The 144179-nt window shown below is 39.8% G+C and overlaps 1 pseudogene; it reads right to left on the reverse strand.

Annotated features, from left to right (window-relative positions):
• Positions 1-72204: 72204 nt before the first annotated feature.
• Positions 72205-72724, reverse strand: LOC107399453 (large ribosomal subunit protein eL21 pseudogene; annotated as a pseudogene).
• Between the last annotated feature and the right edge of the window lie 71455 nt (positions 72725-144179).

Below are 144179 nucleotides of genomic sequence, written 5' to 3' on the forward strand. Positions count from 1 at the left end.
AGTCAGTTTTGGTTGTCAGGCCTCATGTACGCCACACCCGTTTGTCCTCACTCTTGTTGGTTCCTTTGCTTCCTCTGGGCTGCATGTCATATGCTCTTAGGTGGCATGTGTTCCGTCACCCTCTTCTCATGTCCTAAGACCTCTTCTTCCCTCTCACGATTCCCTTTCATAACAAACTTTTACAACTGCCTGTCATTCCAGATCCAGGGGATCCAACACTTTCTTCTGGCCTCTGTGGATGCGCACACACACACACACACACACACACACACACACACACACACACACCATGATTAAAATGTAAAAAAAAAAATTTTTTTAAATTACACTTTCTCTTTTGGTGGACTCTTGAAGGCCTGGGGCTTTTTCTCCCTTGATCCTATGTTGAAAACCTGCATGGCATTCTGGGAACAGAGTCGGGCTCTGCCTGTTTGCCTGCAGGGACAGTGAGAGGAAGACATCAAATCTGGATTGTCACAGGCATTTGGGGGTGTGTATGTGTTCACTGGTTTGTCTTCATCTATCCTGACCAAGATATAAGCCATCAAAATAAAGTCATTGAAATAACACTAACAGGGACATGGTAGAAAAATCAACAAAAATTACCTGAAAAAATAAATGATTTCTTAATGTTGCTTCTAGTGCCTTTTAAACTGTACACATTTATATATTCTTCCAAGGGAATAGAACAGAATGGAAACATTCCTTCTCCTCTCAAGGAAAGTTAGCCCAGATTACTGTGTTGGGTGTAGCACCTCCAAGGGAGATTTTATGTGTGGAAGAGCATATGACAATATTCTCTTTAGCTGTCTTCTGCACTTCTTGGAACTGAACAGGAATGCAGGAGCTGTTGGGAAGATCTGAAGGGGTTCGGTCGGCTTCCATGTTGCTCATGTGCTATGCACAAACTGATGTACTTAATCTGTTGTTTTATTTCTCCCTCTTTTCTTTCCTGTTGATTTTTCTCTACATTCTCCCCTTTCTATCTGCTTAGAGATAATGAAATGGGTGACAGAGACAGTATATGTCCTCCACAAAGGCAGCCATCAGATCCAGCTCCAGACTCGTACTTGATGCAACAGTATATTTTGCAAAGATAAAAGATGGAAGCAAAGATTTCAGCCCCCCCTTCTCTTGTACCAGACTAGACAGAAACTTGGTGACTCATGTTGATCTCTAGGGATTACTCTCTTGTCAGGCCCTGACTTCTCCACAAGGAGACAATCAACACCTCAGTATCTAGAGGAGAGTGTATTAGAAACTGTTCACAATCTCTTCACAGTTGGCAGGTCACACAGAAGAAGGCGAGCCCGTTTTCTTCTCTGTGAATATGAACACATGCCTGGTAGTTCATTTTCAGTCATTTATTCTACACTGGCTTCCAGTCTTGGAGAATTGGTTTCCCAAGTTAGTGTGCATAACATTGACCTAAACTGTTAATGAAGAGTGCTTAGCCCCTTGTGACACTCCACTTGAAGGTTCAAGTAGATCCTCATTACCCAAACACACCTTGGGATGGCGATGTGATTTGAAAATTTCCAGGCTTGAGTATTGTGTGTTTTAGTCTACATATAAATTACTTTCTTTGTGATTTATCATAGATCTTGACTTTCCCTCAAGGAAAAACACGGGCATGAAGTGAACACATATGTTACCAACTGCTTTAATTAAAAGACAGGCATGCATACCTCAGTGCTATTAACAAAAATAAAATCAATTGGCTTTTCTGGATAATTGAGTATATTAAGATCTCTGTGTTTTCCTTCAATGGCTTTACTCCAAAAATTCTACACTATTTTTTTTTTATTTTAAAGCTAGGTAGTAGAATATTTTGTGAATTCTCTTACAGCAAAAATGTCCTAATGCTTCTTATTGGGATTTTGTTGTGTTTTGTTTAATTCTAGTGCCAGGCACAAAATGACTATGAAATAAAAAAAGTGACACATTAAACCAAACTGACATCAATCTTTCTTATAAAGGAAAGTGATTTGTTTTATGGCAGGAGACAGTACAGTTTGACAGAAACTTCCCCAAGCATGCCATATTTCAAGGACTGAGCAACCTTCTTTCAAATAGACATATTCTTGAAGGATGCATGTGGAATATATGAATCACAAATCAAACACCAAAGGTAAGTCACTTCCTTGTTATGGTTACAGTAGCTTCTGCTCATGCTCCAAGGGTCTGACAAAGATGTATCTGTCTGGATATTGTGTCAAATGAGAACTTGATAATGGTCTCTGTCATCTCCACCTGCATTTCTTATAATTTGTTCATTTGTTCTCTCAGAAGGCAACACACACACCCACACAACCCATATATAGTTAGATAGATAGATAGATAGATAGATAGATAGATAGATAGATAGATAGAAAGACAGATAGATGATAGATAGATAGATAGATAGATAGATAGATAGATAGATAGATAGATAGAAAGACAGATAGATGATAGATATGCAGACAATAAAAAAGATGAAAAAGCAAACCCTAGAAGGAGGGTTTTTTCCCTAGGGTTGATTTGATATAAAACAATTCATAAGACAAAATACTAAGCATGGTGCTCTGCTTCCATGCTGACCCTCAGTAGTGACATTCTAGGTTTCATATTGTCTACAGTTCCCTCCTATGCTGAATTATGGACACACATGTTCCCAGTAAGATACCAAGGAGAATACTATGAGTGGTTTTTGAAGCATCGTCATAAAAGACACTGAAGATTCTTCTTTGCTTTTTTTTTCTTGAATCACCTGCTCTAGAAGGAGCCAGCTGTGTTTGTGAAGATATTCAAGGCACACATGAGAAACTGAGGCCTACTCTCAATAAAAAGCACCACTCTGCCAGCCACAGCAAGACAGCCATGTGTAGAAGCCAGCACTGTAGGTCACATCAACTGTGTTTCCTAACTGGAAGCTCATCAGCGGCACCAAGACAGAAAGGGCTATGTCATCTCTGAATTCCTGGCAGGTAATAAATGTTTGCACCATTTGAAGCCAGTAAATTTTAGAATAAAAGTTTGTGAAAAGTCAAACATGGAGACTCATGCCTGTAGTTGAGCACGTGGGAGGCTGAGGTAGGTGACTAGTCTCCAGTTCAAGGGTAGTCTGGACTTCAGATTGATATTTTGTCTTTAAATAAAAGTTAACACTAAAAACCTTTTGAAAGCTGGGCGTGGTGGCACATGCCTTTAATCCCAGCACTCGGGAGGCAGAGCCAGGCGGATCTCTGTGAGTTCGAGGCCAGCCTGGGCTACCAAGTGAGCTCCAGGAAAGGCACAAAGCTACATAGAGAAACCCTGTCTCGACAAACCAAAAAAAAAAAAAAAAAAAACCTTTTGAAAAAGCTGTGTATAAACCTGCTACTACAGATGCTTCTAAATTATGTACATATATAAAAGGAGTTCAAATGGAGTAACCATATAATAGGGTGTGCAATACCCCAACTAGACATATGCCACCAAATGAAACTCCCACTACCAGAAATTGGTTACATCTTTTTTGAATTGTTGGCCAGCAGAGTCCCAGTGGCCTCCCAAACATTATAGGCTATTTCTAATAATCTTAGTTATTCTCCATAGTTTAATTATAAGACCCTGTTGCTGAAGACACCACATATTTATGCCATAGAACATGGAGAAATCAAGCTGATGTTCAACTGGAAGCTCCATTCCTATTCACTACAATTTATAGTGATAAAATGTGCTATATATGGTAGGAGAAAAAGTAATTGCCAAGGTCACCCTGCTATGAGCCCTGTGAACTACAATAACCACCTGCCTGCAAGATATGGCTACTAGTGCAATAGTGTCTTAAATGTCATGGGAGTAACCAACCACTTAAAAGGAACTGGATTTAAGGCCCACTCCATGAGGTAGAACCTATATCTGATTGTCAATGAAACTAAAAACCTGGGGTAGATAGGTCATGAGCCCCAAAGAAAGTACTGCTGCTTTCTGCTAAATGAATATAACAGTAAAAGTACTTCTAATGACATATTGTTGTACTAGTCCATCAATGCATCTCTCAACCTTCAGTCACAGAAGCTTCTTGTTTCAGAAGATAGTAGTTGGCACAAAAAGCCCCAACAGGTTGATATGCAAAGAATAAAAGACTTCGCAATTCTCAGCTTTAAGTAGGATGTCTTTATTATTATACCTTTCCCCTCAAAGCTTGTGGATCTACATGGAACAGAGGGAGAAAAGACTGCAAGATCCAGAGGTGGCAGAGGTGGTGCATACCTTGAAGGAAGCAGTGTTTTCCAGATACAGCAGGGAATGTGAGAACTCACAGAGATCATAGCAGGGAGTACAGAACAAATGCAAGGCAAAATCCAAGCTCCGAGGAGAGAGAGGACGGAGTTACCCCCCCCTAGCCAAAAGACGATCATCAACTGATAGTCACCAGGAGAAGAAAAGTCAGTTTTCTGCAATGAAGTGACACTGGATATATTAACCACAGTCCATGGCAGGCCCCATGCCCAGGAGTGGTTTGCTGACACAAATTGAACTCTATTTTGTTTTAATAAAGAGAGAGAGAGCATTAAGTTGGGTAGGTAACAAGTTGGGAGACGATCTGAGAGGATTTTGAAGAGCGGGATGAATACGATAAAAAAAATATTGTCTTAAATTCTCAAGGAATTTATGAAAAATACTCTGGAGTGCATTGGCTAGGTCTTATGGTTAGCACATGATTAACTTGGTAAAATGATATCATATTTTCCTCCACTTTTTATTTTTAAAAATTACATTATTTTATTTGGTATGCCACAGTTCATATGACTTCTTTCCACAGAAAGGAAAATGTGGGCCCACTTTAAACTTGCCTCCAAATGGGTGCAGAGGGCTTATTCATAATAGCCCAAGGCTGGAAGTGACCCAGTAAATGTCTGAAACAAATAGTGTGGAATGCTACTTAGTGGTTCAAAGGAACAAATAATCTACATGTGCACAACATAGATTGACTTTATTAATTTATAAATTGCTTCTATAATAAAATATTCCAGTATCATGACTTAAAAACTATAAATTTGCTCTTACAGTTCTAGAGAATATAAGTATATGATCAAGATGTTAGTGAGGCCATCTTTCTTCTGAAGGCTTAGGGAAGAACTCATTCTCTTTCCTCTTTCTGATTCTAGAAACTACCTACATTCATTGACTAAAGACATCACTCCAAGCTCTTGCTTCCATGATCACATACCCTCCTTCTGTACGACCTTCTTATCTTCTTCTTATAAAACCCTTGTGATTATGCTGGTTGACCTGGATAGCCCAAAATAATCTTCTATCAGGAGACCCTTAACTTAATAACATCAGCAAATCCTCTCTTGCTGTATTTACCGTATTTATAGTTTAAGGGATCAAGATGCGGCTACTTCAGGGAGGGGGCATTATTCATATATGGTGTGTCACAGGAATTATGCTAAGTGAAAAAGAATACTCAAAGCTCATTGATGATTCAATCAAGGGAATAAGAAGTCCACAACCACATTCAATTGGGACTGCAGCGACTGTGCAAGGAAAAACTAAGGCCTGGGGGCAAGTCGCCAGATGAATAAAAGGAAAAGCCAGATCAGTGTCATCTAGCAAGGGTATGCTCAGTGACCACAGGGAAGGAAGCCTGCAATTGAGAAACGTTTTTCGCAGGAAAGAGTTATGGAATAACAGCAAAGTTTTTATTCAAGCAGCACCTGGCCCGGGGTAAATGTTCAATAAGACATGGAAACACATTAGTGTGTGAGGTGAAGGAGAGAGCGGCATTAAATGAGAATGAGAGTTAATGGCCTAAGGGATATTGAGGCATTAATTGAAGAAATTGGGAGGTGTTAGTGTGTGAGAGAATGGACCATAGCTTCTAGACAGTCTTTGCCAGTTTAAGTCCTCATCCACCCATGTAGGGAAATGAGGCATTTACTTAATTATTTTAAAGGCATCAGAACCTCCCTTCTCATACACCTGCTGTTTAAGACATTCAATAAGATTTCCTTTATTCCATTTGAAGAGGCCTAACTTAACATTAGTGCAGCCCTGACAGGTTGCAGATTAACATTACTAGGACTAGGCCACACCCATACAATAACGAGGAAAAATCACAGATTGTACTCTGTGGGGGATCAATCAGAATTGAGAAAAATAAGTACTAGATGTTCTTGAACATTAAGGTTAGTTTACATCACTCGTACATAGGTTGCCAATTTCCTTCCAGCAATGCCAGTACCAATCCCTGTTTGACAAGACTTCTATTGCCCTACTCCTGCCGAATCAAGAGTTCAAGCCCCATCTAAATCCAGAATTCCCATACGCCTCCCATCCTTTACTCCATAAAAATCCTACCTCAACTGAGCTCAGTGCTCTCCCTGATCCAACCACTGTGTTGGAACAGAGAGCCTAAGTCAAGCTTGCAATAAAGGCTCTTTGCTTTTGCATATGAACTCAGACTCCTGGTGGTCTCAGGATTATGATGCAGGCATAACAACTTCACACAAGCAGCTACTTTTCAGGGCTAGTTTTATTTTTATATATTATAATAACTTCTACTAGAATAATAAATACAATCTTTGTTTTCACTGTTGATGGCCTTTGGCTTTAGGGCTTTATATTCAATAATACTCTGTTCTCTTGGTATAAGAAAATAGATGGAACCCCAAAAGATAAGTAGAGAGGGGCATGAAGACATGCTGGCAGGAAAGAGAAGAACAAGCCAGAAACATTCCATGAGACACTGAGAGATAAACAGTTTGTTTCTCGTGTGACAATACTATTAAATATTCCTACCATATGCCTAACACCTAGTAGACACTTGGTGCTCAGTACAATGCCTGTTATATCTCACCTACTGTAATAAGAGACCAAATTACAACTAAAACAATGAAAAGTTGTCATGTTACTGTATTCCAGGGCTATGTGACACTCAAGGCAGGTGCTTTGGGGTAGACCTCCACAGGTAAGTAGGTGTGTAGTGATGAGGCTGATTTGTTGGGGACTTCACATTTAATTTTGTCACAGTTGCAAAGAAACTGGCTTTTTAATTGAATAGCTCTGTCTGGTAACCAAGAAGTCTAGGTGAAGATTCCTATCAGTTAACAAAGGGAAGCACTGTGGGAGACAGGCATGAGGCAAAGCAGAGCACTGTAGCCACTAAGGGAAAATGTGGGCATGGTAAAATTCCAGGTAATGGAAAAAACAAGGGACACTTTTGGAGAGCTGCAGTCTACTACTGAAGACTAAACCGTCACCAGTTCTGAAGTGCCACAAGTTTCTTTTGCTGCAGTCTGACAACATTGTTGACTTCAAAACCTTTAGGGAAAAACCTATTCACATGTAAGGCCTGAAGCAATTAGAATTTTCCTGGAAGTGTGAAGAGGCCTCGGTGGCTGACTCAAGCAGTATAAAGGGGTGCTGAGGAAGAATGCTGTGCTAATCTGAGAGTGAAGAGCAAGGGCCCCTTGGCAGTGCAGAGGCAGGTGGCTCCCCGGGCCGTTCAGTGACAGATACCGAAGAGGATCTCTTTTATTCAAAAATAAGACGGTGAAGCTTTGTCTAAGAATTTCAATTCCTGTAAAAGGATACCACAACCACAGCAACTTTTATAAAGGAAGACATTTCATTGGGGTGGCTTAGAGTTTCAGAGGTTTAGTCCATCATGGTGGGAAGTAAGGCAGTATGCAGGCAGACATGGTGCTGGAGAAGGAGCTGAGAGTTCTACATCTCAATCGACAGGAAACAGAAAGTGAACTGTGGCACTGGGCATAGCTTGAGTATCGGAGACCTCAAAGCCTACACCACAGGGACACACTTCTTCCAACAAGGCTACATTTGCTCCAACAAGGCCACACCTCCTGATAGGGCCACTTCCTTTTGGGGCCATTTTCTTTCAAACCACCACAAGCTTGAAGATGTAGTTCAATGGTAGAGCACTTGCACAGGAAGCATGAGGCCCTGGGATCTGTTCCCAATACAGGTCAAAATAAAATAAAAGAGATAGTTCAAGAGATGCTTTAATGAGTAAAGGGCTTCCTGAGCAAGTGGGAGTATCTGAGTTTGAATACCTAGAAATGACATAAAATCTGGCATAGCAGAACAGGTCTGAAATCCCAGAGTGCTTACTGTAAGGTTGGGGCTACGCTTTGAAAGTCCCTAGAATTTCCTGGGCCAGCTAGCCTGGCCTGCAGTGGCCAACCAAATTGAGACAAGGTAGAAAGTGAAAATATGCAGCCAAGATTTTCTTCTGACCTCCATAAGCCATTATAGCTTGCATGTGTCTACACTTACACAAGAACACATACATATAGCAACAAATACACACAGAGATTCAAAAAATAAAAATAATAGAATAAAATACAGAAGGTGGCTCCTTTCTCTAAGTAAAAGGGGTTACAACCTGTTAGTTCAGCTCTAAGACATCAACTCCCTCCTAGGAGGCAGGTGTGCAACATGCCATTGAGAGTAGGTATAGCATGCTTAGAAAATTAACATGTCCTGATCTTTGATGACCTGAAGGAATTAGGTGAAACATTTGTCAAGATGACCCCTTCTGGAATTGTGAACCCAATTACACATCATTGCTAAATGGTTCTTCCCCGTACAGCACACAATGGCGAGTTCTTCTCTCTTTTTCCCCTCATCCCAAGGGCAGCCAGTAAATAGAGGAGTCTATTGAGGCTTAGATGGACATGACTATGAATATCAATAAGACTCTTGCTCCTTCCCAGCACAGGAAAGTGTACTGGGCCATCTCACAGAGCTTTGAGAGACGAAGGGTGAGGATGTCTGTGAACTTTTTAACCTCCTGTCCCGTCAAGGCAGCAATCACACACACTGACATAATTCCATTAGTTAATGAATACTTTGAGGAATTTGTCCATTGTAAAAATACACTTAAAATCAATCAATTATCTCCTCTGTTAAGGCATCCTCTTGTTTTTTAAGCCTTTTCATTTAACAGAGGCTCACATATACAGGAAAGATAGGATTCATTTTTGTATTTAACATTCCATGCTGTCCTACAAATTGGTTGAGAAAGAGAAGAAAATGACTTACTGGTTTCAAGGTGCTCACTCTATTTTAAACTCTTAGACAGGGTGGTCTACTACAGACATCACAAATTTAAGGACAAGTCACCTACCACTCTTGTTGAAGGCAGACAGGGGACAGCTGCTCTTTTCCTTATTGATTCTAGACTTCTCTTTGGAGTATTCTTTGGTCCAGGATTGACAACTGACATTAGAGATCAAGCAGTTCCTGGTAGAGAAAGTAATTAGTCAACTCTACCCAATAGAAAGCAAACCGAACTTGAGATTGGCAGACCTGAGCTATGCATTTATTTCTTTCAGCCCCTTGCTGTGACTTTAAGCAAATTGCCCAGCCTCCGCTGGTCTATACTCACTCCCATTCTTGAAGGGAAAGACTTAACAGCATGATGTCATATCAGCTTTTGACCTGAGCAAATTTAACTACACATGTAATCAGGAGAAAAACAATAATGGCGATAATAAGTTCCCTAGCACAAGAATTCAAATGTAGGAAGCTACCCAATCAAAACTAATTAAGATAATTCAATCAGATGCCCCAAATCTAAAATGGGGTGGTCTCTTTTCAGCATGGTTATCTGGCAGATATGATTAACCTCACATAAAATACACATTTATGCTACATTTCATAAACCTTTAAAGAGGTGTGTGTGTGTGTGTGTGTGTGTGTGTGTGTGTGTTCAGGGAAGTGTGTATGTGTGCATGTGTATGTACATTCATGTGGAGGTCATCAGAAAGCCTCAGCTATTGCTTCTTAGGCCCCATCTACTTTGTTCACTGAGACAGGGTCTCTCATTGACCTGAATCTCAGCAAGTAGACTAGGCTGACTTCATAGGCTAGGATCTGCCCATCTTTGCTTCCCAGTGTTGGGATTACAAACACATACCTCCAGGTTTGGCTTTTTTTTTTTTTAATGTACACTGGAGATTGAATTCTAGTTCTCATAGTTGTAAGTATACACTTTACCAAATGACTTATCTTCCCAGCCTATAAAGATATCTTTGATGAATTTCTTTGACTTTACACAATTTTACCCTTGATATAAAGATACTAGATTGCATCCCATCTAAGGATTGATTGCACTCAAGTCAACACCAAACTTCACAAGCAGTGTGAGGTCAAATGAGCAAAGAAGATAAAGACTTCTTTGAAAGTATACAAGTACATCTTGACCACATGGTTAAAATATCATAGTAATAACTCTTGGACATCATAGACATCAATAATACAATAGAGTTTCCTAGCAAGAAATATTTTCCAACCTCATGACATCCATCTTTGAAAGCCATCCCATTGGGTTATCCTTTGGGTTAAGAAGAAGTAATTTCCTCATAAATGTCCATGACTCTCTAGATTGTTTATTATTATTATTATTATTATTATTATTATTATTATTATTATTGTATGTGTGTGTTAACATGATGCACATGGTCAGATCATAGAGAAGTAATTCAAACCAATATTGAGGCAGGATAGGAAGGGTTGGGGATGTTTGTGGAATTCCAAAGACTTTGCTATCCTGCAAAAGAGAATCTGAAGGTCCTGGAGTTACTGTGACAGGACTGAGGCATGCCCACCTTTAACCCAGTGGCAAGAAAAAAAAAAGAATGGCCAGCCAATTCAACCCAAGTCAAGAAGCTGGCAATGTGAGTGGGTTTCTGTAAGGATTAGCCGAGAAAGGTGCTAAGGAGAAATGGAGATCTTCATTTAAACATTGTGGAAGAACTGTCAAGCAGCTGATCAAATGTCCAAGGCAATAGGAAAGAGCATGGGATTTGTTGTCAATGAATGGTGGAATTTGGAAAATAAATCTATTGTAGAGCTAACGAAATGAGATCTTCAGGGTGCCAAACAGACACTGAGTGAAGACTGGGCAGCCCATTAGATAGATGAATAAACTCATCTTTGAACTTCAGAGGAGTTGTGAGAAAACCATGAAACACTTCTCTAGAGTCTTTTCCAAGTCAACATACAAAATAGACAGTAATCTAACATGAAACAGGTAAGATGTGGAAATCAGAAGAACGTTAGCACTAGCCATTGATTCTACTTTGCTGCAATGGAAAACGATGTTTCAATACCAGGTTGGTGGTCACATCCCATTGGACACATGATGAAAATCATAAATCTAAGCTGGGACCCAGGGAACAACTTCCCCACAAATAGGCAGTAGGCTGGATGGTAATGGTAAGAGACTCGGTGATTGAGATGAGCCCAAGTAATAACCAGGGATATCCATTAGCTTTCGAGACTCTCACTGAAAAAGCTGCTGATTGGCTGCACGCCAGTGTCTCTACGAACCAGACAGCCATATTAAGAAATACAGAAATATCAGGCAGAGGACCTTGATGTTTAGTCAGAAAGGAGTGACTTGAAGTTTACAGGAGAAAAATCTCGTTTCCTTGTGTTTGAAGCTATGCAGCCCCTAGTAGTGAACTATGTGGATGGGGTTGCTTTTGCTTTATCCCAATATGTTAGTTATCCATATCACTTAGTGGTGGGACTCTAAAATATTGACAAGCACATATTCATCTCATTTCCTAGGCAATCCGTCTTAGATTGAAGCCCATTTGTGGTATAGTTTTTCTTTATCATTGTAGAGAAATTCTTGTAGACTTAAGATGTCTACAGGAGGACTTAGAACATTTGACTCTTTTACACACACACACACACACACACACACACACACACACACACACACACACTACCTCTCTGGCTTTACAGCTTCCACTGTAAAGAAATTAAAGAGCACCAGCATTGGCAGACACCCAGCTATATCTAGGTAATGATCTATTCAATTTATGTCCAGATGACAATGTATAAAATCATACTTTAGAATTTTAAATTTTATTAGGTCATTTTAAAGATGTATACTTCTGCACCTCTCTAAACTCTAATATCTCATTGTCACGATTCTTCTGACACATTTGGAAATGTTGTCATTCAATGATTTCAAAACATGTGGTTTACAACTTATACAAATACAACTGTTGCAAAAAAAGACTAAGCCTGTAAGACACACATTGAAATTCTGCATGTTCCCTGCATTAGTTACTTTCCTGATGTTATGATAGAATACCATGATGAAAATCAATTTATGGAAGAAAGACTTTTTTTTTTCCATTTGGTTTATGGTTCCAGAGGGTTACAATTCCATCTTGATGGGGAGACAGGGCAGCAAGTTGAGAATCCCAGCTTCAGCTGAAAGTGAACTGGAAGTGGAATGAGGTTATGAACTCTCAAATCCTGCCCCCAGTGACATACTTCCTCCAGCAAGGCATACCATGTGGGGAACAAGTTGTCAGTTCCCTGAACATAAGGGGGATGTTTCTCATTCAAACCACTACACTACCTCCCTGCCTTTGAATAGTGGTTCTACCATTTAATATAGTAATTCATTCATATTTTTTTGCCAAGAAAGTCAGTGTTCTCTGTGTCTCCTGCTGCCTATCACCAGGGATCCCCATAATTGTACACACAATGCTTCTTTACTGTACTATGTAGGCTGAGTAAATAACTCATTTTAACTTGGTACAAGCAATGAACAATCAAACGCTGTGCCTTGTAAGTCACCTGACCCTGTCCTATCTTGCAGTTCATTACTTTCAACCACTAAGACTATGCTGACTCATTTATATAGCTTGGATGTTATTAAAAATGATAGCATTCACGAGTATGATAAAAGCCAAAAGTTCATAGCTATATTTTATAAATAGACACCAGTAAAAGAAATGTTTCTCCAAAATACTAAGAGGTCATTTATTTCTGCAACACCCATGGAATTGGAGTTTAAATATTATAAAGGGACATAAGCATTTGTATTCATGTCTATTGGGCTGAAGGATAATTTTGGGTGTCATCCTTAGAAATGCCATACACCTTTGGGATAGTGTCTTTCACTAGACTCTGAGCTTACCATATAGACTAAACTTGCTGTGAGTGAGGACATGAATCTTCATGTCTCCATCTTCCTAGTTCCGGGATTACAGGTTTATACACTACACACAGCAGGCCTTCTTGCTTGGATTGAGGGGATTGAACTCAAGTCATTGTGCTTGCATTCAAACACTTTACTGACCACATCATCTCCTAGACCTGTAAGAATACTTTCTACTTGATTTCAGCCAATAGGCTGTGGATGGGTCTATAAGGAGATGTTTGAAGTATGTACTATTGAAACAATAGTATGATTTAGTGAATCTCATGGCGATTTAGTAACCTGCATTTTTAGCAAGTGCCCTTGGTGCCTCTGATGCATTCCAACTTCAGCATCCCTTAATCACTTCTGTAATTCAGGATGAAAAGTTCTGTTAGCTTTCAGGGTTACTTTTCTACAATGTTCCTGCTTCCTAGATAATCACCCAGTGAAGATAGAACTCCATGGAAACTTAACCAAAAATAAACGGAAATGAAAGACAGAATTTTTTTTTATGAAGATTATGCCCAGTTTTCTTTTGGTCTGCCATCTGATAGTTTTTAGATCTTATTTTTTTTTGAGAACTCCAAATTAACATTTCTCAAATAAAATATTTCAAAGCATTTTGATTTAATAGAGTTCTCTAAGATAAAATAACTGAAAAATGTTCTCATTGTTTCTGTCAGAGAACCTGAAAATAACCTCGAGTCTACATAAATCTTTTAAATTCATTTCTATTTTCTGCATTTATTACCAAATGATCTCCATGCAAAGTTCTTTCAACAGGAAATATTTATGCTAATTTTATATACTCTCACTTTCAGGAAGTCTTCATGCTTATTTTCACTGTACTTCCAGTCAAATAAGTGAAAAACCAAGTTACATAAAGGGTAGGGTGGTGTTGGCAGCAATTAATACATTTGGAGAATGAAAATTCTCAGACTATAGTGTTAATCACTGCACATGTGCTATCTAAAGTGTTCATTGCGCCAAAGCATAAGGAAATGGTACCTTGAAGATGTTAAGAAGCATGACAACAATTATTAAGATCATAAATGACACAAGAATGCCAATTCCTTCAGTGTCTACACTTTAAACCATGCTTGCTGTCCATGGTGATGGGACATTTGATGATCCAGGTGAACTCTTCCCTGATGTGTCTGTGTAGACACTAAACTAAATGTTTTCAGCTGGTAAAATATGCCACTTCTACTCCGATCATACAAGCAGACTCTGTAGACACTGGTCTTTGTCATCCATAGGTGTGGTGATATATTGTTCACTCCAATAAAATTTATCTGGGGATCAGAGGACAGAGCCACCCACTAGATTAGACATAGCGTCCAGGCAGTGATGACACACACCCTTAATCCTATCACTCAGGAGACATAGATCCTTCTGGATCTCTGTGAGTTCAAGGACACACTGGGAACAGAGCCAGGCATGGTGGCACACACCTTTAATCCCAGCACTTGAGATCTCATGCCTTTGCTACCAAGTATTGGGGAAGCACACACACCTTTAATCCCAGCACTAGGAAGGAAGGAGGCAGGGCACAAAAAAGTATAAGGCATGAGTAAACAGGAAGTCTCGCTCTTGAGGCTGAGGATTTTGTAGAGGTAAGAACTTGGCTGGCTTGTTCTGTTTCTTTGATCTTTTAGGTTTCACCACAATATCTGGCTTCATTTTTTTAAATTAATAAGACCGTTTAAGATTCGTGTTACACATAGGAGATAAATCTCTAAAGTTTTGGAGCATTTTAATTAGTGGAGATTGGACAAATATCTTACCTTTTAGTTTTCTCATTCTTAAATTGGGTGCTTCCTCATCAATAGACTTGAGATAGACAATTTGACAAATAGGCAGTCACCAGGAAGGTCTGTCACTTCTACACCAAGTGACAAACCTCTTCCTCTTTCTCTATGACAACATAACAAAGGAAAACTATCTCATTTCATATGAAAGGCAAGCCTTGACATTCAAATACTATGGAATTTCAAAACACAAAATTAAGTAACTATCAAATGTTCTTTGGGATCAGGGTTCTTAGCGCACGAGAGAGAACACTTTGGAATGATCATAGAAACAAAATAGTCCCTATAGGTCCAATAGGAGACCTGTCACTTCTCAGCTAACCTTGTCCAGTTGACTTCAGAAAGATTGTCTCCACAAAGGTACTCATACTCTTCTGTCACGATAGACACATGTTTCTCTACAGCTTCAGATCTTTCATTTGAACTAAAGATGATTTTAATTACAATATGAGTATTGCTTGTGTTCCTTATTTTAAATGATGAGTATGAGTTTGTCTTTTACTCATGTTTTATCAAGTGACAACTGTAGAGCAATGGGGACACATCTTGTGTGCTCCAGTTGATGGATTACAAAAATATTCAAATGATTGGGCCTCATCCTCCTGCTATAAATTTCTTTCCCCTTCTAATAATTTCAGTAATTATTTTTAGTGTCTTATACTAATTATATTTTTCCTGACTCTTTCTGAAAAATCTGTGTTTGTATGTGTGCATATACATATATATGTAGACGTGCAATAAGGGTTACAGTAATGCAATTTGTACAATAGGGCAACCTGCAAATGAATAAACAAAACTCATAATAAAGGAAAAATACTCAGTAACATATACAAGCATTTGTCTGGAAGTTCGCTGGGAATTTTGTAGACTCCGTATGATGTAATGGGCAGGCAAATAGAAAGGTTGATATCAGGATAGAGACACTTCTTGGCTAATGGATTCCTTGCATGTCTCCCCACTGCAGCTACAAACATATGCTATTTGATGCAATGTAGAAGCTGTACGTGATTGCCAAGCAATTATTACTTCATATTTGTACATAAGGATGCAGAGTGGTGGAGATTCATTGAGCTCTTCTTTTTACTCCGTCCTTGGCGATCACTTTCTCCTCACTGGTTGTCACATGGATCATCAGAATTTGTGATAAGGGTAATTTTTCTTGATAGGTTGTAATTTTACCAGGGTGACAATAAAGACGAGGCTTTGCTCCATATGTCTGACGATTTCCTTCTTTGCTCTCTCATAGCTCATTTGTAACTTTCCTATTAAGCTGTGACATTTCATGCCTCAGAGAAGAATGAAAGTGCTGATATCTGGATGGCTTCATTTTCTATCATTTCATATAAATTGAACTCATTTTCACAATCTCTGAAGAATATCCTTTTAATATGTGTGCTATTCTTTTGCTTGTATCCTAGTTCAAGAGAGACAGATGCCATCGGACCTACAGAGGAAACTGCAATCAAAGCTTGTTGTTGTGCATGTGATCACTGTGTCTGCAAGCGGCAGTACAACTGCAAGGTTTACCCATCACTCAAATCAAACAAGGTTTGGTTTCCCAGAAGTGTGCACATGTAGTTCATACTGACATGAATCTTCATCTTGAAGACCTGGTTCTGCAGGCTCAGGACACCACAGCTCCTCACTGAGACCCATGTTAGGCTATGGCTAAATCCTAGCCAAGAAGAGAGTCCACCACAATCACACCCTTGCAAATCTGTATTTATCTCTCATCAGATGATGCAGGTAGGAGAATAGTGAGGAAAATGTCAGCAAATTCCTCCAGAGCTAGGCAATTTTCTCGAATTTTTATAAGAGAAAGCTTCTCTATACAGTTATTTGAAAACACAGGCCACAGTGTAGAAAAGAATGAATCGAAGATGTAGAATTAGAAGAGCTGGATTCAAATCCTATCTCTACAGCAATCTTGTTCTAGCAGCTGCCTGAATTTTCTTTTAAAGTCTTTTAAACTGTGTCAATCAAATCCTTGTTGAGGGACTCTAATACCAAAGGAGATGATATATCTGTAAACCCCTTAATCATTGTATTTTCATTGTTGATATACTCACTATTGTATTGTGCATATAATAAATAGGATTTTGATTCTCTGTATCTGATTCTAAAGACTTACAATGTTTTTTGAGATGATAAATAATTGTGCATTTAGGGATTTTGATGTTCAGATATAAAATTTGTCTTCCAATAAATTAGTTTTTACTTTAGGAAATAGTTCATCAACTACTTCATAAATAGAGGGAAGGATGAAACAGAGAGGAAGAGTTCACTGGCTACCTAAATTCCAGATGATGCAGAAATGTATTGCTCTCAATCTGACAGGTCACAGTTTGTACATTGTCTGTCAAAGAAACTAAGAAATTAAAATTTCTGAAGTTAATAAAAGTTATTTGCTCATATTGAAATGAAAATCAAGTCCCACCCAGCTCACCCCAGAATGTTCTATTTGTCTTTTAATATGCTTGAGGATATTAAACATTTAAAGGCATCATCAATGATGAATTCCCAGAAAGCTCTGGAAGCTCAGCTCACTTCCCCCACATCAAATAAATGTTGAGGGAAGGGTTCCATGTTATTTTCAGTTGTCTACAGGAGATGCTCTATGCATTGTGTTTAGCTGGTAACATACACAACTTCCCTCTCTGGGCTTTTCAACAGCTGTTCTCCTATTTTACCTTCCTCTCCTCTCCCCCATCTCTCAATGAGGAACCTATGTTTCTCATAGATGGCTTCACTGTCTCTCAATGAGGAACCTACATTTCTCATAGATGGCTTCACTGTCTCTCAGTGAGCTTCAGGTGACTGCAGGTGGTTACTGGGATATTGTTACCAGCCTCTAAAATCCTAATATGAACAGCTGCTTCATTTCAATAGCATTTATTTTTAGCACACTGTATTTCTATGAGCCTATGAAATGCAGGGGTCTACTAGGCAATTAAAGTTGACATATTTTATATACATTTTTTAGGCACAAGTATGCATGCATGCACGGACAATGAACTTCAGAAAATAAAGACACAGTGTCTTACTCTGTGTGCTAATGAGTAAGTCAGATGAGAAAAAAACCTTACGTGGTATGGGATGAAGTATGCTGTGATGGTCTGGGAATACTGATTGGAAATCGGTGTGTGTGTGTGTGTGTGTGTGTGTGTGTGTGTGTGTGTGTGTGTGTGTGTATCCCCAAGAGATGGTAAACACATGTGTGTTCTGTTTAGGGTAGATACTAAACTTAAATAAGCAAAGCAGAAACTTAAGCAACTGTCCCATCAGCAAACAGTGGAAGTAAATTGCATGGTGCTCTGCTGTATGAGAAATAGACTGAATCTGCACACCCACCCTTACACCTCCACTGGGGAACATTCCTAAATAAGACCTGCAGAATGAGTGGCACCTCACCACTTGACATGCCAACATGCTTGGGGGGCATTTAACAAGCTCCTACCCCTAGATGAAAAGCTACAGGCAATCTGTGGCTGTTGAGAGAGGAAGATCAGTTTTCCCAAGGACAAATACCCAGAGTCATCCAATCTCAAGTGTTCAGCCCTAAACCCACATTCAGAAGAGCAACAATAAAGGGACTCGATAATTTTTACACATAATTACACACACCCACACCAATAATAATTAAAGAAGAGGTTATGAATCTGGGGTGAAATAGAGGGACACAAGAGGAAATAGGGGACCAGGAGGGGTTGGAGTTGTGTAAATACAGCACTCATGAGTGAAATTCTAACAAAAATAAAATAATGTAAAATGAAGCCACAGGAAGCATTCCTTAGCGTTTGACAAGTGAGTGAGTCACATGGATAAAAATGTGTCCTATGCAGAGGACCTACCTACAGGATTAGTTTGAGGAGCTGAAATGATTTCTTCTCTCTTGCACTATTAGTGCAGCTAGAACTACAACATTAAATACAATAAATACCAACATTCAGAGATCTGCCAAGGCAGTAAAGGGGCAATAGAAATATATTGTGTGCTCAATGCAAGGCAGATGGGAAGCCATATGGGGCAAGGCAGAAAATGATAATGGCTCACAAAGAGTACGTCTGACCCATCCAAAGGTCCCGCCGTCCTAAAAGAGGAACTTGGGACCAGGCGTGCAGAACTATAGTGATGCAGCCCAGGGACAGTGGTTCTTCTTAGTAAGAAGCATACACAGTGTATTTTGTTTCTTCCAGCCTTGTGTGTCCTGGGAAGCAAATACATACATATTTAATTCGGTTAAAAAATGACTTCCAATCGGCAGATGTTAGAATATTAGCTTTAGAGCACAGAAGAATTAAAATATTCTCTAAATACATCAATATGCTGAACAGTCTGTGGGCTTTAAAACTGTATTGTGTACTCCATTATGGAAATGTGTACATGATATGTGAGGTAAGGAAAGTAAAAACCACAAAACCATATGCACACACTGTGTTTACAGCTACATTAAAAAGCACCGTTAGTAGATTTTACAGAGAGGAAGACCATATGATCATTGGTTGAGATGTAAATATTTGGCATCTCAGAGTTTACAGGATTATTTGCCCTATAAATTCCAGGCCGTAAATTTCATTATGGAAAAAAAGGAACTGTTCCATCTAGTCCCATGATGCATCAAATGACAGGGGATGTACTGTGTGCCACTCCCAAAAGAACGAAGCCTGTAATGATGGCTAGGTAGCCTATGGTAGATTTTGTGGGACTCCAGAGTTGACAATAAAATGATCTGCTAGCAGTTGTCCAGAGTAAAGAAAGCAGTGTTAATAAACTTTGGGATGGGTTCCCTGAGAAGAGCCCCATTGTCTTCCTGTTTAGATTATAATAAATCTGCTGTCCAGCAGACAGACACCGGAGTTTAGTTCCGTAATATGCTTAATTGGGTAGACAACCTCATAACGATATTTTCTTGCATTTCATTCAGAGTCCATTCACCTTTATCTTACTTATCATCTTCTTATGGAAGGAATGAGGAAAGCTTCTGAGCTTCCAGTGAAAGGGGAATGAGAAGGACAGAGTAGAAATACAAGTCGGTGGTACCTTACATGTCTCGCTACCTTCTATAAACAGGTATTTTGTTATCTGACCAAACTGCAACTACCTGAGTCAGTTGAGAAATATAATCACTCAAAAAGAAAAAAAAAACAAAAAACAAAAAATAAAATACAGCTATCATCAAAAAAAAAAAAAACCAAACAAAAAAACAAAAAACAAAACCTCTCCATAAGCCTTACATGCTGGCAAGTTTTATGTCAACTTGACACAAGCTAGTGCCATTCTGGAAGAGGGAACCTTCAACTGTGATGATGCCCCACCACCCACCAGATTGGTCTTTGGACAAGCCTGTGGTACATTTTCTTGATTGGTGATTGATGTGGGAGGGCCCAGCTCAGTGTGGGTAATATCACTCCCAGACTGGTAGTTCTGGGCACTATAAGAAAGCAGGCTGAGCAAGCCAGAAGGAATAAGTCAGCAAGCAACACTCTTATGGCTTCTGGGCATCAGTTCCGGTGCCAGGCTCCTGCCCTGTTTGAGTCTCTGTCCTGATTTCCCTCAGTGACTGAATACACTATAGAACTATAAGCCAAAACCAATCATTTCTTCCCCATGTTGCTTTTGGGCTTGGTGTTTTATCACTGAGACATCTCACACGTGTGTGGCCTTGACCCTCCTTCTGTTCCTCCCCTAACACAGTCTTGTGTTCTTCTGTCTACACTTCTCAAGGCTCTCTGACTAGGGAGGAGAATATTAAAGGAGCTGGAAGATCAATCAACATAGTGTTTCTTCTAAAGACCTTGCAAACCTGCGCAGAAACTTCAGGTCTTGACATACAAGGGCTGTATGTATATAATCTGACGGGCATTTCTTGTCTGGAAAAATGAAGCATAGTAATATATAGACATCTGTCACTGTTAGCATCAGTTACACACGTCACCATGTTTTGGATAGCATGGTCAGGATATGAAGTAGAAAGAAGAGTAAGGTCACCACAACATTTCCTGTTCTCAAGCTCATATTTGTGCAACTCTTGAGAAGGGTGGGAGATATCTAAGAAAGAGCAGTGGATGGGAATGCCAGTGAGCCTCCACTCAGGGAGGTTAGCATCATTTCTTCCTAGAATTCCTGTCTTCCAGTTATCTGTGGGATGGGGAGATGAAAATTAGGTCTTGGCTTTCTTAGCCACCAAGTCCCATATGACTCTAAGCCACGAGTAATTCATCCTTATAAAAAGAACACAACTCAGCCTCATGTTTTCAGAACCCTGTCCATGACTCCAGTAATCAGAAAATTTCACGCATTCATGCAAAATTTCATGTTTCTCCTTCTCCAGGCCTTCAGGGGCTCCTTCCCATGAGAAGTCCCATCCGTTCAGTTTATTTTACCTTACATGGTGATCCTTGAACTTTTGCTTAGAGTTTCCAAGTGTATGTTATTCAATGACTATGTTGCTGATGTTTGAACCACCTGCCGTGGCTAAATCTTCCTGAGTTTAGTACCAAAAGCATTTCCCAGCCCTCTTGGCAGACTGATCAACTTGGGTAATAAACTGCAAGTTTCCAGGCTGGCCTTCTTTACAACAGCATGGCGGGAGAGATTTTACAGGAATTGCCTCTGGAGTTCAAGCTGTTCACAAGCCATTACCAAGGGATGAGCCCCGTAAAGAAACAGCTGCAAAGGGGAGAAGCTATCATTAATCCAGAAGGCCAGGGTCATATCTTATAGGTTATGCCAGATGCAACACATTCAGGACCTGCTAGCAAAGAAATCTTGGCTAGAGCTATGGTGCTGTGGTATTGATTTTGCAATAAAACATGACTTTGGCAGTCGTGAGCGCATGCCTGGTGATTAAGACCACGTCCAAGAGATGTGACCAAAACTATGATTAATAATCCATATCAGATTGGTTGGACAGCCGAGGAAAATATCCTTTCCATTTTGACAGATTTCTTCAAAATGGGTTGCAATGTTTGCAGTTTTTTTCTTCAAACTTCTTTGATCTACGGCCATCACAGCTCTGGAGACAGAGACTGCACTCACTTCTGGTGAGCTAAGGGAAAAGTGTCATCAAGATTTCCATCCAGGCTGTCTGCTTCCTGAGGGTGTCTATTGCTGTCAGAAGACATCATGACCAAAAGCAAGTTGGAAAGGGTTCCTTTCAGCCTTTATCACAGTCCATCATTGAGAGAAGTCAGGATAGGAACTCAAACAGGTCAGGAACCTGAGGCGGGAGCTGATGCAGAGGCCATGGAGGGATGCTGCTTACTGGTTTGTTTCTCATGGATTGCTCAGTCTGCTTTCTTATAGAATCCACTACCAGCCCAGGAGTGGCACTGCCCACAGTGATCTGGGCCCTCCCATATCAATCATCAATCAAGAATATGTACCACAGTCTTTCCCAGAGGCCAGTCTGATGGGAGTGTTTTGTTTGGTTGGTTTGGGGTTTGTTTGTTTGTTTGTTTGTTTTTGTTTTTTGAGACAGGGTTTCTCTGTGTAGTTTTGGTGCCTTTCCTGGAACTCACTCTGTAGCCCAGGCTGGCCTTGAACTCATGGAGATCTGCCTGCCTCTGCCTCCTGCATGCTGAGATTAAAGGTGTGCACCACCACCTCCTGGCTTTGATGGGGGAGTATTATCAGTTGAGATTTCCTCTTCCAAAATGGCTCTAGCTTGGATCAAACTGACATAAAACTAGCCAGCATACTTGCCTTCAGGTCTCAATATCTGCAGAGGCTCTGATGAGCTAAATTCACAGATCATCTCATCACCAATGCTTATTTTATACCATACCTTCTGCATTCCACCCAAAAGTCTCTTATATCTGAAGCTTTGGACTCCAGGGGTTACCTTCAGCAGATGCTCCTGAGGGTGGATCTTTGTGTCCCTGACTATACCCCAATCCAAGTTTTTATAATATATATTATACATATATATTATATATTACAAATATATATTATATTTAACATAATAAACAAATATATATATGTATATATATATATATATATATATATATATAAATGTCATATGCCTTTTAGAATTATCTGTTTACTTGCTTATAGATGGGATCACACATATCTCAGGCTGCCCTGGAATTCACTATGTAGCTGAGGATAACTTTGAACTTCTAATTCTCCTGCTTCTATCTCCTGAGTGTTGGGTTTATAATCATGTACCATCTTGGTCAAATAATTTTTAAATCAACCAATAAATCTATGTTTCTATCTATCATCTATCTATCTATCTATCTATCTATCATATATCTATCTATCACTCTATCATCTGTCTATCTATTTTCCATGTATCTATGCATGTATTTGTCAGCATGCATGCATGTGTGTGTGTGTGTGTGTGTGTGTGTGTGTGTGTAAACATGCATCTCTGCCCCTGCATAGAGACCAGAGGAGACTATATGCACCCTTCTTTATCACTTTCTGCCACATTAATGAGGCAATGTCTCTCATTGAACCCAGAATTTGAGTTTTCTCATCTAGATTGGAGGCCACGAAGCCTAGCCATCCTTCTATCTTTGTTCCTCTCATATTTTGAATCACAGCTGTGCACTGTTATGTGGCTTATAGTATCAAAACTCTGGTCCTCATGATTGTGTAGCAAGTACTTTTAATTGCAGAGGCATTTCTTCATCTACCACAGTCAAGTTTATGCAGGGGTGGGGACTGAAGTCTGGCCTTGTGCATGCTCAGCAAGCACTCTACTAATTCAGCTGCATCCCTACTCCACTCTGTGTCTTTAAGAGTTCAGATAAATTCATGTATTATATTACTGCTATTTGTATTCTAGTAGGGAGACTTCCAACTTGTTATCAGGGGTTTTTCCTTAAATTTATCCTTTTTGGACAGGATATTTTTCTTTGGTTTGTAAAAGAGAAATCTTTGGATTGAGGTTTAAAAAAATATATTTTCTTATTTTCTTTTGAATCCTTACAAACTGTGATAGATTGACAATGATTGAATTGTGAAGACACTTCTAACCTGGGACAATGAGGCTCAGGAAGTCAAGCTTGGTGCATACATGCCATCCATTTGCATATTTATCTTACTTGTTTTTTTTTTTATAAGGACCTAGTTTTAAACATTTTATACAATGACAGCCAAATTAGAAAATTAAAATGCAAGCAGAGCACAACCTGTAGACCAATTCTACCCACTCCCTGTTCTTTGTAAATAAAGTTTTATCAAAACAAAAATGCTCACTTGTTTGCAGCATATCTGTGGATGTGTGTATGTTACAACTGACCTTAAATACCTGCAACAGAAGTTACACAGTACACAGTGCCTAAAGCATTTGCTAGCTTGCTCTCCATGGAAAACAGCTTTGCTTCATCATTTAGACAGGAGGAAAAGTTTCCTGCTTTGCTCCTTCTTTGGCAGACTACTTTGTGACTCAGACTACTCATTAGTTCCTATGGATCAGCCTCCTGTCCTATTATCAGGTTAACTTTGTGACCTAAGAGACCCCATACCTTCAACTTTAATAGTTGAATCTTGAATTGTCTATAGCCCAGATGATCATTTTTTATTCTAATTCATTCACGTCTAGAGGACTAACACACACACACACACACACACACACACACACACACACACACACACTAGCTCATTCACCTTTATTGTCTGTCTCTCAAACCTTCTAGACCCCACTCACCTTTGGGCATCCAGATCATCCATCATAATCAGGGTTAGTGGGTTCCAGTTGATGCTGTGTTATTATAATTCATATGTTCACAGAGTCTTGTGCTTTCTTATGGGTGTGTAGGTCAACCAGTGTCTCTGCTTTGGATTTTTCTTGGCTGGGGCAGTTTGGTTGGTCAGCTCTGTGCTGTGTTTCCCTTGTAACCTACTCTCATAAACAGACTAACCTGGTGAAAGTCTTTTTGTCTTGTGGTCTAAGAACAAGAGACCAAGCTCAACTATACAAATGATTTTGTTTTCATTTATTCATCTCTTAACAACCCATTGCCCAGAGAAAGCCACAGAGCCAAACCTAGAGTCAAGGCATAGGAACAAAGTCACATTTAGAGAGAGGTCTACAATAATAATAATAATAATAATAATAATAATAATAATAATAATGATAATAATAATAATAATACATAAGAAGGCTCTCAGAGGGTCCAATGACCTATCTACTACTACCATCAACATTCTCACCAACCTCTACCAGAACTAAACAATACCACAGCAGCGTATTCACCTGCAATGCATATTGCCATTCTAGTCTTTTGATTTATAATGCTAAGCCAAGCATGAAAGGAAGAAGAAAACAGAACTACACATTAACTCAAGTTCTATAAGCGGTAATGACATCCTGAATTATCCATGCTTCTTGAGTGGTGCTCTTCCATGCAAAGCCCATGTTCCAAGAAGTCAGAGCCACATCCTCACCTCACAGTTTGTGAAAGTGGGATGGCAGCAAAAAGATGTCGTATAGAGTTGGTGATGTTCACAGATGAGTGAATCACTACAGTGCTGGACTCTATTCTGAAGCCACTACTGTTAAACTTTAAAGATAATGAGACATTCACATAACTGTTGGATACAAAACAGAGAGACCATTTACCCGTCACCCAGCTTCCCCTAACACTAGCAAAGTTTTCAACTATAGTACAGTGTCACAACCTAGATACTAACAGTGAAATAATCTTATTCAGATTAAATTTCTTTTATATACATTCAGTGTGTGCAAATAGTTGATTCTTTATAGGTTATTGCATTCATATATTTGTGTAATGATGACCATAGTCAAGATATGAAGACACAGTTTCATAAAGCATCTATTTTTGACTATCTTACGCTCAGATACTCAAATTGACCTATATGTAGAACTACTTAATAGCCTCAAGTATGTGGTCCCTGTCATACATGCATAGTCTCCATCAGACACAGGATATCTGTCTCACATTTCCATTCCCTATTAAATGTGCCACATAACTATTTTCTCAAGTGACCATGGAGTGATTATGCAGTGTGCATCTTCTTACAAATCTAATAAGACCTATGTAAAATGAATTATAAAGTATTTCACTAAACTGCTCTACTGTGGAACAATCTTTTAGTACAATATGAATATGTATTATTCTCATTGTTAATAAAAAAGCTGATTAGGTGGTAGCCAGGCAGGAAGTATGGATGGGACAACTAAACTGAGTAAGGGAAGAGAAAGGTGGAGTCATGGGGAGATGCTGTGAGCAGTCCAAGAAGCAGGATGCCGGAGGACTGAAGCCACGGGCCACATGACAATAAATAGATTAGTAGAAATGGGTTAATTTAAATGTAAGAGCTAGTTCATAATAATCCTGAGCCATTGGCCAAGCATTTGTAATTAATGTAAGCTTCTGTGTGGTAATTTGGGAAGAGGCTACTGGATATTTGGGAACAGGCAGGACAGAAACTCTGCTTCCATTTACACTGCTCTCTCAAGGAAGTCCTGCTTTGCCCATATGATTTAATGTTGTGAAGGAATCCTAGGTGAGAGAGCTCTACTTAGTTTCTAATGGGAGATTGCTTCAGTTTGGCTCTTGGGGATGTCATAAGAAATGGTTCTCTGGGGGCTGGTGAGATGGCTCAGCAGTTAAGAGCACTTGTTGATATTGTGGAGGACCCATGTTCCATCATCTACATGGCATCTTATACCAGTTTGAAACTCTACAAATACCCTCTCCTGGTCTCTATGAGGCACACACATGATGTACAGACATACATGCAGGCAAAACACTCATACACATGCAATAAAAAGCAGTAAAAGGTCACCATGAAAAGTAGTGTCCATGTCTCTGCTATGAAAAGCCAATTAATGAATTATAGTAAAACATACTTTGGGAACTAAATTCTTAATGATACTTTAGAAATTGAAGGTTGGACAATGAACACCATGCACATGGATTTCATAGACTGCATTGTCAGAAGGGGTACTATTCTTTCTTTTACCAGACCCACCTCTGACTTGTGTGAGTAAAGATGCTAAAGAAATGTGCTCTTGACAAGAAGCATTTGCAGACTCAAAACTAGGTGCTCACCTAGCATGTTGTGTTAGGGCTGTGGTTCTCAATGTTTCAATGTTGTGACCTTAACACAGTTCCTCATGTTGTGGCAACCCCAAGAACATAAAATTATTCAGTGGCTACCTCATAATTTTGCTACTGTTATGAATCATAACTTAAATCTCCGACATGCAAGACATCTGTTATAAAACCCCTATGAAAAGGTCATTCAAACCCAAAGGGGTCATGGCTCATGGGTTGACAGCCACTGCCTTAGGGTGTCCTGTGTCAGAAAAGAACTTCCCTAACCACCACAAGGTCCAATGCCAGGATCCTAACACTGCTGAGCTTACAGCTAAGGGGATTACAGCATTTCTCTTTATTACAAGTTTCTGTTCAAATACATCTTAAGCTCATTTTTGCAGGCTCTACATGAACACAGCCTAATGAGTAAGTGAGTCTTAAAAGACTTGCCTTGGTGCAGAAGCAATAGGCTGGCCAAGAATTAAGGATTCTTGAGTCTGCTAAGCCCCAGTTTCTAATTCCTTTACGTCTCTATATTGTTCTTTTGTTCTCTGCTTTTCAAGTTATTATGCCCTGAAAGGAAAAAAAAAAAAACAGAAAAAACAAACACCTCCCCTTATCATTTTGGCAGCATTCTGAGAAGAGGCAGAGAAGTAATTCTGTTCTCACTGCTCTCATTTACCAAAAAGCTAATTAAACCTTCTGAGCCTCTAAGTCCTGAAGACCCTCTCCTTATCAGACACCCACCCATGTCATCCTTTCAGGGACTACTTGAATCAGCCCTTACCCAAATCCTAAAGGCTCCTTGAAATAGTGTTCAAAAACAAATTGCTTCAGGTTGCAAGCTCAGCACTTCGTAGGTGAGGAGACAAAGACAGTAGGAGGAAGAGCCAATGGCCCGAATCTCCACAGACAGTGCCAGATTTAGACCGGGACCCCTGTCTTCTCCCTTCCAAACACATGTTCATTGTAAGACACCACGCTGCTTTTCTTTAACTCAGGAAACAATGAAAAGAGTGCAGACATTGTGAGAACGGTCTATTTGATCTACCCATTCATCATTTATTCCCTCATTGTACAAACTTGGCCACCTGCTCTGCACCAAGGACTGTGCTTGGCTCTGACCGCAGAGCCATAAATATCGCAAGCGTGGTCTTTTCCTTCTCGGGTCCACAAGCAAAGATGCAGAGGGTCTTTATCTGGCAGTTTTGCAAGCCAGATTTAGCCAGCAGATGTGCTGTTTTTGGCCTGTCCATTGTTTTATAAAGAATATATAATTTTACTGCCAACATTCAAAAGTTGAAAGTATTATATGAAAGACAAGCGGGAAGTCTGGTTTCTCCGGAAGGATTATATGATCTGGCAAGATCGGCCCATTAGTTTCTACTTTATGTCATAGATGGGTGTGGGGTACAGCGGTCCCTACTGACTGAACGTTCCTCATTTACCCGTTTCCACCTGCACTCCTCTGTTCACCTTACACCCAATAAAACTGGGGTGTGCAACTGCCTCCCTGGTGGTTTTCAGGCTGTGCTCTGTAGAATCCTGGGAGCTCTAATGAGACTGTGCCCCGCTCAGCTTCAGAGGAAATTTCAAATCAAGCTCAACGGATTCTACCACAAAGACATGCTAGATACACTTCTGGTCTGCATGTGGACATCTACTTGAAGAGCCTGTCACTAATGTTCTGCTGCAGGGAAATTGATGGATTTCCACATTTCATAAGTGCTTTTGTAGGTGGTGTGGACAATGGTCACTATAGAAATATGAAAAGAAACAAACGTGAGTATTTGCTTAGAATGGAGCCGGAATTAAGCCATGGATAGGCTTGAGCAGAGACAAGAACTTAAGATGGAGGAAAATCCTGCAGAAAAATTCATCAGAAGGAACCATCAGTAGGTCTCGAAAGGAAATGTCTGGAGAATATTCCACACTACCCTGCACAGCATCAAGTAGGCTGATAAACAAGCACATAATTGTGCAGATATTTTTCTAAACATAAGAACAATTAAATTAAGAGACTTCCCAAGTTTTATTTAGCAATGTCAACTAGATATGTAGACTTTCAGCTATCTCATTAAATAATGGCTCTTGTTTGTATATGAACAGAATAAAATGGATCCTCATGTTATAAGAAAGTTGGAAAAAAGATATGTATATCCAGAAATGAGAATGCAAACTTTATTTTAATGAAATGCACAGTCAATAAAGACTTCTCAAAGAGCTGGTTGATTTTAGTTGAGAATGAATTTGACAGGATGCATGCTGGCTACTGACACATAGCCACAATTGTTAGCAGAGACATGACATGATTTGCATTTTTACATTTGAATATCAAGATCTTCCAATATTCTAAAGACAAAAGAGCCTGCTGGTTGACCATTTCATTGAAATGTGTTGTTAGCCTTTTATATATAAACAGCTAGGTCTCACATAGAGACAGTTGCTTATAGGCTTGATTTTTAAATATTAAAATCTTGCCTAGCAGTCACCCTTTAATTTTTATTCATTATTTTCAAGGCATGGTTTAAAATTATGAAAGATTTCTAAGTCACTTTTAACTCAAAATCCCATAGTCACATGATAGCCACTTACCAAAGTAACAATAGTGAAGACATTAGTAATCCGTCTCATATTCATGCATTTTCTACTGAGACCTGCATTTTAAACTTTACAAAAGTTTCTCCAAATCTTTTCATTTAAAACAATTATGAAAACTACAATCATATTTTCAATTTACAAATTTGTATGCTAATTTTCAGAGGACCTCAATGGCTTGGGCAAGGTTGCAAAGGTCTCAGAGTCACCTGGGTTCATTCAGTGGCCCCAATTGCTGGAGTGTTAAGAGGATATGTTGAAAAAGTAGCAACGCCACAGAGATGTTCAAAGGACGAATGAGGTAATATAAGGAAAGGCTTAGTACAGAAACTGTTACCTTGCAGGGGTTTAATAAGTGCTCAGTATTAAAAGTAGTAAGACAAATGCAACTTGGCTATCAATTAGCACACCTAGCTATGCCTTTTGCTTCCTTTGAGGCTGTGAATGTACTATTGAAACGTACTATCTGAAAGTATGTCCAGACTGAACTTAACCCAACACTGCAGTCACTTGCCTTGTGGCTTACTGAGTTCTTCAGGGTAACGATGACAACAAGCACCTGCAGGACCCTTGAGACATATATCTTGATTTGCTCTACCAAGGTTCTGGAAGTTTTTTTTCATTTGCCAGAAGTCATAGACGAATAAAAACAGACCTGTAAGTGATTGTCTGTTAACCATCTACTGTACATTGAATTCCCTTCACTTCCTTACCCAGGGAGTATGCAGACTGTGCCTGGTCCTCTTTGAAAATGGGGAGCTCACCACTACTGGTGGTAGGCACTCCATCACAGAAGGTTCTCTCTGTGGAAAATTCTCTACTAAACTGAGGGAAATTCTTCCACAATGCTTCTAATATTTTGTGGTAGCTAAATCAAATCCCATTACCTAATAACATTCTTTCAAAATGTGAAAGCTGTTGCCACCCCATCTATCAAATTATTCCCAAGTCATTCAACCATTTCTCTTTTGACTTGGGGAAAATAGAGATTCACATTCCTGGCCCAGTCACCCTTCTCTAAATGGCTTCTGTGTTTCCCTATTGTTTGTTATGTTCAATACCCCAAGCTGAGGGTCATCTCAACCATTACCTTCTTTGTGTTCAATTCTGAGTTTTCATCAAGGCAGAGTATGAATGAATAGTGTTTCTTCCTGCTATGCTTAAATTTGTCAGCTCACATGTATAAGATCAACCCTGATCCATTTAAACATTGGGAAACATATTTGGATGACATCTCTGTATTCCTTTATCAATGTGACAAATGTTTAGAGGTAAGGGGGACTCATACATACTAAGATTATTCAAAGAAAGAAAATTAGTTCTTAAATAAAATTAATTTAGTATATAGGAATTTGGTAAGTGTGATCTTCAGGCAAAAATTTAAGCTTGATTTCATGTGGTAAATACATTGGCACCTTTAGCTGAAGGGCAATGCCTTGTCAACTTGAATAATCACAGTCATTTGGAGCCAAGTCTCTGCTACTCATGTACAGAGAGCATACCTATCAACCCCAATCGCTGACATCCGACTTTCCACACACTTCCATTTCCTGCCTCGTTCCATGAACAAGTTAGCAGGCTGCAAACGTTGTAGAAGGTGTGCATCTGATTTCAGTCACCTTCCTCAGCTTTTCTTCCATTCCCATTCATTTAGGACTACTCTTACCTGCCCCAAATCTCCCTATATCTCCTGTCACTGCCTCTACAGATGGCCTCTTAAACTTTAGAACATCCCAGCAGCAGATCTCTCTCTCTCTGGCTACTGGTATGCCTGCCCTTCCTTATCCATTATGAATTCTGCTTACCCAGAACAGCCCCCAGCTTCCCATATGACCTGGCAGCTGCAGCTTTACATTGTAGAACCAACCTCTGCCTAGCCATACAGAGCCACCCATGCTCCCAAGATCTCCTCTGCTTTAGTTAGGTTCAATTTAGGGCTGTACTCTACATTTCCTCCTTCCCAGGACAGTAGGGACCACTTCCTCCTTCCTCCTTTCTCATCATTTCCCTCCCTCCACCCCCAACCTCTACTGCAAGCCAATTTTGGAATGCAGTTTCTATACCAAACTCTATGGAAACGAACCTTTGGTGGTCCCATCTGAGACCTACTGAATGAGAATCTGAGCCAGGGCTCGGCTATGAAGACTCACAAGCCTCTCCGATGATTCTAATGCATGAATTTGAGAAGCCCTGGTCTCTATCACCGTAATTCCCAGCTTTTGCTGACATTTGTTCCTCTAAAGGAGATTTTCAAAATAACATGTCTGGATCCCTCCCTAAACCAATAAACTCAGGTTCTCCGGGATTGGACCCAATTATAAACATATCCTTTTAAAAGCTCTGCAATGGTTCTGGTGGGACATCAGGGTTGACGCTAGCTTGTCTAGATGTGTCCTATCTTGGGACCTTTCCTTGGTCTCTCTGGCTTTTAAGCTCTGCTCTGCCTCTTCACATGTCATTCATTTTTATTGTCTGTTTAATTCTTTAGGTCAATGTAAAATGGTCATTTATTCTTTCCTGACCATCCTAACTCCAAGAGTCCTTGCCCTAGGTCCCTCCCACTACACTCCATCCTCTTTTGTTTGCCTACTTGTACTAATCTATAATTAAAACTATTTTTTAAATTATTAAGCCATTGCTCCTCTGGAAAATAAGCTGCGGGAGAAAACAACCTGTCCACAAAGAGACTATTTGTTAACTCTTAACAGCTCCCTAGACAGTACCAGGTTACACAGCAGCCTGGGATCTATCATTTGTACTAACGGATAAATACCACAGTCATGCTAATATCTGTGATTTTCATAATCTTGTTCTCCTTGCCTCAGATTTCTTTTCTTCCCTTTTCATTATGTGCTGTTTTATGATTTTAATATGCCCACAAAAGACCAGAGCATCTATGTCAATTTTTCCTCTCCTACAGAGAGCTCTTCTGTGTATGAAGTCACGCGTGACTTGGTGACATCATTTAACCATTCATGTCGTAAAAGACCGTGACGTGGTTGCAAAGCCTAACTGGAGCTGCTGGAGCACAGAGACCATGCTGTGAGGTTTGTGGACAGAGTGTAACGCTGGCTACACAGGAGTGAGAACTTCTGAAGGGAATTGACTTGAGGAGGGAAAAAGCTTTCCATCAATAGTTTTAAAAGCCATGGGACCATTGAAAGGATCGAGAGAATAGAAATAGATACAGGAAAGAACATATGGTTCAATACACAGATTGCATCTTTTTAGAAAGCCCAGGGTGGGTGTCTAATGCTTATCTGTAGCCGAAGAATGCCCAGACAGCTGCTGTTTCCAATTGCCCCTCTTTCTACTCCAACATTTTTAATACTCTAGGTCTGGACAGAAATTCCTCTACACATCCCTCAGCCACTCCTTCCCCTTTTCTCTTAAGCTGTGCATTGAAAGTAGCATTCACATCAGGGAATACTGGATAGCCACAGGCAGCCTTTGATTGCAAGCAAGCTGCTCCAGAATTCCTCTTTTATGATGTTACATTATCTATATGAGAGCAATCAGAGCGATCAGCTGGAAACCCCTCAACACGGAGAAGGAAGCGACTGCCTCACATGCTGCTTCTCCTTGAAATGTCTTGCTGGGAGATGGTGGAGCTCTTAAGCACAAATCAACAGCCCCATCCCAAAGGATTGATCTGTTCTTGCCTAGAAGGGAACACCTGCTGGCTTCACTGGACAGAGGTTGGCAGAGGACAGAACCTTCAAAAGATGATCTAAGATGCAAGGGGCAGAATGCTTTCCTCCCACATTCACTCAGGTATGGTGTCTTCAATTGTGCGTGATAGGTTTCCTAAGGAACATGGGTAAAATGACTTAGACACATTTACTCTAAGGCAAATTTTCATGTTCAGACATCTAGGCTGCTTCCAACTAAGCTTTGAGGAGATGTTTATTCCGTTTCATCATCCTTTGTCTTCACTGTTATACCGGTTGATCATCTGCTGCCCGCTTTCCTCCTCTCTTTTATCCAAAAACCCAGCCTCCTCCATGCTTTCACACTGGACTGCTGGAGCCTTCCTTGGCTCAGGCCTTCCCTCTCCTGAACTATTCCAAGCTTCAGAATATACTCTGAACACCTTCCTGGTCCCATTTTCTTAAAGAAAAAGTGAAGACCTTTGCTAGAAAGACCTTGATGTCCTAACATACTCTCTGTTGATAACGTGTGTGCTAGCAGGATTATATCAGAAGAAATTTCAAATTATAATTCAAAGAGAAGGTGTTTCTACAAGTGTTGGAGATCAGAGAACTGGGAGGAGACTTGGAGAGTAGACAAAGGCAAGCACATGGTGATGCTGCCAGTCAAAAGAGAAGGAACCGCAGTTATGTGCTCTCAAAATAGACCTCGTTAACATAACCCAGTTTGCCATACTCCATGTCCAGCACCTGTGTATAACTCATTATCCATCTTTTAGAGCTGGAGTCACCCACCCAATCAGATGAAGATGGAAGTGTGTGCTGACTGGCACCAGTGAGAAAGGAGAGAAGAAGCCTTTCTGGGCTCACAGAAGGACCTCAGACAATGTAGAAAGAAGGCATACTGACAGGAGACATGGTACACACTAAGTCTGCTCTCTCTGTGCATCTTAAAGAGTTATTTATTTCATTTTATGTGTATGAGTGCTTTGCCTGCATGTATGTCTGTGTACCATGTGTGTGCAGGATATGCCCAGAGAACGGATGACAGCATTGGATCTTCTGCAATCAGAGTTATGGATAGTTGTGAACTGCCATGCGGGTGCTGGGAACTGAACCTGGGTTCCCTGCAAGAGCAACAAGTGTTCTTTATAACTGAGCCATTTCTCCAGCGCCTCTGTGAATTTTTAAAAACCCCTGGAATAATTAATAGAGAACAGCTTTTGAAACAGTTCAACTCATTTAACATATAGTTACTGACTGCCAATGCATAATTAATAGCGATGATTATAAATTACTAATCAGAAGCATTGAATGAACACTCATCTTGTATCATGTGCTCCACAAAGCATCTTGCATAGGTTATTTCCATAGCAAGTTTAGAAAGTGTATATGATGGGCAGTAAGTACAATAGCTGAAAAGCCCTGATTAGGACAATTTTTTTTGGCCATGGTCACTCTATGAACATTTCCATCATGAATTATCTCAATTTTCTGACTCTGTAGCCCTTGGCCCACAAAATTCCTGACTGCTTAACAACTGGTTCTCCTAGTTAGGAGGAGCAGCTTCTACCACACCCCTGATACAGATAATACCAAAATTTCCCCGAGTGAGGCTGACAGACTCCTCTCAGCTTGCCCAGTATGGTTGGTTTTACTACTGAAAGACTTGTATCCAAGGAACTCTTATTCTTGGAGAAAGTAGATGAACAAGAAAGTGAATTGTTGTCAGTATTCTCTTGGTATGATTGGAATTTTTGTGCTTCCCCCAAATCAGTATACTGTCATTCTGGAACACAAAACATAGTACTAGAAGGTAAGCCCTTTGGAAGATGATCAGGTCATAAGATAGGGCTCACATGAATGGTATTAGTGTCCTCATAAAATGGTCCAAGAGGACTCCCTCACTGCCTACTGTGTAAGAACACAGGCAAGAAGGTGCTGTATATGAATTAGAAAGGGGCTCTCATGTATTCTAGGTCTAATTGGATCTAGATCTTGGACTTAAAGATTTGCGAGCAATAAAGCCATGCCGTTTGTGGTGTTTGCTTATAGAAGTCTTAATGGAATGAACAACTTTGGTACATTAGAGTAAAATGAAAACTCAGATAAAACTGTCCAAGATCCGACTGGATGTAAGCAGCAAAACTCCCCATTTAGGAGATTCAACAGCATAGATGAGGGGTTTCATGAGAACAGATGTCAAACCGCTGTTCTTCAGTAGACAAAGTCAGCCATGAGTGCCACCACTATCATTGGAAGATGAAAGGCACACATATTCACACCCGTGCATTTCATAGAATTACAGAAACCAAAGTGCCTAGAAGCAGTATTTAAGGTGCACTGCCCCTATACAAGGAATGAACGGCAGCCTGACATTGTTGGTTGCTTTGCTTTAGTTACTAAGGCCGACCTAAGTCTCACCTTACTGAGATCTTATAAAAGGAACTCTGTGTTCTCATCCCCGACTCCTTCCCTCTGCCACCACCCACACACAGCCTTCTCATGTAGATCTCATCCACTTCTCCTTCACAGGGTCACCCATGTGTGCCTCCTAGGGTCTTTCCCTGTTAGCTAGCCTCCCTGGAGTTGTGGGTTGCAGTCTAGCCATCCCTTCCCTCACATTTAGTATTCACTTACGAGTGAGTACATACTATGCTTGTCCTTCTGAGTCTGGGTTACCTCACTCAGGATGATATTTTCTAGTCCCATCCATTTGCCTGCACATTTCATGATATCATTGTTTTATACTGCGGGAGTAGTACTCCATTGTGTATATGTGCCACATTTTCTTTATCCATTCTTCAGCTGAGGGGCATCTGGGTTGTTTCCAGGTTCTTGCTATTATGAATAATGCTGATATGAACATAGTTGAGCATGTGGCCTTGTGGTAAGATTGAGAAGACGCTTGTTTGACTCAAACTGTTTGGGGGGCACCCAGGCAGGGGGATTGGGATCTGTCCCTGGTCTATGGGCAGGCTTCTGGAACCCGGTGCCTGTGATGTGACACCTTGCACAGCCTTGGTACAGTGGGAAGGGGCTCGGAACTGCCTAGGCTCAGTGTGCTGGGCTCTGCTGACTCCCCATGGGAGACCTCGATTTTGGGGATGTGGGAATGCAGGGTGGCTTGGGAAAGAGGGCTGGGGGTGGGAGGAGGAAGGAGAGGGGATCTGTAGATAGTATGTGGAGTAAGTAGAAAAATTTTTAATAAAGAAAAAATAAAAATAAAAAAATAAAAGAAACTCCGCACAGTCTCCTAAAATGTAAACTATCACCAGGAGGGGAAAACTGTCCACATTCTGCTATGGCCATTGGCAAGGCAGGCACACACAGCAGTTTGCTCTATGTTAAACCATTCAATAATTTGGGAAATGGCGTAAGTCAGGAAAGCGGCCTTTCCTTGGCTGTGGACCGCTGCAAACAAGATGCATTGACTACAACACAAGCTTTAATTTGAGAAATCACTCCAAAGGTAATTCCTGACGAGTGTCAAGGTATTCATAGGAAAAGTAATCCAAACTGATCCCTGTGAATTCTGGTGTGTCCTTTAATTACAATGCCCTTCACAAGTAAGTCTCATGAATAATCACACTAACACTCCATTATTTGTTTCATGAAATAAAGTTCTGTTTGGAAACTTCACATTTTGCTTTTCCATTTCTGATGGAGGCTTAATAAGCATTATTTGTAAAAAGCCAAATGATTTGTTTAGATTATAGTGAACACCACTTTTAACCTAATAGACCCCTTTTAATGGGCAGAATAAATTGTCTGTTACATAGAGATGAGTTATTCTGATTTTGTAAAATGCCATAATACTCTGAAAGCATTAAGGGAGTGCAAAATGACATTAATTCACTCAGTAACGTTCCAGAACAGTTGGTTCAATATGAATATATACATATGAAAAATAGTGATTCATAGCAGTCATGCGCTATCTTAATTATCCTAAAAGCTTTCAAGAAACTCTCCACAAATGTTCTTTTTCTAAAAAAAGTCTAATATATATGATACCCCATTAACTTAAAAAATAAGTATTATAAATAGGACTTCTATGTGTGCAATGGGAAGGAAGTGAAGGAAAGGGAATGTTTAAGTGGGGATTCACAAAACAGTAAGGAGAATTAGATTTAAATTTTCCTTCTCATGTGACTTCCTGCCCCAAGGTCTATTTTATTCTAAAACTGCATGAAAATAATAATGCAAAAGATGGTTTAGGAAAAAACAATCTTGCAGAATACAGAATGTAAGCCTTGGGGGTACATGTCACCTCTCTCCAGTAAGAGATAGGGGACCAGGGAAGCAAAGACTTTCCAGAGGCAAATCAGCAATTTTTTGCTTTGCATAAGGAAGGTATCTGACATTTATATTTCTTTATTTTGCTTACAGGCCCAGAAGTAAAGTTATATCACTAAGCTTATATGTCTGATTTCAGAAAATCTGGAAAGAAGGTACATTATCTCAAAACAATAGTGAAAATGTTACCTTTCTGTGGTTGCTGCTAGAATTCCAATACCCTAGCATCAGAGAGTATAACCTGACTTCGTATTTGAGTTCAGGATCACAGTATCTCCAAATTTAATGCAATTCCTTATTTCTGAGTAAATTGTTGTAATCTCTAACTAGTTTCTCAAAGCAGTGAGAGACTCCGAAAAATTAAAATTCCTCATAAGGATGCCTGAAATATGATTATGTTATACAATTCAGTAGCTAGCCCTATTCAGTCATTACACAGATGTATAATAAAGTTATGATGAGTAAGTCACATTCTTACTATATTTTAAACTTTTATATGAAGCCTCCCAAATTAAACAGGCCAGAGACATGATTCTGTGGATGAATAGCTTGCTGTGTAAGCATTAGGACCCGAGTTTGAATCCTCAGAATGGATATAATGTTTGATGGGGTAATACTGGTGTCTACAATGCCAGCACTGAACAGGGAGATAGAAGGCAGAGACAAGACAAGTCGTGGAAGCTCATAGGCCAAGTAGCTAGGCTCTTGCTGTGGAAGAAGAAGAAGGAGGAGGGAGCAGGGCTTATCTCAAACCTGGCGGAAAGTGAGGACCAACTCCCCACATTGTCTCCCATTTGTACAGGCACACCATGGCATGTGTGCACACACATTTGCACACAGGAACACAGGGAAGGGAAATGGAGGAGGAATGTATCTGGGGGAGAGGGGAAGGAGGAGGAGCATTTAGGAGGAGTGGAGGTTGGGAACTGTAGTTGGGATGTAATGTATGAGAAAGAAAGAAATAAAAATATTAAAACAGAATTAGTTCAAATATAACCAATTCCTAAGTAATTATTCATTTTAATATACTTGTTTAACATACACTTTAACAAGATACTCAAACCATACCTGCAAAATGTTCTCAGAGGCTCGAATTCCTAAGTTGTACTATTATAAATAGCAGAGCGGCCTTTGGTAAAGACAGTCACTCATACCATGAGATTTTTAGGGAAGTCATTAAGATAAGACTGAGCCCACCGAAGCTCTTACTACATCACTCTACTGAAAATTTCCCTGGGGTTGAAGACATTTAAACACCAGCTGCCTCAGGCAAGGCCCCTGTGGCCTCACTGACTTTGAAATGTGTGACAAAGGGGATTCAACATCAAGAGGAGAAAGAATTTCCATAGAAAATGAACTAAATATGGAAATGGTCTAGGATGCTCTACTTGGCCCCAGCCTCACATTGTTCGCTAGCGTGAGATCTTGATGCATAGAGAAATGCACCAAAACCAAGGGATGAAAGTATTCAGAAGTGTATAATATCCAGGAGGGGGCCTAATAGGAGGTGTTCACACATGATCACGAGGAGGAAGACATCTACATGGAGCTTAGGGCTGAGAGAAGACCTGGGAGCGCTCACTGGGACGTGCACAGTGTCTAATGGAGTCACACATGTTGAGGAGGATGTTTATTCAGGATGGATATTCCACGTGAGGAGATCTTTTTTGTTCATTTGTTTTGTTTTGTTGCTGTTTTTAATTAATTAATTCCCATTAACTTTCTTTTTATTTATTCTCTGTGTCTCTTATGTCATGCATCTCCATCCTATTCATCTCCCTGCCCCTTCATATCCATCCTCTGCCCTTGCAACATCATTCCCCCAAAAATAAAATTTAAGGGAAAAAAAAAGAAAGGAAAATTAGTCTCAGTGTGGAAGCTGTAGCATGATACAGTGAGTCATACAGTAAACCACTTTTATCCATGTATCTTTACTTGCAAGTGTTCATTGCAAAGAGTCATTGGTCTGGTTTGAGGCCTCTGATTTCTGCTACACTATTGATGCTGGGCCCTCGCTGGGACTCCTCTTGGTTATTCTGTTGTTGCCCTGTGTCGTGGAGACCCTGCAGCTTTGGGTCTGCAGGACCTTGTCTTTCTGTATGCTGTGAATATACATTCCTCTGATTGGTTGATAAATAAAGCTGTTTGGTCTATGGCAAGGCAGCTTAGAGGCAGGTGGGAAATCAAAGAGAGAGACAGGAAGAAGAAAGGCAGAGGTGGAGGAGATGCCATCCTCCCATCTAGAGAGCAGCATGTAATGACACACAGGTAAAGCCACAGAACAAGTGGTGACATATAGATTAATAGAAATGGGCTGAGTTTAGTTGTAAGAGCTAGCTAGCAAGAAAATTGAGCCATAGGCCATGGCAATGCAATTCGTAATTGATATAAGATTCTATGTGTTTACTTGGTTCTGAGTGGCTGCAGGACCAGGCAAGACTTGGGAAAACTTCTAGCTACAATAGTCCCTTTATGTACTCTAGACGATCATAGACATGGTGGGTGTTGAGGTGGGCCAACTCATCAACCTGGTTTTGGGCCCGGGTAGTTTCAGGGATAGTCAGTCAGACAGCTCTCCTCTGTCCTCACCACCCGAGTGATCCCTCCAGCATTGCCCTTGCAAGTTCATCTCTTGCAGCAATGAGCAAGGGCAGGGCCAGTTCTCCTGCTTTTATGCCCTCTATGTTGGCTGTCCTGTAGCTGAAGTTTCCCCTGGTCCTGCCCAGCCCCACGGACCCTGCAATCACTTACAAAATAATCACTCAGAAGCTTATATTAATTAAACTGCTTGGCCATTAGCTCAGGCCTATTACTGACTAGCTCTTACACTTAAACTCAGCCCATTTCTGATTATCTATATGTCGCCACATGTCCCGTGGCTTTACCTGTGTGCCATTAAAATGCTGCTTCCTGCTTCTACTCAGCCTTCCTCTTCCCAGAATTCTCCTTCTCTGCTTATCCCGCCTATACTTCCTGCCTGGCTACTGGCCAACCAGCATTTTATTTATCAACCAATCAGAGCAACACATTCACAGCATGCAGAGCAGCATCACCCCTCACTCTCCCACACCTACACTACCAGGGCCAGCTTTACTGCAGTTGCCCATGTGAGGTGCAGGGGCCACTCTTTTGAGTGCTGCAGCTGGTGAAGGGCAGGGACTGCTCTCTCACTCTTAGGACCTCAGGGCCAGCTCTCTCCCACCTGCCACAGGTGGCAAGAAGTGGGGGGCATCTCTCTCCTGCCCACACACCATATGGCAGGTGAGGGGCAGGGCCCCACCTCCCATGCTCACTTTCTCAGGCAGTTCACCTGCACCCCTTTCAGTAGGATTAGCTCTACTGCGCTTGCCCAGGCAAGATGCAAGGCCCACTTTCCCGAGTGCAAGTACTGCAGCTGGTAAGGGAGAGGGTCAGCTCTCTGGCCTACAACAGGTGGTAGGGACAGGCGGGTTAGAGCATCTTTCCCTTGCCCTCACCACCACGTGGCAGACGAGGGGGTGTGTGGCCATCTATCCCACTCCACTTGAGGAGATCTTAAGGGGCGCGTCTGTGTATAAGGTGCAGACGCACAACCAGGCCTGGAAAGCCCCCACGCGGGAGAGTACCGTGGAGTGGGGCTGGGATCCTAAAACCAATTGAAAAGGAGGAGCATGAAAAGAGATGTTCCCACGTGAGATTTTGGAACCTGAGCAGTGTGAGGAGGGCCGTGGCCTGATGGGATATCCACTGGGGTCTACACGTGGGGAGAAGAGATTTTTGCCACATAGTGGGGGTGGGGCAGCTTGCCATTAGCTCTTCAGAACCTAGGAGGGGTGGGAATGTGGCGGACCCTGGATGGTACAGCAGCAGTGACGGAGGGGCCAGTGAAATAAGCCAATATATCAAAGGTAACAGGAACCAGCTTTCTCACTGGTGGGTAAAGATCTATAAATACAAGGAGAGAATGGAAATGGGTCTTATGCCACTGGAAGGGAAATGGACCAAGGATTGGTTTGGAAACGTGGTTTTCAATCAACAGGTATAAATTTATACAGGTATAAAAATGCTTCTCTGTGTGCCTGTGGGTGTGTGCTGCATACCCTGGTGTGCTTTAGATAGCACGTGTCTGTGTTCTGTACTGCAGCTGGAGAACAACACTTTAACAAGCCCTACACAGGCAACCTCAGTGGTCTGGCATCTAAATATCATAATCCACTAACAGGAGCCATGGATCTCCTGCCATCCAATTCTAGAATGGATCCAGGGAGTAAACTGTTCCAGAAAGGATGTGCCCAAAGAATTAGGGGACAAGTGAAAGTGACAGAAACTATAGGGGAGGAGATTTCACTTGCCAACAATGAAGCCCTCTTCATCCTTGGTAAGTCATGGTAGTAACTGAACAGTCCATAGCCATAGTAGCCCAAAGAAGAAAATGCGATGTTCGAAATTACCAAATACAAAGAAAACTGTGATTCTTAGAAACTAACCACATAATAAAGTATCTCTTAGCATATAAACAAACACTACTGAAAATAATAAAAGAAAAAAGAGAAACAGTAAAAGAAACAGAACCATTATGGGTGTAATTTCAAACATAGTAGAGATTTAAACATAAAACAAGGTCTTAAAGTATAATAAGAACTTTCATAAGTGTCCTGGTAATTGATTAGTAAGCATAGGAAAAACAACAACCTAACTATCACTTAAAGTTTTTTTTCAAATATATGGTGAAATGATATCAACAAAATGGTAAGATATTTATCTGACAATAAATCAAACAGAAGATCAGCAAAATGGAGACATATGAAAAAATAAAAATAAAATTGGCGTTTTCTAGAGAACACTAGGCCTACTTATCATACTGTGGATACAGATACCAAACATCATAAGGAGTCTGTTTTTTCCCATTCCAGTACATATGTTGGCATTTCCTACAACAATTTCAGTGCACTTTTTCATGGATCTGGAGCAATGATTACTGAAACGCATATTGAAAAGTAAAGATTCAACAGCAGCCAAGACAACTGTAAAGAATAAACAAGGGCCAGACATAATGATGCAGGCCTTTAATCCTACCACTTAGGAGGGAGGGGCAGGCAGATCTCTGTGAGTTTGAGGCCAGCCTCATCCACACATAGTGAGTTCCAGGACAGCCAGAGCTACACAGTAAGATCCTGCCAATAGATAGATAGATAGATAGATAGATAGATAGATAGATAGATAGATAGATAGACAGATAGATAACAAATAAGGATATAGGATTTAGTTTTTCAAAGAACTCAATACATGTAGTAATATATGTATTGTGTTAACTTGGGCAGAAAAGATTGAGTGTGGCATAATTAAGAGCCTACAGATAAAGCAGGTGTATATAAGAAATTGGCATATAGAAGAGACAGGGTCTTACACTGGGTAAAGGCTGGAGTGGAGCCATGCTGCTGCTTTTATGCAAAAATAATTAAATGGAATTCTTATTTTATAGTATATCATCTCCAAATTAATTTAGAGGATTAAAGGGTGGATATTAAAAATACTTTACTCTCATTAAAAATATTTAATAGGATTTCTTTGTAAACTGTGATAGTAAAGTATCTCTTTGCTAAAAGCACACCAGGCGAAAACACACAAATAGGACCACATTAAAATCTTCCCAAGCCAGCATAGTGAAAAGTAATGGATAAGCAGACCCTGGAGGAAAATATTGACAGTGAGGACACAGGACTAGCATCCAACTTGAAATAGCACCCAATGTGAAAATAATCCTCCATGAGACTATTATGAGAAAAACACAATCAACCATGGAGGGAAATGGACAAAAGACCCTAGGCCATTTACAGAAAAGTAGTGTGAAGGCTGTGTAACTCTTACAAGATATCAGAGAAAATGCAATTCATACATGCTTTGACATTTTATCTCATAGCAATTGGTTTGTCAAAACATATTTAAGTATAAAAATATCAAAACTTGATGAATATGTAGAAATACAGAAAAACAGTCATGATTTCTAAAAGAGTGAATTGTTAGTCTTCCTTTAGAGAGCAATATGACAATACCCAATAAATTAAAAACATTCTTGGAGCAGATCTGGATTTCTGGAATGTAGAAGGAAATTCTTACACATGTGTATTGGCTACTTAGACAATAACTACCCTTGAAGTCATGGTTATAATGCCTACAAGAATGGGAATATACATCAAGAAAATCTATGCACACACAAGGAATAATAACAGATCACCGTACAGCAGTTGAAATGTGCAAGTTAAAGCTGCAGTTCTCCATATACCAAAATAAAATATGGATGGGAGAAATCTCAAAGGCCTCAGCTCTAGATGAAGAGCTACAGGCAATCAGTGGCTGATGAGAGAGAGACTCAGTCTTCTCCAGGGACAGGCCCCCTGCTAGGTCGTCCAATCTCAGGTGGCCAGCCCTAAACATATGTACCAATGAGCAACACTGTATAGACCCAGTAGGCGTGTGTGTGTGTGTGTGTGTGTGTGTGTGTGTGTGTGTGAGAATATGTGAATAATGAATGTGGATAACAATTAAAAAAAGAAAAAGTCTTGGATTTGCAAGGGAATAGGAGTCACAGAAGAAATTGGAGAAGGGAAAGGAAAGGGTGGAATTGATATAAATACAGCACGAAAATTCTCCGATATGTATTTTTTAAAAACACCTTTATTGAAACAAAAGGAAGGTGAATATGGCTACAGGCATAGTGTGCTATTTCCATAAAGCAATCGCACAGTTTGGAGATGTGTGCTTTTTGCTGGCCTGGCAGCATAGAGACATGTTTGGTAGTAGTCTGGAAGAAGGAAATGGCGACTTTAAGAATGAGGCTTAATTGACAGGATCACTTTTTTCATAAATGTTGAACTTCCTTAAGAGTTCACAACAGTGGGAGGAGGGAAGATTGGTGTGTAAAATGAATAAAAAAATTCTTAATAATTAAAAAAATAGTTCACAACCGTTTCTAAATTTCATAAAAATCTAGGCAAGGAGTGCAAACGTTCTCAACATATAGAAATGTGAATGTTTACAGAGATGAAATGCCAATTAACATGCTTTGATTATTACCTCGTATACACATACATCCAATTAGCACATTGTACTTAACAAATGCACACAGTGGCTATGTAGAAAAACAAAACTTAAAACCTGCAGAAAAATTTATAATTCATAAAATATAAATCCTACCATAGCAAAATATTTGATCATTTTGAACATTGATACTGGGCATATGAGGATTTTAACATTATTTTTACAATTCTTCACTTATTCCTATGCTTACTAAATTCAGGAAAATGTATGACTGCCATCTTTCCACACTACCCTTTACTCCATATGGGCTGAGATGGGGCATATTGACGAAGGCTCACAGTTTGCTCACTGGTATATTTCCTTTGGAGATTCCTTATTAATTCACAACTAAACTGTCAGTTTCGCAGTCACTGTATGAAATCGATAAATGGCAGGTATCCAGAGACTATAGTCATGAAGAAATTAGTTTTCCAAGAAAGTAGCCATGGTGAAAAGAAATCAATTTGAATCCCAGTCTATAACACCTCCCAAGGATCTAAATAGTGTCTGTTATAATGGAAGTCCCAAATGAAAGTGATACACAGCTCATATCCAGAGGGCCAGGCATTATCTTGGCAGTATGTGACTGGAACTATTAATATGGTTAAATAGTAAAGCAAATATTACTGACGTATAGCTCATTACTCTACTAAATCATAAGAAATTGGAAGTTGTGTGCCAAATGACAAACATTTGCTTTGGAGGAAATATACATTATCTTCTCATTTCTTTGATTTCATTCTGCAGGTAGACAGCTCCAATTACTGAGCTTCACCCTGATAGTTTGCTTCATGCTAAGCCAAGTAAAATAGACAGAGGCTAGATAAACTGACAATTTTTTTTATTATGGTATATTCACAGATGTTTATACTAAGAGTGGTAGCAGCTATACCACTCACTGGAGAAGATGTGTGTGGCCTGAAGGCAGAGAGAAGCAGGACACACTTTCCCCTGGACATGAGATGGCTAGGAATGTATCAACATCAGCAGATGGTCCCGGAAACCATGTAATGCCATTGTTGGGCTTATGCCTATTCAGGGGTTAGGATACTCCTGATTGCCTGCTGACCCCTAATCTTCAGGGGTCTGAGATTGCAGTCTTGACAGAACTGATAGGAAAATAACTTCTTAAATTAAAAAGAAAAAAAAGGTGAGGGAGAAATAATAATCAGTGATAGAGAAAAGAAGGGTATCTATCAATAAATATAGAATGTTAATTTATCATATTGAGCTACAAAAGCGTATCTGTATTTCCCTGTCTGATAAAACTATTGTGGAAAAAAAAAAAGGTGTGCACACCTTGAATTTCTTCAGTATAATTTGTTGGGAAGTCATTACCAGTCAGCCCTCAAGAACTAATCTTATCTTTAAGGTCTTTCTTAATGTGCTTCTATCTCTTTCCATCATTGCTAATTTCACAACACTGAAATGGAGATTGCAGGAGTTAGGGTCAATGGGGTATTTGTTAGAAGAACTAGGGAAAACAGTAATTAAAGCAATGTGGCAGTTCAATTAAAAGGAACTTCAATTAAAAGAAACCTTTAAGACAAAGTTGTTTCTCTGATTTGTGGTACTCAGCTGCTTGAGCCTTTGCAAGAAGGTTAGTCAAACTTGAACTGCGGCCCTCAGCATCTACCTTCATGCAGTTTGGCATTTATTTCAAGCCTTCCTGATCAGCTACATAAACCTTCTAGTGTTCTTCATTCTAGAACATGGAAGTCTCCATCTGCAAAGAATGCCTGCCTTGGGTTATTTTATATTGTTTCCTCTTAGGTTTTAGTAAAGATTTATTTTTAGTTAGTTTGAGTGTTTTGTGTGCGTGTTCATATGTATATCACATGAGTGCAGTACTGGTGGGGGCCAGAAGATGACAACAGAGAACCTGGACCTGGAATTACAGATACTAGTGAGTTTCCTGGGTGCTGAGAACCTGTATCCTCTACAAGAATAGTAAGTGCCCTGAGCTATCTCTCTAGCCGCTCATTTTATTTTTGAAATGATTTGATCTTAGATTGCATACCTTTTCAACTCTCACAATCACACTCTGGGGAATTTCAGTAGAAATGCCATAACTGACAAAAAGCTGCACGAAGAAACAAAAAATTCCTCTTTTCTAATGTCACTACATCCGAGATTCCCAGTGAAAAAGCAGGAGACCTCCACACTGCAACACCATGAAGAATGATCTTGAAGTTCCTGCAAGGCACAACACCCACAGTCATCAGCATTGTCAACCTCAGAACTGTCCAGTCTGTTTTCCTCTGGTGAGCATTTCCACATGACACAAAGTCCCCGGGGATGGGTAATGGCAGGCAGGTGCAGTGACTAACAGTGGACTCACCAGCTGAACATTGGCATTAAGAAGTGGATTGCCACCTGACCTATCCATTGTGCCCTGAAGACAAACCAAGCGACTGGACTATATATACACAGTGCCAACTTGACATTTTAGTAATGGAATCAAACTTTGCCACATGGTCATCTGGGATTTCATTATGTTGCTCAAGCTCATTTGTTTCCAACTGTCATCAAAGGGGCATTCCCTAACGTACATCCGTTTTCCTTTGCTCACCCCAACCCCAATCAACAAGTTTTATGAGCTTTATTATTTGAAACAATTTTTTTTAGAGAAAAGAAGAGTGGGGGTGCATTTTCCCCCTAGATGCTAATGAACAATTCATCCTGGCAAGAAAGACTAAGAGAAACAAGCCTGAGGTACAGTGTCTGCTTCCTAATGATCAGTGCCCTTGGGCTCCATGTAGCAAAGCCAAATAAAAGACTATACAAGCCCCAAAGCTCATTATTGGCCTGAAATAGCCCCAGCCTCAGGCTCTCTGGCCATGCTCAGATGGTAGTGATCCACGTTGCCTTTGCTTTCTCCTTTTCCCCACTAAAGATGCCAGCTGGGCCCTTGACTCCAGACTCCCCTACATCTGTAGGCCTGGAGCCTGGTCCCCATTTTGTCGTATCTTTACCTTCACTATGTGTTCCCCCCTTTTTTTTAACTTCCATAAAATTAAGTCTTTCTCTCTGGCCAGTGACCCTCTTTCTGAGGTTCACCAGTTGGCATGCGCACAGCTGGGGTCTTAGTCGTTTTATTGCCCTCCCAAAGGCGGCTACAGAAGGTGACCACCTTGTCAGTCACTTGATGCTTTCATGTCCAAGGACCCACAAAGTCCACCATGAATTTCATAAAGATGTACACACCTAAACCGAAATGGTGTCAGAGACCCCAAAGGGGTTTGTTTCAAATCCTTCCCACCTCTAACTCATATTGTTATCACCACCCATGTTCCCATGAGAGTAAGAGAAAAGTCAAATCTTGGAAAGGACTTATACCTTAGGCAATATTAACTTATAAAATATTTTCTTTCTTTGCAATAATGACCATGGACGCATACAAAATTCGAGTCTTTTTTCTCCCTTGATGCTAAGGAAATAACTTTTATTTTGAACAAGCTATTAATTTGCATATTATCCTACCTATTATTAATTTCTTCAACCTAAAATGTAATTAGCAAGTCTGTGCTTTTGCTTGCCAGACATTCGTTTTTCTAACTTGCATCTGCAGAAGAATATTTCGGGTTTGGGTTTTCTCATCGAGTTGCTGCTTTTCCAAAATCTGCCCTAGAGGTCATGACCTTGAACTAAACATCTGTTCCCTGCCATGTTTAAGTTGCATTTAAAATAGTTTGTCTTTGTTTTGAGTTGGCTCTTTGAGACAACTATTCTGAAGAAATACTCCGACATGAAACACCAAATGAAGATCATGATTAGAAAAGAAAACAAGAGTTAAAAGCAAGTATTTGCCCCTCAGCCAGCTTAAAAAAAAATGCCAAGTGCTGAGGGGAGAGAGTGAAGACCAGGAGATTTTAAAAGTGGAAGAATTCTTCTTTTGGGTAAAGCTAATTGTGGAAAGTGAAGAAATGGAGGCAGAGAATCTTAATAATTTCTCTACGAAGCCCTTTCTGGTCTGCTTTAACACTTACGGAGGCCGATGTTGACCCCACTACAGACATTCTTCATTTACCCCCCAAGCTTCTCCAAACAACTTGGGGGTAAGAAATATAGTAACCATAAAACACAAGGTCCTTCATTGATCCGCCTACAAAGGACAGCTCTGAAAGACTTCTGAAGATGGAAATGATTCTCACAAAAATACAGAGGACGCAGCTGTTGTGAGAAAAGTCTTCCACCGACCTAATCTGCTCATCCTCATTGGGGGGTTTAGAGTAAGTCACAAAGGAAATGGATTCTACTACCAACAACACAAAGTTATAATGGATTCACCCATGAAAACTTCTTGTAAATGCCCTTTAAAAATATTTGTTTTATGTTTGCCTTGGTTGGTTTTAGTTTGTTTGTTCGTTTTTCTGTCTGTCTGTTTGTTTATTTTTCCCCTTTGCTATGATAAAGAACCTGCACAAAAGCAACATGAGGGAAGAAGGAAGACCCACAGCTCAAGGGTTCAATCCGTCATGGCAGGAAGTCATGCCGGAAGAAGCTTGAGAAAGCGGTCACATTGCATCTGTAGTCCAGAAGCAGAGTGATGGATGTTTCTTTCTTCCTTTCTTCCTTTCTTCCTTTCTTCCTTTCTTCCTTTCTTCCTTTCTTCCTTTCTTCCTTTCTTCCTTTCTTCCTTCCTTCCTTCCTTCCTTCCTTCCTTTCTTTTTTCTTCCTTCCTTCCTTTCTTCCTTTCTTTCTTTTTTTGTTTTTTGTTTTTTTGTTTGTTTGGTTTTTCTAGACAAGGTTTCTCTTTGTAGCTTTGAACCTTCCTAGAACTCACTCTGTAGCCCAGGCTGGCCTCGAACTCACAGAGTTCCACCTGGCTCTGCCTCCCGAGTGCTGGGATTAAAGGTGTGTGCCTGCCCAGCACTGTTTAGTTTCTAAACTCAGGGAAGGCTGCTGCCTTCTTTACCCTGTGGCTTCCTGTATCAGTTGGTGTAATCAAGATAGTCCTCATTGGCATTCCCGGGCTGACCTAATCTAGGAAACCCTCACAGGTGTTTCCAGAGACTTGTCACCTTGGTAGCTCTAGATCGCAAGTTGTGGTTGACCATCCCAATGCTTAATCTAAGTGGGCCCATCTTCACTTACAGTTTCTTTGAAGGTAAAATGTTCATGACTAAAGAGCAGCATGGATGGAGTCCTTACATGCTATTCTCATTTGGCAAACAGTAGCGGAGAAGGTGAGACCAGTAAGTTGTAAAACTAAATAACGAAGTGATAAGGAAAGTCAAATGAGATTAATGATGTGTCACTAAATAAAGTCAGTATTGGGTATATTTTCCCCTGAAAAGGCACGGGCAGATGCTCTTTATACAGTAGTGAAATACATTATTTCAGAGTTGCCTGGGCTTTACCTCCACTATGGTAACTTACTGCCTTTATGAACACGAGAAAGGTAGTCAGCGTTTTGAAGCCTCCATTTGAACACATGCTACAGTCCTGAAAACTCACATGGGAAGTGCTCGAGAAGACTGTGGAGTCTTACATGACCGTAAGTGACCAATGTTTCACCATACTTGTTAGTAGTGAAAATGGTGAATATTTTCAATAACTATACATTCTATGGCTATATGCACATTACTACTTACATTTTTCAGGATGGGTCATATATGTAGAATGTTGTTTCTTTAAATAAGAATGACTTGACATATGTAAAAACTAATGGTGACACTTTTATTACATTTTCATATGCTTAAGTTAACATGAAAAAATAGAGCCAGGTTATAAAATGCAACTTTGTCTATTTAGAATTCCAATTTAGGGGTTAGATTGACCAGCTTATAACTGTTGGAGTCAGACCAAGCAAACAGAGGACTTACTTTGCAATTTTGAACATCCTCACTATGTCTAATTTCACAACATTTTCCACTCCAGGAAAATGAAGCATAAATTGATACAAAGTTAAGCACATAAGCTGTTGACTAAGTGAAGTTATTTATTAAATATTCCCAGGAAAAGACAGATGCTCCCTTGTTTCATAAGGATTATGTCTTATATAAGTGTAATGACATTTCTATCATGATGGAAACTGCAATGCATTAGTTTAAGGGATGGAATATCTGAGTTTAACGCTGAGAACTGTACCAGGGAATTTGAATGGAGCTAAACATCGGGGCATATGTAGAGTATGTGTTTAATGAGCTGTAGGCATTTGTAGGCACCATTGCAACTTTATCATCTCCTGTCTAGTATAGGTAGAAGCTGAGTGACAGGGAAGACCCGCCCCATTCTAACATTAAACAAGAACCCAAAATAGTAAAGAAGTTAAGACACAAAGTGTGATCCGGTGAGGTTATTACGCAGTCCATTTTTTTGTGTGTGTTTTTATGTGTTTACTGGAATCATTTAAAAACCTTATTTTGAAATAATAAGTAAATTTCAATGTCTTTTTTTTTTAAAGTTCTTTATAGTCTAGGGCTTCATTTCAGCAAGACAGCAAAGGCAATGACAATAACCTTAAAATAATAATTAAGAACATACATAGCTAACTGAAGACTAATTATATGTCACAAAACACCAGTGAAATACAGTGGGTTTCTGATTAAATTGAACACTTCTCTTCATCCAACATGGGAAATCAAATATATTCTTTTTTGATTGGAAAGACAAAAAGTACCTATAATATCCTTGTCTGAATGGTTCAGCCTCAACATGGTGGAGTTTCAGCTCACAAAAGCAACCAGGCCCCATTGAATAAAATGGCAAAAATCAAGTTCATAGGTGTGTTAATTAAGGGAATCAAGTCCTGAGAAGTGAGCAATGAAAATTTCACTCTTTTTGCATGTTGCTTAGCCTATCAAAGAGCCCTTTCTCCAAATAACTGGAGCTGTATCTGTGGTACAGGTAGCTGAGCACCAGAAGATAGAACTGTTTGAGCAATGAGGCCAGGAAAACAGGTTATTTGTAGGGTGGAGAATGCACCAGCAAGTCCTGAAGGGAAGAGGGAAAGAAGGGAGAGTGTAGGGTTGGTCCAACCCCTACGCAGGTTTTAAGGTTTATACATAAATGCAACAGGCATGAACTTCCTGTCTATTCAAAGTTGAACTCAACCCAAAGGCAGATGAGATAAATTTTGCAGTCTGAACCCAATTGAACAAAATGTAGGCTAAAGCATAATTCTCTAAAGGAGTCTAAATCATTAGATAACACAAGTATAATAATATAACATGACCAAAGTCCAGGACACACTCTAGTCTTCACCATGAAAGAGCCAGAAGGATGAGACCCATTTCCAGGGACTTGGCAATCAACAAACTCTAGGCCTGACTAAATTAGCATGAAAATAAATGGGACCAGATCACGAAATACAATTATATAAATGTGTAAGGAGGGTTAATGTTACATTATAGATACAAAGTGTCCCAGCAAAAGGTTCATAGGTGGAAGGCTTGGTCCTTAGCTTATGGAACTGATTGTTGAAAAGTGGCTGGATCTTAAGAGCAAGCTTCATAATGGATGGCATTGTCGGAAGGTGATGAAGCTTTTTGAGGTGGGTCCTAGTTGGAGAAAGAAGTTTGTGGGCTCTACCATGACCTGGTCCATTTCCATCCCTGCTCCCTGCTTCTTGGCTGCCACACATGAGCAACCTCCTTTGTCACATACTTCCCACCATTAAGATCTGCCTCACCACAAGCCCATCACTGTGGAGCAGCTAAAAATGAAAAAAACCTTTGTAACTTTGAGCCAAAATCAATCAATCTTTCTATCTTTCAATACTTTCCTTGGGTATTTATCACAGAGACAAAAGCAAAGGAACCAGACTAACACACATAAGGTATATGAAGATGTGTATGTATGTGTGTATATTATCTTAATTCATATGTAAATAATAGACACAACAATGTAACATACAATAAAATAAAACTAAAATGTGAATATTTAAAGTAGGATGTTAAAAAGCATTTAAACTGCAAAAAGAAATCGAGAAAAGAAGAATGGAAGAACGGACACTAGAGGATAACCAGAGAACAAAGCGGGGGACTTTGTCAACCAGCACCAAGAGTGATATGAAATGTTAGTCAGCTTCAACTCCAACTGGAAGGTGGAAATAATGAGCAGGAGGTATAAACTTTAAGTTTCTCATCAGAAACAAACTTCAGGTATAAAAGCAGAGACAGGCCGAACATGAATGATGGCCAACACAGAAGAGCTCTGAATACTATTATCAGCTCTCTTGCTCCACATGCATGATATTTATATGTGAGCACATGATGCTTAAGTGCCATGACATACAAGCAGAGGCCCAAGGACAACCTACATTAGTAGGTTATCTCCTTCATCGTGTGGATTCCAGGGACTGAAATCAGGCCATCAGGCCAGTACTTACCTTTACTGGCACAGACAGTCCCCTGGACCCCTTGCTACCTCCTTCAATACCCATATCATTGTGTTGTTTAGATCATGTCTTGATGAGGTAAGGCATTCACAGTCAATTCCTCCCACATGAACAGTGCCTTGCCCTGCACCTGAGGATTGCCTGTGGTCAAGATTTCTGTCTTTCACATACTCACAAACTCATAATCAAAGAAATTTAATATCCTGGGGTTTTCCCAGAGATAACCTGTTCTTAGACCTCACTGGTTTGGGGCCAGTGAAGAAGAAAAATAAATGCACCCAGGGTCTGTTTCATCACTGAGTTACACTGGTGGAGGAGAGCTCAATCAAATGCAGAATGGTGGATAATAGTGATTGACAACTTCATAGGAACTAGAATAACTTAGTAGACAACCTCTCAGGCATATCTGAGGGAGATTCTAGTCTCTGCTAATTGAGATGAGAAGCCCCATCTAAAATGATGATGGCACCATAGGATAGCCAGGGACTCATACTTAAAGGAGGCAATAAGCCTGGCAGCAGCACCCATCCATCTGCTCCTGAGGGCAGATGTAGTGTTTTCAATTGCTTCATACCCCTGCCGCCACGCTTTCCCCAGCATCAAGGACTGTAACCTCAGACAGCTAACCTAAACAAACCCTTTCTTTCCTCAGCTGATTTGGTGGGTTATTTTGTTCCAACAACAAGACAAGGAACTAAATGGCTTGTCTTTACCAGAGCACCCACCCCCAAGACTCAAAGACCTATGTGGAAGAAGGGGGTAAAAGATTGGAAGAGCCAAAGGTGATCTCTGACTCCAAGGACACAGTCCAGACACAACAGAACTGATATTCGTGAAGTCATAGAGAATGTGGCTGCATGCGGAACACCTGCACAGGTCCAAGCCAGAGGGGACCCTCCGCTGAGAGAGGGAAGTGAACACAGGGTCCAATCCCTAAGCAAGAAGCTATTTGCAATTGATACTCGCTACCAAAGGAACAATCAAGTTGCTCTAATGTCTCACTGGGTATATCCACCATACCCGGGGAAAAGCCTCATGCCCAGGAGTAGTTGGCCAACACAAAATAGATGCTGAGTTTTTGGGGGGATGTTTTTGTTTGTTTCTTTCTTTTTCTTAATGTCTTATTTGTTGTTGTTATTTGTTTGTTTTGATTTCCTTTTTTATTTTTGAGAGAGAATGAATATGAAGTTGGGAGGGTAGAGAGGTGGGAGCATCTGCAAGAACTTGGGAGAAGGAGAAAAACATAATCAAAATATGAAAAATGTAAATTAAAGAAGTAGCTAATGTGTTTTTTAGAAGGTGCAGAAGGAGGCTAGTGCTCCCCAGGGATGTCCTTCGGCTCAGTGCCCAAGTCACTTTCCAGGGGCTTCACTTGCAACATTTCTCAGAATATTTTTCTTGGTTGTGAAAATTGCAAACGTCTCTAATTGTCAGGGGATAGGATATTTAAAACCCTGACGTTTTGGTGACACTCCAAAGAAGCAGCTTATCTTTTATCCCCTCTTGCTTAAAGAGTTCCTCTGCCTCCTGGACTTTCTGCCAACTGAGAACAGCTGCTAATTTCTAAGTTAAGTTTAGTGGTGTGTGTGTGTGTGTACGCAGGAATGCATGTGGACATTCATGTACATGTGCCCATTTCAGCAGGGGGAGAGAAAGAGAGAGACAAAGAGACAGGGATGGAACAAATGGAGACACAGAGAGAGTGAATATCGGGTTAACAAAGCCACACAGTTGAAATCGAGCAGGGATGAGTCTTGGATTTAGGGATTTAGATCAACGGGTCATGATTTTAACTACTAGGTTGGAATGTCCATCCTACAGGTTAGTGCCTATCAGCATTTTCGGTAGCATAGGATGCAAATTGAGGGCAAATGTGAATGAAAGTTAATCAGCCATCTTTATCCACAAGTAAAGTTAGTTACAATATGACTGTGTGTGTGTGTGTGTGTGCGCGCGCGCGCACACGCGTGCGCACACGCGCGCACACACACTTTTATAAGTACACACTCATCCCATGGACCATGTTAACTGGATCCATCTTCATGCAAAACAGGGAAAGCCAGAGAGGGTGCAAAGCATAGCTACCACTCTTTGTTCCTCTCCACGGACCAGCCCATTGATGGTTTGAAATTGCAGCTTCAAGGCAGACAATTTTAAGCGGAAACATTAAAATACAACAACAGATGCTGTGGTCGATGTGTTAAAAATGGTATATGTGTCTAAATAATATTTACTTCCTTATAAGTAAATTTTAGCAACGTTTGGCCCCTAAATATAACAAATTCCCCCCAGGGAAACATGTATTTCAAACTTCTTTGAATTGACTCCTTCCCAAGTGTCGCTGATACATTTTAAAATGAGACTGTGGAGGTTAAACTACAGATTAGCACACCGATGGCCTTCCCTCCATAGTGTGATAAGGGTTTTGTCTACAAAATGAGAATCTACTAAAGCAAAATAAAACAAATCAACCACTCTGTAAACGTCTCAGGTTAGTGAACGAGTCATCGGAAGCAGACATCTCCAACCCCAAAAATAAAAGCACAGCTCCAAAGCTAGGGATTAATGTTTTAGTCTCCATGTAATTTCCCTTGCATATGGCTTCCATTTCAATCTTAGTTAGAATTTTGTAGAGAAATGCATAGCTATTATATATCCAACTGTGAATACAGTTCTGTCTAGAATAATAACACATGTACTTATTCACCTAAAGTGACTATTTTTGTCTAACAAGAATGCTTGAAAGGATGAAGCCAATCCACCTTTACTAATGCGCACGCACACGCACACACACACACACACACACACACACACACACACACACACACACACCAGAAAGTCTTGCCTCTTTAAGAGCATTACAGCGAGTGAAAACAGAAGAGAGAAAAGTGGGGGAAAGAGAACACTTGCCATATCTAGAAGACTTTGGAAGGTGTGGAAGGGTGAACAGTTGCACCCAGGATTAGATGTTTTCCATAGGCAGGTCAAGCAGGCAGAAACGAGGTAAATCACACAGCTGGAAGTGTTACTTGTCACTTGAGGACTAAAAGAGGACGTTTAAGGTGCTGGAGACCAGGTGAGTGGGGCTATCCTTGAGGTAGGCATGAAGTTGAAATGATGGGCTGGAGAGGTCAGGCTTATAGAAGTCCCCCGACACTCGTTAGGGTACAGAGGAAAACAGTGATGGGAGAGAATGAAGATGTGTTCAGTTAAACAGGTCATGTGAAGACAAGTGACACACAGAGATTCCTTGCCCTCTTTACACACATACCCAAGTAGATGGAATCACGGCAAAGGTGTGCAGCTGTTCAGTACCTACTTCATGCTGCGGGAGCGCTCTCCTGAAGGAAGGTTTACAGATGTCAGAAATGACAAATGGGGGTTTCCCCAGAAGCTATATATCCCTTTTTCAGATGGGTGAAGTCCAGTTTGGGAGTCAGTGGGGGTGTTCCCTGCTCCTGCTTCCTGGCTTGACCACCCTCCCAGCTGAGGATGAGGACAGACGGGGCGTTTCTCTGGCTCCTGGGCAATGGAGGGCAAAGAGATGGTGGCACTTGCCTGCCATCTTTCTGTGCAGTCCTGTCATCCTCGCTAATGCTCAGTGAAGACTGTGTGAGGTTAATATGCTGATGGAGGGACATTTTTATGGGGACAGATAGAAAGAGATCAAGTTGCAGTTGAAGGAAGTCTTGTGTAACTTAGCTACTGAATATTCACGTTTAAGACCAGCACATGTTGGGATTCTACCAAGTTTGTTTAAGAAACTCTAGATCTTTCTTTCTCTTGTGTCCCAGTTATAAAGAGAAATTGTGGTTTGCCAATGAATAACTGTTATAAGAAAACATTATTTTTTTAAGCTTGAGTCTCTTCTTTGCAACCTGAGATAAATGTGCCATCTCAATCATGGTGCCCCCCCTCCCATTGATACTGCTCCCCAACCCTGTTGGCAAGCCTTTGCCTTTCTCAAGGCAGGTGCGCTACAGAGTGCAATGGGATGTAACTTCCATTAAGCAAAAACTGTTTTTATAATCTAGACATGGTCCATCTAAAACTCAGATCAAAGCTCAAAAGGTCTGAAAAGGATTTGCCTGGGAAGTGCTGTGTGTCATTTCACAAACACAGTACCAGAAAAGCATGTGGCTGACTGTAAAATGATCGTATTTTCACAACTATCCAGTCCTACAACACACGTATAGTCCTGTCAGTCTTGGGAGGCTCTACCTCCATCTACATAGAAAAGGAAGAAAGTCCACTGAATTAATTTTTTAATATTTATATTTTTATTTTGTGTGTACAAGCATTTTGCCCACATGTTTGTATGTATACCATGTGCAAAGCAGTGGCTGCGGAGGCCAGAACCTGGGTCTGGAGCTACAGGACAGCTGTGCATGACCATGAGGATGCTGGGAACTGACGCTGGGTCCTCCCCAGCCCTCCACTAGCTGTTAAAATATCATTTCCATATTTCTATAATACTTGGCAGATAAAACCACCCTGTGATGTCATCTAAGCCTCTCCTATGAGGTTCATATTAGGAGAAAGAATCATCTCAAATGGTGAAATGTCTTTAACATAGACAAAGATCTCCAGAAGCGTTAAGTTTTTCCCTTTGTGAAAAAGTATGCTGCAGGATTCTGCACTGGACTAGGGATTATGATTCTCTTTAAATGCAGGCAAGGAATGCCAATGACTTCTAGACTGAATTTTGATGGTTTGGTACATCCAGAAAAAAAGACAAAGGACCAGCCTTATTTTATCTTTTGTTCAAAATCATTTTAACAGTCAACTGTTAATAAAGATTATTATGGCTAAAATATCTTCAAAGAAATAAGATTTGAGCATAAAAAAATAGAACATGAGTGATCATGGGGTAATCCACATTGAATACTATATTAAAGATCTCATTCCTTTGTCTAATTTACTTCATTTGGGCATTAACTGTGAAAGCCTGTCTTGGACCAGAAAAGACTGGTGGATTGGCATGAAACACTGGTGGGTTAGATGACCTCTCTGTTTCCCAACATTTCTTTAAAACTGTTTAAATAGCTTGTGAAATAGAACCACAGCAGTGACTTAATGTGATTTCTTCTTAATTGGAGCATTTTCTCTGTTGCTCATTTTAAGTTTATTCTACTTGACTGGATTTTGTCATTGACTCTCTGTGATGTTAATCATTTCTCTCCTTCCATTAAATACATCTCAAGGTTCATGATTGGAAAATGGACTGTGGCTATCAGACCATGTGTTGGCATTTTGTTTTTGTTTTGCTGCTACCAAGCCTTGAATATCAACACTTTTTCGTTTCAGCCCTTGCTACCCCTGCTGTGATTACATCCCATGGTATTCAGGGCAGAGGATTTGGGGAACCAGCACACCCCCACACACCCTTGGTCAGTGCTGTCTTCAAAGCTTCAGAGGGAAGAGACAGACGTAAAATGAAAGCCAATCTCCTGGCCTCTTCCGTGACTTGATTTTAGAATCCCATAGTAATTGTATAAGGGCTAACACTGCCTTCTCTGAATGACCTTGGAACCACTGTACCCAGGTTTGTCTTGAAGTTAAATTCCCCAATTCTCTGCTGCTGCTGCTGCTGTCACTGCTGACCAAGCCTTATTACACAATTGCCATGTTTATAAGAGTTCCCTTTGCCTTTCTTGGAAGGACATATCTACATGAAGGTGTGCACAATTGGCTAGGAGCTATTTATAGCTTTCTTAGCAGGCAATGGTGTGACCTGCAGCTCTGTACATATAGCACAAAAAATGAAAGACAAACAGAAAGGGATTCTATTGTGAGACAAGTGGATACAGATTATATAAGAAAGGATATAAAGTCATTATTATTTGTAAACCTTAATAACTTGAACAATGACTTATTTCTTGTTCTGTGGGAGCCCGTTCCGGGGTTCCTCGTGGCTTTACCCAGCAGGTCCGAATAGAGGATGATCAGGACCACGGGCCTGAGTGCAGGTGTCTGAGATGGTCTGCACTTGGCTGTGCTGGGGGAGGAGGTCTTTTGCTCCACCCCTTGGCGTCTCTATAAAAACCCTGGACCAGAGACAGTCGGGGCCCGTTGGAATAGGTTCCAGGCCCTCTCGAGGCTATCCTTTATTTTCTATCTGTTTATCTCCGCAAGATTCTCCGCTATAAATACTTCTATCTAATATTTCCTGCTGCTCGCACTCAAGAAAACTCTGGGAAGCTGTGGGGGTGGTGGGTAAACGCCCCACAGAATGGCGCCATGAACAGGGACTAAAAAGGGACTAAAGGGGAAAAAGGGACTAAAGAAAAAAGGGGAAAATAAGGGGGGACTAAAGACAAATGAACAGGGACTTAAGACAAAGTAATAGGGACTAAAGATAAAGGAAAATAATAGTTTTATTACAGAGTTTTTGGTGAAAGTGCTGAGTCAGCCCTGCCAGTGGAAAGGCATGCCGGTGTTATGGAATATATATATTTTTATATATATATTTTTTGGGAAGGCAGGGGTTTTATCCTCGAGAGAAAAGGAAAGCGGACTGGAAGGATGTCCGATGCTGCAGCGAAATTCTCTTCTGTCAAAATTTTCTATCTTCTATCCCTTTCTCAATTTCTATCTGTGATAAGTATAAGATATAGGGTAGTAATATAGTTTAGGAAAAACTTAGAAGTATAAGATTGTGTAGGAAAAAATAAGTAAGGCAACTAGACAGAAAAACTCTTCAATTTTCTAACTTTGGGGGCTTTGAAAGCAAACTGGGAAAAAAATCTTTCTTTGGGCTTTTCGGGTAGTAAAAAAGCTCTTCTTTGAGCCCATGGGGAAGAAAAAGTTTCCTATGGAAGCTTTTGACCTGGGGACAACTGAAATGCCAAATCCAAGCGGCAGGAGAAAGTAATTTCTCCCTGAGGCAAAAATGGGGGTGTAAGAAGTCAAAGTTTAAAGTTGGGAAGTTTTGGGAAAAGTTGGTCTTTCTCCTGGGGAAAAAAAAAACCTTTCTCTTAAACTATAAAGCTTTTCTTGGAAAACTTGGGGGGAAAATCTCTCTAAAAAGCCTTAATCTTTCTCTCTTAAGAAACTTAGAAACTAAAGCCTTTAACTTTCTCAGAAGGACAAAAATTAGAATCACCTGAAGATTTTAGTATGGGGACCACCTGTGATTAGCTCTAAGGGAAAACAACAAACTTAAGACAGCAAAACCTCTAAGTTCTTTCAAGCTTTAACAATCCTCCCTGCAATGCAGGAGGCAGGAACAAGTTCCTAAAAACCTCTTCTAAGCTCTGTCTCTTCAAGCTAGTAAAAGACAGTGGGTCAGAGTACCCTGAGGGAAACGCTTGGGAGAGTGTGGGTGAAGAGCTACAGAGAGCCCAAAAGGGCAGGAAACTTTGCCTGAGAAAAGCAAAAAAGCCAAGCTTTTCAGTTACAGCCAAGCTGAGGCATCAAGGGTTTTGTCTGAGTGAGCATTTCAGAATGAAAAGGTGCTCCTAATCCTCCTAATGCAAAGATCCCCTGAAGCAATGCAAACTCCGTTAGCATTGTATCCTCGCTTCTGAGCAAAAACCCAGAGGCGACTGGCCAGCGTCTCTGAGTTGGAGTGCATTTCGGGGATACTAGGGTTCCTGCAGTTGTAAACTTCCTGGAGCACAGAGCTGAGGCAGGAAGGTGCAGGACCCCGGGGAAGATTGCTAATGAACAAACAAAGCTAAAACCGGTGGGAACGGCACAGTTGTCCACTTTCCTACAAGTCCCGGGTTGAAAGGTCCACAACTACAAAAAGAAACCTGAGAAAAAGCTTTCCTATCAGAGAAAGGACCTTTCTGGGAAAACAGTAAAGCTGAACTGTGTCTGAAGCAGTTGTGCTGCTGAGTCAGAACGCTGTCTGGGGAAAGAGCCCAGCCAGGGAAGAACAGAACTAACCAGGAGTAAAGCTTTCTTTTCTGTCAGAGAAAGCATCTCGTTGAGAAAGCTTTGTTTCAACTGACTCCCGATGAGATGAGGGAGTGTAGCCCTAAGGGGTGATTGCCTCTGGCATAAGCTCTGTCCTTGAGCACCCAGACAAGCAAATGCAACCCACTGGGGGACTGGGCCAGGTAAAGGCCTGATGAGGCAAAACACCTGTTCTAATGGGAGTTTAGAAACGGCAAAAACCTCCCTTGTTAAATTTTCCAGTCTGTACGCAAACCACACAGACCCTGAAAACAGAAACGGACAAAAAAAAAAAAAAAAAAGCCCCTACCTTCAGTAGCAGGAAAAGCCGCCACTGTAGTGTCGGAAACTGTTTCTGGGGTAGAGGGGATAAACTGAGACCAAACTGGATACTGTCAGGGAGAAATACTCTGAAGAAACAGAGGGAACAGATTCCTCCCCAGAAAATGTATGACCTGACAAAGCTGCTCGAGTTTGAGGCAGTTTCGGGGGAGAGAAAAAGCCCCTACCTCCAAAAGCAGCTAGCAGAGGTACAGAGCCGCAGATAGATACCTGAAGCTCTGCATCTGGGGAAGGAAGGAACAAGCAAAATGAGAATAAGATCAGTGGGAGAAAATCTCTCTGAAGGAGCTATGGAAAAGCTCTGTTGTACATGATCTTGTTTTTCACTGACTGGCTAAGACAAACACAAGCCCCGAGGAAAGTTGCTATCAGAAATGCCAGCCTCAATGCGCGCTAACGAGGCAGGTGCGGTTCTGATTTGGGGGTCAGTGTCTGATGGAGAGACACCTGTTGAAGCCAGCTGAGGAGAGACCAGAAACCTCCCAATGTGCCATAGCTGAAAATGTAAAATGCTTGTTCAAATCTCCCGTTACAAAAGCAAAAAACTTTGTTCAAACCTCCCGGGCAAGAATTTGTAAACAAGTATGGTAAAAGAGAACCAGTTGACTCTCAGACCCGAAAAGAAATATGGGAAATGATATAAGGGACTGATATTATTATGGACTGATATAAGGGAAATGCATTCTGGGAAAGGTAGTTTTTCTGCTAAAGATGGCGACATTGCCCTGAAACACTTTTGTCAGCTCAAAAATACGTTCATGGTAAACTTAAAATACAGCCTTTAAAAAGAATAAGGAGGAAAATCATCTAAGAGTTTAAGTGTCAGTTCCAATGAAAAATTGAAAGGATATGGAACTAGGCGCTTCGCGGTTTGGGGTTCCATTGGTAAAATGCCTTATTTACCCTAATAGCTGTGAAAAGTTTTTACGGCAGTTGGATGACAAAAAGCTACCTATAAGAGCAAACAAGTCACTTTAAAATCCTTAAAATACTACCTAATGGCTGTACAGTGTTGGCGAAGAGTTTTACAGCAGCTAAATAAGATAATTTCACCCTCAGCGTCAAGTTTTTCAGTAGAACAAACCAGGAGTACTGCTGTGATAGAAACGTTTGTTTGAATTGAAGTTCTTAGGGGAGCTATTATGAATTTGGGTGAAGGGACAGCCTCTAGTTAAAAACCGTTTACCGCTGACAGTGCATCTCTGCCAGTCTGGAATGGCTGAGAGAACTGGCAACTTGGGGATGTGGCTTTGTCCGGAGAATGTTACAGTACCCTAGCAACAAGTATCACAACTCTATAATGACAACACTCACTACTAAATCCCAGTGCTTTATAACAAAGCTAACTATAAACTGTAAACTTTAGAAATGATGTACGTACTTCCTGTCTAGTTAAGAGAATCTTTCTGATAGAGATAGTGATAATAATTAAGAGTAAGAAGTAGAAAAATGAAAATAAGATATGTGAGTTTGTAGAAATTCTGTCTTGTTATATCTGTGTTAAGAAATCTTTAGGTGTTTGCTAAGTTAGATATATGCTAATGGTAGCCTATATAAGTTTGTAAAATAGATCAATAGAGTTCCTTTAAGAATATAAGCTTGTAAGAAGTATCTAAGGTAGTCTTAAGACATGTAGTAATAAGCTTGTAAGATGCTAGTTGTAAATGTAAGTTTAAATAAGAAATAAGATAAGTATATAAGAATTAATAGGAAATATATTTGCTAAAGTAGTTCTATAAAGTATAAATAAGTAGATGTTAATATGTTGTATGTGAGTTTGTAAAAACGTGTAAATGTTGAATATGAGTCTAAATGCTTTGCAAGGCAAAAAAATGTTATATGTGAGTTTGTGAAAACGTGTAAATGTTAAGTGTGAGTCTATTAATGTATATGGTAAAAACACCTGAGACACAGGAGATAGTGTCCTAGTAGACTGCAAGGTAGGCAGTCTGAATGGTTTCAAAAGCTCCAGAAGCCGCTAAGAAGCTAAGAATGGCGGACGCCAGAACCAGCACAAGGCATCCGCAGCTGAGATCCGTGGAATATCAACGCAGCACAGAAAAACCTGAGCTAACACCAAAAACGGTGCGGTTTAAAATCTTACTATAACTAAAAAGGTCTGTCTGTGAGAACAAAAGTTGCAGAGACGCTTGTTTGAACTAAAATTGTTAACTGCAAAAAGTCTTGGTTGTAAAACGTCTCTTCATATTTGGAAGTGAAAGCCTGATACCAGAATTTATTTCTTGTTTAAACTTTTTGAACTTAAAATGAGATAAAATTACAAAAACATTTTGGTTATGGATTTCTTCAAATTTGGAAGGCTAGTACCAATATTTATCATTTGAATTTTGGTACTTAAATGAAATGAACAATAGAGATTTCATTGCAATGGGACAATTTTGAGCTTCCTTATAGTAATGACCTAAGAACGGTTTTCTGGAATTGGGTTAAAAATGGAACTGTTTAAATGAAGAAATGTATTTCTACTTAGAATCAAGATGCAATTTTGTGTATGCATATATGCTTTATTAACTGGAGATTTATGAATTGTTTTGTGGAACTGTTTATGTAAAAATGGAATTACTTATGGAACTGGTTTTGTGTTACAAATGGAACTGTTTAAACAGAAAAGTTTGGGTTTTCTAACTAGGCTTGAGATTTTGCTTAAAAATTATAAAGAAAAGGAGGAGCTATGAGATTGAATTATGTTCGCAGAAACCTATTGATATTAATGCACCCTGGTTTTGTGGAGTTGAGGAAATGTTTAAGTTGATGTGAATACATCGAAGTTTTTCCTAAAGTTTTTCCTATGTTCTGTTAACAAGAAAATTCAAATGACTGAGTTAAAGTTGTAAGACGGAGAAAATTGTTAACTATATATAGCACCATATATGCTAATTCTAATGGTTCTGTTAAGAGTTTGCTTTGAGTTGTAAGACTGAAAGAATTGTAACTATGTATAGCAATATTTATGTTAACCTGTTAATGGTGATGATGAAGCTAAGGGATTCTTTAAGTTTGTAGTTGCCTTAAGAGTTTTTGGTTTAGAAAGGGCTTGAGGCAGCTAAGACTGCTGTGGTCACCTTGGACCTAATTCAAAAGAGAAATGCCATCTATATCATCCTCTACTCCCATACTGGGAGGTGTAACAGCTATGGAGATTGCTGTAAGCCATTAATAGTTATTTTTTTATATATTAAGAAGGGGGGACCTGTGGGAGCCCGTTCCGGGGTTCCTCGTGGCTTTACCCAGCAGGTCCGAATAGAGGATGATCAGGACCACGGGCCTGAGTGCAGGTGTCTGAGATGGTCTGCACTTGGCTGTGCTGGGGGAGGAGGTCTTTTGCTCCACCCCTTGGCGTCTCTATAAAAACCCTGGACCAGAGACAGTCGGGGCCCGTTGGAATAGGTTCCAGGCCCTCTCGAGGCTATCCTTTATTTTCTATCTGTTTATCTCCGCAAGATTCTCCGCTATAAATACTTCTATCTAATATTTCCTGCTGCTCGCACTCAAGAAAACTCTGGGAAGCTGTGGGGGTGGTGGGTAAACGCCCCACATTGTTCCCAGAATGTCCAATCTGCTGCTAATATGGGAGGTAGAGAGATCTAGAATGACCCAACTCTTGTATTTAATTCATGGTTCCGAAAACAATCTGGGACAGAGGAAAATGTTAGGAGTTAAAATCGTGGCTTTATCTTACATGACCCAGGCCAATATGCGGCAGATATCAATTCTGGCTGTGTGTTATTAATCAAGATTCAGCCTTGCAGCCTTAACTAGATGCAAGGAGCAAGCCAGTACCACATGGCCGCTGGTGAGGCAGCCACCGTGAGCAACTGCTCTAGCCCAAGACTGGGAGAACTGCGAGGCAGCTGGTTGTCTACCGCAGGGAGTTTGCAGAAACACTTGCCAGATGCAAAAATTAAAGCTGGATGAGAACCAGTTACGAAGTTTGCCAAAGCATTTGACACATGGAATTGTGCAAGTTCATTGACTAATACAAAAACAAGTTCTGCAAGAAAAATTGAAGGAATCGAGAAGTTATGTAAGTCCTAGCTCTCATTAACCAAATTTCCCAATTTCCTCAAATACCCACGGCCCAGTCACATTCAAAGGAAAATGCTGTGAAAATATAAAATATGTGTCCAATAAAATATGATCATATCCCTTAAGGGGGCATTCTTTATATGTGCTTTTTATGTCTCTATACATTTTTTCCTGAACCTTGAAGGCCCAAGTTCACTGGTGCTTAGAACTGAGACAGCTCAGCCTACCAACCCCGTGCCTGTGAACATATATCACTGCACTTCGTCCTTACATAGGCCCAGGATAAATGGTAGAAGCAAGGGTCAGAACTCTCCTGTTCTCCATGGCACCTGGAGATGCTATGTTGACTGCTTAAGGTCGCATTTCCACTCCACAGTTAAACATTTCAGCCATTCTCCAGTTGTACTCAGTATAACCTATCAGTATGTAAAGGCTACATTTTCTCAGGTGAGTCTCGATTGTAAGTAGGTTTAGAGCACTTCAGCATAAGAGATGAATTAACCCAGACAAAATTGCAAAGTACTTCTGTCCTTGAAATAAAGAATAAATCAGAATCACTGCCTAGAAGCAAGGAATTCGGCCACCTTCACTTTAATCAGGATGACGTGTTCATCTTGATTTTTATTTGTCTTTAAATTGAGTTGATGATGCTATGTCTCCAACCCTATCTCTTATTAGTTAAGGAATTATGAAAATGAGTTCATCCTGCTACAACTCTAAGGTCCAAGGTGTTTATGTGTCTCCCCTGTGCAGATTGAACATTTCTTCTCATTCTCCTGCCTTGTCCTGGAACTGAATCATTGTGCTAACGTGCTCACATGCACTTACAATTCACAAGGCACTGTTCTGGGCCTGGCTGATGAAGACATTGCACTCATACTGTGAACCATTCTGTCCTTACTGGAGTCTAAGGAGTAAGACTGAAAAGAAAAAGGCGGGGAGTGGGGGGTCATCCTCAGAACAACTTCTGATCAACTGGCCATGTCCAGATCCTGAAATTAGCACTCCTGCTCTCTCCCATAAGACACATAATTGTCTGCTTCCTTTTGAAAGGCTACTAGCTGCTTGTTCTTGACTGCTGTCATTAGCACTTCCTCCTATGGAGCACTGGAAAGCTTACAGTAAGACTGTGGCCTGGGTGGAAGGTCCTCCATCAGGACGGTAGATGTGGGATGACAGCTCTACTTCTTAATAATGTGGAAGGTGAACTTGGATCAGGAAACTCTGTCTTCTGTGAAATGTCTGGCACACTGAAAGCAGTGGGTAGATTAACCCCGTCGAAATAATAGTCAGATGGCTAAAGACAGAAATCCCCAGGAGGTCATGCTGAAGTAGTTCCCCTATTCAAATCCATCCTTCTCTTGTCAGAAGTTAATAAAAACATAAAAATAGATGTGCTACCATAAGATCACACTGTACGACTTCTAGGTCCATGAGTGAAGGACTCCAAGTCAGCATACAATAGAGACGCCTGTGTACTCATGGTCACTATGGAACTACTCCCAATAGACAAGCTACAGACTAGGTGCCTGTCAATGACTGAATAGATATGTAATGTGCAGCATACATACCCAGTGGAGTATTATTCAGCCATAAAGAACAAACCCACATCATTTGCAGGAAAATGGTAAAAAGAACTGAAAATGTAAATCGTTGTGTCTTGTCAAATGAGCCAGATCTAGAAAGACAAATATCAAGTGCTTTGTCCAATACACAGATTGTAGATTTTAAGGGACAGGGATGTGAAAGGAGAAGGGAGTCTAGCTGGGAAGAGGAAGATGGCCCTAGGTGTCAGAACGCAGTCTAAGAATGGTTTCATGGGAGAATTCTGAGTGCTTGTGAGAAAACTTCAGGAAAACAAGACAAGAGTCTTCTGACCTCTTCAAAACACAGAATTATTCTTGGAAATGTGTCTTTGTGCTTCTTCCAGGTGGAGTGGACAGGAGTGACTTTACTTCAGCTGCTGTTATTCATATGCCTCTACGGAAAAACATGTTTTCGCTCCATGAGGCTTATGCTTGTGATTGTATACGTACTAAGGTGACTCCTCTTAACCCTCAAAATGTAAATTGTTTGATTGGCTATTGCATGAGACTTTGATCCACCTGATTCTTAGGCCCTGCCCTCCAAGATTCACGCCACCAACTAGAGCAGTAAACATTTAGGGAGGAATAGGGGAGAGAGATGCTTAAAACATGAAATGAGCATAGCCTATTGTATTCATATATGAAATCCACTATACTGTACAGTTAGCATATTCTAATAAAAATATCAAAGGAAACACTGACTAAGGGCCTAAACTGGTAGGTATTTCCCACCTGAGACTTGCTGTGCCTCAGATTTTTCCTCTAATTATTCTTCTCCTTTTTAAAATAAAAATGCTTATGAGTGCTTCATCTGCATATATGACTTTATGCCAGGATAGAGCATCAGATACCACTATAGATGCTGATGAGTAAGCATATGGTTGCTGGGAATTGAACTCAGAGCCTCTGGAAGATGTCAATAGCAACATGGAGAAGCATGCAGTCTTCAAAGAGGTCAAAGGTATTGATAGTTGGGGTGCATGACGGGCCTTTGCACTGAGATTTCAGATAGTAATAGGTGAACAATGATCAGTTTTAAACTTTGTCTACTTTTATCTTTAATATGTAAGTTAGAAAAGATGTACAAGTTGGGGGTTGAGTTGGGGATCATTAACAAGATCTATTGGCACAACACATGTAACATTTGGGGTATTCAGTTAACATTTAATCAATAAAACTACATCTAACTTAAAATCCATCTCTTCTCCAGCTTATAAGTTGTATTGGGTGATAATTAAATGTTTAATCTTTTTTTGAGCCTAACTTTAATTCATTATCACCCTTCTATACTCCCAGGTTATCACTTGTAGCAACTCAGGATATCATAATAAATAGTGGTAGTATTTGGACTACCATGAAAAGTAGGAGTAGGAATCATACTTCATTGGGGAATCTACATTCTCAAATACAAGTGGCTTCTCCAGTCTTTTTGTGTGGCCAACTCTGCAAATAGGCCTGAGGCAATTGAGCCTTAGACTCAATTGAGTTCCACCCATAGACTAAAATTAGGTCAGCTATGGGTGTTGTGGCTCAAATATGAAATGTCCACCACTGGCTCATTAGTTCAAACACTTGGTACCCCGCTGGTGGCACTGTTTGGGAAGGTGTTTGAATATTTAGATGGCAGGGTGTTACTAACAGAAGTGGGTCACTGGGGATGGACCTTGAAGTTTTATGGTTCAGCCCCATAAGAAGTTGGTTCTTTGTTTCCACCCATCCCCTTCCTGCCGGCAATGGTGAGTCCCCTTCATCTGTGGGCCAGAATGAACCCTTCTTCCTTAAACTACTTCCTGTGAGTTCTCTCATCTCTGCAGTGAGAAAAGTCACTGGTGCACTGGGTGTCTGATGATTCCAACTGGAGATGATCTTGCTTCTGTGTGCATCCTTGCCCAACATCCCCAGCACTCACCACAATACCTAGTTCTCTCCCCAGTGGCCTCCTCTCTTCTGGCATTGCTAGCATAAAGCAGGGAGTGAGGCCTCCTCCTTGGCAATGATTTCTAAACTACCTTTGTGTTTAGATCCTAATCCCTATAAATCTTAAGAATAATATCTCGGAACAGTTTTTGTGTGATTTGCTGTGTGTGTGTGTGTGTGTGTGTGTGTGTGTGTGTGTGTGTGTGTGTGTGAGTCAAGATGAAGGGCAGAGTTAACACACACTGTTAATTGGATGTCATTTCAAAAAGCCTAATGGAGTGTACAATAAATTCAACATTATCTTCACTTCTGTTAAGAATCAGTCAACTCTTTGTGGTAGCAACCTGGACAGGCATAGAACTTCATTTTTTGCCACCTCATGGTAATTTTAGCCATTAGCTTTGCTCTGATTATTGCACTTACTTGACACCATACCTCATTTTGATATTTTCATTGATTTTTTTCCACAGGGAGCCAGAAGCTATTTCCATATTTTCATCACAGAAGGCCCGAAGAACAAGAACATTGCTTTGAGAAACACCAATATCCACAGAACATCATGACAGAGATTGCTGCCTCATTTTATAATTCTACAGATAAACGAGGTTAGCTAAAGGAATACAGTAGTATTGAATTTAGAGAGATTTGTGGTATTATGGCAAAAGCCCAGCAGATAAGCAAGAAACTATTAACTTAAGAAAGAAAATTTACTAATCTGTAACCCTCAGTAAATTATTTTTAAAATGTATTAGCATTGCATTATACAGTACAACATAATAAAGCCTCTATTATTTTTGGAAAGTGTTTGGGGGTGCTCAAAGACAATTCACGGTCTTTATACTTTCTCTCCAATTATAATAAACACCAGGTTGGTCTCTGAAGAAGGAGATTTTAAAAGGTGTGTATGGATAGGAAGGAAGAGTTCAGCCTTGGCCTTGAATGTGGAGTGCCAGAGACTGTGTGGTGAAGGCCCAAAGCAACAAGTACAGAGAACCACTCTGTTGGCAGCAGATCACTTCCCTGGACTAGTCTGCATGAGACTGCTTCCCTGGACCACTCTGATTGCACCAGGCTGCAAGGCATGCAGCTACTCATGCAAGAGCTTTTGCCTATCAGACTTGATCAGACCTGCTGCAGCTGTTCTCAAACTATGAGTCTTTACCCCTTTGGGGTCAAACGACCCTTTCAGAAGGGTTGCATATCAGATATCCTGCATGTCAGATATTTACAGTACAATTCATAACGGTTTCAAAATGGCCGTTATAAAGTAGCAAAGAAAATAATTTTATGGTTGGGGGATCTCCACAACATGAGGAACTGTATGAAAGGGTCGCAGCATTAGGAAGGTTGAGGACCACTGTGCTAGAGCTTTAGAAAGACTACTCTCTCTCACCACCCCACTCTTCTCCAGCAGCTATGACCAGTCTTTCTAAAAGATGAGTCATTGCAAAGCATTTTGAAACTACAGGCACACCTTGTTTTCTTATAGCTTGTTTTCCCTCTTGTTATCCCAGAAAACATTCTAGAACATACTAGTTTCCAAGAATTTTTTAAACAAGGTGAGATAATTTATATCTTCAAGTGTAATTTTCTCCCAGCTCAGCTCCTTTGGTGCCCCACCTACCTGCCCTGTGTCTTGACTGGATTTAAAATCTCTAACAGACTCTTGCCCCAAAACACCAGGTCTAGATCAGGGCCAGCTGTCCAGAGACTTGAGAGTTGATAGTTCTTTATAGCTTTTGGCAGAAAAGCCAGTTTTCACAGAACACACACACACACACACACACACACACACACACACACACACACACACACACACAGAGTTTCTAACATGTTAGCTAACATAGCAATCTAGAAGCACAAGTTTGATACATATTTCATTTCTACTTCTCTGTGTCTTCATTTCTTCAACCTTTATTGACTCTTCCAAAATTAGATTTACTTATCTTTATGTCTGTCTCAACACAATCTAAAACTAATCCAGTATTTTAAAAGTCAATGTACTGTCTCTTTTTGGCTACTGTGGATAAACAGTGCTTCTTTGCTGGGTTGAAGTTGTCAGAATCACTACGCTTTAGACCAGAGGTTCAGTGGCAGCTTTTGACACCTGAAGTCTTCTGCATTCCCTAGATGGCACAGCCTGGCAGTGGGAGGCAGAGTGCCCAGAAGCCACATGCCATTCACCCCTTCTTATTTGCATGACCTAAAAGTAGACATATCTCCTGTTGGACAGAAGAAAACGAGAGTGCACATTTGGAAACTACATTAGTGAAGGGAGAAGAGTGAGAGATGGAAAAGGGGTGTAGACGGGGGGGGGGGGGGGGTGGGGGGCGGGAAGCATGAGATGGACAAAGGAATGCAGGACTCTATCTGCAGAGGCTGCAGCGCACAATGGCGCCTTTCTGAGCACAAAGGAAGGGGATTGGCTGAAATGGAACAACAAAGCCAAACTAATCCCTTGAAGAAGAATGGTTTCTCAAATGTGTGCGTTACCTAGCAGGAATGCAATATTTTGATCTTTTCTATTAAAGCTCACAGACATGCTTGCATCCGCCTGGATGACATAGAGGATTCATTTAGTGAAGCCATTTGCTCTCCCCCTTAAAAAGTCTATAGTCATTCTGCGTGTCATCTGAAAGCCTGGCTGCCTATTGATTTCAAGACGGCCTTCTAGGGAGGCCTTCTGTGTGATTTGAGGGCTGATGGAGAATCCATATGTCACGACAGTTCAGACACAAGGCAAGAAAAGAAAGGCCTGAGCGTAATTCATTTTCTTCTCTAATTATCGGTGGGTTTACAGTTAGCACTCTAGACGGACTGATATCATTTGTAAACATGGTGAATTATGGTTCTGATCTCAGGCCCTGGGGCCAACCTAGTTTGTATTATAAGTTGACATTTACAAATCCTTTAAAATTTAGCCTTTGATTGCCCCATGGGAGTCAGAAAAATTATAAACCTTTTGCAATCCATTGATTGGCTGCACTGTGATAAATACACAACTTTCTAAAAGGGAGAAAAGCTGTTTATCCAAAGCTGCCTTATGATTTCCACTCAAGAAAAATACAGGAGGCTGGCAGGGGCCCACTGCCTCAAAGTCACAGTCCCAGCCTGCAGATTATTTCCTCCCACAGAACAGGAGGCAGCCCGGCAAGGGTGCCCAGAGGACACACTGGCCTATGACTCTGCAGATGTGAGACAGACAACTTCATACCGGAGATGCACTTTGTGACATATCCCAGTATAGACATATCCCCAAACAAGGGGGAAACCCAATCTCCAAAGGACACGGCCAAGGCATACGTAGAGAACAGGGTTCTGCTAAACCTAAAAAGTGTAAAGCAAGCCCAGCCTGGTGGTGTGGGCCTGCCATCAAAGCTTCTAGTGAGGCTAAGGCAGGAGGATCACAAATTCTAGACCTGTCTGGGCTACATGTCTGAGTTCATGGACAGCCTGGATAACACAGTGAGTCCCTACAGCAAAACAAGAAGTAAAAATGATTCAACAGGGTGTTGGAGCCCTTGCCCAGTAAGTACAGGCCTGGCATTTCATCTCCAGCTCACCAGCACTGAAAAAAAGAAAGAAAAGAAATTGAGCAGATCAAGTATATTTTGAAGGGCGGCACCTCTGCTACTTTAGTGTGTACCAAGGCCAGCTAAGACCTTGCAGAAGCTCAAGTTCAAAGTCCAGGGCTAGATCTCAGGTATCTTTTTTTTTTTTTTTTTTTTTTTTCGGTCCATGAATTCCTGTGGAATGGGCTCCAGCAGCCCAGACTCCTTCCTGTTAGGTCTCACAAAGTATGCTTCTCTGGGTGGAGCAGGTTGGCACTTCAGCTGAACTCTGGTGCCCTTCTCTTTGGCTTCCTTTTTCTTCTGGTTGTTCTCCTTCACCGGCTTCAGGAAGCCATTTTGGCTCCTGGAGTGCTAATGTGATCAATCCCCACATTAATTCTCTTGGCAAGAATCTTGCCCTTAACCTGCGTATTTACAATGATGCCCACAGCATGCTGGGTGACATTGTAGACTCCTTGGGTTTTGCATGTTAACACTTATGGGGCATTCCCTTTTGAACAGTGACTATTCCCTTGATGTCTACAATATCACCCTTCTTGTAGATCCTCACGTACATGGCCAAAGGAACATCTCCATGTTTCTTAAAAGGCCCAGAGAACATATAGCGAGTGATTCTCCTGTTTCCCTCTGTGTTTGTCATTTTGATGAGTTACTGGATGATGGATGCCATGCCTGAAAGATGCCATAAATAAACAAACAAACAAACAAATAAGAGCTGGAATGTTTACGATACTGACTGCTCATGAGTCACACACACACAAAAATACTTGAAAAGACCATTTTGACAGACACAACTGGAAAATACAAGTGGGAAAGCTTCTGTAAGATGATTTCATTCCATTATGTTTTTATTCATTGCCTACTATTAGCCTGTGATATGCAGATGAGCTGAGAATTCTTGCTCAAGTGATGGGAAATCTTTATAGTGTCACAATAAACTTGAAGATACTTAGTAGTGTTCAGACGCCATGGTGATCACTAAACAAGTGACAGAAGAGTCACAAAAAAAGTCATCGTTAACAAAGACACTCAGCCCGGCATCTTCTTCAGTTAAATAATAAATGGTATTTGCTTCCATGTGAGTCCCTTCTAGGCTCTAGGTGGAGTTGTTAGAAAATTTAATGTGCTATTTTGCAAGCAACTGGCTCTCTTAGTCTATTGGCATATGCTGTGTGATAACCTGTCTGTATGCTGTGAATATGTTTCATTAACATTGGTTAATAAACAAATTGCTGTGGCATATAGCAAGGCAGGATAGAGTCAAGTGGTAAATCCAAGCAGAGATATAGGAAGAAGAAGGGCAGAGTCAGGGCAGACAACAGCCTGCTCCCCCAGAGGAGCAAGATGTATTAGAACACAGGTAAAGCCATGAGACACATGGTAAACATAGATTAATAGAAATGGGTTAATTTAAGTTGTAAGAGCTAGTTAGTAGAAGCCTGAGCAATAGGCCAAACAGTTTGTAATTAATATTAAGCCTCTGAGTGATTATTTTAAAAGTGGCTATAGGACAAGGAGGGACAGAAAAGCCTCCGTTTGCAAATGGCACCCAAGACGGGGTGCCAGATGTAGTGTGAATTCTAATTTGTCTTAACAATAAATAAATCCTGGAGTCAGATATCAATATAAATGCTGAAAGGTCAGAGAAGTAAAGGAGCAGCCAAAGTCACCTCTTACCTCTCCAAATCCTCCTACCAAAAAAGGGCAGAGCTCCTGTCTCCACCCACATTATAGTATTCTCTCTGCTCAGCCATATCACTTCCTGTCTCCTGTCTATACAGACCTCCAGACCTCCATGGTTAACTAATGGCTAGCTCCACCCTCTGATCTTACATGGAAGCTTTATTTGTTAGAGAACAAGCAAAATATCACCACAGGCATATTTATGTCATTTATGTGAGTGTGAAGGTTTTAGGTTGTAACTGCAATGTTTGTTTGTTTCAAAAATTAGAAGGTAGAAGACAATGAGCATGAAGAAGAGAAGAAAATGTCTGTCATGTCTATCAGCTACTCACACTGAACTTACCCTTCATCTCTGTGATGAATGGATCTGAATTGTTCCACAGTGTGCTTCCTAGTGATATTCATGCACTGGTGTGGTCTGGTTCCTTCCCAAGTTGTAGCAGGGTGGGGTGGGGGAACAGCAGAAAGAACATGGTAGAAGTGATAAGTGATAAAAGTAGAGATGAGTGAGCTCATCAAGAACACAGTAGGCTCCAACTTTCTTTTTCTGAAAGATCTGGGAGAAGCCAGCTTTGATTGATTGAGGACACTCAGGCAGCCTTATGAGAAAAAAAAAATCCTCCTGGTATAAGTCTGAGTCCGAGCCCCTCAGATAATTACAGGGAGTTAACCTACTCCATTGAACCCTGCAAATGACTTCAGCCTGGGTCAAGATATGCACTGCAGATGTAAAGGAGCAATTCGAGTCACAACTACCCACTCAACAGTGCCCAGTTCCTCCACCTTTAGGAACCATGTGATATGGTAAATGATTATTGTTTAAACCTAAAATTTTGAATAACTTTTCAATGAAATAATAAAAAATAATAGATTTTCCACACACATTTGCTATGTAAAATGTCTAGCTAGAACTCTTAAACAAGCTTCCATTTGACCTTATGCTATTCCCATATCTAAGGAAAAAATGAAGAGATTGACTTTCACAAAATGGAGTATACCCATTCCATATTCTTGATAAGGATGTCTAAAACTTTCAGAATAGAGGTAATTAATAATCAATTCACTCCGTACCATATCGCACAGAAGGAGCCAGCATTGTCCTAAGTAGAAATATTTGCCATATTTTAAAATGGAAGGTGGAAACCATAGTTTTTTATTCCACTTTGTCTTGATAATCATAAATCTAATTATAACAAGTCTTAATGTGGTAAGATATGTATTGGGTACAGTTGAAATTCCATCCTTGACCACAGGATTTGAGAAGAAAAGAAAAGATTCCAAGCAATAGATATCCCATCACGTCTCAACAAAAAACTTAACACAAAATTAACTACTTGTAAACAAGTTCATTTTAAGAACTATTTAACATACTCTCTTCTTCAACTAGACTCTTTTTTAAAATTTTAAAATACTGATAATAAATACCCAACAAAAGAAAACTATATTCTTTTGTTTTAATTTCATGACTTTAGATTACTATTCTTACTAATATCTATAAAAATAATTTGGATTCAAAACATTAAATGGGAAAAGTTATTATCACCTTGATTACATGCAATGAATCTTCAATATTAGTTTAAGATGCCAACAACTGGAACTCATATAAAAATATAGTTTTAATTTTGAAAGAAGTCAGATGTTGCCAATGGGTAGCTATGGAGTATTCACTAAATGTTTTGTAATTATGATACATATTTCAAGGAGAAATTGAACCTTGTCAAGCAAATAGAATCCTAGAATCTGTGAAGTAAGTTGTAACTGCAATGTTAAATGACTTCCGGTAGAAACCGGCCACAGGCATCAACACAGCCTCCATCAGCAGCACAGAATGCCTCGTAAATATTGTAAAAGCCCAAACTAGATCTGTCCAAATGTGAGGCAGGCAAGAAAGGACCCTGCATGTTCTCACTCCCCCCACTATCCATATCCTGAAATGTTGCATTTCACAGACCTCTCCCTTAAAATATAACTTTATGATTCCTCTCTGAGTCTGAAATTCTGATACAAGAAAATTAGCATAATGACTTGAGCAACCCATGCCCTGTTCTCACAAATGAGCTTTAAGCCTTCTCCCTGATTGCTTCAGTTTCACAGTACATCCAGGAGCGTTGTGTCCTTCTGGCCTCATCACTCACTACATATTGACAGTTGCCTATTTCAAATGAATGTTGCAGGCCTGTTGAAATGTCTTCCCCAGTTGTATTTCTAAGCTTGTAACATAAAATTAATATTGATTGACTATTGATATTTCAGTCCCAAACAGAGAGGGCTATTTCTATAAGAACATTTGAACTTTTTACATTGGAACCATTAAGAACCAGGTTCTATTGCATTAGTATGCCAGAGGCTTGATAAATGTGTCAAGAAAGCATCTGAGAAAATCAGGAAAGCCTACATGTGTGTGTGCATGTGGTGTGTGTGTGTGTGTGTGTGTGTGTGTATTCAGAGATATGTTTGTATATATATATGTGTGTGTGTGTGTGTACATGCATAGATTTGTGTGTATAATGAATGTATATATAGATGTGTGTATGTATATATAGATTTGTGCATGTGTGTGTGCGTGCACACACACACACACACACACACACACACACACACACACTGGCTAGTCTTATGTCAACTTGACACAAGATAAAGTTATCTGAAAGGAGGGAAACTCGATTGAAAAATGCCTCCATAAGATCAGGCTGTGGGATATTTTCTTAATTAGTGATTGATGGGGGAGGGCCCAGCCCATTGTGGGAGGTGCCATCCCTGGGCTGGTGGTCCTGGGTTCTACAAGAAAGCAGACTGAGCAAGCCATGGGGAGCAAGCCGATAAGCAGCACTCCTCCTTGGCTTCGGCAACAGCTCCTGCCTCTAGGTTCCTTCTCTGCTTGAGTTCCTGTCCTGACTTCCTTTGATGAAGAACTGTGATGTGGAAGTGTAAGCCAAATAAACCCTTTCCTTCCCAAGTTGCTTTGGTCATGATATTTCTTCATAGCAATAGTAACCCTAACTAAGATACTGTGTACTTAAGATACTATAAAACACATATACATATATTATATATATGCTCCTCAACTACCAGTCTCTATCACCATATATATGCATATATATTGTACAATATGCACTGCAATATGTAACATTATATATTTAATGATATGTGACATATAGTTCATATGTATTTCTTGATATATGTAAATTATATGTACATATGACACATACCTGTGTATATAAATACATATATATTTTCAATAACACCAATAGATACTAGTCAGTAATCTATTTAATAAACATTGTGTTTGGAGTTGCCAAATTATTTGAAGTCACTACAAAAGTGAATAAAATAAGTCATTTTGTTACCTTTACTTATTTGTATGTGGGGTGGTATCAAAGCATACAGACAAATTCAGGTCATCATGCTTGGTAGCAAGTGTCTTTACCCAGTGAGGCATTTTGCTACCTGAAAGTAATTTATGATACAACTGGACATTGAATATCAGAGAAGTTTTAAATATTCTTATGTAATTTTAATTACAGCACAGTCAAACTTCCAGATTATCATTAAATTCTATTGCAGGACAAATTGACCCAGATTTAAGATTTTTCATCTCACCTGGAATAAAATCTTTTCTCACAGCTTAAAAGTCCTAGGAGCCCTCTGCTCTAGCTGTGCTTCTCGGGCACCAGTCTCCACCACCTTCTTCTTTTTTTCTTCCTCTAGAATACACGCAGGACATATGTGCAGTACCCTTCACAGAACTTCACATTTTCTGTTTTAACAAAGTGTAACTGTTTTCAGAATTCCCAGGAACTGATCAGGTAGATGATTTTGAAAAAAAAAAATGTTTTTAAGATCAAACCTAATGATTCCCAATATTACTGGCAGAGAAATCAAACTTCCAATAAACTTAACTTCCCCCCTTCCTTCTCAATCTCTCTCCCCTCCTTCATACTCTCTCTCTCTCTTATTTTCCTCCCTCCCCTCCTCCCCTTCCTTCCCCTTTCATTCTTTTCTTTTTCCTTTTGGCAGAGTCTCACTATGGTACCCATGTTGGCTTCTAACTTCTGACTCAAATGGCCTTCCTGCTTTAGCCTTCATATCTGTGACATCACAGATGCCCACTGTACCCGACTTTAGCACACTTCTGTATATTCAGCCTATTATATTATAGTCTGTATATTCAACCTAATATATTATAGTCTGTACATCCAGCCTATTATTTTATAGTCTGTATATTCAGCCTATTATTTTATAGTCTATGTATTCAGCCTATTATTTTATAGTCTGTATATTCAGCCTATTATTTTATAGTCTGTATATTCAGCCTATTATATTATAGTCTGTATATTCAGCTTCCCTCTGCTCTCTGTCTCTCTCTTGGCCTTGTCAGCAGTAACCCAAATAAGCCAGAAATTATAAGACTGGCCATGACTAACCAGAATACAGACACAACTATTATCAATAAAATTAGCAATTGAAATTCAACAGTGTGTATAAAGGGTATATTCTGATCCATGCAGTTTATCCTTTGTCCTCCAATGCCAAACTCGATTTAATACTTGAAAATACTTTAATTCAACTTATTATAATAAGCTACATTTAAAAATGATTGCACAATCATCTTGATAGAGGAAGAAAAAGCATGTAACAAAATTGACTGTGCATTATTAGTGAAAATACTCAGAGAAATAGAAATACAAAGGAAATTCCTCAATAACGAAAAAAGTTAGAATAAAGCTGCAACTAACATCTTATGTAAAAGACTAATTAGCTACCTGCCAAGACTAGGGGTAAGGCAAGGCCAACACTATCATTCCTCATATTTAACCGTTCATTTAGTGTTTGAGCTAGTGTAGTGCAGCTCAAGAAATTGACCAAAAAATATGCTGCAGATTAGAAAGGAAGTCATATATTTTTCCCATTTTTAACTTTGTGGAGATGCATCCATTTACTTACTTTCAAAGGCTGTAAAAAGACAGACTGTAAAACCAATAAAGTAATCTAGTAAGATATAGGATACAAGTTTAAAACATGCAAATTATTATATACCAAAACAATACAATAAATAACATGAAGTTTTGAAGAACTGAGACCACTTATAAAAACATAAAATACAAAATGCTTAAAAACAAACTTGAGGAAGGATGTGCATGACCCATACACTGTATAAGAAAAACTCCAAAGCCATGCTGAGCGAAACACAAGATCATGGAAGCCAATGGAGGAAGTAGCAATTGTTCATTGAATTGCAGGAGCCAATTCTCACCAGTTGATGAAATCACAACCAAAATCCCAGCAGGCTTTTTGAGGAGAAATTGGCAAACCGATTCTAATTTATATGGAAATGTAAAAGAACTACACTATATAATCCTGAAAATGAATACATTTGCAGGAGAAACTTTACTCTAACTTTGTACATTTGTGCTGTAATTAAATTGCAACATCTGCGTCAATCAAAGAGATATCTTCTGGGAACACTTACAGTTAAGAAAATGCCATCAATCAGGTACATGTACACAAGAAGGCTGGTATAAAAACATACTCGTAAGTAAATAGACAACAATGAAACTTGTAGAAAATAATGAAGAAGTGTCTCTAGGTGACCCTAGGCTTGGTAATGACATTTTGGATACACCAAATGTTCAATCCACAGAAGAAAGGATTCATGAAGAAAGGACTTCATGAAAATTAAAAAACAAAACAAAACAAAACTGAGCTGCAAGAGGCACAGTTAGGACAAGAAGATGAGCCACATGCTGGAGAGACTGCTTGGCAGTGACTGCTTCTGCAGAGGACCTGGGTTTGGTTCCCAGCATCCACATAGTGTCTCACAACTGCCATTAATGTCTATTCCAGGAGACCCAGTCCCCTCTTCTGGCCTCCTTGGACAACAGGCACATACACATAGGCAAAACATCCATATACATAAAATATAAGTTAATAAATCTATGCAATGTTTAAAAAACAAACCACAAATTCTAAGATATTTGGGTATCTTTGTGGTACACATGTCTGATAAAAGGCTGGTATTCAAATTATTTCTAAATACCCTAAAGCTCAACACTAGGAAAGTAAATTTAAAACACAATGACAAAAGATCTGAATGCAGATTCAACCAAGTAAGATTCACACAGGGCAAACATTCATGGAAAGAGAGGTCCAGTATGATATGACATTAGGAGATTGTACATTAAAACCATAATTATACTCACTAAATGTATGTTAGAATGATAAAACCCTAAATTACTATCCCTGAATGCTGGCCCAGAAAAAAACAGGGAATTCTCACTCACTGCTGATGGTAATGTAAAATGGTAAGCTACTTTATAGGACAGTTTGGTATTTTCTTACAAAATCAAACATACAGTTGACTATGTTATCCAACAAGTGACATTCCTTGTGATCCACTCAGATTAGTGAAAATCTTGTGTGTGTCCATGTCTCAGCAGGCACACAGACATTGACAGCAGCTTTATTTGTAATGGACGAACGTCTGTGGAAGCAGGATGTCTTTCAGATGGGAAATGGTGTGCTCTCCATGCTACACATATGCAATGGACTGTGTGCTTCAGCAGCATAATGGATCCATGGCCTTAAAGAAGATGGAGACTTTAAATGCATAGTGTTAAGTGAAAGAAGCCATTCTGTTCGGCCATTTGATTCTAGATATATGGCTTTTGGAAAAGGTAAAATCCCGGTGCCAGGAAACAGACACCGTGTCTCCGAGGAACTTCTAGGAGGGGAAGAAAGAATGAACAGTGGAGCATGAGGACCTTAGGAAAGCATTTTATAGGATACTGACTTGTGGGTACATGACCTTCTCACATGTCTGTCAAAACTCGAGAACGTATAATGAGAGAGTAAACTCTAGACTGTAGTCAACAGTGCATCAATCCAAACCTCACAACAAATACGTCACACAGATGGAGGTCACTAAGGGTATAATTGTTTTAGAGGTTGGCATGTGGGGAATACTTGGAGTTTATTTTTTCTGTCTACTAAAACTTCTCTTAAAAATAATTGTATTAATGGAAATAAATATATGTTATTGTCATGGTGAGTTACTGAAAAAAGGTTAACCACATAAGTTGTTAAACAAAGGCTTAGAATTTGGAAGTAGCATGTGCTATCAAAATAGTCACAAGAATAAAGCTAAATCCTTTGGAGGTGACAGTAAAGGCAGGAACCTAAGGATAATTACTGTTTCCATGTAGCTCAGTATCTTAATTATGCTTCTGATACAGTTGGCACTAAGTCTATAACATAAATGTTACCTTACCTTAACAATGAACTTAAATAGAGAGTATAAATAGAGAATATCTGAAGGTATTATTATATGTGTACTGCAAATGACTTTCCATAAATCTTCTCTAAATCTGACTCAATAATGTAACAGTACTCCATTTCATACAGAAGGAAGTTGGGGCTCAATAAAAGAAGGTATTTATTCAGTTAGTTGCTTTTAAACTTGAGTCAATGTAGACCTAGACTGATATCTTTCTTTAGAGAATAAATGGAGGTTTTAAGAGTCAACCTGCAGAGAGACACTTTGATCACACCAGAGATACCAAGTGAAAACAGCAAGGAAGAAGATAAAGTCAGTGATAGCAATGAATTCAAGACTACGGAATGAGAATGCTAGCTTGGGACAATGATGACCACACTATAGCAGAATTAATTCCCCATATAGGAAAACAAAGGTAGTTCTCAAAGCTTAATGGTACCACGTGCCAAGACTGATACTTCCCCTCTAATATCCTTTTTTTCTGTCCTTTCTTTAGGAAAAGTCCCTCTCTTATCTTAGAGAGGACATTACATTATTCTCCTAGACATTATATTTCCCACCTTTCCTAGTAGTTTGTATTCTTATGTGACAGATTTTTGCCAATAGATAAATAAATTAAACTTGTGTGCTAAACTCCTGAGAAGCAGCATGGAGTATGGCTTGGGACATGGGATGCACAGCTGGAGTGACCTAGCATTGACTGTCACAATAAGGATGGACTAGCCCATATTAGGAAATAGATTGGTGACAAGTCAAAAGGAATCTGAGGCCCTGGGTGGTCTTGCAATGCAGAGGTGTCTCTGCTTCCCTGGACCACCCACAAACCTGACTTAATATGGGAGAGAGATCAATCTTTTACCTTGTTCAAATCATCTTCTCTTAATGTCTATTAAAGCAGCCAAAACAGTCTGAACATGAATTCCTCTAACTTCCAGCTTAGTATTGGAACCTTTGTATATTTATTACACCTAAATATTTCCACTGGACACTAATTTACCGAAGTATATTAATTCCTTTTTATGAAGATGATCAAGATAGCTATTTTGGATCAGTGAAGACAGTTTAATTTGCCAAGTTTTACCTCAGGACCATAGATTACAATTTATTTATTGCTGCTTTCCTAATCTAATGGAAATAGTGACCATTAACCAATACTTGAGAGAGATTTAATACTGAATTTTGTAGGTAGCATCTAGTGAAGAACACATTATTGTTGTTATTACTTTCAGATCAGATGAGCACCAGTGGAACTTATTCTTGGCCAAATTCAACAGATTTTTCTTTACTCTTCTGAATTCCTGGAAACCATTCCAATTCCTAACAGCAATTTCTTCAGTGAAAACCGTGGGGAACTGTCATGTTCTAGCATAACCTCAACAGAGACTGGGGTAAGAAAAAGTAACAAGTCTTTGGTTCATAGTTCATGTGTTTCCATTCGTTTGGCTATTTGTCCCTGTGCTTTATCCAACCTTGGTTTCAACAATTCTTGCTCATATAAACCCTCCTCTTTCTCACTAATTAGACTCCCAGCGCTCCACCCAGGGCCTAGCCATAGATATCTGCATCCAGATTCCTCAGTCCTTGGATGGAGACTGAGTCTATCAGGTTGATCTCAGTCCTTGGGGGAGACCTTGATCTGAAGGGGGTGGGAATAGGGGGTGAGCTGGGGGGAAGGGGAGGGGGGCAGGAAGGGAGAGAACAAGGGAATCTGTGGCTGTTATGTAGAACTGAATAGTATTGTAAAATAAAATAAAAAAAGCAAAAAAAGAAAGAAAAAGAAAAAGTAACCAGTGAATTTGAGATGAATTTATTGAAAGCAAACACTTTTTTTAAATTGAGAATTTCATACACAAATGTAATATGCCCTGATCAATCCATCTTGATTCCCTCCCCTCCAATTCCTCCTCTACCCCCAATAATTTTTCTTCACAATTTCATGTACCTGCTCTCTCTCATTTTTTTAAAATCTACTGAATGCACTTAGTGCTGAGTCTTTGTGCATGGGTATAGAATAATTTACTGGAACATGAGTAACCTTCTGAGAACTACATCTCTGAAAAAAATTTACTCTCCCTCACCTGGAAGCCATCAGTTGCCAATAGCCTCTCAGGTAGGACTGGGGATTCCTAAGACCCTCCCTCCCCTATCCATGCTGGAATTTTGGCTGGCTTCGTCTTGTTCATGTCCTATGCATGCCATCAGAGACCCTGTGAGTTCATTTGTGCAACAATACTGTCAAGTAGAGTAAATAATGTTTCCTTGTAGAGGTTCACTACTATTGGCTCTTTCCACCTACTCCTCTGCAATGATTCCTGAGCCACGAAGATGTGCTGTAGATGCCCTGTTTAAAGCTGAGCACTACCGACTCCTCTCTGTACATTGACCTATTTATAGGTTCTCATCATTTGTAACCATCTACTGCAAAAGAAACTTCTCTGATTAGGGTTGAGAGATAAACTAATCTGTGTGTATAAAGATAAGAATTTAGAGAATGATTTAATACTATGGTCATTTAGCAGAGGGATAGTATTAGGTTCTCCTCTAGAGCCTATGAACTAGCCAGGCAAGGATTTTTTGGCCCAATTAACAGCACCAGTCATGAGTTCCATCTTATGTGTCAGGCTTCAAAAGCCAACAAGACAGTGGGTGGTTACTTCTATAACATTTTTTGCCAATATTGTACCAGTGAACATGCACCAATGAGCATATCTTTCCAGACCAGTCATCATTACTGTTTTCAGGGTTCACAGCAAGTTAAAATTATTGAATACCCATCTCAAAGAACCTTCTGGCACTATGAAAGCTAGTCATGGTGATGAGGCTTCTAGATCAGTACCTGCTTGGTCTTTTTATGTTTGGTATCTTAAGTATTCATGTCTTCAGCAATAAGGTCTATCATCAAGTCTGCAGGGTAACCAAGAGCAATGACAGTAGTTTATAATGTTTGTGAGTCTATGGGACCCCATTGACCAACAACTTGAATAAAAAAATACCTTGAACTTGGCATTTTACTTGCTAGTAAATGCTGTCTGAGAGAGGCATCCCCCCATTATAGAGTAACTCCACTTAAACTTCCTATACATACATATATACATATACACACACACATACACATATATGCATATGTGTGTATACCTGTATGTGCATGTGACATGCATATGTATGTGTATATGTTTTAGGTTTCTACAATAGTAGATTTCCCTATGGTGTTTTAAGGGGTCTTTAGTGTTAGTTACCCCTCCCCACATGCCCTCCTCTATCCTGCCCTCCTACTTCCACCCCTATTAACCCTCCACGTCCCATTATTCCCTTTCTATGTTCCCACCTCCACCCTAGTCCCTGTCCTTGAAATCTCCCACCCACTTGGCCTCTTACTAGTTTCCTGATTTTCGTGTGGACTCAGACTCTCCTTATTATCACAGCTCTAATTACAGGATAATTGGCTTGACATAGCCCAGACCCCGCTGCATGAAGAGCTTTTGCTTTCTCTGCAGATCACGCCAACGCTGACCAGTGCTGTTTATTTACCTTCAGTTCCTGTCTGCTTACTCCCCACATAGAGGCTGAGGCTTTGGCATTTAATTCTGCTGCTCCCCACATGGAGTACTTGCTGTGGTTAAAGAATGAGCGAGTTCTCATGGTCTTGGATGGTGAACGCTGAGAAAACTTACATAAAATTTTAACAAATACTTGTGATGCTTTTGAATCATGTCTCAAATAGGTCACCAACTAGGAATTTAATTTTCCTCTAGTTAATTAATGTGCCTTTGAATTATTTGGATTCATATGCATTCAAATCTTTTATTGGATGTTTCAATTAGCCAGTTAAGATTTTCATGTCTTATTTATTTAACATTTTATCCCAAGGTGAAAGGAAACAGGAGCTAATCAAAATGTTATTTGAAGCTTCTCTGTTTGGACCTCCCAGTGTAAGTAGATGTGTTAAATGATTAAGAACTCTGGACTAACAGGACAATTAAAATATTTCATGTTGGCTATTTCCACCTAGAATCACTGGATTTAAATTTTTGAAGTTTAAGAGGCTTTAGCCACATGTGTGAACATCCCTGTGGGTACATGACTATGTGAGCATCTTTTTGTGTGTGTGTACATATGTGTATGCATGTGTATATGTGTGTATATGCATACATGTGTGTAATGTGCATATTGTGTAAATTTGTAAATATGTGTGTGTACAAGGGAATGTTTATGTATGTATGTGCATGCAAGATTGTTTATGTGTGTTCATGCCTGTAGGTGTGTATGTATATATGTGTGTGTTTCTTTGTGCATGTGTGATTATATGTATGTGAATGTGTGAGTATGCAGCTGTATGTTTCTATATGTAAGTGTGTGAGTATTTATGTGCATATGTATAAGATTGTGCATGGGTATATGTGTGTTTGTGCATGTGTGTGTTTGTGCGTGTTTGTGTGTGCATGTTTGTGTGTGTGCATGCGTGCATGCGTGCATGCGTGTGTGTGTGTGTGTGTGTGTGTGTGTGTGCATGTGAAATCCAAATGGACTTTTTCACTCAGTATAGATGATCTGTCACCTAGATTTCTTAGCCTCAGCTTCATGAGAAATTGATGTGTCCACTCTGTTTCCTAGCTTTCACTAACTCCAAATCGGTGTCATGTGTTGAAGTACTATATTACAGGGCCACGTTTATAACATCTCCCCCGCTACACTGAAGACATTAAAGTATGTGCTTGTAACCTGTAGGCATGCCAATCTTGTTGAATAATTTAAGTACATGCATTGAGAAACAACTGGCCACTGCACTGAAAACAGTCAATGGTGGTAAGGTGGATGTGAAAGACAGTAGGATGTGGGGACACTGAGTCCCACTGTGCCTGTCTGTCTGTATTACAGACTTATAATAATCAGAAGCTATGAGGGTGGTGCTTCATCATTTCTGCAGGCACTGCACACAGAGATCAAGAAAGAACTAAGTGTGGCCTATGATGCTCCATGTCTCCGTCATAACTCCCTCCCCCCTTTGAGAAAGCGCTTTATTATGAACTTATGACCTCAGTCCCAAAGGTGTTTTCTTCTTCTTTTCATTTGTGAAAGGAATAAAGTGATGTTCATTATTTAATAAGGTCATTGATAATAACACATTAATGGTCTCTGGCAAGACACATAAAATCTGGTGTGGTAGAGAGACCAATAGACACAGTCTTTGTGACAGCAGGAGTCATATTGATGAGCATGTTTGATGTTTCATATCTGCTGATGACTCTCCTACCTTTGTGCTCTGCAAAACGCTGGACTGTTTGCTTCCTTTGATGCAGTCTGAAAACAAAGCTCTGTCACCTGTTTAAAGAAAAGAACTTCTGCTAGATCAATGAGAGTTCCTAAAGAGAAGCACATGCCTAGGAAAAAATCTCAGATGCTAACAAATTTTAGGAAGCTGGAATTTCATGTGATTAGCTCAAAACATGGGTGCAAGGAAGCCTGGATCTAACAGCATTTCATTCATCATATTGTTTTGAACAACATTTCAGAACTTATAAGACAATGTTCAACATAAGATGTGTACATTGTGTGTGTGTGTGTGATGTGCGTGCTTATGCTTGTGATTTCATTGCACTTATCTCCCCTTTTCACCTACCTGAAAAAATATATTTTCGAGAATGTGTCAAAGTCTCAGGATGAACTAGAAAATAATCAGTCACTATCAAAGTTATCAAAATGTCCAATTCATCTACTGATTTACTGATTTGACAAAGCCAAAGAAAATCATTTCCAGAGGCCACAGGATGTGAAACTACACAGGTAAGTGCATACTTGAATTGAATCAAATCATTTCGTCAGAAAGACTATACTTTGGGCTTCGGTCTCAATGCAGATTAGTTAATGATAATCAATTTCCTCACTTCTGAATAAAAACCACACCAACAAATTGTAGTGGATAGCAACTCTACTCTTTAAACGTCTTCTTTTCTTCTTAAAAATATTTATTTTCAATATTATTTTCTAGTTATTCTCTGTGTATTTTGTGCCTGTATACAATGCCTTTAAAAATCTTATTCACTCCCATTATCCCCTCCAAAAGCCTCCCTCTAGGACTCTTTCAAACTTTTCTTTTCATCTTAGTATAATATACACTCAGATAACTGTTCAAGTCCTAAGTTTAAACTCTAGTTTTAACAGGAAAATATACTTGCATTCCCACCTGCCTTGGCCAAGAAATGAACATCTTCAGCATGGCCTGTCTGGCTGTTTATGTGTGTTTCTGATTATTTTTCTATGGCTGAGAAGAGGGAAATGTAAAACTCACATCTATAAAGCTTAGAAAAAGAAACAGGATTTTGCCAAATGTCTTCACTAACCATTGATAAATTTGATCAATTACAACTGATTTGTATCAGTCTTTGACTGATACAAGCTGCTTGTACTGATAGAATAAGTTAAATCCAACACACAGCAAGGATTGATTTTTGATTGATTGACATACACACAGGGCCAGTAATAAGTGCTGCAACACTTCATCTTAACCAATGGCATGAGAGCTGGTTCTGTTCTAGAATAAGGCTAGAGTATTATTTGATGCCTTGGGCTTTATACATCTTTCCTCTTCCACTCCAGAGTCCTCCTTTCCTGTCTCTCTTTTCTTCTGTTCATCCTCTGTGTGTGTTGAGGTGTGTGTGTCCCTAAGACTGCTTTAATTGGACAGTTATCTTTAATGATAATGTATCCTTAGATTTTCTCAAATTTAGTGGTGACTTTGATGTTTATTAAATGACAATTTCAATCCAAATAAAAATGATTTTTGTAAATGTGTTTCGTCTGAATGAAAAATTCAAAATATTCTTATTTTTAGTCTTCAAATGTGGCTTTTATTATGTATTAGACAAGAAATCTTTTGAAAATCAGCTTTGAGGAATCTTTTGTTCGGCCATCTTGATCATTTCAATTCAGCATTCAGATCGAGTTGCCTGCTCATCTTTCCCAGGCACAGAGGGGGCTGGCTCACTGAGAAGTGACTCATGTGTAAGTGAACAGTGTATTTAAATTTCTGTATATCCCAGCTCCACTTTCAGAAAGCAAGCACAATCATTTGCCTCTCTGTTCAAGAGGAGAATAATGATCAGGCCATTTTGGTTGAGAAGGGGATTCACATTCAGTAGTGCTCATAGACATGGGACTATGTTTTTCTATGCCTGTGGAATTCTAAAGAGAGAGTAAAGACAAAGGTAGAAGGAGGGCATTTTTCTTCCTCTCATAAAAAATATTATATTGGATAGTCACAGGCAGAGATGGACAGACATACAGACAGAAGGACAGAAGGAAAGACACATGGAAAACCAGGACAAATCACCGCTCTTTGTTGTAAACTCTCTCCAGGTGTATTAAGCAACCAACTGATCATCTATTATGAAAAACATCACAGATCCATCATTTTATAAAATATTTTTCTTTGAAAAATGTGTTTAAAGAAAATCAGCACTGAATATAGATTTACATTTGTTATTTGGTAATTTAATATAAATATCTAGAATGCACTAGCTATTTAAACTATTGCCACATACAATGTTTATATAATGTTCCATGTAAACATGCCTGTAGTGATATTGTGTTCCCCAATATATTGTGCACCCTAATAAAATAATCTGGGGTCAGAGAACAGAACAGCCAGTAGATATAGAGGCCAGAAAATGGTGATGCACACACACACACCTTTAATCCTACCATTCTGAAGGCGAAAATCCATCTGGATCTCTATGAGTTCAAAGCCACACTGGAAACAGCCAGGCATGGTGACACACACCTTTAATTCCAGGAAGTGATAGCAAGAAGCAGAAAAGTATATAAGGCATGAGAACCAGGAACTAGAGGCTGGTTAAGCTTTCGGGCTTTTAGGAGCAGTTCAGCTGAGATCCATTTGGATGAGGCTTCTAGTCTGAGAAAACAGGATCAGCTGAGGAATTGGTGAGGTGAGGTGGCTACGGCTTGTTCTGCTTCTCTGATCTTCCAGTGTTCACCCCAATACCCAGCTCCAGGTTTGTTTTTATTAATAAGACCTTTTAAGATTCATGCTACACATGCCTATTATATACTATATCAATTTATATTGAATAATTCATTTTTATTATAAGACTAATGAATCCATTTGCCTTAATAAAACTGGGCACTTTAACATGTCAGCATGTAGTGAGTCCCTTTCATCCTGGATGTCTTGCTACTTCTCAAGGACAGTCATGATGAAGCGTCTTGTGCATGCCTTCACAGAAATGAAAACAAGTTTTTGCATGATGAGTGTAGTGAGGAAGGTCTCAGTCCACTAATGTGAGAAATAGTTTACTTTCTTTCCCTAGAACTAACTAAATGTCAACCTCTAGCTTCTAGGGAGGTATAGAATTCAAGTTAAGTTATTCACAACTGCAAAGACCTCCTTTCCACATCCACAGAGTACCTTGCCTCCCAGGGCACACTAATCTATGATGGACTGACATACGCAGGAACAGTCTCTATTAGGAAGTATCATTCTCTTCTGTTATCAGCAGGACAGCCACTGATGCACCCTATTGTTCTTTCGGGTGCTGGCTCTCCAGATTCTGTGCCAGGCTTTGGAACATGAGGGTATTTGATATAGCTAACAACCTCTTTTTGATAGTTTTTGGACTCCCCAGCTTGCTATCTAGGATCACACTAGGGGTTCCTAATACTAACAAGAAATGTAAGCCTTTCCTCTTCCCTAGGATTCTATTTTTACAAATGCAAGTACATTGTATGACTGTGCTTACATTTTATAAATCACATTTTAGAGCTTCTGAGAAATCTTTACAATACACGGTACCATTACTGTCTTTAATATGCAAGGAGGTCCAAACCAGTATAAAACTAATTCTTATAAATCTATTTTACATACATTAGACATTGATATTCAATTTCAAAACATATAGAATGACTAAAACATACAATGTTAACTAATCTTATTAAAATGTTAACAATGTGCTTTTTCCTCACTTAATTTTTCAAAGATTAAAATAATCACATTAACTATTGTGAATAAGATTCTGGATAGGCAGCAGGTGCTGTATTGAGAAGGTGAGTTCATGTCATCTTTATGCAGAATTTCTGTGGAATTCATGTTTAGAATGAATAGAAACACTCCTAGTTAAAAGTAAGGATTGGTTGAAAAAGTCAGTATTTTATAGAAAAGATATATAAAAATAAATGATTTCCTAAGTTATAATAGTTTCTATTGACTTGCAACAACTTAAACTGTTTTAAAATATTTATATAAATGGTCAAGATGTATGATATTTTCAGGAAGGGGTTTTGTTACCAGTTTCATAATCCACTTATTTTGGTTGAGCATAAGCATAAATGAATAAACAATAGTATGTTAATAAATTTCCTAGCATTTGTATATTTTGAAATTTCTCTATTTGTCAAATTCTTTTAAAAGATTGTGTATTTTATTTGAGGTCCAGCTACAGTGATTTCCATAGAGGTTTATACCACTCCTGCACATATATTTCCTTATATAGTTTACATGAACATGAGAACACACGCTCATCCATGTTTATAGCTGCTCTATTAACAGTAGGTAGGAGAAGGAGACATCTTAGATTTCCATCAGTTGATTAAAACATGGCACCTATGCACAATGAGATTTCATTCAGCTATAAAGGAAAATGAAATTATGCAACATGCAGGTAAATAGATGGAAGTGGAGAACACTGAATGAGGCCACCCACATGCAGAAAGAGCAAAGGTCGTATATTCTCACTCACGTGTGGATCCTCGCATCCAGTCTTCAGATGTGAGTTTTTAACATGAGGGAACTAGAATGGGACCATGGGTGGGAGTGTGAACAAATGTTTGAAAGGAGTGGAGACATAATAATAACTGACATCTAGGATGTTTAAGAGAGCCATGTGGAAACCAACTGTTATATAAACTTCTCTCTCTCTCTCTCACTCTCTCTCTCTCTCTCTCTCTCTCTCTCTCTCTCTCTCTCTCTCTCTCTCTCTCTCTCTCTTCCTCCCTTCCTCTGTCTCCTCTTATAAAATAGTTGAACAAAAAACATTATTTATTGCTCCTCCTTAAAATTTAGTAAGCCCAGATACATGAATAAATAAATACAGGTTTCGGTGACTCTCTTATTTGTTTAAACAAAATAAGCACATGGCTACCTACCCTCTGCTCTTCCTCCTACCCATGTCCCAGGCTCTAAGAACAAGCACATAGTTCATGTAATGTGGACGTTTGAGAGTTATTTCCACATATCCATGTGATATGCTTCTGCCAGCCAGCTTTGATAAATTTTCATTGTTATTTTTCCACTAGTGAGTTTCATGAATTCCCTGCATGTTGTTACATCTCTACTTTAAGTTACTCTACTGATACCATTTAAAATATCAGGTATTTACTACAGCAATTTTGTCCAGCGTCTCATTTGGTCAAATAGGGTTTTTATTACCAACTGAATTATCTTTCAGCTCTGTAACTATATCCCTTCCGCGTTTTCCTGGATTTTGTCTAATTTGTCTTTTCATTATATCTTCATTTCCATTTCCTCATATTAGTAACATAATAAAACTAAAGGAGACTATATATAATGAACACTAAGATAGTACTTATATTAATAACATGTCTACACTGGTGTTGTCAAAAGGATGACAGACCACACATTCTCTTCCTTCAGAGCTCTCCATAATGCAGTAACATTGCCTTCTTAAACCTGCATTAAACCACAATAAAAAATAAATAAACAGGGAGTGGGGGTGCCTATGAACGCCTGAGCTCTAGACACTCTGGGGAGTTGGTGGTGAGGGAAGATGGGCAAAGCAGGGGCCAGTTAGCCTCACAGAAGGTGGAAAAGATCTAACCTCGGAAGTAGGATGCAGGAAGGTATTGAGCTGCAACAAGGAGGATACATGGTCAGTGAAAGGCTCCGTTGGCCTCTGCACCTTACGTCTTTCTCCACTAATGCCCATGGCTGTGGCACTTAGCCTTACAGCTTTCCTCTCTTACAACAACAGAAAGACCCTAGAGAAGAGGTCCCATCATTTGGTAGAATTCTGCTATAAAGCAATATGACCCACACATAGAAGGAAAACGAGCTGTACACTGTAAAACACTTGAGTGAGCTCTCCTGCTATAAAAATCATAATAAACAAGAATTATGATTGCTGGGACACTATAGGAAAGAGAGGAGTAGAGAGTTGAACAGGCATCCTAAGTTGTTCTTCAGAAAAATGGGCACTACTTCTAAAGAAATTTTAGGGCAGACACACAAGAATCTTGTGAATTTGTCAACAAACTTTTGACAGTTTGGTAGTTGAAGTGAAATCCAACACTTCTTTCTTTGATATCATACTTATTAAGCTATATGTGACACTGAGGATCTTTTCTCAACTATTAGCAGTTGGTCTTTTTTCTTTTTTAAGTATTTTCCTCCTTTACCTTATTGTGGGAGCCGTAGAGATGGCCCCTTCCTTATTAGCTTTTACCAAGATCACTCTATCTAGCTCCACAAGCTCACTGTTTCCCTGTGAGTACTTTATAACACTTTTATCACTGTATGAGAAATCCTTGCTGGGATTTTAATGGAAATTATATTAAATCTATACATCAGTGTGGGGGCAATTGTCATCTTTACTCTGTTGACCCTCCCCATTCATGAACAAACTCACTGTGCTTCTCCACCTTCATTTCTTCTGCTGGATTTAATTTTTTCCAATATACAACATCCACACACACTTTGTTAAATGCCTAACAGAGATGTCTTTCCCTGGAGTCACTATGAATCTTGTGTTTCATCTTCATGCCTTTCTATTCATTATTAGCACTTAGATTTGAGACTGATGTTTGTCTACTAATCTTAGACACTGACAGGTTGCCAAGTTCACTTCCTAGCTACTTTGTTGAGTTGAGATAATTCCTCTCTAGTTTCTCTGAGCCTTTAAAAAAATCATGAATAGGTGTCAATCTTGGTACAAATTCTGTTTTTCTTCTTCAGTCTATTGATATGAGAAAGTACCTTGACCAATTTTCAGTCAAAGGAACTTTAAAAAAATAAGTGTGTCCTTACATGCTTGAAATAGCTTACATTTAGAGATGAGAATTCTTCACACACATTGTTAATCAAAATGGCTCATATTTTCTTGAGGATGTAAGTTTTTTTCTGTTTCCTTCACATTTTCTTCATCTTATTTTGTTATCAGTCTGATAACACCCTTTATAAAATGAATTGTGGAACTCTCTCTTTCTCTCACTCTGTGTGTGTGTGTGTGTGTGTGTGTGTGTGTGTGTGTGCTCACGTACATGCACACACATGTGTGAGGTTTCTGTCTGTCTGTCTGTCTGACTGCCTATCTTCCTCTCTGCCTGGAAGAAGTGGAATATACCCAGTGGTAATTAGCTAATTCAAAAACTCTAAGCATGGGATTTCTTTTCAGAGGTCTTTAAATTATGAACTATGTTGCTTTCATGGTGAACAATTACTCAGATGATTTATTTTTACCTAGATTGAGTTTGGGGTTTTGTTGTTTTAAAAAATGCATTCATTGTTATTAAACTGTCAATTTAGTACCAGGCTATTCTTGCTATCCTCTTACGATACATCTTAACATGCAGGAAGTTTAATGTTGCAGCATAATTTATTTCTGATAAAATTAATAGCTTCTGCTTTGTCTTCTTCGGGTTTGCTAGAGGTTGACCAATATTGTCTATTTATTAGAGTAATTAATTTCTTTACACTGATGTTATCTATTGTTTGATTTTAAACATATTCATCTCTCCTCTTTATTTCTTTGCCCTAATCACTTTCAGTTTGTTCTTTTCATACTTTTTATGATACAGAAAAGTATACATGTATTTTAGACAAATTTTTTCATCTAATTTAAATATTCATTATGGCGGGTCCCACTGTGTAGCTGTGCCAACATATTGCATATGTTTGTTTTTATTTTGCTTTTGATTAACTAAATGTTTAATTCCTTGAAGACCATACTTTTCTTCTTCTTCATCAAGTATTTAGAAGTGTGATATCTAATTTGTACCTGCAGAGATATTTTACTCTAAGTAATAGTTGATGCTGTCAGTAAATGCCTGACAAGAAGCATGAGATGAAGGATTTATTTGGCCTCATAATTTGAGGATACACAGCCAGAAAGACATAGTAGTATGAGTGAGTCCTTGCACTGGCGACAAGTGTGTGGGGACTTTTGCTTGTATCAGGGCAGCCCAGAGAAATAGAGATGAGAAATGACGCTCATCTCTTTCTTCTTTCTACCCCTTTTTATTAGGCTGGAACCCCAACTCATGGGATGTTCCCATACACTTTCAGAGAGAGTCCTCAATTTATCTTCCCTGGAAACACTTTCACAAACACACCCAGCTTGTCTCCAAGGAGATTCCAATCCAAGACAAATTGACAATAAAATTGTCCATCATAGGTACATCATCATCACAGAATGTGACCATAAGATACCTCCTAATATAATTTTTTTAATGTTTTTTTTTTTGGTTCAAGATATGATTTACCAAGATGCTGGAAGAAAATGGATGTTTGCTGATACTTATTTAATACAGTGTTCTATCTGTACCAAATCTTTTTCGTTTTTGGTTGTTTTTCACATTTCCTTAGTCTTGCTGGTTCCATGTCTGGTAGTTTTTTTTTTTTTTTTTTGATTGCCAAATAGTGTGTTAAAGCACACTGATCTAAACGTAGACTCATCTATTTCTTCTTTCAGCTCTGCATTTCTTGTTCATGAGAGGTTCTGTTAACTGAGCCGACAATTGCCACCATTGTGTCCTCTTGGCGCCCTGGTCCTTCTGTTATTGGGAATGTTACATTTCATCTGCAGTCATTTACTTTGCTCTGAAACATTCCATGACCCGACATTCAGACGGCTAGTTCTGACTGGCTTGGAGTTTCTTTTGTGCACGTAGTTAATGTTTGAATGGTCCATATCTTCATTTTCTCACTTTGCCCTTCCTATGCCATTAAATTCTAGCTGAGTTTCTTGTAAACAGTGTAGAAATGTCCAGCCTTTTATTTATGCTCCTGGTGTGCCATGTGAGAAGTGTTTTTAAACCATTGTGTTTAAGGTCTTTATTGATGTATTTAGGTCTGGGTTTGCCATGTTACTATTTGATTTGTCTTAATCTCTGTGGGTCCTCATCCCTCTGATTCTCCTTCGTCCCTTTCTTGGAAGCTACTTGAATATTTGGGGGCAGATTCCATCCTGATTGGTATTTGGTTTGAGTATGTCTTCTTCAGTATACAGAATTGTGCCTCTTATATAATCTTTGAGGTTGTTACTCTGGGTTAGAGTTAGTGGAGATAGAAATATATAGAAAGCCAGAAATTAGAGACAGGAAAAGATAAAAAGAGGGATAAACAAATGTAGAAAACCAAACATCTTACCCATTACATGAAGCATAGAACCCTCAGTTCTCCATATAGCATTTAACTTTTGCCATTTTTGGTGTCTGTAATTTTATTTATTTATTTTATTGACAATGTTTTCTCATTTAATATATTCTGATTACAGTTTTCCCTGGCCCCAACTCCTCTCCGCTCCTCTCCAACTCACCAACCACCTAAATCCATACCCTTTCTTTCTATTTCTCATTAGTAAACGAACAGGCATACAAAAAGCAACAATAACATGAAATAAAAACAACCCAGAATAGGACAAAACACACAAAGAAAGGGGAAAAAGAGCCAAGGAGAAAGTACAAGAAACATACACACAGACCCAGAGACACATTTGAGTTCAATCTCTTGAATCTCGGTTTGTGCCTTGTACCAACCCTGGGGAGTTCTTAGCCCCTCCCTCCTCTTATTTCCTTCTCCTCTTCCTTCTTTCTTTTTCAATTTTTTTTATATTTTAAATTTATTTATTATATATTAAAATTTTTCCCATACCATATATTTTGGTCATATTCTTTCCCCTCCCCCAACTCCTCCCAGATCTTCCTCGCCTTATTTACTGAAATTCCAGCCAGTCTTTCTCCTGCCTCTGTTGGGCTACAGCAATGCACATAGTAGCTCTTCCATTACTGTTTCGAATTACTTAAAGCTCTCTTTAAAAATTTCAGCCTATTTTTTAAAGTGTCTGTTGTTCAGACACTTAAAATTCAATTAATCTGCTGTCAAGACTGCTAATATAAAATGCTTGCAGAAATGTCACACAGTTAAATAAACAAATAACACAACCACAAAAGATTTATCTGTGGATAAAACTGCTATAATTAACAAATTGCTTTTACTTTAATTTTGTGGTGGTCTATGGATTATGAAATACAGAATTGCTTTGTCACGTCATAGGAAAATAGAATTGGAATGTGTTCATCTGGCTGTTGATAATCCATCTCCTTCTAATGCATAGAGCACATTTGCTCTTTCATTTTATCCTCTCTTTCATTGCTATAAACAACAACACACAAGCTCAAATTCAATGTAAACTGAACCATTAAGGGGGAAGTTACATTCTCATGGTTCAGAGCACCTACCCACAACCCATAGGACTTATGTTCTTTTGCTTTCTTGGTCTTGAAAACACGTGCAATATTATTGACTGATGCTGTTTGTGTGATGTTGAAGCTGTGTGCATCCATCCACACACAGTGGTCCTTACTGTCCTGAGCCTTGGTGGGGACAGCCAATGAATACTTTTGGCACACACTAAGAAGCCTGAGAAAAGCACCATTGTAATTTATTTCTGTCTAAATTACTCCAATTTAGGAAAGGATGCTGAATTGTACCAATTTCCCATAAAACTAGCTCATTTTGATGAATACCAGTTTGTCTCCTGATGCACGATATTAGAGGAACAGAAAATAAACACGTGTACACACATTCAAATATCTCCAACCTTTTATTTTGAATCAAACAATTGCTGTTTGTTCTTTTCATTGATTCAGTGGGTAATTAACACTAAGCCATACTGTGAATGCCACTTGCATAATATGAACATTCAACAATATTAATATTCTCTTTCTTAGAAATAAAAATGAACCAAAGAGGCCTTTAACAGCTGCTTGAAGCATATTTAGTAATCAGATTGGGCATTTGTGCCTGTAAACAATGAAACGGTGAATTGTTCTTCAAGACTGCAACTCTGTCTCAATTTTACAACCTGATCATTTATATTGGAAGAAAGCAGCATGCATCATGAATGGATTTCCTAATAAATTCATCTCAATATAAACCTCTCTCGAATATCTTTTCCTCTGCCTTTTCTCCATAATTATTGAGTATTTGAATCCTGGAATTTAAAGCAACTGTAAATAACACTGATAGATGTCCTTTAGAATAGGACCTTACAAATATAATATTCTTACTCTCATCTTTTGACAATAATGAATATGCAAATGAAAATATTCCCTATGATTTATTGTGGACAGGAATAAGTGGGGACTTTTACCATTACCTAGGTATTAAAACCTGTTTAAAGGGGGTTTATTGAGGAAGGGAATGTCACGGAAAAGACACTGAGAGGAGAGCCACAAGCATATCTCCTCCAAGCAGTATTTGTCCCATCTGGAAATGTATGGCATATAATTAACCAAGCGTAACAAATTATTGTTATTTTTTATTTCACAAAAGGTATAGAGGGTGGGAAGGTTTCACTGAGTGAGTGAAACACTTGCTTTACAGACATGAGGACCTGAGTTCGGGTCCTAGCACCCATGTAAAAATTTGACAGGTGCATCCCTGACCAATTTTAGCCCTAGCTCTTGGCAGTGAAGACCAACAGATCTTCAGGACCTCCTGGCCAGCCTGCCTAGCATAAATAGCAAGCTCCAGGTTCAGTGAGAGACTCTGTCTCAAAAAATAAGGTGGAGAATGACTGCATAAGATACTTGGTATTGACCTCTGGCTTCTGTATGGACACCTGCACGCACACAGGCATACAATACATGCACACAGATACACATAAAATTAAACTCTAGATTTTTTTAGTGAATGTATGGATATTGGAAAGTTTTAGAGAGAATGAGGCATAATTATGAACAGCATTTAGAACCAGGGAAACAGCCTAGAACTTCTAATGGGATTTGTGATCTGAAGAAAATAGATCCAAGATTTCCTAAGTACCAGATCATCTTAGCAACTGTTGCTGTATTATTCCAAAGGATGCAGGGAACCTAATGTATGCAATAACAACTGTAAGCATAGTGCATCTAATTAATGCAGAACCTCAATGCAAAGGTTGGTTCAGAATATTAAATATGGTTGGCAAGACAGATGAGAAATTTCACAGAATTGACCAAGGAATCTATAGGAACATGTCTGTCCTGAGAGTTGGCCACCAGAGGTGAATCCTTTGTACACACAATTTTATTCTTTACTGATGGTGTGGGTTTATCATAGATTACCCACTGACCCCCCAGAGTCTCAAATATCAGCTCTGATTCAGAGGTACTTGTAACTTACTTTATACAACCATTGGACTATTTCTGATATGTGTTACATCAAAGCTCACCCTTCCTTCAAGTTAGTCTTTCACATTGGGTCATTACTTCTGAATCTCTTCCCTTGGCAGATTTTACATAAACCTATTATTTCTAAGACTTGGTGGTGCCTAGCAGGCACTAAGAAAGAGAGTTTAAGTCACCAGAGCCCTTGCACCAACTTGACCATAAAATTTCAAAGTAAAATTTCAGAAAAGATTTTTGTTAAGTGACCTAAGGAATTTTTAACCAACTGTCATCTGCAATGAAGTGGCCATTACTGACTTTTCATCATGTAATTTTACCACAGCAGTGAATATTAGAGGCAGGGCTGCGTGGGATCCAGAATGAGCTACATTGTTAGTAACTAATAACTCTCAAGTCTGCATGGGTAAAAATGACAAAAAATAGTATTTCTCCCTCATGCAAGCTATACCTACTGATCTATTTGGTTGATGGCAGCCCTGCTCTTTATCACTGTCCCTTAGAGGTACAGGGAGACAGAACCTCCACACCTGTAGGTCACTGTGACACAGAAAAAGCAACATGGTGAACAACATACTAGATCTCCACTGATTCTGGCTAGAGGGGACACTTCAATGCTGTCCTTTTTCTTCCTAGTGTTGCATTGGCCAATGAAAATCACGTGACCTAAGGGATTTGTGATCCTTCTGGAGAATCAGAACACTGCTAAGAGCTCTAAAGACTACCAAATCTCAGATTTCTACCACTAAGAAAGACTGCTGGATGTACTTGCTCATGCATAGACTCCCAGTACTTGGGGAATAGAAGCAGGAGGATTGCCTCACATCTGAGATCAGTATGGGTAATCCTAGGGAGGGCTAGGATGGACTGAGACCCGGCCTCAGAAACAAACATACAACAACAACAAAATGAAACAACAATAAAAAGACTTACTAACCCTAAAATTAAAAACACCAGCTAAATTTGCACAAAAAATGCTGCCTCACATCTGTGGTTGTCTCTCTGAGTGAGACAACACCAGGACTTCCTATAAATCATCACACAAAACACTTTTCATAGGAGTAATGCTGTCTCATCAGTGAACTGTGTCTAAACTGTATCTCCAGGAGGAAGTTACCTTCACTCAATTTACTCCATTTGAATGTGCTCTTTGAAGTTCCCTTGGTTCTTAATGACTCCCGGGTGATGATAGCTAGCCCATCATGAACATAGCTGGCTGAGAGCTTCCTGAGCTAATTTCTGCCTAGGACCTTTGCTGTTCAATCATCTCGCTTTCATTCCCCTACTCCCGCTGGTGTTGGACTCCCTGGGCTATTGTACAGCCATTGCTCTGAATTGGTTTGCCTTAAATTGCATTTAAACCTATGCTTCCCTGTGTAAAATCCTGCTGGTTGAAGTCAACCTGATGCATGATGGAGTCTTTACGGGTTGTGATTTGTAAATTGCAGTGGGTCGTGGTCTGTCCCTCCCAACTGAAATGTATTCTTGTTACTATGGATAAGTAGAAAAACATGTCTGGGGGAAAAATTAGAAACCCACTTCTAAGAAAAGGTCTGTGCTTCCTAACTGTAATATTCTAATGTTTTCCTTTCCTGGCCCTAGTAAACCAGAGTGGTTTTTTTTTTTTTTTTTCAGATTATGTTTGTTTGTTTGCTTGTTTACAAGCCAGTTACTGATAGAGTGACTAAGACGCAGTCATAAATATATTATGTGCTATCACTAATCCCATGAAAATATCATAGCTTACTAATGGCAGAAAAATATATTACCTGCTAATTCTACTTACTTGTTATTGTCATATTTCATTATGCATCTTGGAAATACTTTGTTCTTTATGTATACACTGTAGCTTCCAAGACACCTTTTTGAGGGGTGGGTGATTACATTGGGTCCTTCATTTCAGTATCAATCTTCTGTGGCTATTTAAATATGTATGTTTGTGTGTGTGAGTGTGCATGAGTATGTGTATATATATACTTTGTGTGTGAGTATGTGCGTATGTGTACGTGCGTGTGCGTGTGCGTGTGTGTGTGTGTGTGTGTGTGTGTGCGCGTGTGTGTGTGTGTGTGTGTGTGTGTGTGTGTGTGTGTGTGTGTTCATTTTACAGCTGTAGTTCATCATCCAGGGAAATCAGGGCAGGAACTCAAGCCAGGAACCTGGAGGCAGGACCTGAAACAGAAGCCATGGAGGAGTACTGCTTTATGGCTTGTTCCCCATGACTTTCTTGGTCTGCTTTTTATACAACCCAGGTCCGCATACACAGGGTAGAAGCACCCACACCTGTCTGGGCCCTCCCACATCAATCATCAACTCAGAAATCACACAGCAGGCTTGCCCACATGCCAGTCTGCTGGGATTATTTTCTCAACTCAGATTCCCTCTTCCCAAATGACTCTAGCTTGAAGCTGACAAAAAACAAAACAAAAAACCAAAAACCCTAACCAGGACAATGTGAACTGGTTTATATATGTGTATGTGTGAGTGCATGTATGTGCTATATGAATGTGAGTGAGTCCATGTATGTGTGTATATGGGTGTATATATGCATATATTATGTGTACAGTTATGGTTGAGTGCATGTATGTGTATATGAGTGTGTGTATAAGCATATATGTGTGTGTATGAGTGTGAATGTGTGTGTATGAACATGTATGTGTATAAATATGAGTGTAAGTGAGTGCATGTATGTGTGTACATAAGTGTGTGAATATGCATATATGTATGTGTATGAGTATGTGTGAGTATGTGTTCGTGTGTGTGTGTGTGTGTGTGTGAAACTGTGGGTATGTGTATGAGTGTATGTGTGTATGTAAGTTTGTATATGTATATATGTGTGTGTGTTTCAGTTAATGCTCTTTGAAAGAGACAATAGACTTTAAAAATAAGAAACTGAAACTTTTTGCCTATGAGGACACTATGGCTCAGAGAGGTCACACTAAAGAGAGAGGAAATTATGAGATGCCATTTTAAAATTATTAAAAATACTTTAAAATTTTGCAATGGACAAGTAAAATCAAATGCTAATAAAAATAGTGATAACTGTCACTCCCTGATCGATGATTGGAATATGGTGATCATGCTATTTTAAAGAGATACACAATTCCTACAATACAGATTTACTGAGCAGTTTCAAGTTTGCACAAACAATGTGATTGTTAGCAGTGTTAAAGATACTGAGGACACAGGCAGCCTTGGCAATGGGATTCTGTAGTTAATTATGAATGTGTCCCCATTTGGGGAGCGAGGGAAACAGCATCTGGCTGCATTTGCCATCACCTGCTGTAACTCAGAGTGCAGGCAAATGGAAAGAGATGAACTATGAATACTGAAATTTCATCTTGATCGTACTACTATACAAACTATGAAACACTTTGATAATGATACCATACCAATTTTGAAATATGCCGATTAGCTGTATGCATTCCATTTTCCTAGGAATGAAGGAGGTGATTTGGCTTAGCAAAATTTAAGGTGGTTTTGTTTTATGATATGTTTATATCAGGAGACAATAAATCGAATGCATTGGTGGTCACCATATACTGGTTGAATGATGAATGAGAAACAGAAACAGTTAATGTCTAGTCACTTGCTTCAAGCCTTGAAGACTTGCAAATAAGGAGACCATGTAAGAACGACTCTGAGTGTTTCTGAGAGCAGTTCACAAGAGACATTCCTCTGCAATTTGTTCTTAGATGGTATACAGGTAAGGTTGTATTTTAAGTAAAAAGAACATTGTAATTTGTAGCAGAGGAGCCCCAAGGAGAGCCTTTGAGGAGATTTTTGAAGCACGGCTACATTTTCTTTTGGTTTATGAATAATAAAGATACTGAACATTATTTGGGAGAAAACAAAGAATTTATAAAGCATTTGTTATGAAACTGAACCAGAAATGGAGAAAGAGGTAAGATAATGAATATACTTCATAATCAAGGACATGCAAGTTAACAAAAGAAAGACTCAACCAAAATACCTTATAATATATTATAAATAATTTTAGAAAAATATTATTCCCAGATACAAGATTCTGAGTATAGCATGTGATTTCAAACATCATTTGTGAATAAATGCTTAAAATCTCCACATCTTACAGTCTTTACTTCCACTCTAAGAAAACTAGTGTTAGAGCTTAGCCTGAAAAGATGAGTCAGTAACCCCCAAATGTTAGATTTGCTCCTGACTAGCTCTGTGATTTGAAGTCAAATAAATGGCATCTCTGTTTTTTTTTTTTTAATTTCAATGTGTTTGGTTAAAATTTGATAAAATATACTCTAAATGATGTGATGCAAAGATGAAAGTACATCCACTAGGCAGCAAGATATGTCATGGAAAAGGAACACAAGGAAGGAAGGTCATGGCTGAGGTCCACTCTCTCCTACTTCCTTTCTCAGATCACTGGCTTTAGAAAAGAAGGAAACCCGATTACTCTTCTTCCAGGTCAGATTGACAGTTCTCAGATGTCCCTGGCTGTCACTATGGAGAAGAGAAACCCAAACCTACTGGTGGTGTTACTTAACTCCTCCACCCCCCCATCTCAACACCCACATCACACACCCCCATCCCACCCCACCCCCGTTGCTTCTTTGGAGTAATTGTGTTATCTCAAAGTAAGCATGAGAAACCTCCCCAATAATAGTGGAACCCTCAACTATGCCATGTCTGCCTATGGAAGTGGCTATGTCTCTGTCTCACCTTTAAAATTAATTCCTTAGTCTCGAGTGGGTATGTTGTATTGACTTTGGCTACCAAAGCAAGAAAAATTTTAAAATAGGAATCTTTATAAAACTCAGTGTAAGGCTAGACATGGTGGAAAACTCCTGTAATTCCAGCCCTTGAGACACAGGGAATGTAAGTAGAATACATAAGACCCTGTCACAAACAAACAAACAAACAAGTAAGTAAATAATAAATACACAAAGAAAAGGATCTTGGCCTGAGTACAACGTTGAGAATGTAAAGAAGTAGACAAGAGACTGGAAGAAGAATGGAAAGTGGGATTCTGTGATGGACTAGAAGGATTAAAAGTCAGGATGAACAAACTCTTGGACTAAGGGCTGTAAAATTTCCACAAGTCCACAAATCACTTCCTCTGGGGAATCTAACTAATCTTGTAAGATGCTAATGTATCCCAAATCTGCTCCAACTCATACTCTGAAGTTCATTCTACAGCATGGCACTACATCTCCTCATTAGAATTTACATCATTCACTTTTAAAAGAATACCTTTCCTTTTATTTTTGACATTATAATATAATGATATCATTTCTTCATTACATCTCCTCCCTCTAAGCCCTTCTATGTACCCTTCCTTGCTGTCCTTCAAATTCATGACCTCATTTTTTATTGATTGCTGTTACATGCATATATATGTATATACCTATATATTCCTAAATACAACTTGCTCAGTCCATACAATGCTACTCATATGTATGTATGTTTTCATGACTGTTCATTTGGTATAGCCAATTGGTGTATCATGAAGAAATAATAACTAGAAATGCTGCATATTATAGCCATTTGTTGTGATGTTTGTATGAATACTTTATAATCATGCCTGTTACGATAGTCATAGCTATTAAAAATGAAAGTATAATATCTCCGAATTCCAGAAATATTTAAGTGTTTATACTCAGGATATATTTCAAAAAATAGATCATTACCGCAATACCTTGCCATTGCTGTGAAAAAATACTTTAGAAAATCAATATATAAGGAGCTTTATTTTGGTTCACGATTTCAAGGGTTTCAGTCCATGGTTGGCTGGCTCTGTGGACAGTGAGTCTGTGTCAAGTCAGAGTGTCATGGAAAGAAGCAGTTGCCCCAGAAAACTATTTGCTCCATGGTGAACAGAAGGAATGTTTGTCCTCTTCCAGCAGCTCCAGTGACTGAGAGCTGAGAAGTAAAAGAGGAGGAGGAGGAGAAGGAGGAGGTGAAGGAGGTGAAAATGCACAGTATTAGGGAGAAATTTAAGATCCAAACACAGCAATTACATTTTTGAAGAAAACATTAGTAAAAATGGCATGCAGATGTGGCAAAAAGCGCTAACATATCATGTCTGAATGGAAGAAGAATGGCAGGTATGAGTTCCCTATGATTACTCTAATGATTCATCACAAGCTTAATGGGATAAGGCAATAGACTTTATCATCTGATACTTTTGGGAGTCATAAGTTCCAAATTCAAGCTGCGGGAGTAGTTGCCATCTTTCTGGAACCTCAAGTAAGGCCTCTGTCTCTTCCCTCTTCCGTCTCCTCAGAGCCATGTGCTGTGGCATGCTCTCAACGGGGCTATCACTCTGATTTTGTCTCTGTCACCTTACCTCTTTCTTCAACTCAAAGTCTCCTGTTTTCCCCTTGTAAGGGCTCTTGTGACTAAATTGGGTCCACTGGGATGATCTAGATCACAGGGATGTCCAGTGTGCAGCCTGTAGGCTGCATGTGGCCAAGAGGGGAGCTCTGAATACTGCTTTTGTCTCTCTTCTGTTGCTGGTTCACATACTTCCAGGGGCCAGCTTGGGTGGCAAGTGGGCTAGATGTTGACTGTTCTTAGGTGGTCATCTCATTCTTTCAACTGAAGGTAGTCTGACACCTGATGAGGTGGTGAGGCTGGCCATTGCAGAGGTTACCTGGACTCCTAGAATCCCTTAGCTGATATGTGGTAGCTCTCAAAGCTCATTGCTCTAAGACGCTGAGTTTTAGGATGATATCACATGGAAATAGCTAAATGGCATTGGTATTTATCATCACTTCCAAAGGCTCGATAGCATAAAGCCAACAAAAGTTGTTTCCAAATCTGCTGTATCTTTTCATCCACCCACGAGGACAGAGAAAAACAATGACCCAAAGAACGAGAGAAAAAAATGTATGATACAAAAGGATTGCTAGTAATAGAAATATTAATAGAAATAGTGATAGAAATGAAGAGGAGGATGAGGAGAGGGGGGAGAGGGAAAGGATGATGAAGAGGAGACAAGAAGAGGAGGAGAAGGTGTTGAAGGAGGAGGAAGAGAAAAATAGGAGAAGGAAGGAGAGTAAATGGAAGTGCAGGGAAGGCTTCTCTGTGGCAGCACTTGACATGAGAGCTTGCAATCACGACCACCAGAGGCTGGATCCCCAGAAACTCACTTAAAAGCCCATTCTTTTGGCAGCCTGCCTGTAAAACTCTGGGTTTGGTAGGTAGGCCCTGCCGCCATGAGTAAGATATCAGAGAAACTCAGAATGATTCCCAGCATCAGCCTTTGGCTTCTGTACAAGCACTGGCGCATATGCAAAAATGTGTGTACACACCGACAGAAAATGGACAAAGATAAGGGAAGGAAGAAGGCAAGGGAAAGGAAGAGTAGGAGAAAGGAGGGAGAGAAGCAGCATTGAGGAGGAAGGGGTGAGCAGAGGGAAAGAGGAATACAATGGCCTTTTCATTTGTCAGGACTTCCAGAATGCAGCACAAGACCCTCAACAGTGGTACACGTACACATGTTCCCCACTGTGTGAGTGTATGTGTCTGTAAAAGAGAGAGAGAAAGAGAGAGAGAGAGAGAGAGAGAGAGAGAGAGAGAGAGAGAGAGAGAGAGAGAGAGAGAGAATTTTGAAAAGTCTCTTTGAGGAATCGTTTACAACTCAAATGGAAACCTAGAGAAAAAGGAAACCATATTCATCCTTCAGAAACAGTGAGGGGTATTCCAGGCAAAGTGGAAGAAAAAATCTTACATTCTACATTCTGAGACTGTCAACACCCTTATCCTTATTCATTTATCAGACAGGCAGTATTACTGCACTAAGAACACTGGGAAATTCTTCTCTGGTGAATTCAGCTCACTCAAAGGAGAAAGAGAAGTGTCCTGTGGAATGTCCCAACCAGCCAACACACCCTGAGGTAGAGGCCACAGTGGATAGGAGAGGCACAAAGATGCTAATGTCATCTTTATGCTCCACATTTGATCAGTTTCCAGTGAGCTTGGAAATGCTCCAATATGAAAGACAGAAGACAGGAAAGCATGGAACTTGCAGGAGGTATGTGATGCAGAGAGCCATTTTGTTTGGTATGTTTTGTTTCAGTCTGTTAGTTAAAGTAAAAGAAAAATAGCAAAAAAAATGTGGTAAATATACCTCCATAGATGAATTTCTATGAAGAGTAAAAAAAAAATTGGAACAAAAAATTTTAACTGTGCTTATCATTAACCCTACCTTAGAGATGAGTAAGGCTGTTATAATCATGAGAAAAATGCAGTAGAAAGAAAAATTTTGAGAATGCTAAGACTTTAAGTCACAGGCTACACAATGACATTTTGGTCCACAATGAAACACATTCAGCAGTGGCCCTATAAAATGGCAGAATCAGGATGCCACGGCCACTTCAGTTTGAGTGAGTACATTCTATGATATTCACACAATGACAAAACAACCTTACAACTTGTTTCTTGGAATACGTCCCCATTGTCCAACCACCTGTAACTTCAGGAGAGAATAGTTGCATAAGAATTAGAATTATCTATCACAAGAAATAGAACAAAACATAGACAGAAAACAAAGGGATGGAAGAAACCAGAGAATCGAAGATGAGAGAAATCAGCCCAGTAGAACTGCTATTCAGATAGAAAACAAGAAAGAAAGAATAGAAGAAAAGAAATTCCTTGCTGTGACTAAGGAATCTAAATACCACGAATGGAAAAAGTATGCCAGAGCTTAACATGACAAGATTTCTGCATGGTGCCAAAGCAGAAACTCCACAAAGTTCCTTATATTTCTAGAAATTTATATTAAGTTGATAAAAGTTAGAATATCAGTCATGCTCATCACATCAATGTACACACCTAAGAAAGACTATAACGATCCACTTTAAACCTTCTAGGGATTTCCCCAGCTAGCCCAGTCATCCATTGTTGCACAACAGCAACCAATCCCCAAGCCCCAAATCATATAAGCATTTTTCACAGATGTGGCGTTTGCACTAGAGTCACAGAGGATGGCTTGCACACTCCAGGTGGCTTAAACTTAGTGGCTTGATGGGTCAGAATACCCACTTCTGAGCAGTCCACCTGTAGGGCTGTCTGATTCCTCTCCCTGTGAATGTGTACACTATTCGCTATATGTGTTTCCTATCAGCATACTAGTTAAATTCTAGGAACAGGTGTCTTAAGGTGAAAAATATTACAAGAAACTCTCTCTCTCTCTCTCTCTCTCTCTCTCTCTCTCTCTCTCTCTCTCTCTGTAGAAGTTACATAATTACAGTATGACATAGTCATAATTCTGTCCAGATTCAAACACAGGAGATGGAAATGTTACCTCTCTGATATAGGAATATCAAACTCACATTCTAAAGATGTGTAAGGTAGGAGATGGTGTCATACTTATTTTTAGAAGAAGGAATTGTATACCACCCCAACCATTCTGTAGCTAGAGAAAGCATCACCTACTCCAAAAGTGCCAAGATGACACATTTCAGACATGTTAGATGGCACAGATGTGACATTCCATCTCATGACATGACAGGAGCATATATTTTCTTGAGACATGATAATTATCCTATAAAGATAACGATTGAAAGATGAGGATTTAGCCAGGCGGTGGTGGCATGTGCCTTTAATCTCAGCACTCAGGAAGCAGAGGCAGAAGGATGTTTGTGAGTTCGAGGCCTGGACTACATAGTGAGTTTCAGAACAGCCAAAGCTACACAAAATACAAAAACAAACAACAAACAAAAACCCAAAAAAATGAGGATTTAGTTCAGTTGATAAAGTAATTACTAGCCAAAGCCATGAGATCAAGTCTTGGCACCACATAAAATAATGTGAGGTTGTACCTACTTGTCATCTCCACACTGAAGAGGTAAGGCAGAAGTGCAAGATCATTCCTCTGTTACGTAGCTTCAATACCAGTTTGGGATACATGAGACTCTGTCTCACAAAACAATTAAACATTGAAATCTAGAGGAAGACTGAGGACCACTGAGGGATGGAGGCTGAGAGACCAGAGAGCGAGTGTGCTCTCAGAGAGTCAGTTGAGCACCATCTAGACAGAGAAACCCAAAGACCTCCCTGAAGCATGTTGGGAAGCTCCAGCCATAAGGTCCCCATAAATACAAATGGTTAATTTCAATGATGAAGAGAGATTTCATCAAATCTCTGAGAAGAATCTGAGGTTCAAGTTAGTGAAGTTAAGAAGGAAACAAAGAGTCCAGTTGAAGCAGGAAAGGATTTCTGCAATAAAATAACATGGATTCATTTAACATGGCTGAAATGCATTTGTCTGTATGGGATGGCCAGGAAAAATTAGAGGGTGATAAATCATTATCTTTTATCATAAGAAATTAATAGCTGACACCTAAAATTTAGAAATTTATTCTTAAAGATATGGATATATGCATTGACTAAAATGTTGAAAGTGATTGCCTCTGCAAAATGGGATGAATGAGAAGGATACTTTGAAAACTAAAAGCATTGCTTTTTATACATTTCATGTAAGTAGTTTAATATTGAGACTAGAGAATGTGAGCAGGTTTGGATTTGAAGGTCCCACTGTGGTGTGGGCTATCAGGGTCTCTGGGAGGAGAGATGAAGGGCCTAGCTGCAAGAGAAGCAGTTCTGCCTCCTACAGAAGCAGCCTGGACTTCTCCCAGGAACTGCACAAACAACAAGCAACTTTACTTTCTGTGCGCCCAGGACTGGTAGAGGACAGGGGGACATGAACCAGCGGTGCCCCCATGAGCTTGCTGACTCCATGGCCTTGGAGGAGGGAACTCCTTAAAAATGACCTTTGAGAAACAGGGAAGCCATAACTATCACGTCCAGAAAAACTCATCAAGCTTCCCAGGAAATATGAATGTAAATAAAATATTGATTAAAAGCTAAAAGGATTTTAATTAGGTTACTTAGTTTAATAGTTTAATTTGGCAGAAACAGACAACTTGGACAAGGTTCTTTGTGTAAGCACATTTTAAATCACTAATTAAAATTTCAGATGGCAATCTGAGATTAGCAAGGGGATCTTCAAAGGCAAGCAAGATGCCCACTTATTTTATTTTTTTTAGAAGACACAACGCAATTCTAAGATGTTAACTTTGAGCCTTCTGTTTGAAACAGCATAGATACTTAGATACACTGGAATCCTCTTTGACCTCATACACCCTCTGTAATTAATTTATGTTGAACAGAAAGCATAGTTTGGTGGGCAAAGAGCATATAAATTACCTGTTTTTTTTTTTTGTTGTTGAAGAATCTCCTGTGTTCTGAACAGAATAGAAAGAATTGGTCTTTCTGAAATATGGTGTTATTAAATAGAAGAAATTGATTCCTAAACATGTAAAAGGCATAGCTCAGCCTAATATTATTTATTCAGTCCAATTCGGCTAGTGCATAAACCATTTGAAGTAAGACACCCAGAGAAGCTCTCTCTGTCATCTCTATTAGGTAATTACATAGCGATACACTACATTCATGCTTCAAGGTCAAAGCTAATCCTGTGCTTGTTATGTTTTACACGGAACAGCATCCAGAGTACATCTGTTGAGGACAGATGAGTATAAAAACAAGCTCTTCGAACATGTCAGAGCTCAAATTCTGGTTTGACTCTTTAATAATATTTACAAAGTTTTTCTCATGCCTCAGTTTCCCTATTTATAATACAAGACTCACAATAATTATATATATATTCACAGGCTGAAGAAACATTAGGAGGATTAAAAATGAGCAAATATCGAATGCGTAAAACACACACACACAAACACCTTTAAACACAGTAAATACCTAATAAATATTGGCTCTATAAATATAAGGTGATTAGAGTGATAGAACTGCAGAAGATTAAAAATCTTTATTGTTAACTGAGAAGAAAGGAGAAAGAGGATAACAATAATAAATAATGCTTGAGAGATCTGGATTTAAATTCCAGCTCAAACACATATTAGCTGTATATACCTCGAATGAATGACTAACCTGTCAATGCTCCTGTTCCCTTTTATGTAAATGATAACTGGATCTCACTCATAGAGCTACTGAAGAGTCACTAAGGTTAAGGCCTGCTGCAAAGCTTGACCCACCCCTAAGACTTTCTCAGTAAATATTAAGTCACTACTTTTTCTCTTGTACAAGAAATACAAAATACAGACAACATATGGCTACTGCCCCACAGTGATTTATAGATGTGGCAAGTCACAAGGTGATCACTTCCACTAATTTCAATTCTTTCAGGAAGACCTCAGTAGTGCATTGCTTTAATGGAGGCTTCTCAGGTATAGGAGAGCCTGATGTGTCCTGATATAATCAAAACCCATCACTCATCTCTTCTAGGGGAAGCAGCGTTTTGACTCCTACACATGTACATTAATCGTACATGTGAATGATAGTGGTATTTACATAAATGCCATCATAGCTTCGGAAGAAGCAAGTCCTAGACCAATAGATTACTTCAGAGTCCTACAGGTGCTGTCAATGTTTCGTGGCAAGAACACTTGACCTCAGGGAAGACATCTGACTGACAATGTGTAAAGTATCCTGTTGAAACTTGAATAGAATCTCAATTTCCAGATAAATCCTAATATCTGTCAATGACACCCCAAGTTAATGGAGAGGTCATTAGTTGCAAAGAATGGAAAACATATTTCTTATTATTAATGCCACTGGGCAAAAACAACTTGTCATATCTTGTGTTTTCTCTGTTGTCATTTAGTTTGATTTTGGTTTATGACAGAATATAGCTGTGGCTGGGCTCCAATTCAGGACCCTCTTCCCTCAGCCTCCTAAGTTGGAATGATTGTTTATCCATTTTAAACTCAACCTTTATTAGCCCAATAGTAAGAGTGTCTAAAACTAATGAAAACATGAAGGAAAATCTGTATATAAAAATTCAAAACTGAAAATGCTTTATTAATCTAGTCTTATATCACTTTAACCCAGCATGTAAATTTTTTAAAGTTCTAAAATTCAATCCATTTCAATGCCAATGAAGGTTTCTATCCACCATGCAAAATTATCCATTCCGGTTATGCCACTCATGTGTCAGTATGGTGTTGAAACAAGGCATTGTTGCTCCTTATATAAATAATTATTTAATCATTTAAAAACTCAACTTTTGTTAGAAACTCCTTTTTCCTGACAACAGTTTCTACATCTACAACCAAGGTCAAGCAGTCAGTGTGTACTTTGGAATGTATGATATATGCTGGGTTCTCTATTAGGAATAACATAAGGCAATGTGGGAAGTACCTGGAGAGTCCATGATCTTCTGAGATGTATCTTTATAGTTTGGTAGGCACACCCCATGGGTTACAAATAATGAGAGGAAACTGTAAGGCAACATATAACAGGTCAACCATGTCATTCTTGAGGTCTGTGAGCAAGGTAGTCTGTTTAAAATGCTTACAAAAAGTCATATATGGGTTCAGATTTTCTCTACTGGGACACACTTCTGGATGACTTCATTCTGCCTCCCACATGTAAACTGTGTGACTCTGTAGTAATGAATCAGAAACCATTGGTCCTGTTCACAAATCCTTTTCATTATTGCATTAATAAGCATATGCTTCAAAACCTAGACTCTTTTTCATCTCAAACATATCTGATTGTTCCTTTCCCCTCTAGTTCACAACAGCAGATAGTATCATTTGTGGCCAGGTCTAATGATACTAGGCAATGAGTGACCATAAAGACTTCTTGAACAAAAGCTGTGTTCTGTTAGTATTCAGCAAATCTTTGAAACAGATGTGAGCTTGAGTGCCAGGCAGCTCTGATTAGTCATTATCAGCTGGTCTTTGATGAAATGCCTATCCTAGAAAATGCATCTGTCTTCCTTGGGAGATTGTTTAGCTCTGGATAATAAATGAGTCTGCAGGTTCGGCTTTTGTGGTTTCGCTCTGAATAGTAACTAGTATCAGAAGGCATGTGTACTATCCCTGTCCATCCTGATCTGAAGAGAACAATGTTACACTGCTGGGGAATGGTCTGTATGTCAAATTGCTCTGATTGGTCAATAAATAAAACACTGATTGGCCAGTGGCCAGGCAGGAAGTATAGGTGAGACTAACAGAGAAGAGAATTGAGAGAATTCTGGGAAGTGGAAGGCTGAGGGGGGGAGTCACTGCCAGCCGCCGCCATGGCAAGCAGCATGTGAAGACTCCGGTAAGCCACTAGCCACAAAGCAAAGTATAGATTTATAGAAATGGATTAATTTAAGATATAAGAAGTTAGCAAGAAGCCTGCCATGGCCACACAGTTTGTAAGCAATATAAGTCTCTGTGTTTACTTGGTTGAGTCTGAGCGGCTGTGGGACTGGCAGGTGACAGAGATTTGTCCTGACTGTGGGCAAGGCAGGAAAACTCTAGCTACATTACACAGCCAATATAAAGATCATTTTCTAGTCACCACATAGAAGTTCACTAGATCCACCAATGTATTTCCTGTTTGAACTCTATTTTTTTCCATTAACTACAAAAAAAAAATTACCCCACAAATAATAGAAATTAAACTTTCATTCTAGTTAGACAATATAATGAGGCAATTTTAATGCAAGCTTCATTTGAGCTTAACTTGTTTGAATCCTTTACCAGGAACTGGTTGAATAATGGTCCCCGGAGATTGAAGTGACCCTCTAGGGCACTAAAAGACATGCTTGGCCTTCATGGCTTGCATCTCCTTGGGGCTATCTCCTGATTATAACCAGTGTCCTTCCGTTGAGGTATGTTAATGATAGTGTATCTCATTCTCCCAAGGTTTTGCTTTTATAGATTTGTGTTTCCACTGTGAACTTCTGATATGAAACTATTACATTTCCAATGAAATTGATTTTTTTTATATTATAAGAGAAACCTGTGTTGCTTATTTAAGGTTTCATGCTTTATGAAAGTTTTGTGATAATTTCAAAACTGCTTTTTAAATTCTTTTAAAAAACACAGTACACAGAACACTGAATTTTCATCTTCTACTTTAAACATGTAACTTGGAACCCTGGAGGGTATAACGAACTGTTTGAAATTCTATTCACAATTTTTTTCCTTTTCAAAAAAATTTATTTTTATTGATTTTTGGGGAATTCCATACACTATATTTTGTTTATATTTACTCCATCCTGCTCCTCACCTTAACTCCTCCCAGATCTACCACTCACCTCCCCACTCCTCCCAACACCCCTTTGTACCCCCTTTTCTTATTATTAGTAACCCATTGAATCTAATTTGTACTGTCCATATACTCTTAATGGTGGGGCCGTCCATCCACTGTGGCATGGTCAAACTACCAAAGGCCACACCCTTCAAGAAAACTGACTTCCCGCCCCTCAGAAGCCATCAATTGTTAATAGCTCCTCAGCTGAGAGTGGGGGGTCCCAAGAGACCCTCCCATCCATGCTAGAATGCTCACTGGCCTGGTCTTGTGAAGATCTTGTGCAGGCAACCACAGCTGCCATGAGCTCATGGGTACCACCTTTTCATGTCCAGAAGACAGAGATTTACTCAGTTCTTCCCTGACATCTGCTCTTAAATCTTTCTACTCTCCCTTCTACAGTGGTTCTTAAACCTTAGGGGATGTGATATATATGTCCCATTTGTGGCTGAGCAGGACACTGATATTTATTCTCTACACTTTGACCAGCAGTGAGTTTCAGTGTTAACCATAATCCCCTGTACAATGGAACTTCTCTAATAAAATCTGAGAGATGCACTAATCAATGAGTGTAAAGCAATACATTTAAAGGACAGTTTACTAGTATGCCCATCTAGTAGAATAATAGTAGTACATTTTTAGCCTTGGAGTCTGTGAACTCCCCAACCATTGGTTCTTAGTCAGATTACAGAAGTAGGCATGTGTTTCCTCCTGTAGAGTAGGCTCTAAATCCAGTCAGAAAGCAGCAGGTTATTCCCATAATATTTGTGCCATTACTGCACTCATGGGCTTATCTTGTCATGCGGTTGCTATTGTAGTTCACAGAGTTTACATCTGGGTAAGACTTGATGACTTCCCCCCACCAGGAGCCTACACAGAACTTGCAGGTACTATGAAAGCTTTGCAGCATGGAGGAAGATTCCTACTCAGTACTTATTTGATTTCTTGACATCTTATGACCAAAGTGGTTGGTGCCTTCAGCAATAGGATATTACCATCAAGATTTTGCATGCAAATGAGATGTTACTCATCCGTGTTTTTCGATGAGGCAAGGGTGTCCAGGACACTCCTGACCAATAACTCAAGGGGAGGTATCCCCCCACCCCGCCCCGGCACCAGGCTTTTTATTGGCAACATATGGCTTTGGGGAAGAGCATTATTCTCTCTTCTAGGACAACAAAAATTAAACTGTTTTATTAGAGCATGCATATATATATGATGTATGCATATATAGGTATGTACAAATATACATGTAATAAAATAGTGTGTTTCCATATGGCTTTTCAAATATTGCTAGTGTTAGTTACCCCTCATCCCCCTATCTGCTGCATCTACCCATCCCTCTACCTTCATAAACCTCCATGCCCATTTTCCCCATCATGTCATGTGTGTCTGTTCAGACTTTTGAAGAATACATTTTCCTAACTGTTGCATTTATGATACTATAGCTTGTTTTGTCCCACATCTCATCCCAACAGACAACTGCATAGAGTGCTACATTAGCTCATTTCTACACCCAAATGGCAAAATGTATTGGAAATTTTTCCTTCTATTGTGTTGAGACAATCTTTGCTGTTTGATTCCATTGATCTTAGTTCCACCTTCTGGAGGTACACCACTAAGACAAATCTCTCTTCTACAAAATACTCTTTCAGGTTTCTGACAACAGATAACAAGCCCTTCATCTTCTACTTTGTATTCCACAACCACAGATACTTCAGCAATTCCTGTGACATGACTTTCAAAACTTTAACCAGCCTTTAAATGCAGGCAAACAGTAACTTTTATCAAGTATTTATTGTATGTCCTTCTGATGGTGTAAATATTCTCGTTTTGGCTTACAGCCTCTCATCATAAAATTACTTTGAGTATATTACTGTGTGTAAATACATATTTAACTTTAGAGGTGAATTATAAGTTACTGTGTGTAGTTATATGATTTGTTAGTATTGCAAGCACAATGCACACTTAGTTCAAGTTTCTTATCAGCAGCATTGATGACATTTTGGGTCAAAGGATCCTTTGGTGGGGTCTGTCCTATGTACTACATGAGGCTTAGCAGGACTCCTGGCCTCTCTTACTACATGTCAGTAGCATCTCCCAGTCTAAACAACCACAGATACATACATACATACAGACAGACAGACACAGACACTTCAAATGACACCCCAGGAACAGAGCTGTCCTGCTCTTTGCTATGAGCCATCAATTTAGAAAAAGTCCTGGATCATTAAATGGACATGAATCACAAAGCACAGTAATTATTAAAATACAGCACACAACACACTGAGAAGAAAAGAAAAGAATACATGACCCAATCTAGGAAGAGTCAAGGATGGTTGTTCTCTGATAGAAGCAATATCAGTAGGGGGAGTAGAATTTGATTTGCTGAAAGGAAGACAGTGTTTCTGGCACAGGATGCAGAAATGGAGACGAGGAAGCCTTGAAGAATTGCATGCGTTAGATGTCATTTTGACAGTGTGTAGAGCTGGAGGTCCAGAGGAGGAGATATGAGAGGTGAGTGAAATGACCTGCTGAGACCTTGGATACTATTAGCAAACCTGTAAAACTCTCTTGATTTTATCCTGAAATCAGCAAAAGTCATATGAGAATGGAGGGTGGGAACAGCCTTAAGACAGACAGATAACCAGAAATTATGAGATAGAAAAATGTGTTCCAAATTCAAGAGTGTGTAAGAATCACAACTGACAAACGACAGAAAAATCATTATGGCCGATATGGACAAAATATCTTTTTAATGATGGAAGGTAATTATTTTAGATACAGAATGAATGAGAAGAAACAAAGCTAAACACATTTACTACAGAGCTATTGCTGTACACAAAGTTTGCTGGTTTGAAAGCATAGCCTGTGGTAATGGGAGACAGGATGAAAAAGGAAAAGGTATTTCAAATACGAAACAATTATAAGACCAAAATTCTTTATTAAAATTCAAATCTCATTATGTTAAAATGTGTAATTAGAATCTTAATCTAGAGGGGAAAAATCAACTGCAGATTCTGTAATATAATCAATTTTTCAAAAACAAATTCCCTCCATAGTAATTTCTTTAGAATCTATCATGTGCTTGACAGTGAATTGGTGCTTGGAATTGAAAAATTAGTGAAACTTTATCCCCCCAAGAGCCCAAAGTCTAAAAACAAGCAGGTAAATACATAATTAGAAGGCTGTTTTGCAAATTTTGGAACAATATTCCTTAAGAGTGCTGGAGAGCAGGACTGAACATTGAGGGCTGTGACGAAGGAGACTCACAGCATAGGAAGTGAGGAGAACTGGGGGAGGCTGGCTCAAGGTCATCAATGATGGAGTAGGCAGTTCTGTTAGGGCCACTCAGACCCTCCAAGTAATGCCTCAGCCATGTTCCCACATGCTTACTAAATTGCATTTGAACAGAATCCTCTCTTTGGTCTTTGTCAAGCTCCATCTGGGGTGAAGAGACATTCTTCTCTGTGAGGAAAATTAACACTTGAAATTCCTGCAACACAAGCCTATCTAAACTTTGAGATGTGTAGAGAGGGGGCCAAAAAATAAAAAAAAACCTTTTGTTGCATTTGGTCTCTGAAGAGTTGGGAATCACCGCGTATTACAATATCACTTGGCCATTCTGGATGGGTAGAAGTAGAAAGGAGCATTTGGTGCACTGCATGAGAACACAGGCATGAAGTATGGAGCTATGGCTCGGTGTTCATTGGTCAGCAGCAAACAAGTGAATCCTGAAGACAGGGCCAGTGCTAGGCTGCAGGAAAGGGTTTATTAGTAAAACAGTATCTAACACACAGATGCTCTGCAGCAGCTTCAATATCCAATGCATGGTCTTCGAGGGAATGATAATGGACGACGGTTAGCTTGGTAGTGTGTGATGGCCGCTGTTGTTCACATGTCCCAAGGCATGTTATAAGAAAAAAAAAGATGAGCTCAGAAAAGGAATGCCTGATTTTTCTAAAAAGTCCACAAATGAAAGAACACGGAGCAAGGTGAAATAGCAATTGCTTCTCAGTCCACAATAGTGAATACTGACACGAAGAATCCTAGGATAGCAAAGCCAACCAGAACAGAACCTTTCCCCAAAGTGGCTCAAGAGGGGAGACTCCATTTTAGCTTCACACCAACGCTTTGTGAAATCTACTGAGCATCTATGAGGTATTTAAATGCTGGGGGTGAGAAGGGTTTGCAACGTCTTCTCTTCAAGGGAACACAAGGGAGGAATACTATCAATGCATAAAAAGGGCCGTGCATATAACTGTTAACACCTGGGCACTGTTAGCCATCATGTAAGCGGCTAGTGTTTCAAGGAACTTATCCAGCCCAAAGTTTCGATTGAGAGCAACTGACTGCAGTGTCCCATGGCCCACGACCTCCAGGTGTCTGCGAGCAAGATGCACATTGAAAGGCTGCTCAGGCTATGTGAAGGGTATATTCCACAGGTGCCCACTCTAGAGATTAAAGGGGGCAGAGGGCATTACCAAGGAGCACAGGGAACAACAATAACAACCACTAGTCCTTGCCAGCTGGGAAGGTCCTTCACGCTCTCCTGTGTTGTTTTTTTGCTCTTCTACTGGACACATGATGGGGTTGCATTCCTCCACTCCCTTTGTTCTAAATAAACCTCTTATTGTCTGTTCTGGTCACTGGGATATGAGCAAAAGTAACACAAGTCCTTTGGGATAGAATTTTTTTTTTTTTAACTTTCTCTCATCTTGGGTTGAATCAATGACTTAATGGCCTAAAATAGTTCAGATTGTCCTCACTTTGACTGGGATGGAAGTATAGCCTGAATGAGAAACAACACTCATCACAGGACATCTTTGGTTGCCACAGGTTTAATAGCTACTACCTGAATGATACACATACACTTTTCAAGGTGTAGAAAAGCCCCAGAATTGAAAGAAGAGAAATAGTCTAAAGAGAATAGTAGTTTAATGATGGATATCAACTAGCCTAAATTCAAATTGTCCTGAGAGTGGAGAGTAATTAATCGGTCAGGTAATTCAAACGGATATTTATCAATATAATCACATATTTGAAGAGTAATGTGTTTTGCAATTTCAAATATTGATAAACTTATTATATGTTGGACCCATCAATATCCTTATCCTATACGAGAACATTTTTAAAGTAAACATATTTTTTTTTTCTGAGACAGGGTTTCTCTGTGTAGCTTTGCGCCTTTCCTGGAACTCACTTGGTAGCCCAGGCTGACCTCGAACTCGCAGAGATCCGCCTGGCTCTGACTCCCGAGTGCTGGGATTAAAGGCGTGCGCCACCACTGCCCGGCAAGTAAACATATTTTTTAATGTTATTCTATTTTTTTTAATGTGGATGAGTGTTTGCCTACATGTGTAAATAGACACCGCATGTGTACCTGATGCCTGCAGAGCTCAGGAGAGTACATTTGATCCTTTGGCAATGGAGTCATGTATGGATGGCTATGAGGCATCACATCGGTACTGGGAACTGAACCAGGGTTGTTTTTAGGAGAAACAAGTGTTCTTCATTGTGGAGCTGTCCCTCCAGATTCAAAGAAAAGTATGTTCATTGCTTTCTTTGTAGAGAAAATGGTTACATTCACATGCCTTAAATCTTTAATTTAAATAGAGCCACCTGCTCTAGCTCTCGTAATCTCTCCTCCTCTTCCACAAGGTTCTCTAAACCCTGAGTGGAGGGATTTGATGAAAACCCCTATCATTTACAACTGTGTGTTCCAAGATTCTCTCTCTCTCTCTCTCTCTCTCTCTCTCTCTCTCTCTCTCTCTCTCTCTCTCTCTCTCTCTCTCTCTCTCTCTCTCCATTGTCCAGTTGTGGGTCTCTGGTTTTGTGCCCATATACTGCAGGAGGAAGCTTGTCTGAGGATGGCTGACAGGACACTGATTTACAAGTAAAGCAGAAAGTTGCTAGGAGTCATTGCTGTATGTTCCTTCAGCAGAGCAGTAGTATTCGGGTTTCTCATAGGTCATGGCCTCTCTAGTCTCAGGTTCTTGGCCACCCAAGTAATGTTGCCTCATGGAGTGGGCCTTAAATCCAATCGGTTAGTGGTTGGTTACTCTCACAACTTTTGTGCCATGCGCTAGCATATCATATAGGCAGCTCACCTGTTGTTTTTTGTTTTGTTTTGTTTTTGTTTTTTTCATTAAGAATTTTTTCATTCATTTTACATACCAATCAAAGATCCCCAATTTCTCTCCTCCCATCCCCACCCACGCTCCCCCTCCAAACGCCCCACTCCCACCCACTAAAAGGCAAGGCCTCCCATGGGGAGGCACATCCAGTAGAGGCAAGTCTAAGCCCTTCCTCCTGCCTCAAGGCTGCACGAGGTGTCCCATCATAGGTAGTGGGCTCCAAAAAGTCTGCTTATGTACCAGCTCACCATTGTTGATGGAAGGTTTTGTAACTAAGTTGGTGTTTATCTTTCTTCTCTGACAGGGTGCAGAGTACCCTCCAGTATCAGTAGGGGTGAAGGCTCTAGGTAGGCACCATCTCAACTTCTCCATGTTCGAGGAGTTATGTAAGTGCTGTCTTCAGCTGGAGGGCCTGCCTATCTGTCAGTCGTGGAGAGCAATCAATACCTTGGCAACAGCCTGGGTCATTTGGGCTTTCTAAAGCGCCTTTTGTTGGCCAACAACTCAATTAGATGTAACCCATTCTTGGCACTGAAGGTTTCATTTGGTGGTGAGCGATGACCAGTTGGGGTTTTTTCTCCCCCATTATTTGGTAATTCCGATTAGATTTTTTTATATATGCATTATTTGAAGAAGATTTACTGTAGTAGGTTTCTGTATGATTCCTCAAATGGCACTTTAGTCCTAGCTGTCCCTCATCCCCTCTCTGTTTAATCCTCTTTCCAGTCCATCTCCAGTCCACCCATAGCTGTACATTCTTTTTCCCCTTCCTTGGGAGATCTGCCCCTCCCTCCTAAGGCCCTACTCTATACTGAAGCTCTGTAGTTATATGGATTGTAGAGTGTAGACTTAAATTTAATACCCACCCACATATAAGCAAATTCACACCAGGTTCATCTTTTAGGTATGAGTCACCTTCTTCAGTATAATTTCTTTTCTACTTCCATCCATTTACTTGTGAATCTCATGATTTCATTTATTTAATCACTGAGTAACATTCCTTTGTGTAAATGCAGCACAATTTCTTTATCCATTTATCTGTGGACAGACATCTACATTATTTCCAGTTTCTGGCTATTATGAATACAGCAGCAGTGAACATGGATGAGGAAATATCTGTTTAATAGGATGCAGAGATTTTGGGGGTAAATATCCAAGAGTAGTATAGCTTGATATTGAGGTAGATCTATTCCAAATTTCCTGAAGAATGGCCACACTGATTTCCATAGTGGCTGTATAAGTTTTCACTCCCACCAACAATGGATAAGTGTTCTCCTTACCCCATATCCTTACTAGCAAGAGCTATCATTTGTTTTATTATCTTAGCTATTCTGACTAGTGCAAGATGAAATCTCAAAGTGGTTTTGATTCACATTTCCTGGAAGACTGAGGATGCTGAAGATTTCTTTGTTGCTCAGCCATTTGTATTCCATCATTTGAGGGCTCTCTGTTTAGCTCTGTTTTATCCACCATTGTACAAGGTCTTTGTAACTCTTGAGAGATCTTAGCATGCTTACTGATGTTGATTTAAGTCATTACAATTTGGACTCCAAGGGTAAACAGAGACATGAATTTGATGACATTACATGTGACAAGTTTGATGCCCTGCCACTCTGGAAATGCTCTTGACTTCTGAGAACCGCTAGCATCCCTGAGACCTGCACTCACCTGTGAGAGATGAAAGCATCTGTTAGGTTTCAGGAGAAATACCCTCTGAGGTGCCCAGGAGAATTGCTGTTGAAATTGAAGACTTCATTATGAAATGGTGGGCATTTAGCAGAATCAGATCAAGGCAGCTTTGTTATGTTCTTGACTACTAAGCAGAAATTTCTTCTTTGTGAGAAAATTGAAAATTGGGGTAATGGGATATTACAGAAATGACGAAGATGCTCTTATAGTGTGATATGAATTTTTCTTTTGTGGGGGGAGGGGAAAGCAGGAATTCTATGATTTGCTATCTTGGGAAATGGGTTAAGGCACAGGTAGATATCCTAGTGTCTTTTCACTTTCTTTAAATGTTAGGTTTCCTGGGACCTTCAAGAACTTTATGTTCCAATTTTGCTATTTGAAGTGATAAATGCTGAAGAAAATGCTTATTTATGGCATTTCCCAAAAGCTTTTTAAAGTTCCAACTTTCCCTGAGACTTTTGTGTTTGATGGCTATACCTCAGAATGCTATAAAAATAGGGTCCTTGCAGAGACTCTGATGAAACACAGTGCAGCCAGAGACTGAAACAAAGCATGAGTGTGTATGCATGTGTGTTGGGGAAAGGTAGGTTCTCACTTTGAGCCAATAGAGACAGAGATGGCTTTCTAGGGAAGAAACATGCTTCTCATGTCTAATGCTCTATAAATGTACAGCTGGTCTCTTGTTTATTCTGCAGGGTGTGATGTTTAGAGCCAACATTTTTAGGTCATGTAAAACATACACACACATATATATGTGTGTGTGTGTGTGTGTGTGTGTGTGTGTGTGTAAATACATACATATGTATATATATATATGCTTTGTGCATGGTGAGTTTCTAATAAACATTATGGATTTATAACAATGGTTATTCCAGCATATATTTCATGTTAACATAGAAACTGGCAATGGAGTATTGACACGTGACTGCCCAGTCCCATCTCTCCCAACACACATTCACAGAAAGCATTATTAATATGGATCAGATCTCTACACCAAATGCTCAATCCTTTAGTGAACTTGGGACTCACGATCCTCGATACTTTGTACAAGTAAACAGAAGAGGAGGGCTTGTTCAAATATGGAATGGCAGCTTACTAGATGGGAAAAAGTACACAGGGGCCTTTGATACAGAAGGGGAGGATTTTACCTCCCGCTGACACAAAGGCCTGACACAGTAGGGAAGAGTTCAACACGAGATGCACCATCACTAAAGTGGACTGTGGAGCCCTAGATACACGCAGCTTTACATCTGCTAGTGGCAATCATCAGACAATAATCAGGACATAATGCCAGGACCTGTTAAATCCCCCCAGGAACCACAGAACTCTCTAGGACACCGAGGATGGATGCAACTGTGGCAGTCAGTCTGAGTTGACATATAAAAGATGTTCACTTCCTAGGGATAAAGAAAACCAATATGATGCCAAATAGGAAAAGCATAATAGTGCCTGAAGTGAATGACAAGCATGTAGGGAAGATGGAGGAGTCTTTCAGAGCTGGGAAAGGAGTAACGCACATCTAACACCTGGTACAGATGCTCCTGTAGGTTCTTAGACACACAGAATTTGTTTTTTTTGTTTGTTTGTTTGTTTGCTTTTTTGTTTGTTGCGTTGTGCTTCTAAACCTTCCAAATGATGGCAGGCGTGATAGTTATGGCAGATGAAAGCCACTCCACACTTCCTGCTACCCATCCCAAGTTCCTGCTCTGCTTCTTTGTACCACTCAGTCTTGCCCGTCTTTGACCAGTATAGGGCAGGTTATATATTAGATCCAAATGTATCTGTTGTCCCTTTCAAATCAAAAGGTTATTAAATACCTGGCATCTTTGAGGTGACCCAGTCTTGGCATGCTTACATACTCATATGTACTTCCCAAGTAAGACACTTGTGATTTTATTGGCTTTTCAAGGAATAATGCCTCTGCAGTGGAATGAACATGGTTGTAGATAATAGATATTTGGGAAATAGCCTCCTTTTAGTGCTTTCTAATTTTTTTTTTTATAATCCACTCATCTATCAATCTGTGAAGTGACAATCATGGCAATAGAGACATCAGAGGATTGTCCTGAAGTTCCCTAACTTATTCTCCATGCGGGGTCTGGATGTTTTTCTCCTTGTGGGGTGATGACTCACATTTGGTGTGGGGCCCTCCATGGCCTTCAGATTCTCGTGTTAAAGCTATTCTTAGTAGGAATATAGGCAAGCTAAGTGCCAAAAAAAGTTAATTTTTAATTGACAGGTAAAATAACAGGAAATAATTTTAGAAGTCTACATTAATGTTTTAATACCCTGTAATGTTTCATTTTATTAGGAGCAAATTCAGCTTCCTTGGCATGGCCTGTATGAGGCTCTGTAAGGTATTTCTGCCCCATTTCATTGGTGTCATTCTGAGCTGGCTTCTCCAGGACCCTCTTTCTGCCACTCTTTATGTGGACGTCCATTCATGACCCCCTTGTTCCTCTTCCATGTATATCATCTTCCGCTCTCTTATTTTCTAAGCAATTCCTACTTCTGTAGATTTGAAAACCACACTTCATTCTTTTGACAGGCTTCCCTTGTTCTGTTGAGAATTGTCCCCTCACTTGAGGCCTCTGCGTCTTCATCCACAACCTGATTGCTTTATTTACAAAAGTGAGTTGCAGACATCAATTTACATAAATGCCTATCTTGTTACCCTGTGTGCACCTGGTGGTAAGGGACTATGTTTTATTCATCTTCGAATAAAACCCAACGTACTGTCGCCTGCCCTAGAAAAGGAGCTCAATAAATGTTTGTGGAGGGAACTACTACAAATAAATCATAAAATGTAGAAGGAGTCTGGATGATAGGAAACATTTGTCTTGACACCTGGGATTAGGCACAACAAGGGGCATGAGAAAGCAGTAGAATAATGCTGTCATAAAACGCCCTTGTTGGAGGAGTTGATCACTGTGAAACACTGGAAAACGTGTCATTTGAAGAAAAAAAAAAAAAAAAAACACCAAACACCTTTACTATAAATTACAACTTGCCTCTCTCGAATAAGAAATACAATCCCTAAAAGATGGATATCATTGATTGAGTCATCAGAATTTAAAATTACATTCAACTCACAAGTCAGGAGATGCTCTAAGTAGGTGGAATCTGTTGAGGTCTGAGCGAAATTGGCGTTTCCTTATTTTCTGACATTAAGGTGCTGAAATATGCCGGCAGGTATTAACATGTTTGTTGATGGTAACTTGGCTTGGCAGGATAGAAACTCCAGTGTGAGTTTTATGATTACATTTTCATTACAAAACACAGATCTCTATCTGAGGCAGTTTATGGCTTGGAGTTATTAGTCATCCGACAGTACCATGTTTGAGTGCTTAGCCTGTTTCATTTTAACAGTGGAGCCAGGCTTGAAAACCCATTTGGTAAACACTTCAGCCCGTGTCCCCTATCCCAAGGTGATGAGTGAATGCATGTGAAAGTTAGTTAAACCAGATGTTATATTATTGTAGAATTAAAAAGTCATTTAGCTGTTGTACAATTTCTGAGATTTTTTTCCAATAAGCAGTATATATAAACATATATTAATCCAGTGCCTAAAGAGATTAGAGCAAAGTAAAACACATTATTTTCTTCCATCTGTATCAATATATGTCAGTGGTATGTATGCATATGTATGTCCACGTGTATGAAGGTGCATATCTACATGTGACTATTCATGTGGAGGCCTAATTTTGGCATGGAGTGTCTTCTTCGGGAGGCAAGGTCTGTGGAACCCAGAGTTCACTGACTGTTTCCACTAAATGGCTTGCCATCTTGCTCTGAGAATTCCCTGTCTCTGCCTCTCATTTTCTGTGATTACAGACAGGTCTCCTTGCACACCAGGTTTACACGCAGGGTTCTAGAGATCCACACTCTGCACCTCGATCCCACTTGTGTAACAAGCTCTTAGCCCCTGGATTCTGGCCTCCAGTATTCCTATCAGAATGGCTTGTGACACTGAATTAATTTTCAAGCCAGATTATTTTCTCCAGACACACACACAAAAAAATCTCAGCTGATTTCCAGTGTGTTCCCCCTTTTTTTCTTGGTTTTCAGTATGAATGGAAACACTTGATGTGGACTAAGGCTATCTGTTCACAGCAAAGGGGGGGGGGCGATGAATTCCCTCTCATGCCAGGATTGAGTTGTAACTGGCAATTAGAGGCCAGGTTGGTGGAGCATTCCTGTGGGCCTGTTAATGCCTTCCGACCATTGCCCAGGGCTGCAGATTGTAATAATTAGTGCTGTAAGCATAAATAGGAAAATGAGGGGGCTGTGCTGGTTGATCCCCAAGGTCCCTTCCAGCATCAGAGTTTTAAAATCGGTGAGCCTGAAACTGCTAATGTGTTTATGACTATACCCAATTTATGCCTGGGGACAAATTATTCATTAGAAGGATAGGTCATTTTTCATTAATTTGGCTCCGAAATACAAAATATAAATGAAAAGTGATTGACAGCTAACATTAGTAATAGCAATATGTGTTTCTACCACATTCTACCTTTTACAAAGATACATTGGATTTATAGTAGTATTATGAGGTAGCTCTCTGACCAGAATTCCCTTCCACTTTTGGTAATTTTATGCAAAATTTAGAATAGTACACATCCTTGTTGTTTCTATGTTGTCAAATACCCTAAAGGATTTCTCCTAATCTGAACACACCCTGGAAGGAGAGGAAAGAGAAGACCTCAGCTCAGCTAAGCCAGGGACTTTATGAAGACCAGGAACATCCTCCTCTTCTTTCTACCATGCCTTAGATATGCCATGCAGTGCCTTTATTAAGGCTCTAGCTGAGCAAATGAAAGTAGCCAATGTTCACAGGTAGCACATGTAAAGCAGTTAACGTTATTCAGATAAAAATAGGGAAGAGGAGAGAGAAGGTTGTGGTAGAATATTCTACGCAGACAGAATTATTTTAAGGAAAAGCTATGTTGGAGCTTGAGGTAACAAGGGGATCATTTTCTAGCGATCAGGAAAGGGTGAGACAAGGTCCCTGGGATGGGAGTGTGCGTAGCATCCTTGAAAGGCAGCAAAGACTCCAAATATCTGTAGTAGAAAGGGAAAGATAATCTTCAGAGATGATATCACAGAGGTAGTTGCTGGCAGGGTTTATGCCTTAGTTGGGTATTTTATTAAACAATACAAAAAGTATTTCAATTCACTGTCATACACCTGGACCTCATCTACAAAAGGATAAAAATGGGAAAAAGTAAGTTCACTGTTGTGGTTTTTGTTTTTTAATGGCTTATTTACTTATTTATTTATTTATTTATTTATTTATTTATTATGTATACAGTGTTCTGCCTGCATGTTTGCCTGCAGCCCAGAAGAGGGCACCAGATCTCATTGTAGATGGTTGTGAGCCACCATGTGGTTGCTGGGACTTGAACTCAGGACCTCTGGAAAAGCAGCCAGTGCTCTTAACTGCCAAGCCATCTCTCCCGCCCTTACTGTCATGTTTTAACTTGGAAATTCTACCTCTCTGAAGCTTTCTTTGTTATGCTTGTTCATGCTTGTGATTGTGGGCTCAACACCTTTCATAGTTCTCTAATAAAAGTTGCCTCTTGCATAAGTTCACACTGCTTGCTCAGAGAGTTATGTTCCCGTTATCTTCTCTCAACTTCCCTTCCTCCCTTCCTTTCTCATGATTGGCTCTGAGCTTCCTTCCTTCTAAAGATGATATACTGAAGACTCCAAGATGTAAATGAGCTCTAGTCTACTGAGGTCCATGAGCGCAATTGCTAGACTAGTTAGTATTTGTCACCTTTTTGAAATACTATGAACCTTATTCCTTCTCAAAGTTTCACAATGCAATGGGAAAAAAAATGTAAGCTGTCAAGACCTTCCATTTATTAAAAAGCAGGCCCCTAAAAAGTATAATCTTTCTTAAATATCTTTCATCCTGAAATTCACATTTTTTTGCCCTGAAAAACCATTAACAATATATGCTACAACCATCTTTGGTGCTGAATAAACAGTCTTTTACATTATACCCTCTCTTAGTACTTCCATCCAGGCGTTCACCCATCCACCCACTCAGCCCTCCATGCTTATAATCAGGCTATCCACTGGAAATTCTAAAAGGAAAAGATACCTGGATAGACATATTTATCTCAAGGTCCTCGTTCTGATGGAGGGGACAGTCCCATAAAGAGATAATTCAGACATAATGTGACACATGCAGTGACAGACATGCATGGCAGAGCCGTTGGTACTCCATCATCCAGACTACCGCTGAGATGGTCAGAGTCCCCTTCTTCTGAAGTGAAATCATCAAGCCAATACTAGAAATACATTTCGAAGTAAAAGAGAGTGAGAAGCATATTTGTAATCATATTTTCATTGTGCTTTTCGCCATTCCAGAGCTGAGTTGCAGTACTTACTTGGACTGCGATTCTCATGGTAAATCCCATCCACTCACCGATCCCCCAATGTCAAACAAAAATAGGATGCGAGGGCCCAGTGCCCTTCCAGAAATTTCAAGAAGACATTTAAAAATACATCTGCATGCAACTTGGGGGAAGCTTCTGGGAGCATGCTACCCAGAGATGGACACACGGGGCTTGGCCTTCATCCCTGGCTGCTTTCCTGGGACCCTCGGATGACCTATTACTAATTCCAGACCATTAGTTTATAACAGGGTTATAATACCTAACCCTTCAGAAAATCCTTTTTTAACCATTTACTTGAACTGTTGAATGGATAAATATTGCCATACAGACATATGTTTTAGTTTATGATAAATGCAGTGTTTTGTTTGAATGTTGTTTTTTTTTAACATCATAAATAATGGCTAGGAAAAAAAGGAAGTCGGAATGTGGCAAAAAAATGAGGCTTTACTAAGGATACAGATTATATTTCTAATATAAACCCAATACATTTTTAGTAGCTGTGGGAAGTGTGAATTGTCTCCTGCCTTATTAAGGCATAGATCTATTGAATCCTGCCAGAATTTGTTCTTTCCTAGAAATATCCTGGGAGAGAAGACTGCAGCACAAACATGATCCATTTTCTTAGCAAATAGGAGACAATGAAGGCACCGTCCTAGAGAGACAATAAATATCCCCTGACTGTGCCTCCGTCTCAATATACAAATGTGAAGAGCAGCGCTTTCTCCTCCCAGGGCCCCTTCCAATAACAGAACATTGTTCTAGTTTCCACCTATCGTATATCAGTATTGTAGTAGATGCAGAAAAATTTATAGGTACTCAAAAATGCTAATGGTTCTGACCAAATCCAGTAAAATAACTACTTGGATGTTTCCCCTTTTGGTTTTATCTGTTCATGGTCTAAGGATGCAATGGAGGTGGAGGCATTAAGCTCCATGTGCCTGCTTTAAGTCATTGGGCTAAAAATGGTTAGAAAAGTACCAATGAGGTGAGAAAAGTTTAAAAAATTAATTTTAGCTCGGGATAGCCAAGCCACGCTCAATTCTACAATTCACTTGGTAATGGAAGCATACATGGCTGGAAGGAGATAACCAGAAACGTACATCTTTATGATAAGGAATGTCATATGACACTGTTCTTTGGAAAATAATATCCCAGTCTTTGGAATCCTTGCTTAACTTTGGCACTATTGGCCTCTGGGACCTGATAGTCCTTTGTTGTGGGGGGATTGCTTTGATGTGGAGAAGCCTAGTATATAGCATGATTCTTAATAACATCTTAATACCCTCTAGATACCAGTGGCAATCTCCCTCTTCCTCACCAACTGTCACAATCAAAATGTCTCCAGATGTTGCCTGGAGTCAAGGGACCCACCTCTAGGTGAGTATCACTATTTTTAAATATAGGCTAACTTTGAATCTATGATAAGGTGGGGGGCAGAGTATAAGATAATTGGCAGAAATTATGCTGTGCAAATGACACTCTCAGAGCCCAGAGGTGAATCAATCCTGTATCTGAGTGACTATGCAATGGTTCTGATGCCAGCATTGCTCATTAAGACTAGACCTGAGGCCATGGTGAAGTGCGGAACAGAATCTTGTCCTACTGGAGGCCAAGGGTAACCATACAATGTCACTGTAATGTGTGACCTCCTTCTGATCTATCTTGGGCGAGCTCTTATCAGGAGCACTGGGATCCAGTAAGAAGTCACACATCATCAGACAGAAAAGCAAATCTCAGAGAGCAGTCATGGGGTGACCGCCCATTTGATGTGCCCTCATCAAGGTCCTCTCTGGGGCTGAGATCTGGGGCTTATCTCCATTGCGATGCTGGCTGTAGTCCACACTTCCTCCTCAGAGCTGTCAGAATGTTCTTTCTAAAGCACAGCTCTGAAATTATCTCTGCCCTATTTGCAAAGCTTTGATGTTGCCTCTGAGATAAAGTTCAAGCTCCTTAGCCTGGTCTCCATACTGACTCCATCTATTGACACATACTTCCTTTCCACATACTTTGCGTCCAAACCCCCATGGCACTGTGTCCTTTTTTGTCTATGTTTCTGCACGGGCAGCCACTTCCAGCCAGTGGCACTTCGGTGTCTGGGTCCAGTCTGTGCTTTTTCAAAAGTTGTCAGAGGGAAAGATGTTTTGTTTGTTTCTGTGTGCTCTCTCCCTCTCTCTCATTTTCTCTCTTCCCGTGCAGCACTTACTTAGTAATTTTACAGTTTGCCCTCCTTCCGTTATAATCTCTAACCCCTCACCAGTCCCTACTCCTCCCGTTTCTCCGATGTTTCCCTCTTGACCTCTTCTGGTGATAACTCTCTCCTCCGCTAAATGTCTACACACAAGGTAGTCCTCATGCCACGCCAACACTCTTCTTTCCAAACGCTGCTTGGTAACCGCAGCCGTTTCATCACTGGTGATGTCCAAATTCATCGCCCATTGTGGGAACAACAGATAATTAAATGTCTACAGAGCAGTTCCCCTGCAGATCTCTTTCACGTGCCCCATTCATCATGCCCTCAGTTTGAGCTTTGTCTTTCCTCAGATTTGGCATCTTTGACATGGCATACAATGTGACTATCTGCATAGGAAACAGTCCTCTCTGTGCTCAGTGACTGAACAAGGCCATTAGGATGTCCCCAGGCTTCCCTGTTCTTGGTGAATATGCTTTATTGTATGGCGTGTTTCAAATATATATCATTAGTATTAGTATCATTAGTATTAGTATGGTATATTTCAATGTATTATTTTCCTTGTTTTGATTAACAAATATTTATTTTATTTTACTCATTGAGTGTTTTGCCTGCATATATGCTTATACGGCATATAAGTGCAGTGCCTGTGAAGTCCACAAGAGGGCACCATGTCCCCTGGAATTGGGATTACTGAAGGTTGTTAGCAGTCATATGGGTGCTAAGAACTAAACCTTAGGCCTCTGCAGGAGCAGCAAGTCCTCTTAACTGCTGGGCCATCTCCCCAGGCCTCTTCTCGTTTCTGGCAAAGTAGATCTGGTTATGTCCCATCCACATCTAAAACCTTTCCAGAGCTTCCACAGAACACAGTTCAATTAGATTGACACATCAGACTAGTAGAATGGGATCACCGTGGTCACTATAGCAACTCAAAGAGATTCCCCACAGCCACCTTCATTAAGTAGCTGTGTCAGCCCTCATGAATATTTTTCAGAATATTTATTTATTGTTTGCTGTGTGTATGTATTGATGCGTGTCCATGTGTATATGTACATATATGTGAGTATATTTGGAAGCCAAAAGTCAATGTCAACTGTTATCCACTTTAATTATTGAGACAGGGTCTCTCAGCATTTGCCTGAGCTGATTGGACCAAGAGCATTGGTGATCTGTCTCCCTTCTCCCCGTTCTGGGGTTACAGAGGCATACCCCACCTTGCCTAGCTTTTACGTTGATGCTGGAGACCCAAACTCAGTTCCTCATATTTCTGTAGCAGGTACTTTTATGGCTTAGCCACTTCTCCAGTCCCCATGAAGTCTTTTGTTCCACGAATCTCATATTCCAGCTCTGCGAACTCCCTGGACAGCCCTGAATCTGCAGTATCAGCTGATCCTGAATAGCTCTCCTCTGCCTGAACTAGCCTTTCCTCACTCCCTCCTCACCTCCTTCTTCTCTTCTTTGTTTTCTGGTTAACTCATACTTTCTCTCTAGGAACTCGATCAAGGGCAGCCTCCTCTGTGAAGTCCCATCTTACCTCATCAGATAGAACAAATCCCTCTTTCTCTTCTTCATCTGCCCTCATCATGCAAATATACTATCATTGTTTCATTAAATTGCTCCATTTTCCATCTTGTTTACCAGATGAATAGTAAATCAGTAGTTTTCTGTAAAAATTTCATGTATATATTCCTAATATCTACTATGAGACCCTGAGTATAGAGACATTAAAATGGTTTGTAAAGAAAAAATTGGGATGGAAAAAAAAGATAAATTAAAGAACATGTAAGGCATTTTAGGACTCATTGCAACTTTGTATTTGTAGATTCTAAAATGTTATTGAGTGCTTCTCCTGTGGTGTTCATGGAGAATGAATGACAGGGAATTCTCTTAAGAGGCACGACACATGGACATCGATTTAAAATCTACTGAGTAGCAATGGACCACTCCAGCTCAGTGAGCATAGTGTTGGAGAGCAAGTTCAGATAGGAATGAGGAGTATACTGGCATGACATCACTAAGAGACAGAAACAAAAATGGAGTCAGAAAAGGGACACTAATGACAACATGAAGTGGAAAACTATAAAGCCATCATGGCCTTAAGCTGTGTCATTCGAGTTCTTCAAAAGAAGAAAAATTGTACCAATAAGCAGATCAAAATGGAAGCTCACAGTTGATGCAAGAACTGTGACACTGAAAAATGCTAACTTAAAATTCACACTTCCACTGTAAGTATCGCTATGAGGTTTGATTTTACGAAACACTATTCCTTGATTACAGGTGTGAAAGTATCAATGACTATAATTAATACAGGAGATTTTATCTTAATAAAATCTGTTTCAAGTTGATCATGGAAACTGTGTCATAGCTCTCATGATTAAATCCCATCTCTCAGTATGATTGGCACAACAGGAGCCAAACATTTGGATGCCGACAGTTTTGGATAACTTAATAATTTCCTATCATGCAGACACAACCATCTGAAAGAAAACACTCAGGTCATGAAATTAACAACACTTGTTGATGAACAGAATTTAAAATTCTTCCATCCTGGGAAACACCATCAGGCTTCGGGCAGAAGCCTTCAACGTCTCCACTCACTTGGAGGTGCACAGCAAGGTGGTGCCTTCTGTGTCTCGAATTCTATGATTTGGGCCATACACACATGCCAGTGTTGGCAGGTTTTATGGACAGCATGGTGACTGAGATGGGCAGTGTCTCTACACAGAAGGTATGGGAAAGGTGGAGTCACAGAAGGATGAGGTCCAACTTTATGTGAGGCCAAAAAATCGCAAGCTTTGGCAGAGTCCGGGCCACTTTGCTCTGCTTTTTGAGAACCTGAGAGTTGAGGTCTCTCACCCCTTCTGGACCACCATTTGCCTCAGCCTTGCTAAGGGAGACTGCATGACAATGATATCCGAAACACCGCAGGAATTTTGACTTTGGGTATCTGCTATGTGAAGGTATGGAAAACCACTGCCAGAAATTATAGTGCTTGTATATTTGTTCTTCAAAAATGTCAGCTGAGGAATGGGTTTGTAATGGGAATTGGCATTAGTATAAACCTCAAGACTAATAACAGGCCATCATAAAAGCCCACACATTAACTGTAAGAATTGACGTATTTAGGGTCAAAACTAGAAGCATACCTAGCATCAACAAAACAATATTCATTGTACTCTTTGATAGAAAACACTATGACTAACTGACAGTTGCTTACTGCTTCCTTCAAGCATTAGGGCCAGACCAGGAGCTGATCAATGACTGATATCTAGCTATAGCTTCCAATCAAACTTCTCACAGGATGCCATTGAGACTTCAGGTAGGCACTACTATTGCACATTTTCTTAAATATATCACAGCATGTGACTGCAAATGTTCTAACCATTGGGTATTTGGAGGCCAACAGTGTGTTATTAAACAGAAAAATATGAACCTTGTGTTATTGCTCAGGACTAAGAAATCCTTACTCCAGGGTTTGGAACAATATGAGTACTGCTACCATGACGTTAGCATGTATAAGTGTTCAATATTCAAACTAATCTTGTGACTTCACATTCTGGGTGTCAGAGGGAGACACCTGCATTTCATTACTTGATCCCCTTGAAACAGCAAGATCTGAATCAGGCATGTGAAAGAGAGAGAGAGAGAGACAGAGAGAGAGACAGAGAGAGAGAGAGAGAGAGAGAGAGAGAGAGAGACAGAGAGACAGAGAGACAGAGAGACAGAGAGACAGAGAGACAGAGAGAGACAGAGAGCCTTTCTGTCTGTCCTGCAGATGGCTCGCTGTCTGTAATGAAAAGACAAATAAAAAGGGATCCATGCTTGACTGTGCAAGGCTCCAAGGGTGACCATCATAGGATGCACACACTTGGTAGCAGTTGTTCAGATCTGAAGACACAGTCTGCTGAAAAATCACTGAAAGTGTAACCTCTCAACTGCTCTGAGCTTCCAAATAGTTCCCAGTATGTGATGTTCAGTGTAGAAGATGGTTTTTCTTTTTTTTCAAGTAGTAATGACCATAGTGTGCTATTCTACTGTGCCAGAAAACACAACTGAATTCTACACCAAAATGCTCACTAGCCTGTCACATAAGTGGGAGAGATAGGGTACACACAGCTAGAAACCCTCTTCTGACATTACACATACAGTCAGAGACATGTATCTGTGGAGTGAAAAAAAAGAGAAATAAGGTGACGGAGCCCACCCCACACCATCACCATACTTCACTCCCATCTTCTAGTAGGGAATGCCTCTACATTACACTTCATAAAGGCTCCTATGCTCTGCCTGCAGACCATGTCCTGATGAGAGGTGGGCAGTGGGAAGGAGCTTTGTAATCACAAATAATCCTTAGAAGAATTAAATGTAGATAAACGATCATCCGAGTGGATTTGTTTAAACACTCTCTGAAATGCTGGCAGAGGCACCCACCACAGTTCTGACCTTGGCTCCTCCCCTGGAGGCCAGACACCTTTCCCAGACATGGAGCCACTAATGGGAAATGAAAGGCCATAAAATGACAGCTGGAATCCTGTAACAGACAAGGTTTACATTGTACACAGAGCAACTCACACTTAAATTCCTTTCCAATAACTCTGCTTCTTGCTCATCAGTGCTCAGGTTGGTGGACCCGCTGGTGGTTATGTGGCAGCCACTATATCTCTGCACAGTGTGCTACCTCTACAGTTTTCTCCTTTGCTTCCCTAGCTTGCAGATGTAGTTGGATGAAAGGAATAAACATCTGAGCATCCAGTGCATTGAGAGTATGTACTTGATGCTTTCAAATAGTGCATTTTCCCCTATTTTATACAATGCCATTATTTTTCCAATTTTATGAGTAGCTAGAGTTCGGGAAAGCCTCAGCAGTGACTATTTCTGCATCTTTCCCAAAATACCTGAACCAAGTTAGACTGGGTAGCAAGGAAATCATTAAGTAGTTTGTTAACTGATACATGTCAGTTAGTGGAAATAATAAAGGAATGCAATAGCTCTTTTCACTTCTAACAGTATTAATCCTCTCAACATACTTTTCTACTGTCCTAACTCTTGGTCAACATGGAATGAAACTGAGGTTTATGGAGGTTAAATAATTCCTTTTGGGCTTTTGGCAAAAAGTGATAAAACCAGGATATTAAACTAGGCAGACTGTCTTCAGAATGAGACTTCTAAATGACTTTTCAAATAGACAGAAATTCATATGAATGTGTTCATGGGCAGATCCAGGGTCATTATCATCTATCATGCTCACTCCCCTTTTAATAGGCTTTCTTGACCAGGAGAAAAAAAGTGACTTTCAGCTACCTCATTGGAAACTGCACTATTGAATGTCATCTTCGGAATGTGTCACATCTGAAAAAAATATTAAGGTCTCTGCCTAATGGGGAAACTGAGTGGGTAAACAGATGGTCACAAAACTGTCTGGGAAGTGTGAGGAGAGCAGCATGTGCACAGGATCACATGACAGCCAGGGAAAGAGGAACCCGATGGGAAGGTTGCTTAGAGGAGGACATGTTTGACTTGTGTCTTAGAGAAAAAGAGTCCATCAGGAGGGGAATGGACGGGATGACAAGAAGACAGACAGAGAGACCCACACCAAAGAGCCCTCCATGGTCATGTGTGTTGGTGAGGGGAGAGTCTTAACATGCTGGTGGCAGGTAAAGCTGGGGGAAACCACAGTGAACATTTGTGGTCACGGTTGTTTCTCACTTGGGAACTTTCCCTGCTTAGTGAGTGGTATTTTAGCTTCCTGGGCATTTGGAAACCCGTAAAGGACTTAAATTTGAGCAACCGTGTGACCCGGATGGTACCTCTGCAGACTCACTGTGGAGAAAACACAAAAACAGAATGAGGAGACAGGGGCTATCCCGAGGGGAGCTGTGATTCTGACTGACTCGCAGAAATTAGTGAGCCTGAGAGAGAACACAGGTCTGACCCTAGCAGAGGTTAAAGGAGAGATTAGCCGAAAACAGAAGCATCAGAAGTCGAGTTGATGGAACCAGTTCCGGTGTGCTACATAAAAAAAAAAAAAAAAAAAAAAAAAAAAAAAAAAAAAAAAAAAGACATGCATAAGCTTTAACTCAAGTAACTGTGAGAATACAAGCCATTTCCCATGAGAAGAGAGAGCACAGAAAGAGAAGAATCTGGGGTATTCAAATGTATTCACTTTTTGTTAATTACTTAACTTTCAATACAGGTCTTACTATGTAGGGCAGGTTAGACTCACCACTCACCACCCCCAGCCTCTTCCGTATAGAAGCTGCCATTACAGTCAAGAGACTCCACTCCGGCGTTCCCATTCATTTTAGCAAGAAAACTACCTAGCCACGTGGAGAGTGCAAGCTGTAGGTAGAAGAATATACTTTCAGAGAGGACAGGAGGTCGGCAGATAAGACAAGTCTGGAAGCAATATCCTGTGGAACTCAGGGATAAAACGTTGGGGTTGGCTACATTCTCAAAGGGCCCATTGAAGTAGTGTTGTTATAAGAGTGAGAAAGAGTCCAAACTGGCTGAAAACGGAAGAGTTAGTGTTGGGATACAAGAAGCTGGTGAAAGAGACGGTTTGAGCAGTATGAGGTAAAGCGCTAGAGAATGACCTGAGGTGTGCCAAGAGAAGAGAAAATCCCAGGAAGTTGAAAATAGAGTCGTCTGTCCAAATCTAGAAAGACCAGCTATCAGGAGAAACAAAATGCTCCAAAGACGGGCAAAAAGGTCTCAGGTGAGCCTGGGGGGACAAGGTTTGATTAGGTACATATAGGTAATGAAAGGTGAAGGCTATTTGAACACACACACACACACACACACACACACACACACACACGCACACGCACACGCACATGCACACGCACACACGCACGCACAAGAATGAACAAGAGATGTACACTGGCCTCTCCTCTCAGAACTCCGAGTCCAGTATCATGTGCCTTCACTTTCACACTTAAACTGTTTCTTACATGTCATAGGCAAGTGAGCCATGCTATTTATATGCCACTTAATGACTTCATCTTACTGATCTTTTTTATTGTAACCAATTAACTTTTATCCATTTCTCCAAGCATAAGCTTTTAAATTAGCAACAGCAAAGAGGCTGAATAAATCAGCACCTTAGTTCCCTTAAATTCTCTCCCTTTCATTTATCTCCTGGTTTTTTGACACTGACCTTTCCATAGTAGCCATTATTCCATATTTAGTTCCTTTTGAAAGCTTTATGGTTCTGACTCGGTTGGGAAATGCCATCGCTCCTGTTGTCCGGTTCTGCTTGATGCGCTACCCTTAATGGCTTCAGTTTTAAATCAACCCAGAAACAAGGCATCCAAGATTCCCTGTCATGTCTTCCTAGGACTTGACTCAGCATCCACATTTATGCTTTTGTTTTCAAATTTTCGGGATAATTATAAAAGGTTGCTCCGTCATATATAATCAGTTCATTTAGCTAGTTGAGGAAACATATATCTTGAAAAACAGAAGACAACTGACACATTGTCAGGAAGAAAGACAAGCATATTCCTGTGTGTGAGTGTGTGTGTGTGGTGTGTATGTACAGGTGTGTGTGCAGGTATGTATACAGGTGTGCTCACTCGTATATGCACATGACAGTCATATGTTAATGCCTGTATCTTCCTTCATCATATTTCTCACTGATTTTTGAGACACTGTCCCCACTAAACCGGAGACTCATTGATCCAGCTATATTCAATAGCCAGAGTGCTCCCATTATCCACATTTCTCCATTTTGACATGGACACTGGGGATCATGTTTGTACAGCAAGTGCTTTTATCCATTGAGACATCTCCCCAGTGTGGAAAGGAACATTCTGTGCATATGGCTTCTTGTTTTTAGCAGTGGTAGGAGGAGGTACAAAGTAGGTGCGGGTATCAACTCAGTTGTCCTACCTAACCAGTGGAGCAACGCAACAGCACAAATTGATTTATACCTCTCTGTTTCAGATACCACTTTGATGACTCCATGGAATTTCAATGAGACTTAAAAATGACCAGAGAAATATTTAAACAGAGTATCTTCATACTGTGTAATAAACCCTATACATAAGACTGATACAGATTCAGCAATTCATAAACAATATTCAGAATATTCTGATAGTGATCAGATTCCAGTTAGCTACCACACCAGATTAAGGGTAATTAAAACAACCCCAGGAAAGAGTGCTCACATAATACAGTTTTGGCCTATTCCCGAATCTCTGTGCTTTTCACCTTCTGAAATGCCTGACCCTCTCCTCTGTGACACAGGCCAGATCAGGGCAGACTGTATGCATACGTGTGGCATTCTATGAGGTGTTGTCATTGTTAGTGATGTCTTGTCATATGTAGACTTGGGTTTTGACATCCCTACAGAGGCCACACTGAAGTCATCTTACCTATGGTTAAGGAACTGTAGTTTCTAATTATTTTCACAATTTCTGTGTCTTTCTTTAATCTACCTAGACTACCCAAAGCTGCTGAACCTCTCTTCATCTCTACAAATGTGTCTTCTCTTATGCTGCTGCTTAGGGGGTGTGCTTGAGGGTTCCTTTATGCCTATAGCCCGCATTACCACTGAAGGCCGTTTGGATATCCATGTTCTGTGTTGCAGCTGGAGGCCATATTGGTGTTCTCAGGCTGTGCTGAAGCCAGGGGCCCTGATAATGTGAATGGACTGTGCTGCCACCTGAGGCCATGTTGATGTCTGAGATCCCGGCTGCTTCTAATGGCCTTGTCTGGGTCCATAGCCATGTTTGTGGTCTGTGCTGTCTTCAGAAACCATGTAGAGGCCCGTGATCCATCTTTCCACTGACTGTGAAAAGCAAAGAGGTTACCTTTGCTATGAGATCAATGACTGTAGACACACGATTTGGAGGGAGGGACATTGGAGGTGTCTGTGACAACTCCCACCCTTACCCCAGCAGTCCCCTCCCCCAAAGTAACAGCCTAGACAGGAATCCATCAAAGAGAACTCTTCTAAAAAGTATGATCGAGATGCTGAAGTGTAGCCTCCCAAAGTCAATGGCTTCTGGTAAGTATATGGGAGGGAGAGGATTCAGTCCTATCTGAGGAACAGGTCACTGAGAGTTTGACTGTGCTCCAGTGAGTATATAGATAACACTAACTGGATTTCTTTTTTATTTTTCTATTTTTTAATTTTAATTTTTACATTTTTGGGGGGAATGGGTCATAAGGGTAGGGGGCAGACATGGAGGACTGGGAAGTGAGTGTAATCAGGGTACAGGAAGTGAAATTCCCAGAGAATCAATAAAAATGCTATGTTGGGAAAAATAAGCAGGAATCAAAAGAGAGAATTATCAAAATAAGAAATACAAATGGCTAATAAACACTTCAAAAAAGTGTCTAACTCCATTAGTCATCAAGGAAATGCAAATTAAAAGTATTATGAGATTCCATCTCACCCCAACCAGAATGCTTATCAGAAAACAAATGACAGAAAATGTTGGTGAGGAAGTGGGAAAGAGGAACCCTCACTCACTGTTTGTGGAGGATAAGCTGCACCAGCTATGGAAATTGGTGTGGAGGTTTCTCCAAAGCTAGGAGTTGAATTTTCATTGATCCTATCTCTACTACTTCTGAATATATACCTGGGATTCTACATTCTACCACAGAGATAACTGCTCAACCAAGTTCATCGTGGCTTTATTATAATATCCAGAGAACGGAATCAGCCTAGATGTCCATCAACTGATGAGTAGACAACGAAAATATGATACATGCACACAATGGAATTTTCTACAGCTGCAAAGAAAAATGAGGTTTGTAGATACATGGATGAAACTGGAAAAGTAATTATACTGAGTGAGATAACCTAGGCTCATAAAAAGAATTCATGCCTGGTACTGTAAGCTCCATCAAAAACCCATGGCTGAGGTCTTTGGCCCTAGGGTGAACTTACTACTGTTGTTTAGCTAAACTGTCATGGCACCAAGTTATCTTCTAAATATTTATGATCATGACCATCAATAAATGCCACCCCAGCCTTTATCAGGGAAGCTTCTCTCTGCAATCACAGCGGTCATGGAAGAGACACATGGCTGTTCAAGGGGCTAAGAATAACACATAACTAAGTGTGTTGTCCTAAACAGGACATTTACGCTGTGCTCCACTCCCTAAGGCTTAAGAATCATCACAGAAGAAGGGAGAAAGAATGTAAGAGCTGGAAGGGTGGGGGGAAGGGTTATAAATACTAGGCATGACACAATGCAATCATCATTTCACTGTAGGAGCTGACTGTACTGAACTTGTACAAGACTGGGCCTGTCAACAGTCAATGATGGCTAAGAGAAGAACTCGCATGGGCTGGCCTTGTTCTCTGTTGACTATTGACTATTGACAGACTCTGGTGGGGGGATAGTCATTGTCTTCATTTCTATACCTACTAGGAGCCCACCAAGCTCCAAAAAATAGTTTCAAATCCATGATCAATCAGAGCATCCTGGTTAAACTTAGTAGATGACAAAAAAAGGCTCTAAAATAAACAAAGAAAGACATGAATGTTGGAAAGGAAACTTTGGGTACAAAGTGAACAAGTAATAAAGATGAGAGGGAGATCTGAGAGATAGACTGGTTATAGTAATCAAATGAGTTTACATATATATATATACATATATATATATATAATTGTCAAAAAACAAATTCAATAAAGGTTAAATAAAACAAATAAATCTATGCTCAGTACTGATGAAATTAAATTAAATTAAATTAAAAACTCAATTCTACTTTGAAAACAATGACTCTGCTAAGGAGCGTATTCCTAAAATGAGCATGCTTGGAAACTGCCCCACCTTTGTATATGTATGGCCCTTGAATAGATCCCCATGTTTCTATTGTTGGGGAGAGGTTTGTTCCAGGAACTATTGCAGGGCTCTCTGTGACTGCTACAGGAAACAAGTCTTTGCCATTCTTTTTTTCTTTTCCTTTTTAAATTAAAATATAATTATATCATTTTATACTTCTCTTTCCTCCTTCCAACCCCTTCCATGTACCACCCTTACCCTTTCATGAAATCATGGTCTCCTTTTTAAAATTATATAAATATATGTGTAATCAAGTTTTTTTGTATTTTTATATATAAATGCATAACATTTATATAAATGTAATATATTTATATTTGCATATACAAATAATAGTAATTTAAAATTTATTTAGAGAAAGAAAAAGATATAGGTGTATAGATGTATGTAGATAGATATAGGTACAGGTATATGTGTACATATATTTATGTGTTTATGTATATATAAGCACATATGTGTGTATATATACATTTACATATATATATATTCCTAAATAAATAAATCAACATGTTCAGTCCACTTAGTGTTACATGTATAGATCTACAGAATATCACATTCAATCCTACAAAGTCATTTTGGATCTTTCCTGTTCCACACTTCAAATGACAAGTTAAGTAATTTTCTCATTCACTTTTTACTAAATGTCCCCTAGGCATGATTTTGGGACACCAGATCTAAGCCAACTCTGCCTTCCTGCAGTGAACCTCTCCTTTAGAGGGGAGTTTTCTGGACAAGCACACATGTGCTTGCTGCTCAGGCTTGTGTAGGTAGCAAGGCAAGCTTAAGGGTTAGAGAAAACTTCCCAGAGCAGCTAGCATGTAAAGAATTGAAGGGTAACAGGATACTGTTGAGAAGGATGACTCAGAGTGGAAGAAAAGAACACGTGTAGATTTAGAAGCACGAAAGAGCACTGAATAGAGGCTGGGTGGGAGTGTGGAGCCTGAAAGAAGTGGCCTCTATGTCGTTCCTCGCATAGTTGAACATGCTTAGACTTTGCATGGTAAGAATGTTCTCATCTTGGAATTGTGTAAGCATTAACGAGAAGAATACTAGTCAGTCCCACAAAGAGCAACTGCATCACACCTTTGAGGAAACTTGTTATTGTAAGGGTGACAAATGCCTTCCAGAGAAGGGTGAGGCTGAGGCTGGAGCACCAAGCCAAGGCCATCATATGAAAGGTGAGCATGGACAGAGGACCCTTTGTTCTCTGGAAGCTTAGTAAAGGGAAGTTGTTAAAGCAGAAGCAAGGTTGTGTAGTGTTAATTTTACAGGGAAACATAAGGCAAATAAAATTCAGAGTCAGGGAGGAGTTTGTCTTAGAAGAAAAGAAACTGAAAGAGTATATATCCATGAGTGTAGGGATGAATCTTGAGTCATAGCAGTGCAAAGAAAAGGGGACTGTCTGGTAGGAGGAGTGAGAAGGTTGGAGCCACAGACATGACAGACCAATTCAGGACATCCCTGTGATTGATTGACATGGTGTCTGGGAGAGTGGACATCTATTCATACAACTGACTTCTAGTCATCGTGAAGGACATAAGGATGTACCATGCTTAGGAAAAAGAAAAAGGAGATTTTTTTTGATGCCTAGTTGACATTGGGAGAGAGGAGCATGGTACCCAGAGGGAAAACATAAATGACTTCCTTAACCAGCCACAAGAGCCTCACTGTTCATTAAAGAGAGTTTCTAATGAGTTATACTACAGCCCCAAATTGAGCAACATAGGAAAGTAGAGCCAGATGAATGAATTTTCATCATGAATTCATCATAAAATTCTATCACCATAAATTTATCATCGCAAATGTTCTCAATTTAAGACAATGTATAAAAATTAGTTGTAGTCTCTCTTTTAAAAATGCCCCATATCCTTCCCCCCAGAAAATCTGTCACTCTTTCTACATGAATCAAACCAGATATTTGAGTATCATGTAACGAAAACAACTGGCTGGTTTAGTTGCTCACTCAGCAAATAGTTGTTCGTCACTGTGACCAGGGACCTCCTCAGAAGCATCTCAGCAAAGACAACAGGGATGGTGAGCTTCTGAAAGATGCGCTCACAATGGCTGCTGTTACACAAATAACTTTGTTTGGTAAATATTACGAGTATCTGCACTGACTCATAGGAGCTAAGTGCCTGTTGTGGAGTGGAGAGTCAAGTAGCCACATAGAGTGTTAGGCAAGCAACATCTGTTCTCCATCATAAGTCAGTGTTGAGACGTGCTCCATGGCACACGGAACCTGATCAAACAACACTTTCACCACTCCGAGGACGTCATGTTAATGAAACAGGGACTCAGAAACTAGTAGGAACGGAGTAGTGTCTACACTGCACAATTCAGTGAAGGTACACACTGGAGCCATCAGAGTAGGCTTGCTGCGGTATCTCCATCACTTACCCATGAGTTTTGTGTTGGCTTAACATATGACTAAAATGTCTATGAGAAAGGCTTATTGCTTAGACAGGGAAGATGAAGGGTGAAATTGCTAACTATTATTAACATTCATTGACTTATTCAACAATTTGGGGGCGTTTAATGCATGTCAGACTCGGTAACTCCAACAGTGAGTGAATCAGATTCACCTGATGATCTCATGCAGACACTGAATTCTCCTCTGGTGTCTTTTGGACCTCCTTGGTCTTGAGAGTCAAGAGGAAGTCTCAGGGAGTTGTCTCGATGTTACTGAGAGCATAACTGGTTTTGTTCACGACTGTGATGGTGTTAATAACTGAGAGAGACAGCACTAGCTCCTAAGTTCAAGGCTTTGGGTGATGTAACTGTTTTATAGCCAAAGCAGGAACAATTGAAGGCATTTAGAGTGATGAAATTTTATTCACAATATGTATAACCTGGAAACAACCTGAATATCCATTAACAGAATAAATTAATAATATTTATATACTCATGTGGTAGAACACTTATGCATCAGTGAAAATGACTGAACTGAAACCATATGCAATGCAAGGGAAAAAGAAGAGTGTGTATTGTATATCCATTTACACCGAGTTTAAGGCCATGTAAAACCAGTAAACAGTGGTAAAAATCATAGAAGTGGCCACTCCTGGGGAGTGACAGAGTCTAAGATGAGACTTGAGGAGCCTTCTGATGTATTAGGAATGACATGTCCTTGACGTAGAGGATAGCTATACCCACATCAACATATCAGATTCATGAACTTGTCTGCTTAAGGCTGCTACACTCTACAGACATCTGTTTTACAATAATAAATAATGCCAGGGAAGAATTAGCTGATGAAGTATGTATATTTGAAGTCAGATTAAAAAAAAAAAAAAAAAAAAAAGAGCTCCAAGGTCATAGCAATTTAGCCGCCAAACTTTTCTCAAGCTCCATGTTAGCCCAGACTTGTACATTGGCACAACTTCCGGAAGTGCCAACTGACCTGTTTGCCTTTAGCCCTGTCACACA

Source organism: Peromyscus maniculatus, chromosome 13 (genome assembly GCF_049852395.1).
Source record: "Peromyscus maniculatus bairdii isolate BWxNUB_F1_BW_parent chromosome 13, HU_Pman_BW_mat_3.1, whole genome shotgun sequence".
NCBI lineage: Eukaryota > Metazoa > Chordata > Mammalia > Rodentia > Cricetidae > Peromyscus > Peromyscus maniculatus.